This window comes from Brassica napus, chromosome A5 (genome assembly GCF_020379485.1).
Source record: "Brassica napus cultivar Da-Ae chromosome A5, Da-Ae, whole genome shotgun sequence".
NCBI classification, from domain to species: Eukaryota; Viridiplantae; Streptophyta; class Magnoliopsida; order Brassicales; family Brassicaceae; genus Brassica; species Brassica napus.
Genome location: NC_063438.1, coordinates 19240069 through 19381078, shown reverse-complemented (window position 1 = coordinate 19381078; position 141010 = coordinate 19240069). Strand labels below are relative to the sequence as shown.

The window sequence follows — 141010 nt, the reverse complement described above, 5'->3', positions numbered from 1 at the left end:
GATCGTTGGATATTGATATATATATATGAAACTCCCTGAGGGATTGAAAATGCCAGGGGCATTGAAAGAAAAATCCAGGGAGATTTGTTCGGTCAAGTTACAGCAATCACTTTACAGATTAAAGCAATCCGGACGCATGTGGTACAATCACTTAAGTGAATATCTTTTGAGTAAAAGATATGTTAATAATGCGATATGTCCATGCGTTTTTATAATGAAATCGTCATCTGGATTTGTGATCATTTCTGTATATGTAGATGACCTGAACATAATTGGAACTCAAAAGGAGGTTGATGATGCTCGAACTCATATGAAAGAGGAGTTTGAAATGAAAGATCTCGGCAAGACAAAGTTTTGTCTTGGGCTCCAGATAGAGCATCTCCGAGAAGGATTATTTGTGCATCAATCAAACTATACGAAAAGGTTATTGAAACACTTTCGTATAGACAAAGCGACTCCTTTGAGTACTCCAATGATTGGTAGAACTCTCAATGTTGAGAGTGATCCTTTTAGGCCCTGCGAAGATAACGAGAAGATATTAGGTCCAGAAGTACCTTATATGAGTGCTATCGGTGGGCTGTTATATCTTGCAAACTGTACCAGACCAGATATAGCTTTTGCTACTAATCTACTGGCGATATATAGTTCTGCTCCTACTCGCAGGCATTGGGATGGAATAAAACATTTATTCCGTTACCTTCAAGGTACAGTTGATTTAGGGTTAATGTATTTTAGAAAACCCGAGTTTGGTATGGTTGATTTTGCAGATGCATGATACTTATCAGATCCTCATAAAGCTCGATCGCAAACCGGCTATGTTTTTACAATTGGTGGAACCGCGATCTCTTGGCGGTCCCAGAAACAAACTCTAGTTGCGACATCTTTAAATTATGCAGAAACTATTGCGCTTCACGAAGCATGTCGAGAATGTGTGTGGCTTCAGTCAATGAATCACCATATACAAGAATCAAGCGGAATAGTCAACGAGAAAAAGCCGACGAAAATATTTGAACACAATTCGGCTTGTGTTGCTCAACTTAAAGAAAGCTATATCAAGAGCGACAGAACAAAGCACATCCCTCCAAGATTTTTCTCGTACATACGGGAACTCGAGAAAAATAAAGAAGTGGACATCGAGTATGTACAGTCATGCGAAAATCGAGCTGACTTGTTCACCAAAGCTCTTCCGACTACAACATTCCGAAAAGATGTCTACGGTATTGGAATGCGACATTTGCGTGACTTGTGAAGAAAAAGCTATGTCCATTATTCTCAGAGAGAGATTACGACAGTGTACTCTTTTTTCCCTTATCATGGTTTTTGTCCAAATGGGTTTTTCCATGACTAGGTTTTTAACGAGGCACTACGTAATACAAGATGGAAAATCAAGGGGGAGTGTTAAAGATAATGCTTCTCCATCTTTCTACACGTATTGGACATTTGTCCTTAGACAAAGTAACTTGTGCATCATCATCCTCCATATGTCATATTTGTACTTTTGTCTTTTTCTTTGTTGGTTTGCTATAAATAACACTCCTTTCTTTTGGTTTGTAACGTGAAACAATAGGAAGAAATACAAATCAAATCACTCATATCTCTCTCTTTCTCTCTCTCACATCATATCTCAATTTTATTTTATCCTTTTAAATCATTATACAACAATAATATATACAAAAAATTTCTCTCAGTTATATATTATTCTCAACAGTTTTCACATTTTCAAAGTGAATGATTATTAATTTTCCTTTTTTTTTGAAACAAATGATTATTAATTATACCATGTTCTCAACATTCAAAAGTCCTTGTCATTCATTAACCGGTTTGCTTAATCATAGTATCACAAAACCGGTACGATTTAAGTCTTAAAACCGGTTCAATTTATGTAGTAAACCCAGCCCGGGCTTGTTCTTCTTCTTCCTCACTCTCTGCGCCGACTTCTCTCCCGATCTGCTCTTCCCTTTAGCAAAGCTTCTACGTTCTTCCTCCTGTGGTTTCGTTTCTAAAAGGTAAGTTTCCTGTTATCTTTTTCTTTTACTTTCTAGTGCCGACAAGGTTTGTATCTGATATAGATCTCAAAAGTAAACCAGGATCTAGTTCAAAAATATCAAGCTTCTTCGATGTTCCCAGAAAATTAAACCTAGACTAGTCGAACCAAACAGCTCCTAGATATGGAATCCAGTTGAAATCAGTGGCGTCGAAACCCTAGTTTCGAGCTATATGTATTTTATTATTTGGATGTAGATTGCTTCTGTTTGCATAAAATACATTTATTGTGTGCATATTTGAGTTCGATGCAGATGCATTAGAAGTATTACTTGTCATGTTCTTGAACTGATTCCATAAGATGGTGTGATCTTGATTTTGATATAATAGTAGTGAAGCAATGGCGGGCGGCGGATTGAGAGAACCACCGAACGAGCAAGCAGTTCTGAACATCTACGAGGCCATGAGATCAGAGCTAAGCCAGATCTATTCCAACATTACGGATCTCGAGATGCAAGTCAGCGAGCACTCTCTCGTCATCAACGCCATCCAGCCTCTCGACCAATCTAGGAAATGCTTCCGCATGATAGGAGGCGTTCTCGTGGAGAGAACCGTCAGAGAGGTGCTCCCTGCTGTCCAGCGCAACAAGGAAGGCCTCGAGGAGGTTGTGAGGAAGCTTTACGAGACGTTGGAGAAGAAGAAGAAAGATATGACCGAGTTTGAAGCTAAGTATCAGATCAGGCTTAGGAAGCAGGACGATCCTAATAAGGAAGAAGGTGATAAGAAAAAGGAAGGTAATGCTCAAGGTGTTCTTGTTGGCGCTGCTGCTGCCAGTTCCAGCCAGTGAAAGTTTCTCCCTTTACTCTTTGTATCTTCTTTTAATGGTGTTTTGCTACGTTTCTCTGGAGAACAATGTTTTGGCTTGTTACAAAACTCAGTAGACTGGAGAAGTGCCATTTATAGATCAGTTTTTGCTTATAGAGTTATAGAGAAGCTTTAGTTTCAACATGAAAGTCTCTCCATGTTTGGAACCCCTTTAACATTATCTTTGAACAACAGAACCAAAACATAATTTTACATCACAAGTTTCCTAAGAGAAGCTTTATTAAAAACCATCTTTATCATATATCCGCCTTCTCGTTAAGCCTAGCCGCAGCGGTGACAGAAGCTGCCACACCACCTGGATGAGTAGTCAAGTTAGGGTTGTTCCTCAGCTCAGCGCTCACCACACCCTCTGCATCCTGCCTCGTCACAGCTTTATCCGCCCGTAGCTTCCCCGTAGCACCCTACAAATCCACCTCAAAAAACATTAACACACTGTCTAAGAAACTTAGACGCTGTAAAATGTTTTGAAGATTGGTGTTTAACCGCCAAAACATCAACTAGCTTGATTTTCTCCTCGTCACGGTCCACAGTAGCGTTGTGAATCGCTGCGGATTGAGCTGAAGCGGCTATTCCACCGGGAGCAATGACGCTGGTTCCAGAAGCTCGAACCTCCGCCGCTTGGATCGCTGCTGCATCGCTCTGGTCCACCGGTTTGTTTCCAGCGGTTTGTACAGCTGCCTCCAATGCTTCTCCTATTGTTATCGCACTTTGCAAATTCAATCCCAACGTTTCAGCGTCTGTAGCCGCAGTAGTCCCCACAGGCATCGGCTCCACGAATTGTCCAACGACCTAACAATAATAAACAATCTTCATCGTCACATAAGATAAATGAAAAAAAAAATATAATAGTCCTGAAAATGATCCCTTGTGACCTGTCCACCGACGAATTCTGTAGTGACACGTGCACCAGGGACGTCTGTTTGCGCCACGGTGACGCCATGTTCAGCCGCGACGTCGGTTGCGTCACCTTGTTGGACGAAGCCACCACGTTTGTTGGCAGTGGCTGCAGACTGCATGACGGCGGCTGTACCGCCTTTTTGAGTGTGTCCGAAGACGCGCGTCTCGGCTGCTTGCATCATGTTTGCATCCTCAGGCGCTACGGTCTTATCTGCTAGTTCCCCGGAGACTTCGAAAACGTCGCCGTATTTCACCGGCTCTTGTGGCCTACGTGGTTGCTCTTGTTGGCTCATCTCTCTCTGATCTTTTGTTTGTGTGCTACAAGTTACAACAGCTCGTTGAGAGAAGGGAGTTTAAAAAGAGGCACATGAGTTGTGGGACCAACACTGTAAGGCTTTGACACTTGTCAATGACAAGCCTATGGGATATACGTGTCAAATTTCCAAGTTTATAGCATGATGATAAAGCATAGATGAAGAATCAGACCGATTGAGAACTACTATAACCTTTTTTTTTTGTGACACTACTATAACCTATTCTTGCAATCTTCCAACATTATTAACAAGTGTGTCGTCCAGGAACGGACACGTTGTCCGATTGAAGACAAGATCACAACAAGAAAAGGTTGAAACAGAAGTCAACCAATATGTCTGAAGTCAAAAAACAAATATTTGTCGGTTTGGCAAACTCAAACAACTCTCCCATGCTTGTCGGATCTCTCTCCTTTTTTGGTCTTTTCCATTTTAGGAAAACATCTATACAACAACACAACGTTTCATTAGACTTTTCAATTTTCTTTCTCTTTGGGTTCCCATAAGCAAAATCTTCCGGCATCTGTTCTCCGCTAAACACGGAGCAATAAGGCGGAAGAACCATTTGTCTTCGGCCGGAAAGATTTTACCCTTTTTGGTTCTCCGGCCAGAGATATGGGAGCCGGTGGAAAAACGTTCAACCCTCACGTGCTCTCGGCCACGTATCATCACAAGCACGTGCGTCCTATGGCCTGCGAGGAGGACTCTGATCTCCGGATAGGCATCGGAGAGCTTCTTTCGCGGTGGGGCGGGCTTCAGATGGCCGTGAAGAATAAGTGGGGAGGCCATGATTCTCTCGAGAAATCTCAAGAGCTTGCGCACGATCTTTTTCATCTCTTGTCTCAAACAAATGGTTCGTATTTGATTTACCTTCTTTAGATTATTCTTGAAATGGTCGAGGTAGTGATAGAAGTTATGATCATGAGCGCAGTGATAACGGTGGATGAGATAGAGAGTTTTCTACATGAGAGCTTGCTTCTTTCTTTCAACACAGAGATGGAAGATGGCAGCATTGAAGAGGTCCCTATTTTCATTTGTTATATTTAAAATTGTGATTATTTACTTGTAAACTTAATTTGTGATCGTGTGATTGGTTAGGTAGCTGAACAATTGATGATACTTCATGAAGAGATCTGTTTGCGTGGGAGTCATCATTAAGCCAAAGATATCTACAGTTTGAATGGATTAATTAGTTTGGGTGGACTATTTGATTGTCCTTTTTGTATAATGTAAGATACAAATATGAAAATTTGGCGGATGACATGATGTGATTAATCAGACATTATAGAATATATGAATCCAAGTTTATGTTTACTTGAAATGTAAGCATTCGTAATTCTGATAAACAGTTTCGCCTTATGTAATCCAGTTTCAAATTTAACTGGTTAGATACTTCATCACCACTTTTTGTATGACTGTTACAGTCTCACTGGTGTTTCCTTCATCTTACAAGGTATAAGATGGTTTGATTATCCCTTCACTACAAGAAAACGTAGAGTATTAACACAGGTCAGCTCACTATTGTTACTGTGAAAGAACTCTACAACAAAAGGTCCAAACAACAACACCTACCGACATTTAGGTGTGACAGACATGTGATTCTGAGTCAATTCTTTTTTGCTTCTTACCCTTAAATACATGTTCAGACTAATACAAAATCAAGGTTCCAAACAGTTATAAAATATCCTCGAGACTTAAACACCCAAATCCTATCAAATATAAGATATTGTTGATCTCCTTTCACTAATCTTCATAGGGCATGTTGTCGAAATCTTCTCTGTCTTCAGCTATGTCCGGGCAATACCTTTGAGAAATAATCTCAACTTGTTCTGCAAATGTTTTGGTTCCAGGTAAACCGATATGACGCACCATCTGGTTCCCATCGCATCCGCAAGAGTTTTCCAATGGTTCCCGTGTTTCTTTTGATGCTCTTTGACGAGTTCCAAATCCTCTTTACTCCTATTGTTGCTTGCTTGTGATATCCAAGTCAGTCGTTTGATTGTTTTGTTGTCAAGGCATGTAAGACTATAGTTGAGTTTACTCATGTAATTACTGAATCATCAAAGGAGGCATTATACACATGGTTGACTATTTTTGGAGTCAGATTAGACTCACTAGATACATGAACTGAAATATGAAAAGAGACAGAGACAATCGATAACTTCTATCAATTGCGCTCATGGTCATAACTTCTATCAATATTGCCATCTTCCATCTCTGTAAATTGATCAATATTGCCATCTTCTATCAATTGATCAATATTGCCATAAAAATTGATCAATATTGCCATAAAATTGATGGAAGATGGCAATATTTATCATGAGGTATATGTGTCCTCTAAATTTGATCAAAAAAAAAGAGACTAAATTTGAGATGACAGACTAAACTTGAGATGACAGTAGTGTCATTTTCTGAAGCAACTAAATAATTAGAGGACACATATACCTCAGCTAGGACAGCCTCAATGGTGGAATATGTAGAAATAACTTGGAGGCAAGATCATGGACATGAACCTCTGAAGATTTCAAGTAAATTCTTATCTAGAATGTAATATATATTATCCTTTTTATCATCTACAACATTTTTATAGTGTGTTTTATCCAACTCAATTTCAACCTTGACCTTGGCTTCACACACAAACTACTTTTTTTTTTGTTAATCTGTGAGCATGGATTCTCCTAATACTAAATCAGTATGCATCATTCCTAGTACAGAGTTAAGGCGGGTTTAAATGTCTTAAAAGACCATCCAAACTGGAACAGTTAAACTTTCTGGAAGAGAAGTGGCTGGTGGACTCTAAAAAAGAAATAAGCATCAAACAAATCATCCACATGCATGCCATATGCCGTGTTGAAGAACTCAAGTACACGTTGATTCTTCATCCAGAATGTGGAATATGTAAGATATTCACCTAGTATGCAGCTGATTCACTTGAATTTTTTAAGACAGAAGAATCTTCAGATAAGGGATGGGAAGAAAGCGCAAGAGATGGATCTCTCAGCTGATTCTCACCAGAAAGAAGCTCAGCAGTGGATCACCGATGGTGGTAAGAAGGGATAATGAAATTAGGTTTGTATTATCTAGAGTTGTGTTTGTGTATGAATAACAACTCTCTTTCTTCATCATGATTTTTACGTTATTTTTCTATAACATTATAGCCATTGAAGGTGTTTGAATATACTTATTCTAAATATGCATAGATCTATATAAAAAAAAAGAACTAAATACTCTCTCTGGCCAACAAATAATTCTTATAAATTTTGGAAACAAATCTGAAACTAATAGAACGTCTTGTATTTTTGGATGATACCTATAGCATTTATCATCATCTGACTGGACAAGAAAATGGCCTATTTTTTGTTTTTTTTTTCCTTCAAAGAAATGGCATATTAATTAACCCATAATGATCCATATTCATATAACTCATCTATTTACACACCCATTCAGCAAAAAATGGTTTCGTTTATTTATTTTTAATAAAGCTATAAAGTTTTCTTCGTTGTATCTTTTTCTAAAAAAAAGAAAAAAGACTTTTGTCTTTGGCACTAGAAACGGTACAAACAGAAGACTTGAAAACCTGACCAAAGAAACTGGGTGCAATGCCTTACCATAGTTGACATCAAAGGCAAAGATTTTTTTCACTTTCGAGAAAAGGACAGAACCCACATCAATGGCATAATTGTCAATTCCCCTTGATTATTAGTTGCAGTTCAGTTTGAAGACTAAACCACATCTCTCCTCTCCATGGTGAAAAGATAAATCAGAGGAAACGGAGACAGAGAGACCGAGATAAGCTTTAGATCTGCCTCTAAAAAACGTACGTTCTTCTTTACAACCACACAAAGCTCTTAACTTTCATGCTTCCATCGTAAATTTTCATTCTGAATTTTCTTTTTTTTCTTAACTGGGTTGGGTGTATCTCTTGTGCAGGAAGGAAATTAGGGTTTAGAGGTGGGCATGTCTGCTCCATTTTATTCTTCGATTGATATTCATCAACAACAGATCGGTCAAACTCCTCCTGGGTAATTCTCTTCTTTATAACCAACTTATAATTAGCGGTTCTGTTTTTTCTTTGTTTTGTTATCTCTTGTATGTAAATCTCTGAGCTAGTTCCTTGAACAAACAAGAATCTTGTACTGAGTTATGTCGGAAATTTAAACAAGTCTCCCTCTTTTAGACCAAATATCTATCTGTCTATAACAATTCCGTTATTGTGTTTAGACTATCAAAGATTATAGTCTGTTGAACAATGTTGTCTCTGAGAATGTTGTGAAACTTGGGATTGAGCAAAAGTTAGGGTTTTTATACTAAATGCTGCTACAAATAGAAAGGTTGTGTCTTTAGGGTTGACCGATTGTGTGTATGTGTGTGTCTAGAGAGTCTCTATAGTAGATTTGTTCCTTATCATATATAGTTTGAGAAGGCTAATGATGTGTGGTTTTTGAGGTCTGCTTGATTTAGAGCCCCATGTGCTTGTTTCTATCACACTTATCTTCAGCTACTTTACATGCAGGTTTGACACTGAACCTGTCCCACTCTCAACCTACCGAGAAGCCGAACCTGACCCATTCCACGCCACTCAGCAAGAGAAGGACGACTTCTGGAACAACGGTTTCAACAGAGAAGAGCCAGAGTCCTTTCAGCCCAAGGAAAATGGAAAGAGAAGCGTAGACCACAACAGCTCCTTCACTCATGGGGAAACCGATCTCAACCAACTTCCAGCTATCCCGCAGTTTTCAACTGGTCAAGGTCTGCCTTACGCCCCTGTTGATTGGCCAAGCCCTGGCGATGTTTGGACTTGGAGAGTCGGTAGGAGAGTGACTGCTACTGGGTTTCATCAAGACAGGTTCTTGATTCTACCTCAAAGGCTTCAACAGAAGAATGTGCCAAAGTCTTTCGCAAGCAAACCCACTCTCGCTCGTTATATCCAAACGAGTTTCCCTGGTATGGATGCTGATGCTTTCTTCGCGTCGTTTAGCTGGAAGATCCCTGCTCTCTTCCAGCCTGCCAACAAAGGTAAAGACATTGCTGTTCTTGATCACCCTATAAAGTTCATGTTTGTAACAACTTTTCTTCTGTTGTAGTTGATGCTGCGTCTCTTTTTGAGGAGACACCGAAGGAAGTACATACTGAAGCTGCTGCTCCGAATGATGAGAATGCTAAAGAAGGGAACTCCAGGTACAGCCAGAGGAAGAGGAATCCAATGCCTACGTATGACCCTGTGGAAGAACCTAAACCTAAACCAACTCCACGAGGTAGTGGCAACAAGAAGAAGAAAGGAGCCACAACTCCCGCCACTGGAACTCAAACCTCCACCAAACCAAAACCATCTCGTCAATCCGGAAGACGCTCTGCAAACCACCAGAACGGTGGCGCTGTGGACTTAAACAACCTCAACGAGGAAGGTGAACCAAACACTAGTGGTGGTAGGAGAAAGAAACGCAGAGCTAACTTTGAGGAAGAAGAAGATGTTTCCATCCCTCACATCTACGTCTCTCCTATGAACGGTGTCCTCGCTGTCTCACACGAGCCTATCGATGTTGACCCTGTAGAGTTCGACAGCTACCTAAACTCTCTTGAGAACCTTCTTCATGAGAGTCAAAAAGATGCTTCGAGAGAGTCTTCTTCCTCTGTTCTCGTCACTGCAAGCTCTCCAATGAGAGAGTACGAATGGGCTGAAGCTAGAATGAAGATCTCATCTCTCCTTGAGAAAGACCTCCCCACTTTGTTTGGCTCCAAGGACGCTGCGGAGATAGCAGCGTTAGCAACTAAGCTGAGGAAAGATCCAAACCTCTCCGCTGAAGAGATAGTGAGGTTGAAGCTTATAGAAGAGATTTCAAAGTTCAGTGAAGTCTTCCAGGAGAACAAGAGTGTGATTGAAGAAGCGGACTTGTTCTTCTCTGCGCTTGAGCTTAACAAAGCTAAAGTAGCGTCGCTTAAGTACGAGTACAGCGATCTGAGGCACAAACTAGGGAGTATACAGATGGAAGTAGATGAGAACTCTGAGGCGATTCGCCAGATTGATGACCAGATCTCACAGCTTCAAGCTAGGAGGAATGAGCTGAAGCGGTACACAGGGAGCAAGGAGAAGGAGAAGGTTGATCTTAGCTATGGGCAGAAGATGGTGGCGAACTCGATACCTAAAGTGGTGCAGGAAGTTCAGTCAGCTAACTCGAAGAAGCATGAATGGGAATGTAAGAAGGATAATGCACTTAAGCGTGAAGAAGAGATCCTCTCTAAGTTCACTCCTCTTAAAGGCTTCTTCCTCTGATGAAATCAAATCTGGCCTTAAGTGTTAGCCCTTTCGACTATCTTACCTTTAAGCCTGTCTTGTTGTATTATTATGTAGCGGCTTCTTTCTAATTTAATCCTGAACCTGTTTTAGGCTGGGAGTTTTAGTCTTATGTATGCTTATGTTGAATGTACTGTGGAAAGAGCGATTTGGGCCGCTTAAGCGCCTGCCTGCCTGCCCTGTGTTAGTAAGGAAGAGAAGCTTGCTGCTTTATACTACAACACGGAGTGAGATTTTGTTTATGACTAAAATTGAGCCCAAGAATGTCAATGGAGCAAGCTCCTGACACTGGATTTGGGACCAGAGTCACCATTTTAGTTTTTAGATAAGTTTTCTTTACTAACTAGTCAGAGAAAGTCGCCATGTTTTTGACATTATTGGAAGGGCTGGAGACCTTGGACAAGTGGACGTCGGACAAACTCTTTGCCGAAGGCTTGTGTGCTCTTACGTCCCAAGTCGGATGCAAATCAAGCAAACCTGCAAGAGGCACAATGTACCAATACCTTTTTTTATCCATTGAATGACACAAAACGTTTCAACAAGTCTCTCTCGTTTCTGTTTTTACAGAGAGTATCTTCCTTCACTATAGGTTTCCTTAAAGTCTACAATATTGAACTTCTCTTCAAGTTGGAGGTTACATTGTACAGAATAATGATAGAGATCAACCAAGTCTCAACCTGTCTTTTTTTTTTTTTATTTCAACTAAATTGCCAACAAAAAAGTAAGGCTAACAACAATATATGAAAGAAACGAAAAGCAAATCTTTTTAAAGACATAATAATCATATCATTACACAACCAAACTGTATTACTGAACAAGAACAAGCCTCCCACTTGCCATACCTTGTCGAAAACCACCATCTTCCTCCTCTGGAACCATCTTGGGGACGGTAACAATCAAAACCCCATCAACACAAACCACCGTAACAAGCTCAGGCCTGGTCGTCTCCGGAAGCCTAAAACGCCACATGTCGAGCTCCAACTCGTCCAGCGACAACCCCAAAGACAACCCATTTGTCCTCACAACGATCTTGGTTATACCCGGATGGATATCCACCACGTAGGCCCTCATCTCCCCGCCGTCGCAGAGACCCGCCGTCTCCGCCACGAATCTGAAACAATCGTGTTTCTCCTCCACGGCAACATCTGCTTCGGACCTTAACGGAAGCTCAAGAACGCGGCTGAAGATGTGCGGTAAACGACGCAGATTCTTTCCGGGTTCTCGGGTCGGGTTACGACGATGGTGGTGGTGGATCAAGGTGGTGTTGTTAAGGTTTCTGGGGATTGGGTGGACTCTCATGGCTTCCGGGTCGGGTTTCTCGATTGTTAGAATGATGAGAAGCGAGAGGATCAGACTCGGGAATAGAAACTGTGATCGATTCCAAGGAATCAAAACCATAAAAGAAGAGATTACGAAACCCTCCTCCAAGATGAATTTAAGGTTCGGTTTTTATGAATCGAATCTTTGCGATTGAATGATACAGATTTTAATTAGAAAGTGGAGAAGAGGAGAGAAGGAAACCTGTAGAAAAGATTGCGTCTCTCTCTCTCTTTTATGAGGCCATCTCCAACCCAACTCCAAAACACTATTTTAGTGTGATTTTGACACAAAAACCTTCTCCAACCCAACACTAAAAATCACACCATTTTAGTGCAACACTATAATTTCACACCAAATTTGGTGTGACACTATTCACCACACTAAAACACTATTCACCCCACTAAAACACTATTCACTTAATTTATTAATAAAATAGACAATTAAATAAATGAAAAATAAAACTATAAATACATATAATATTATAAAATAGCTTTTAGTGTGAAATTTGGTGTTATGGTTGGAGAAGAACTTTTTTTTAGTGCTAAAATTACACTAAAATAGTGTGGTTTTGACACTATAATAGTGTTATGGGTTGGAGATGCTCTGAATAGGCAGGCGGTAGCAAGAAAGGAGGATCTGAAATGAGATAAGGGAGTTTCTTTATTTACCAAACTACCCTTGTCTTAACTGTATAGTGGAAATATTAATAACAGAGTTTTATTATGCGGTTCATTTTTATTACTCTATAAAAAAGGTTTTGAAACATTTTTGTGATATTTACTTTTAATAAGAATCTGGTTAGTAACATATAATTTTCATTTATAATAGTTAAGATAAACTAATTTTTCCAATTAAAACTTTTTTCCATCAACTTATAAGATTTTGTATATTTTGACAAATTAAATATAGAAATGCCAAAGCCTAAAACATCAAATCTAACCTAATATTATCCTTCAGTTGTTTATAAAAAATGGTTATAAATTATGAGATGTATAATGATTAGTAAAAATTTAAACGTAAATATTGTTGATATGATCTATTGTGTTAATGGTTTTTTTGGTAGTTATATAACTGAAATAGTTTCTTATTGGACAGAGCAATTACCATTTTATTTTATGATGAAATAGAAATTTCAACATTAAAATTCATTAAATATGGCTAAATATTTGAAGTTGAAGGATTAGATTAAAACAAGAGTAATTCTTGGGTTCATCTCCTAAGGTGAACCTTTAGGTTCATCAACCAATAGGATTTCATTATTTCAAATTTGATATCTTCTAAAAAAGGAAACAAAATATTGTCAAGTTATATTATGTTTTTAAAATAAAAAGGTAAAAAAAATAATAGTTACGAAAAAAAAGTTTTTTTTACAAAAATATTGTTAACGTCGTCAGCAAAATACTAAACCCTAAATCCTAATCCCTAAACCCTAAATTCTAATCCCTAAACCCTAAATCCGAAACCCTAAACCCTTGGATAAATCCTAAACCCTTGGGTAAATCATAAACCCTTGGATAAATCATAAACTCTAAATCAAAAACACTGAACACAAAAATCATAAACCCTTGAATGTTTTAGCGTTTAGGGATTAGGATTTAGGGTTTCGGATTTAGGGTTTAGGGATTAGAATTTAGGGTTTAGGGATTAGGATTTAGGGTTTAGTATTTTGCTGACGACGTTAACAATATTTTAAAAAAAAAACTTTCTTTTTGTAACTATTATTTTTTTTACCTTTTTATTTTAAAAACATAATATAACTTGACAATATTTTGTTTCCTTTTTTAGAAGATATCAAATTTGAAATAATGAAATCCTATTGGTTGGTGAACCTAAAGGTTCACCTTAGGGGGTGAACCCAAGAATTACTCTTAAAACAAATTAAGGATACAGTTTGGGTTGGACATTAGTGAATTAGTAGAATCAAGTATTTGGTATTTTTATGAGGAAAGACTTGTTCTCATGTTGAACTGAATAATAGATTTCAAAATAAATTTTAATTTTATGTTTTAAACTTTTACGTATCTTAATAATTTTGTATGTGGTTTGTTGTATCTTACGAGGCTGTGTTTTGGTTTAAACTTCCTTATTGATTTTTTTAAATTGCATTGTAAATCAATAAACCAACCTTTTGTTACTGTTAATATATGAGTTGACATAAAGTTCTCATTCTTGTATTATGTTTCAAATATACAGTTTTAGTTAGATGTTGTGTGAAGGTTTATAATTAGTTTAGAAATTGATAACAAACGCACGGTTAATATAAATTAATAAATTTTATCCCACTTAAAAACTTATCTCTTTAGAATAAATAGATGATTCATATTGAATGAAAAGCACCAAATGATTAATGTGTCTCAATGTAGTTAAATGAGAGCCGTGCAAATTTATAAGTTAGCTAGAGATGTTAATTAATAAAAATTTGATGGTGAATCTAATGCAATGCAGACGTACGGAAGACAGAGACACAAGTGTTTGGTAGCAAATACATGTGGAAAAAGACACGCAACGAAACTTCTTTGGTCTTTCTGAATGAGAAGAAGATTTGAAAGAACATATTTATTTTTTTTAACCAAAGAGATTCTTTTTTTTTTCTTTATACAAATGTAAAGATATTATTATCAGATTTTTAAAATTTTGACAGAATTACAAAATTGACGTAAAAAAAAAGAATAGAATTACAAAGTATAACAAGAAACGGACAACCGAAAATAAAGTTTAAACACATGCTCTATCTAGTCTACACAAGGGCAAACACAACAACCCAAAACCAAAAATCAGAGGCTCATCTAACTCCGCACCACCCGCTTACCGCAAAAGAATAAACCAAATTCAACCTAGAGCCGGAATCCAGTAATATTGGCCTTTCTGATGATCTGTTTTTAAAGATAATGGTCCACCCGAGAACAGCTCGCTAAAGACTTCAATAGCTCCTGCCCACACGAATAAACAGAAAGGGAGAGGCTACACCCACCGTGTCAACCAGACCGAGCGATTATTTGATCCGGGCACAACCGGGAAGCCGCACCTAGAAAAAAAAGAAACAAGCTCTGAACTTGTACAAAGACAGGTTTGAGATGGACGCTGTTCTGGAATCCTTGAGACTCTAATAACCTACACGAACTGAAAAGGAAACCGCTACCAACAAAGCAACATGTCAATGTTGATACAGGGATGCAATTACCCTAACAAATGGAGCCACCGAGGAACTGAGTATCCGGAGATCAACCCGACTACGCCAGCTCAACGCCACAAGCCTGTCTCTGAGAGCCGAAGCACAGATCAGAACTGTGACTGAGATAAGCCACATCCGGTGCCAAACGAAGAGGAAAGAAGGATGAGCGCAAGAGTCAATCATCTCAGAGGAAGTCGCCACTTCCAGGAAGGCGAGAAGGACACCAAAACACTGGCATAGAGAGAAGAAGAGAGGACATATGAGAAGCTTAGCTCGCCTAGCTATAGACGACAAGGCAAAATGAAGCTTGACAGCCTGTCACACGCCGGAACCAAAGACCACGCGCCACCACAGAGCAACACACAATCCTGCACACACCAGCGAGTAGAAGAACCTCCGGTACACCCTTAGACGAAGCGAGCCAACATCCGCCGACCCAAGACACCACATAACAACTGCAACATCTACCCCTTTGTCACTCTTCTCAACCGCAACAAGAAACCCAGAACCCATAATAGGGTTAAGGCTGAAGACACTAGCGCAAAGACCTTGGAAGAGACAGAGCAACATGACGTCGCCACTTGCTTCCGTCAAGGACCAGACCTGAAAAGTAAAATAGATCTGGGCACGAAATCCTAAAAGCCGACTCCACACTCCAACGCCATCAAACCACCTCGTCGTGGCTCCAGGGAAGGACCTCGTCACCGGCTCTGCAATCCTCTCGAGCGGAGCAGGAGGCCGTCGACTAATCCCTTCGCCATAGTCAAGAGCATATCCGAGGTAGAGAACATAAGAGGGTAAAGCTGAAACTAGAAGAAAGAGGAGGAGCGCCTCCGGTACCGGCTCAAGACACCAGCCACCGGAGCTCAGCAAGGTTCTTTGAGTTTGTGGTCGAGATCTGTTTTGATTTTCAGAGAGATGGGAGAGGATAAGAGAGAGAGAGAGATATATATATATCTATAAATGTAATAACTAGATCTTGATCCGTGCATCAACACGAAATATATATATATATATATATATATATATTAATAATAAAAATATTTTAAAATTTTAAATGTTAGGATAACATGTTTAGAGGTGCAAGTGTGAACATATGGTATTTTCTAGTTTTAGTTGAAGGTAGATATATAATTTTATTTTATGTTTTATGAATATATGGTGATATCTTGATAAATTTTAATTTTTTTAAATGGTTTCAGTTAATAGGATATATATTATTGTAGTATATGTTAAGAATTTCTAGGCAGCAAATGATTTGTTAGAAATTAAACTTATTTTTATATCTTATGTTATGTATAATACATGAATGTTAAAAAAAGATACAGTGACATAAGAACAACATAATTTAAAGTCAAAGACATTCAACGAATCAGTAAATATGTCAACGTCTCATATAGTTTGGTTATTATACTTCTAAAATGCCTGCAAGAAGACATACTTCTACTCTATTAAATTTAACTTTTTCCGTGGCATATTATTTTTTGGACTTATTAAGTAACTAGGTAATAATCCGCGTCTTGCACAGAATGTGATTATTAGTTTCGTTATTTTTAATAAAAAGACATTAAATCTTTTTTATCTCGATATTGGTTCAGTTTTAAGTTTTTTTTTTTGGTTTTTAATCTTCTAAAATATAACTATTATTTTAAATTAATATTTATTTTAGTTTATTCGACTAAAATGTTTGATTTTTTGGATTTTTTCTAGTAAAAATCCAAAAATTAATATTATTTATTTTCATGTTATGAATTTTAGATGGTCGTTATGTCGAACTAATATTTTCATATTCTAGTTTCTAAACAGATAATAGTTTAAGAAAAAGAAAAGAAAATTGTTAAGACAAATCATTTAACTACAATTTGGTCGGTAGTGAAAGAAACATTAAGAAGAAATATTTCAACTTTCAAAAAAATTAGATACTTCACTTGTGGTGAATACTTAGTTATAAGGTGCTCACATCAAGTTGCACATGTATGTGTATGTAAAAAGTATATAAAAATAGTTGACAAATATATAAATATATTGTTAATTAATATTAAATAACATTTTTCAAAATAATACATGAAAGATAAAATTAAAATTAATTTAAAATAAAAAAGGCTTTGACATTAGTCATTTTTCATATAAAGAAAATAAAATTGTATCCGTAAAGAGGGTGGACACAGATCGAATATTTGGGTATTTGGAAGCATTCATGTCGATTCGATCTTTAGCCACCTAGATATTCGGTGACTTGAATATCCGAAATGTTTTAGAATTTTAAAGAATATCCGATTTGATCCGTAAATAAAAAAATTATTAAAAATTATTAAAAATTTATTAATAACATTTGATTGCAAAAATAAAATATTATATGACTTTTTAAATTCTAGTACCTAATACAATAAATTAATTTATAAAAATATTGTAAAACTGATATAAAGTATAATATATATATAAAGTATATATATAATTCTTTACATATATATATACATATGCATATAACATATCGAATTAGAGATCGGTTCTTAAAAATATTTGATTCTTTTTTGGATATTGTATTTTAGTATTTGATTTGTTTCGTAGAGTTACGGATATCCAGATTTTTATGTTAAAATCAAAACGGATAACGAATTGAATCAAAATTTATGAATATTTTGCTCAACTTTATCCGTAAACAATAAAAATAATATTCCCTCCGTTCCCGAAAGTAATATTTTCTAGAGTTTATTCTTGTTCCAAATAAATAGATTTTCTATATTTTTAAGGTACTTTTATATTCTTTTGAGAAACATTAATTGTGAATATTTGAGTTGGTTAAATTTCATTAGTGGATAGTTATTGGAAAGTGTATTGAAAAATAAATTTTAAATTAAATAGTAAACATTTATTGGATTCTTAATAAACGTGAAAAATCTAAAAAATCTTACTTTCGGGAATAGAGGAAGTATATATATATATAGTTTGGGTTTTGATTCGTTATCTATTTTTATTCGAACCGAAAAATTCATAGTTTTATTGAAACCATGTATGTGAGTTTTATATTTAAAGAAAACGTAAAGTACATAGTGTGAACACATTTATGAATATAGTGTGAACGCGTTAACATACTTATTATCAAATCAATGTGAGGCTGCCACGTGTCTATTATATGTGAATGCATTTATTACAATGCTTCTCTTTTAATATATAAGGGATGTTGTGACCAAATGTATATACACTTCAAAATGATTTATATAGAAGTCTAATAATTTTATTTTAATTTATCTTTTACTGTCATCAACGCAGTCATTTTCATCTTCTTCCTCTCTTTCTCATTTTCGCCGTTGTTCCCATGATTTGTTGCTAAATTGAGATTTTTCATATGTATTGATCTAAAGATTGTTAACGATTAAGTTAGAGATATACACTGTGATTTTGTGTGTTTGTGACCACACACCGGAACCAGAGACCACAGGCCACCACACAGCAACACACAATCCTGCACGAGCCACCGAGTAGAAGAACCTCCAGTGCACCCTTAGACAAAGCGAGTAAACATCCGCCGACCCAAGACGCCACAGAACGACTGCAACATCAACCCCATCGTCACTCTTCTCAACAGCAACAAGAAACCCAGAACCCATAAGAGGGTCAAGGCTGAAGACACTAGCGCAAAGACCTTGGAAGAGACAGAGCAACATGACGCTGCCGCTTGCTTTCGTCAAGGACCAGACCTGAGAAGGAAAATAGATCTGGACACGAAATCCTAAAAGCCGACTCCACACTCCAACGCCGTCAAACCACCTTGTCGTGTCTCTAGGAAAGGACCTCGTCACCGGCTCTGCAATACTCTCGAGCGGAGCAGGAGGCCGTCGACTAATCCCTTCACCAGAGTCAAGAGCATGTCCGAAGTAGAGAACATACGAGGGTAAAGCTGAAATTAGAAGAAAGAGGAGGAGCGCCTCCGGTACCGGCTCAAGACACCGGCCACCGGAGCTCAACAAGGTTCTTTAAATTTGTGGTCGAGATCTGTTTTGATATTTAGAGAGATGGGAGAGGATAAGAGAGAGAGATATCTATAAATGTAATAACTAGATCTTCATTTGTGCATTAACATAAAATTTATATATATAAATATTAATATTAATAAAAATATTTAAAATTTTAAATGTTAGGATAACGTGTGTTTAGAGGTGCAAGTGTGAACATATGGTATTTTCTAGTTTTAGTTGAAGGCAGATATATAATTTTATTTTATGTTTTATGAATATATGGTGATATCTTTATAAATTTTAATTTTTAAATGGTTTCAGTTAATAGGATATATATTATTGTAGTATATGTTTAGAATTTCTAGACAGCAAATGATTTGTTAGAAATTAAACTTATTTTTATATCTTATGTTATGTATAATACAAGAATGTTAAAAAAAAGTACAATGACATAAGATCAATATAATTTAAAGTCAAAAACATTCAACGAATCAGTAAATATGTCAACGTCTCATATAGTTTGGTTATTACACTGCTAAAATGCCTGCAAGAAGACGTACTTTTACTCTATTAAAATAGAGTCCTATTTTACTTTTTTTGTGGCATAGTTTTTTTTTTGACTTATTAAGTAATGTTGTGACCAAATGTATACACACTTCAAAATGATTGATATAGAAGTCTACTAATTTTATTTTAATTTATCTTTTACTGTCATCAACGTTGTTTTTTTTTTTTGATAACTTGTCATCAACGTTGTTCCCATGATTTGTTGCTAAATTGAGATTTTTTGTATGTATTGATCTAAAGATTGTTAAAGATTGAACTAGAGATGTACACTGTGATTTTGTGTGTTTGTGAAACTAAGAAGAGTTGTTCAATGGAGATGCTGGGTATTGGTTTGAGATTAGTAGGCATCGATCTAAATATCAAAATTGGTGATTAACAATTGTTTTAAGAGCTGTTTTTAGAATGATGTTGGCTGTGAATTTTTGCTTTGTTACAGGATGGAGCAATCACTTTGTGTCGAAGAAGGGCATCAATCGTCTGAGATACCCTACGACCATTTGGAGGTTCATCAATCCTTTATTTATTTACAATCTCTCAGCCATCACTCACTTTGCCCATCGCCTGAATCCTTTTCCGTTCTCTCTCACACAAATTTGCTTATACAGACTCGGAGGAGCTCACATCAACCTCAAGGTCAAGGGTCATGTAAATTCTTTCTGTGCTAAGATTTAGGTTTTCTATTTCAGTGTGGTGTGTATGTGTGATAAGGCTTTGTACTACCTGTACCGGCGTCTGATGAGGGTCTTGCCTTTTTGTTTTAGATCCAAAACCCACTGATATTTACGAAACCGGAGCAGAGTATCCTCCTTATGTTTAGTGTTTAATTACACGTTTGCTTCACTTTGCTAATTCTTTATCAAAATTTTGAAACCTTACCTATTCTCGTAGCTCTTAAGTTTTTGTAAAGCTGTTGGTTGTTGTTCCTGTTCAAAGGTTTTTACACCTTTATAAGGATAATGTAAAACTTTTTGATGTTCATACGGTTGTAGACTATGATGTAAAATAAAGTTGAATCCATTTAGTATGTGACAACTTTCATTGCGAACATGAGTATCAATCTAATGAATTATCTGTGATGCATTTGCAGTCCGTTTCCGAATAGTTTCCCCATATAAAAACATTTTTTAAATAGTTTGTGCTCCACTTTACGACTTTTACAATTTTAGTTTTTTTTTTTAATTTTGTCTCTAACCTATATTGACAATGCATTGATGCTCAAGATCAGACTCATTGTTTCTTTTTATAAAAGTGCTTTATGTTTACAGGATGGAAACGAGGTGTTTTATAGGATCAAGAGTAGCACCCAGCTGAAGAAGTTGATGGATGCTTATGATTTCAGAGAGCATAAACAATGCAGACAGATCAAAATGTTTTCCAGTACTACAGAGAATGAGAGAAATTAGTGAAGGGCATTTCTAGTCATCAAAGATCTCTTGCGGTTTATGCTTACAAGTTATAAGCAAGACTCATGCTCCTCAAAAGAATAAGTTTCACGCTACTTCTCCTCCTCTCGCTACTGATTTTCCTCAGCAGAAAAGATCAAACAAGTTTATGTATGAAGCAAAAGCATGTCATAGGAATGAGTTGAAACAACAGTTATAGTATTGTGGCAGCTAATTGGGAAGTATAAGTCTGTGACTAAATATACATACAAGAAGTTCGCCCTATTTTCTTTTTTTTCTCCCAACCAGCCGCCAACTAAAGTCTCGAACTTTTTGAAGATCTGTTTCTCCGGCGGTTGGCCTCGTGCCTCCGTCCGGAGAGGCCTTCTCTCCTTTCTCTTTTTTTTTCATTCATCGGCTTTCTTCTCTGCTTGTTCAGTTTTAGCAGAAAAGACGATAGGTCACGGGCTTGAGGCAGACTCTCCGGCAGTAGTTGTGGCGGATCTATCTGGTGTGTGCGCGTGGCGTCCTTGGCGCCTCTCCAGCGGTTTCACTGCTCCTCTTGGTCTCATCTTTGTCCTCGTTCAAGATGAGATAGTGACGTTCGCTATCCCCTCTGCTCTTTCACGGTGGTTGAGAGTTTGAGGACTGCTCTCACATCCAGTCAGATGCAGTGGATAAGGTTTGCGGTTTCACCCTGGTTAGGTGGCATCTGTCTCCGATGCGTGTGGCTTCTCCTTCGCGGGTGCGGCTAGGACGGAAGTGTTGGGTTTGGGCTACTCCAGCGTGAGCTCTCCCTGGCGACGGCTGGTGGTGGTGCTTCAGCAGAGGTGGATTTCAGAGATCTACTTTTGGTGTTTACTCTCTGGTTTTCTCAGATCTGTAGGTTCCGGTGTGGCTCCTCCGTTTCTTGCGTTGTTTGTGTTCTTTTGGCTTGGTTTCACAGGTCCTGAAGTGGTTCATCTTCGGCTTTGATTTGTTCCGTTGAAGCGCTGGTGGTGACGGTGTAGAATAGAGGCGGCGATTTGGCTTTGGCGACATTGTTGCATCTGTGGGAGATGATTCTCGAGGCTACTTTAGCTTGAGGATGTGGTCGGAGGCGGCTTCTCTGACTGCCCGTAGAAGCTCCTGTGCCGCTAGATGTAACTTGTTGTTTGAAGTTGTCTCGTTTTTGTGTTAGTCTTCGGAGAAGCTGTAGGCGTTACCCGCGTTTGAGGTTTTGAGGGCAGCCTTAAGTGGTGATGCTCGTGGCAACGACGATGAGGACTCAAGATCTTAGGATCTGTGGCAACAACACAAATGTCCGAGCTTTAGGGTTTGGAATCGGTGTTTCTACATGTTGGATCTTCTAGTTGCTTAGATGTGTTCTTGTTGATTGTGACCATTTTTTGGTTTCTGCTGTTTCTTAGTCTTAGTTTTAGATTTTAATTACTCTGCTTTCTTTGTTTTCTCTGTAATCTCTGTCAAAAATTAAAATTGGTATAAAATTTAACATTTTACCAAAAAAAAAGTATAAGTCTGTGAATTTCAGTGAAATCTAACCACCATAAACTATAGTATATTGTATATATATATATATATATTTTTTTTTTTGTTTTTGTTTTTTGAAACACTTAATTTTTGGGTTGAATTTTCCAATGTTTTGAAAACCCAATATAATATTATATTGTATAAATTTTTAAAAACTTCTTATGAGTTATCCCAATAATGTTGCTGCTCTAAGCACCCAAAGTTTTATTTAAGTACATAACAGCTGATGTGAGCACCATAAACTATAGTATGAAACAATGTTTTTATTGATAAAAAAAAAATGTTTTTATATTGAAACACTTTATAGTTGTTTTTTTGTCAAAATTTCTAGTTGTTATTATATTTATTAATGAAATAAATACACAAAATATTATTGGCTGAATAATATATATATATATATAGTAAATTTTATACATTATAATCTTATGCTAGAAAAAATGTACCTACTCCTAAATCTTTAACAAAAATAAAATATTATTTTTTGATAATTTAAAAGGTTAACTATTATTAATTTGAAAAGAAAAGGAATATTCGTGCACAGTGTAGACCAAACTTTAAATCAAGAAAATATAAAAAAAAATATAGCTACCTAAATCAAAATCAAAATCAGAAATTATATATCTCTATTCAGATTTACGCATTAGAATTGAAGATTAAATTTTATTGGCTTCCTAACATTACTCTGTGAACCAAACCCAAATTTTTTTTTTTTAAAAACAAAACTAAATCCAAACCAGACCCAAATTCATAAATAACCAAAAGATTTTTATATTTTTGGAATCGAAAACCAAAACTCACTACCAAACAAGAACCAAACCGAAAACCAAAAAATTACAATTCACACAAACCAAATTATAAAATATTATCAAATTATAAAATATTATCAAATTTAAAATTTAAATTTAGAAATATAAATTATATATATACAATCCCGCGCAACCGCGCGGATCGGAATCTAGTAGACATTATTTCTGAAACCTTCAGAGAAACAATGGTTTACTTTCCATGGTGCTTAGAAAAACATTTGAGGATGATACGTTTTCATGTTTCAGATGTTATTCTAATAGGAGTTAAAACTTATATTATAACGTTGCAATAATAGTTGTAATCTAAACCTTCACAGAAGCAATAGTTTACTTTCCATGGTGCTCAGAAAGAACATTTGAGGATGATACTTTTTCATGTTTCAGATCTTATGTTATTGTAATAGGAGTTAAAACTTATATTATAATATAATAGTAATAATTGCAACCTTTTTTTTTTTGAGTTACCAATAATAATTGTAATCTATAAACGTCAAATGGAGTCTAAAAGATTATTTCCTCGTAAATATTATGTTCAGTATTATGTATTCAATAAGGATAATCCAGTAATATGATAGATATGTGTTAGGGTATAAAATAAATGGATAAGACAATTTAGTAGGACCATTAAAACTTAAGTGACAAACTTTTATCGATTGATAAAAAATAAGAATCTATTTTAATAGAGTAGATCGTATCATCCATTCGTTTCTATGTTTTGCCGCGTAAGTTTGGTTTACCATTTTTAATTAAATTATGCTATTATTCAATTTATAATTTCTAAATATTAGTTAAATAATGTTGTTATTCGACAAATTTATTAGATCTAGATGATACATCTTTTTTTTTCATGATACATCATCTTTTTAACCATATGCAAAACTGAATTATTTTACATTTTTGATTTTATAATTGACATAAAGGTAGTGTTAATTAATTAATAAATATAAATATGCACTATTACTATTATGATAATATAATTAATGATGTTATGTATTGTTAAGATAATATAATCAATCAAATTGTTAAATGACTGAAATATGGAAAGACAATTAATGTAATTGTATTAATGAAATTGTTATAATTTTTTATAATGATATCCATGTTTTCAAATAATGATCATTTATACTGATATTCTTGTTTCCAAACAGTACTAAAATGTACTTCAGTTTTAATAATTTAGATATTAATATATACATACACATAATAAATGTTGGACCCAATTTCGGTCAGGTTTCGAGTTGGGCCGAAGAAGAGATGGGTCATACGACTTTGAACAAAGAAAAGGCTCAACCCGTGTCAACGAGTTTAAATGGAGCAACACCGAAGTCCCGAGATCGCGAAAGAGGTTGAGAAGAATCCAAGGTTAATCGACTATAAGAGGAAGACAAGATCAAGAGAAAAGGACACGTAAAAAACCCTAGAGAGAGCCTACTACACACATCAACCTCGTTTTAGCTCATATTAACACTTTTCTTTTATCGATTTATCTTTATTGTATCCGATCTCATTCCTTATGGTATTCAACCTTGTTTATTCAATAAAGTCCATTTTCGTCAACCGGAATCTGATTATATCGTTGTGTTCTAAGGATATTGTTACCCACAACCGTTTTCTTCCTTAGATTTAACATTCAATCACTACAAAATACTTAGTGTAGATTTTAGGATCTAAATTTTGGCGCCGTCTGTGGAGAAGATAAACGAAAAACATCCTTCCTAAGGACCCGATCCATGATTTCTAAGCACAACTATTGACCCCAGTCAATCCGAAATTTCTCAACCGAGAACCGCCGACATCGATCCCACTAGATCTGATCATAAGAACGAAACACTGTCCACCGGAAAAATAAATGCCGGTGGAGTCGACGATCCAACCGAGATGCAGCGAGCTCCTCCAACAGGAACCTCGGTTCCAGACAAGGGCTCAATCAACATGACCAGTATCTCCTACGCCCCTTTAGCTCAGACAAGAGAAGAAGTAACTGAACTCCAGGGCATGGTCTCGACGCTCATTGATAAATCCCGAGATCAAAATCCGCCTATCGAACCATCACAAACCGATTAGATTAAACCGAGAAAGAACTCGCCGAACATCGAGCTAACATCCGAGAAGGAACCAGATCCCGATCTGACCTATTGAATCGTACTCCGATTTCTCAAAACGCCGGGGTCTTCGTAACCCCTGACTTTCCAAGTGCCCGGTCCGGGTGCTACGTTGGATAAAACTCACAACATAACCCACAGCCCAGCATGGCCTATCGAAGTCTGAACTATAATGGTTTAGACGAAGTGACTATCGGAACACAAGGACCACAACGCCCGCAGGCAGACCTGAAGGGTCTCAAGCCGAGATCTCACCGACGGGTCATCGAGCTCCCGAAAATCGGGATCCACACACTGAAGCAACCTTTCATCAAACTGAGTACGCTAATCAAGCAAGACAAAATTGGGGACATTTCTCCTACGGGTTCACCAACGAAAAACTCAGATATCCATCTTTATTGTATATACGTCATTGTATCAATATCCCCAACATTACGTCAAAATCCATTTTCAAAAAAGCTGTATTGTTTATTAAGATATTTCAAAGAAGAATAAAGCTTCCCGAACTCAAACGATTAACCGTAATGCTGGACCGTAATCAAGTCTCCGGATATAGTTGATCCCGCCAGAAAGGCAGCAAATTACATTAGTAAAATATTTTACTACACCGACTAGACATCGATACAATATCTACTAAATTCAACCCACAACCTCGAAAGAAACTGGCCAAAACTCAAAACAAAAAAAAATAACTTAACAACCCAAAAAAATCACAGTTCTCTTTCTTTATAAAAGCAAAAACAAACAAATCAAAAAGCAAAAAAAAAAAAACACAAAGCACGATCCTTCAAAGCCGCTCCTCGTCATCGAACTCGCCGTCCTCATACTGACCATCCGAACGCCTCGAATCACCACCCGGTTCGGTCGCCCAAAAGGGACCTTCACGAAGAACTCCTCCGGGATATCCTCCGAAATCGATCTTACCAACAAAGAAATCCGATACCGCTGTCACATCGAGCTCGGCCCCAAGCTCGACCTCCTTTGCCCAAAGACGCGATAGTTCATCCGAAGCTAGCAAATTGATATCATTTATTTCCTTAAGAAGATCGATGTTGGACAAAACTTCTTGGAGACGTGTTTCACGGTTAGCCACCGCCTTCTTCTTCTCCCACTTCTCCTTCAAAGACATCAAGACGTCTAGATAGTCATCGGCCAAGACCTTTTTTGCTTCGTAAGTTATGCAGGGAAGGTCGTCAGCATATATATTCGCAGAAGATTCGATCTGCGCCTCCATAAAAAGAAACCTGCTCAAGAGCCGTCTTCCTTTCATTTCCTATAACTCGAAAACGAGCTTCAAGTGAGGCAGCTTGGTTCCCTTGTTTCTCAGCACCATCGAGCTGAGCGGCCATGGCACACTCTCGATCTTGGGCCATCTTCAAGCTAAGTTGTAGCTCCGAATGACCTTCTTGATCTCGTAAAGCTCGTCAAATAGAGGAACATCCTGCAAGCGTTTCTCCATGGTTGCTACGAACTCGTTGTTAGCCTCCATGGCCTAAAACACGACAAATCAACATGGAAACCAATAATTCGAAAGATCGAATCCCCACACGCTAGCGACCTAGCCTTGGCATGAGCAACATCCATCTTCACGTAAGCATCACGTTCCGTCATATTTCGCAAAGAAGGAAGCGGACACCCGGCCGGTTTGAAATGCCTGACAAAATGTGCCAATAGAACGGTTTCGCAACAGCGCCATCACTCGCAACTCCGGATCGATGATCGACACCAGTCATCTTTTCCTTTTTCGGAGGACGATCCCGTCCTTCTGAACCAGTCGGGCTGGTCGAGCTTGCACGAGCCGCCATTTTCTTGCCGCCAAGATTTTTTCACTCCAATTGAGCTGAGGTACGAGGAAGCCGAGTATCTTCACGAAGAACCTCTATGAGCGCTTCACTCACATCAGACTCACGAGAATTCACCCTCCTTGACGCCATGCCGCTTTTGCAGAGAGGAAAAGAAATTCTCGGTACACGAAATTAAAACGAAACGAGGTAATTCTTTATATAGCCAAAGACGCCGCAGTATCTCAACAGAAAAGAGAATAGAATCTCAAAGATTCAGAGAAGAAAGATATTGCGGAACTCACACTTATCCGTTCAAAATATTTGAAAACAACAGAGATCAAGATTACGAAGGATCCGCAAGATCGCAAAAGCAACACATACGTTCGGAATAAAGATTAAAAGAAAGAAAACAAAAAAAATCTTCAACAAGAGCCAGCCTCATCGCCAACCGACAACTCCCCAATTCGATTATCGGCCGTTGAGTTCGGAGATTTGGGGAAGATGGAGACTTGAAATAGACCAGTCTGGGACAGCAGCTAAATTGACAATGTCTTTGCAGTCTTTTTCCATTTCTTTCAGTCAAGCGAGCTCATCTTCCACGACCAAACCCCCGTCCTTAATCTCGTTCAACAGATCGATATTTGCAATCACTTCGTGAAGCTGGATCTCGGCGGCTACTTCCTTCCTCTTATTGGCCCATCTTTTCTCCAAATAGATCGGAATCTCCCAATAGCTATCAACGACCTCACGACGCACGATGTGGGAGCTTCGACGGATGTCTCAGTCTCGATCGGCCTCAAGATCCGCGATCTTAGTCTTTTGAGCAGTGACCTCGTACTCAAAAATAATCCTCTCTTGGCAAGCTCTTTTCCATTCATCCTTTAGAACCAATGTCTCCCAGTCATCTTCATGGCTTTCTCTTTAGTGATTTGAAGCTCTTATGTGAGCCTTCAAACCTCCACCTTTTCCTCCTCCACCCCCTTCTCACCTCGAAGAGCGTGCATGCAATCTTTCATCGCGATGGTAAACTCGTTAAAAACCTCCATAACCTAAGAAAACCAAAAAGGGGGGGGGGGGGGGAGGGAAGAAAAGCCTTGAAATAAAAGTACTACCCTTTTTCTGATGAAATACGTAAAGAATTTTGACATAGATGAACCTTGGAGTTTGCAACAGCTACCTTAGCGTAAGCCTCTCTCTCGTCCGAGGAAGCAAGAGATGGAAGGCGGCAACCACTGGACCTAGCACAATGTGCGAGGCAAACGAGATCCTCCCGGGTCCCAGATAGGGGATCATCGCCCACATGAACAAACGTTTTTTCAACCCTCTATTTCCATGCCCGGGTCAAGATAGACCAGACTTAACGGCCTTGGATGATCGAAGTCACTTGCGCCTACAAGCGGCGAGAAGATTCTGAGAGCCAAGACTTAGAGAGATAGGAGACTTTTGTGCCCCGGCTTCGTCATCTTCTTTGGAGTCAAAAATCGGGATCAAAGGCGACTCCCCGACAGATTTATTTTCTGGTGTCGATCGAGAGGTCCAAAACGACGACCTCCTCGAAAGTTTTCTGTCCAACCTACTCGATGACAACGAATTTGTAGAAGGAGTCGCAACTTCCTCCTGATCTAGCAAACGACCCACCTCATTCTCGGTGGTATCTTTGATAACTAGAGGCCTACCCTCTCCTTTCGGGAGTAAGAAGGCAGCTCGAATCCGAGATTGATCAAAAGACGACCAATGGGGATGACTCCGCCGAAGGACTTCAATCAGGCCCCAAAGCTCATCAGACATTAGAGATCTACCAAAGTGAACTAGAGCAAAAGAAAGCCAATATCATTACTTAAAAGTTGTCAAAAAAAAGCACTAGGGGAAAAAGCCTACCTATGTCTTCGGAACAATTACGAGGAAGTTTCGAGAAGTCAAAACTCCCCATGGACGCTTGATCGACCTTGAAGACAAAGAACTGTTCTCGCCACTTCTCTTCATGATATGGAACTCCTTCTATGATCTGAAGACCTGGGCGGGGAGACATGATAAAAGTCCCAGGATTCTGGTTGTTTTGCTTCATTAAACATACTTTGCGAAGCTCTTTGAGACCAAATCGCAAACCCTCCTCACGAGTCCTGACCAGAAGCGCTAGGAGATACCTCAGAAAATTAGGGCACATCTAGGTGAATGATAGGTCGAGCTCCGCCAATATATCAAGGATAGGTTCTGGAATCGGGAAAAAGAGACCGCAAGTCTCAAAGAAAGAGAGGTACGCCCCACAGTACCCGTCCCAAACGGCTTCAGGGGTCTCGAGCATGGAAGACAAGTCGAGAACGACATCGCGATCTACACTGTGCATCTTGTACAAGTTCTCAAGATGACGGCCGTAGTTGTCGCGAGAGGGAAAGATAATGATGTAGTCATCTCGGTAAAGATTTGGTGATCTAAGAATCGTGAATTGCAGAGGAAGACGATGGAAGACGATGGAAATTGAAATAAGGAATATGCCCTTGCATATTTAAAGCCAACCTAACGACTTTATCGCTACTATCGAGAGAAGTAATGAAAGGCTAGGGTTCGCCCTAGGACGTCACATATATCCGTTGCATCTAGAAGAGTAAAAGCGCGCGAAGCAACGGTTAGGAAAAAGTTCAAAAATCAAATCTAACTTGAACCAAGTTCTACGACGAAATTAAGAGTTATTGAATCACCTCTTCCCTATTCGCCAAGGGAAAGAGACTGGGGGACAAATGTTGGACTCAATTTCGGTCAGGTTTCGCGTTGGGCCATACGACTTTGAACAAAGAAAAGGCACAACCCGTGTCAACGAGTTCAAATGGAGCGACACCGAAGTCCCGAGATCACGGAAGAGGTTGAGAAGAATCCGAGTGAATCGACTATAAGAGGAAGACAAGACCAAGAGAAAATGACACGTAAAAAATCTAGAGAGAGCCTACTACACACATCGACCTCGTTTTAGATCGCATTAACACTTCGTTTATCGATCTCTCTTTATTGTATCCGATCTCATTCCTTATCGTATTCAACCTCGTTTATTCAATAAAGTTCATGTTCATCAACCGGAATCTGATTATATCGTTGTGTTCTAAGGATATTGTTGCCCACAACTTTTTTTTCCTAGATTTAATATTCAATCACTACAAAATACTTAGTGTAGATTTTGGGATCTACAATATATACACATATAAAGTATATGTTTAGAATTCTAATAGGCATAACCTCTATTGGAAGTGCTCAGAAGTATTTCCAAAAAAGTATCTTCCAATGTTTGAAGTCCATTTAGACGAGTTTCTTGGGTTTTTTTTGTGATTATATATATAACATACATTGGTTCAGTTGAAGCCAAAGCCCATTATCAGCTCAACTTAAAGTAGGGCTAACCCGTCAAGATTATATTCGTACTCCTGATGGTTTGAGTTCCATTGAGATTATGTAGCAGAAAAGAGATGTTATCACGTGAAATACAATGATGCAGAAGTTGAAAATCTCGATCATTGTGGAAGCAGAATTAACACTTCAGTTCCATCTAAAGTTCTTTTTAATCTAATTACTATTACTATCGATATGACCCTGTACATAAATGGGCTACATATGACCAAATTGAAGAGAAAGCCTTTGTGTGTGCGTGAGTGTGAGCATCTCCAAGAAGCACTAAATATATCTTTGTTTTCAGATTAAGAATGTCATAACTTGTGTGGAGCAAGAGACGGCTCCAAGAGCCTACTAATGAGTGTAATATCTGACTAAGAAAGATAGAACACTAAGGTTATGGGTATTCGAAGTCACGAGTTCGATTACTGGCAAAGTCAAAAGAACTAACTTGACATGTTTGTTTTTGTTTTCCGACCTGGGGTAATTATGAACCTACACTCATAACTTATTAGTAGCCGAAATATAACTTTTGTATCTTCTTGAAAATGTTGATCTCATTTCAATGAACTGAAAATTAGGCATTGTGGTTACATCCTGGAACTTTTTTAGCCAAATTGTTATTAGCTTAAGAGAAGAACCAATGTCAATAGAGATCAAAACTAGATAAACTAAATTGACAAATCTGAATATGATTTGGATATATACAATTAGATCGAAACAAGCATTGATCTCTCTCTCCTCCCCTTCCTCTCTTCCTCTCAAGCCGCAAGTTTTCAAATTCAGTCGCTGCTCCGGTGTCCGGAGGCCTTGGCTCCGGCTGGGCTCGCGTTAGCTCCGGCGCCGGAGGCTCTCTCTCCCTTGCCTCTGGTTTTTTCGTTTTGCTTCTCTTCCTCTTTTCTCCTCGTCCGTCGACATGTTTGAGGCCCTGGTCTCTGTCTTGCTCCGGAACCCTAGATCTTCCCGGGGAGTGATAGATCTGGCAGGTAAGATTGGTTTCTGGTGTCTTGACGAGCCGGCGAGGGTTGAGATGTGAAAGGAGTCGGCTTTTAGGGTGAGGCTTGGTCAGATCTCGTTTTCCTTTTGTAGATCTGGTCATTGTCTCGGCGGTTCGTGGCGCTTGAAGGGTTTTATCGGACTCTCTCCACTGTTCTTCATATTATTCTTTATCTAGTGTATCGTATGGAGTGGTTTGTCGGATCTCAGTGGGACGGAACTTGGTGTCTTGATTCGTCCTTCGGTTAAGCCAGCTCTCAATAGAGACATCAGTTCGATCTGGTGGTGCGTGCTTAGTCAGCTTGGTGGTCGTGTGGCTGCGGTTTGTCTGAGATTTCGGCGTATGTGGATCCGAGTCGTCGGTTGCTCTGTCGTCTATGGCAGATTCAGCCTAGTCTTCGGAGGCCTCTCTCTATTTGTCTGGATTATCGTTTTGCAAGGTCTTTGTGATTGAGTCATTCGAGGTGACTCGTCTTCTCTGTGTCCGCTTAGCCGTCTCTGCTCGTCTCTCCATCGTGGCATAGCGGCTCAGCGCTAAGAAGACCGGGTTGGGTTCTCTTACCCGGGCTAGGGCGTCGGTTTTCAGAGCTTCGATTGGGTCAGTTGAGGCTCAGCCGGCGAGGAGACCTAGTGGGATGTTAGCCTTCCCAGTGTTCAGTTGGCCAATTGGCCTCTTGAGCAGGTTAATGTTTCGATTCTTTTTCAGGACACAGAGCTTTGTTCCTTGGTGGTGCTTCGCCGCAACCTGTCTTTCTCGGGTTGTTTGACGTGGTGTGGTTCTCACATTCGCGTTTCTTTCAATCCTGCCGGTGGATTCTCGTGGTGCAGCGCTTGCCGTGTGGTATGCTCCTTTCCCCTTTTATCCATCCGGTTTGCGCGTAATGATCAATGGAGAGCTCAAGCTCGAAGAAGCCGTCTAACACCAGCTACTCCGGAGGTGTCGTGTGAGTTCCGGTAACCGAAGAAATGAGGTGAACGCCACCCTCTTGCGGATCACATCGAAGGCTGAGAACGGTGTTGGATAGTTTAGGAATTTAGAAATTGGCTAGCGGAACGCGCCGGACCGGGTGGTTGAGCGAAGCTAGCCGATGTATTTTGACTTAAACCATTTTGGTGAAAACGAGCTTGTAATCGAAACTGAATGCCCGTTCTCGGGAAGATAAATAATATATATATATATATATATAAAAAAAAAAAAAAAAAAAAATCTGAATATAATCAACTGATCAGTTATAGCATCACCGACCATCATTTATGACAGTTAAACAAAAAAATACATAAAATATCATACATAATTTTTTATTATTATTATTATACATTAATTAATTAACAAAACAAGAAAAAGATCATTATTTAGTACAACTTGGTGGAGTTAGATCTGCCAAATTTCTTGGAAGCAGAGGAAGTCAGGTCGCCGGATCTCCTCCTTAGCATCTGCCTCATACCGTCGGCCACAAGAACAGCCGGATTATCTTTAAACTTCCCACAAAACGACACATGGGCCCTAACAGCTTCATCAACAGTAGTCATCTTCCGGCGACTGACTTCGTCTCTCACGGCTTCTGAGCAAAGACCACAGAGCCATTTGTTGTCGAAGTTGGATTTGACTTCACTAATGTAATCTTGTGTACACTCTTCCATCAATCCACAACACTCACATCTCACAGATTCAATCTCCATAGTCACCAAAGAAAAAAGAAAAAAAAAACTTATAGCTTAACAAGAAAAGTGTTCTTGGGGTTGATGAAAATGGTTTTCGTGTTGTGTGTATTGAGAGCACCTAAGTTAACTGCTTTATATGACTACTCCTATGTTGCATTCGTTGGCCGGCTCTCAACACTTTCAAGTTTCAACAATTAATATTATATTACACTCTAGAGCGATGAATATAATTGGGCAAATATAGTAATTAATAGTAGTCTTACGGTTACATTGGATTTTTATTAATTATTGTGTATGTATGCATCTGCTTGTGTATATATATTCAGTAAAAAATTATATGAATCATTGATCTTTCAGTAGATTTCTAAACAGAGTTATTAACACTCAAAAACAGTTTTAAGTTTTTTATAACACAATAATACAGTTTCTACTCTTATGACACTTTTTCTTAATTTTTTTTAACATATTCCATTCATTACTAACTAAAGTATAACTAAAGCATAATCTGTAAGACCCACTAATTTATCATCTTCTTTCGCTTTTCTTTTTTCTTAGATCTTATTTTCTTTTTTGTTTTAGTTCACAAAATAAAAACACAATCTCATCTTCTCTGTTTTCACAGCTCATCTTCACTGTGCTTTCTAGTCCTCATCTGTAACTCCGATAAACCTCAGCCCAGTTCAATTGCGGGTTATATTTTCCTTCGCCATGAATCAACATGACCAAGCTTCCTCCACGTCGTGCTCTGCAACTCATCCGCCTCGTGGTCAGAATCCACTACTGTGTTGTACGGTGAAGCTCGGGCAACAATGGAGTTTTTTCTCATATTTTTACATTTGGTCATTTATTTGTTATGTTATTATCAGTTTGACCCAAACTATCAAATTTTAAGATACATCCTTTTCAATTGTCCAAAAACTTTTAATTGCTTAATCCAATCCCTACAATATGTAGATATGAATTTAAAATGTAATATAACATATTTCTATACATATATGTACATAAAAGTATTAAATATTATAATTTGATAAATGTACAAATGAATCGGTGTACATGTATCATTTCGGAGAATATGGTACACGTGGACAGTCGAATATATGTGTACACATTGAAGATATTTGACACACTGAGTAGCTTTAAAGTATAATTCAAAAGGTGATTTTGGGTTTTTAACCAGACAGTTTGATTTGCGATTTTAGTGAAGAGGCATGATTGTACGGTACATTGCTTTAATGATATACAATGTACACAAGTGAAGATGGATACATACACATGTACACATATACACATATAAACATATACAAATTTACACATATATGCATTCCACAAACTGTCTTATGCAATTATGTATGCAACTACAATATTAACAACTAAATGCTACTTAAATAATCTAAATTAACTAATTAAGATACAATAATATTTAAATGCTCATATTGTATATGTACATCTATTTCATGGTGTACATATGTACATCAACTTCAAAGTGTACATGTGTACAATTCATATGTTCTTTATATATAAACAAACCGCGCCACAATTGCATACAAGATCACAATTAAAACAATCATAATTAGATTTGTATTTCTCCACTAAAACCGCAAATCACATTGTCTGGTTAAAAACCCAAAAACCCAAAATCACATTTTGAATGATACTTGAAAGGTACTCAGTGTGTCAAATATCAGCAACGTGTACACATATATTCTACTGTCCATGTGTACAATATTATACGAAATGATACATGTACACATATTCATTTGTACATTTCTCAAATTATGATATTTAATAATTTTAATGATTCTGAGTATAGTTGTTAAAAAGATGTATTTAGAGGGTTTTGGTACATTTAGTTCTTCATTTCATTCGATAGGGTCTAAAATGCAAATTTAGAAGTTTTAGGTTAACTGAAGATGACTTATTTGCAAATCCGAAAGTTTTAAGACAGTAGTGGAAATATTTAAAATTACAAGGATCACATATGAAAATTAAGGAAACTTAATTTCAAGGTTTAACAATGGTGATATAATCTCGGATGCGGTGGCGACTTCCCTTTACGGTCCACCAGAGGCACGAAGAGAGGCTGAGATCACCACGAAGACCTCTTGGGACACCGTGGAAGAGAGGCTGAGGGCACGAGGTTGAGGCTTCCCATCAAACTTGAGATATTGCAGAAGAGAAGATATGTATAGAAGAAAAGAGATGGTAGTGGAGCTCTTCGTACCTATCAATTGCGGTGGAAAACTTGTCAACTTATATCAATCATGATATTTATGGTCTGTGATGTAAATCAGTCACTATGAGTTCAATTAGTGGCTCAATCTGAATTTTGCAGAGATAATCTTTTGAAAAAAAAAGATTGGAAATCAAAGATTTTAAAATGAAGAAGATAAGAAAGTTTCAGAGAAAAATAAATAAAAGAGAAATGAAAGTGGATCAAGAAGATAAGAGAGATGAAAGTGGGTCATACTATTTATAATATAATTTTGTTTTAAATTGAAAAACTGAACGATAGTTGATAAAGCTAGAGTAAAGTGTGTCTGTAGCATAAACTGCTTTATTGTGTCATAAATAACTTAAAACCGCCTTTGAGTGTAATTCTTTCTTTCTAAACAATCACCGTTGTTGTCAGAGGAATTAATCGTGGGTTCATGTTACAAAAAAAACCGTGGGTTCAGTAGCCAATAGCGTAGCCATCTTATGACATTATGGTATTTAAATTGTAACAAAGAATAACCTATTTATCCAAAAAACAAATATGTGAGGGTTATTTTTAACAAGTTTTTAAGCTTTTTTAAAAAAAAAAAAATTTGTTCAATTAGTAATCTGCGGATATTCCAGATCTATAAAAATAACTAACTATCAAACGAAGATGCAATTCACAGATAAACACTATCTATGGATATTTAAATGAAAACTAATATGGTCATATATATGTGTAGGCGGACATTTAATGCCATGATGTTATTTTGAATCCAAAGTTCCATGAAGAAGCTACACAGATTTAGAAGAATTCTCTTTATTTTCTGAAAGTTGTACATGTGTAGTTGGCAGATCTCCTATATATTAATTCAGAAACATTTTGAAAGAGCAATGATTAAATGTCGTCACCACAATTCTTCTCACCAGAAATGTTTATGTGTCGCCTTAAAATGATTCTTATTAAAAATGCTCACATCTCGTCATCATATGCACTCTCACAAAATACATTAAATAGCCTTCATTTTTCTTAAATAAAAATACGGAATTGTCTAATATGAATTCAAATATATATTGTAACTAATGATACTAAATAATAAAAAAATTATAACAATTTATTTCCTCTATCATTTTTATTTAATGTTATATTACTAAAATAAATTAAATAATCACAATAACCATATAATAAAAATAATTTTTATATTTTGAATTTTAAAAATAATTATAAATTACTTAAAATGTTAAATATCTCAAATTGAAAATTTTGTGATCATTAGTTTGTAACTTTTATTATAAAAATATATAAATGGTCATTAATCATATGAGTAGAAAACCTTATTTAATAGATATGTAAATTATAAATGTGTATATATATATATAATATAATTTATAATAGATAACATTTGAGTTGATGACAAAAAAAAAATTAGATAACATTTGAGAATCTATAACTATTTCAATTTCAAAATTTCACAAACAATATCATACTTGAATTAAATTGAGTTTACAATTAATGAAATTATTAAATTATATGTAAATATCTTATTTTATTTTAAAATATTATAAAGTATAAATTATTTGTTTAATAAATATTTTATAAAATATGTCATTCTGCGTATGGCGCATGTTATTACCTAGTTATTTTACTATAAGTCTACATTCTATACGTACTAATTTTACTAAAAGTCTACATTATAATGTAGAGTATTTATTTGGCTCATATAATATGTATATAAAATGTTAAGAGTTTATTTGTTTCTAACATCAACTTTGTGTGTTTAGCCGACAGTCTACTAAAAAGATACGATATAACTTATAAAGTATATAATCAATATTAAATAAATATAACATAATGTATTTTTTTTTTTTGCAACAGAAAATATTATATTGAATAGATAAACCAACAAAAATCAAATACATAGAAAAGATAGTTCATATCTAACTAATAAATCAACAATCATATTATGAACCCAAGGTATATATATAGAAACGCTTGAATTATTGAAATATTCTTTGCATTACTGCTATCTCCGCTGAAAAGCTTGGCATGGCTGAAGATCCTTAATTTTGCGAATAAGTCCTTGCAATCCGAACCAAAATCCTGACATGTATAATAATTAGCACATTTTTCATTATCCAATAAAGTGCTTCTAGCTCCGAATGTAAACAAGATACTTTTCTCTTTTATTTTTCCATATCCATAAGCTGGATTTTTCTAAACATATAGTTTTAAACTCATCCACAACAATTGTATTGTGATGTAACAGTTCATGAACCGTCATTAAACATACTATTTATGGAAAATTTATATCTGATGGTTGCATCTCTATAGTGGGTGTTCTATTTGCTGCATACCAAACTTGGCATTCTCTTTTCGCAGGTATGATCAGATCAAGTGGATGTCAATTGATTCTTCTGAATAATTTATCATTGTGAGGTGTCCGAAGATACCAAATTATACATGAATAAGGACTTTTATCCCCCTATAGATTGTCAATTCTATCTTCAACGAGAAATTATCATCTAGATTAGTGTAGACATTCAAAACCAAAAAAATATGTTCAGACTAGAAGGCGTCAACGATAATTCTCATGTTTGTAAAGATAGTGGACATTCAAAGATTACATGGGTCACAAATTCATCAAGTTCCCCACATCTAACGCAATAATTATCACATCGGATATGACAATGTGTTAGATTCATTATTACAAGTATATGTCATTTTACAATCTGCCATATTAGATGGCGCATATTCTGAGGTGCATTTTTGTCCAAGCGAAGGCTTGAAGCTTAGTGATACTTGGCTCTGAGTATACAATCTCATAATCTTGCTTTAGGATCTTCCCCGCGACTCAATATTCCGACTTAACATTGTACATGCTACTCTTCATAGAGCTAAACAAAAAATAAATTATAAAATTAAAAACATAAAAAAATAAAATTATAAAGTTACATTATATATAATATTAAATTGTAAATCATATATTTAAAACGTTTATGATTATATTAAAGCTATTCATTTATAAATGTAATTTTATCCGAACGGACATATGGGTCAAGCTCTAGTATTATTGTTTAAAAATTAAGTAGTTATTACCAGAAATATATAAATATAAGAAAAATTCTAAATAATTAAAAGAAAAATAAGATGGAGGATGGAGACGAGTTGCCATAATTTGCTCCATGTTCTAAGGGACATGGGAAGGTGGAAATAGAGACAAAGGTGGTTGGGTTAATAGGAGGGTCCATCACCTACCCAATTGTTATACATCCACACACACATATATGCATATATTATCAACACGAATCACACGATATATGGAGAAACTATCTAGATGCATTAGTTGTCTTCTTCTGGTTTCATCATCTATTATTTAACAAAGTAACAATATGAATTGACTTTTTTTTTTGTCATCAACTTAAACATATTCATATTGACTATATAAACCACACCGGTAACTATGCATCTATGTGAGCAACGAAAGACAGTTGCTTTCTAACACTTCGTGCTAGATTATCCGCCCTCAAATTCTACGTTTGTGATATATGAATGATCTCTTAGTTGAGAAAACTTTTTTGTAGAGTCTTGATGTTTTCCAAATAACTTGAAAAAATAATGCATTATTGCGTCTATTTAGACAGAGTCTTTTTACATACATAATATTTACATGAAATTCAAGTAATGCTCTTAAATTTTAAAAGATGAGTCGAGTTGAAGCCAAACGTACTCGTTTCCATCAGAATAAACAATAATTAAGGCCTACGAGTATTCTATAGCCACACACACAGAAAACGATGTTCTCGAAGCTAATAATGTACTATTATCATCACAATTTACCAAAGGAAAAATAGATCTAAATTTAATCTATTTTTTTTTTTGTAACTGTAAAAGATTAAACCCGGATCTATTAAAAACACAGACCTAATCTCCAGATAAAAAGTGCAACCCACGGATGGATCTTCTTCCGGATATTCAAATGGGCCGTAAACATGGACCCATATCCGCGTGGCCACATGTGAAGCTAATAATTTCGTACTAAAAGAGAATCGATTCCTGGCCTGGACCAACAGGGCAACTCCTTTTCTAGTGAAAACTACTAGACCACCACGATGTGGTTTAATCTGCCTATTTTCATCACACTTTCTCTAATTTACCATTATTTAGGGCCTAAAAAACGTACGAAGCTCCTTTATAATTTACTTGATGTTAAATACATTTTATATAACCTTAAATTAAATTATATGATCATTTAAAAATACAGAAGATAATCTGCAGTTAAAGGTTGTGTCTTGGTATTACTAAACTATGAAGTATAGAAATGAAAACTAGTTCAGTGTCATACCTCGAGGCATAAACTCTTGTGGGCGGTTTGTAAGTAAACAAAAAAAAGAAAATTAGAAATTGAATGCAACGTATGGTTAATTAATTTCAGTTACCCTATATGGCTATATGTCATGTCTCTCTCGACAGTTTCTTTACTTCGGTTGTGAGTTGTGACTATCTTTCAGCCATAGATTTTTCTACATTAGCCACGTCATCGAGCATTAGTCGTATACATTACATTACAGTTACACACATCACATAGTGCATATGTTGAATTTTGTTAATTTGCATGCAACATTATTAACTTCTTAATTGGCATTAAACCACGAAACATTTAGTGATACTTATTATATATTTAACCTTTTGTTAGTTTCCTTCGTGATAAGAAAAAACTTTTGTTAATTTCCAAACACGAGCATGAGCTTTACTTCCCATAATGCTGACAGCATTTTTATTTTGTAACGGAACAATTTTTTTTTTGGTAAAATGTTAAATTTTATACCAAATTTTTAATTGTAATAGAAATTACAGTGAAAACAAGTAAGGCATTACATAAATTAAACTAAACACAAGCTTAATGCGGACAAGAGCCGAACTTGGAGAAGATTGCGGAGCAAAGTTTAAACCTAGCTAAGCAGCGAAACGGGTTCAGACCAAAGAAAACCGAAATAATCGAGGACGAGAGCCAGGCACCACAAGCTACCGGAGAGAAAAGCACTTTCAAACCTTGAAACAACGGCTCCTACAGCTTCCGACGTCCCTTCCCAAATCAGGACCGGACCAAGAATCCAAACAGGAGCAAACCCAAAAACATCCGACAGAAGATACTTTCGATGGCACGAGAGAGAACCACTGATCGACGATGTCGTCGTTCGTAGAGATGAGCTGAAGATTGCCGTCCCATCCAAACACAGAACAATTTCTCTGACTGCTTTTCTAAATGCTTTATTTTTTAATAAATTATTATCCTAAAGATAAATCAAAAATCTTTTTTCTTTTTTAAGTGGTTGGAGACTTAGAGTTGGACAATGAATAAAAAGTTTTAAACTATGTAATTCTCAACCAAAATAGTAATAATAATAATAATAATAATAATAATAATAATAATAATAATAATAATAATAATAATAATAATAATAATAATAATAATAATAATAATAATAATAAATATATGTGGTGCATTGGGATAGGTGCATTGGGATAGTAGCTTACTTTAGTGTTTGGATTTAGTTTTGTTGTGCCCATAATCGATTTCCATCAGGAATGATGTTAGGCCAAGTCCAACCACACGGTAAAAACAGCAAAATAATGTGTTGATTTGATGTTTTCTCTCTCCAACCCAACAATATATCAAACGGCATTTTAGTGTTATTCTCTTTTTTTGATACAGTGTCACATCATATTTGGTGCAACACTATTGCAGACATCAAAAAAAATTTTTGTTTGTTAAAACTGTTTATTTATGTATTATTTAATTATATTTAATTACATTTGATTTGTATGATTAGTTTACAATTGAATGAAATTTTTTAATTATATCACCATTGTTTTGTTATATTTTAATTGTTATAAAATATTAGGTTTTATAAAACAAATATAAAATTAATTTTAAAATACATAACAAAGTCTAATTCAAACATTTGTAGTTGGAATATTATAACATTTATATCTAAATATGTTATAATTTAACTTTTTCATGTGTGTTTAATTAATTAATATAACATTATGTATTAATAATAATGTTATTATATAATGTAAATACATTTAAATATAATTATTATTTTCGTTAGAATTTTAATATTAGTTAATATATTTTAGTTAATATATTTTAGTCATAAAATTATTAATATTTATCAAAACTATTAAAAATAAAAGAATTTGATTAATAGTAAAATAATGAAAAATATTCGTTTTTAGTGTAACATTTGGTGTTGTGGTTGGAGACACACAAAAAAAATTACACTAAAATAATGTGATTTTTGACACTAAAATGGTGTCATAGGTTGGAGATGCCCGAACTTCTCCCAGTTTACAAAAATAATAAAAATAATGAAAAATATTAGATGAGTTTGTCATGTTTTGAGATAAAATTTTTTTTGTTATTTATTCATCTATCAAGACAATTATACTCATATCCCCTGTTCGGGAACGCGCTAGGTGCTAATCGGGCAGTCGGCTTGAGCCTAGCGTCTAGAGAAAAAGTCAGGGACTATGCGGAAATTATGCGGGGCAGAATTTTTAGATTGTTCAATATGTTATAAAACATTTTAATCTTTAATTGTATATAACATTAATATATTTTCATGTTTAGGACTGTATAAACACATAAATAGAATATATAAACTTAATATAGTGTAATTTCATCAAAATTATAAATATAAATTATATTTATCAAATTTAAGTAAAATAAATAAATAAAAATATTATTAAAAAAAATAGATTAGGCGGCCGCCTAGACGGTTAGGCGGTCATCTAGGCAGATAAAAATTGGACATCCGATTTTTCAAACCGATTTGGTATAAATCGAAATGGATGAATGACACCTAGCGACTAGGCGGCCACCTAGGCCGCTAGGCGCCGATTTTTAGAACATGGCTCATATCCAAATGAGGTTGTTCTTAGGCTCAGTGCATGTATATCCTTTAATTTTTTGTTTTCTTAGTTCTTTAGAGGTCTCAAAATATTTATCATGTCAACGGTCATTTATAAGTTGATCGCTTGGTTTGACCGTCGAATATAGTAAAATATTATCTACAATCATGTTATATAGATTTCTTTATAATCATGTAAACATCTTATTGAAACACACGATGTAGTATGGTAAAAGAATAAAACAAAATCAAATGTTATTTTTCGTTTTTGCTCAACAGTCAAATGTGTTTTATGTCAAAATCGGGGATAGACTTTCTCTGCATGCACAAAATTCTACATGATTAACTTATGTGGCAACTCAATCCCTAATTGTAAGCTAAATAATTGGCGCATAGAGGTTTTACAGAAATTTTAATATTTATAACATTAGATCTTGCATAGAGGTTTTACAGAAATTGTAAGATCATTTTTAACTCCATGCTTAGACTTTTCTCTCCTTTTTTCAATACTTTTCTGTCAATGATGTTCTCTTACATGCCACCAATGATTACGATGATTACGATGATAGAACACATTTCACATATTTGTAGCCATATGCTCGTGTGGGTTTGGTTTCGAGTTATTTTCAAGAATCATGTCACTAATTTTATTTCAATTTACATAATCATATCCGCCAATATGAGTCTTACTTCACACGCATAAACTTTATAATAATTATTGATTTACAAGTTTTCTTTTAATATCTAGTTAAGACTCGAGAAATACCATAGCTGACTCACTACAAAGTTCCTACTTCAATTTTTTCTTACTGTTGTGTATTTATGTATAGGAACATGAAAATTATACTTTCGTTCACAGAAAATGATACTCATGCTTAGAAGTGTTGTGATTAAACCTCATTCGTAGCATTTCTAAATCCTTAGGGCGTCACTAAACTTAAGAAGTGTTGTGATTAAACTAATTTTGAAGCAAAGAGACTAAAATCGATTAAATTAGTTTAATTGTGATTAAACTAAAATAATTTTGAAGCAAAGAGACATAACTAGTACCAAATTTTAGTTCATCATTTTTATAAAACACGCTTATAAAATCGATTCTAGTTGATTGTACACTACTTGAACACCATGGTGGCAATAAGTATGAATTTTAATATAAGCGGCTACAGCCTACAGACGCCGCAACTATTTAAGATAGTATGGATTAAAGAGAAGGTAAACAAAAAAAGTGGTTGTATTCAGCTTTTCTGCTCGCCAGAACAACGTATAAATATACAAGTAGTCACAACCAAAATAACAAGCAAGAAAATGGTTTAGTGGCATGTTATCCCCTTGGGATGGACCAGTTCTCCAAAAAAGAAAAAAATACAGAATCTAAACCTCGTCCTAGGGAGTTGTGTCAACGGATCCAAAACCTTCTAATCACTAAAAAAATCATTCAAATGGCAGAAGAATATATTGATGAAGAGTTAAATAGATGACCAAAGCAATCTATAATGGGATTGGTTGTAGTGGCATCAAATCAACTTGGTTGGATCCGGAGCATCTGCCATAAGATTTTCTTTATTTCAAAATGTCCCCAATCTTTAGTCAGTTCATAATTAGGGACATCATTAGTAGGCATGGGCATTCGGGGTCCCAAACGGGTTTCGGTTTTATCCAATCGGATTTCGGTTTTTCGGGTTTATCAAAATCAGCCCCATTCGGATTATATGAAAATTCGGTTCGGGACCGGTTCAGATTCTATCGGGTTCGGGTCGGGGTTAGTAAATCTTCAAACAACCGGTACAACCCAATATACTTTTGGGTTCGGATCCCAATCGGTTTTTCGGTTTAAAAGTACCTAATTTTTACCTATTTTATAACCAAAACATGAGTAAAATCGGTTCTTCAGTTTTAAAATACCTGATTTATATCTATTTTGTAACCAAAACTTAAGTAAAATCGATTCAAAAATAAGTAACATCAACCGTGATCATTCAAAATCAAACGAAAAGTAAACATATTTACTGATAAAAAGAAAACCAAATAAATAAAAGCATAAAATGAAAACTAAGTTCTCATGACATGAGAAACATTCTTTAACAAAAACACAATCTAAATCTAAATACTTCAAGATTCAACGGCCATCTTCAACCACCAACCTTCATGCAATAGAACCACCAACCTTCATGTAATAGATAAGTATTTTAGATGTTCAATATTTCATAGTGTATTTTGGATACATATTTGGAATTGAGATCATGTTTGGTACAAGATCTTTTCGAGGTTTTGAATGTTTCAGATTTTATCGGATATCCATTTAGATTCGGGTTCGGTTCAGATAATACCCATAACCCGAAATACCACAAAACAAGATCCATTCGGTATTTACGTCGGGTTCGGATCGGTTCGGATTCATTTTTATCGGATCGGATTCGGTTCAGATTTTTGGGTTCGGTTTATTTGCCCAGCCCTAATCATTAGTATTCAGTTGACTAATTAAACCTAATTCAAACAAGACGCATTCAATCAACCACTCAACGTGGGTCATATAATGATTCTAATCCACTCCTTTTAATATAGTCGATAGCCTGCATTGGCCAAGTTGGATTATATATATATATATATATATATATTCTCTCAATCTCAATTATTGATGATTAAAGAAATGAAAATGTTCCAAATGATTACGACTTTGGCCAATATAGGAAATGATGATCTAGTAAAGTCATATAAATTACATTAACAAACAGAAGTCAAATCAGTCCGTAATAAGGAGGTTACATGCTAAATTATTTCTAAAAATGAAATAAATCTGTCAAACGTTATGGATAATTGTATTGTACCGCATAACTAGCTAATGCATTTTCCTTGCGAATAGATTAGAAACATAGAGTAAATAGATCGAATATACAAACTAGAGATTTGATTAGAGGTGAAATTCGGTTGATCTATGCAGAGCCGCCCAACACGAAATGATGCATAAGCTTATAAAAATTATGCACCGGTACTCTTCTAAAATATTGTGTTTTCTGAAAAAACACACATAGAAATTCAGTATTCCGTGCTACACCAGTTTCTCATTATTTATGCCCTCAAATTTTTGAATTTTTTTTGCATCTAAAACCCTTGCTCATTGAGATAGATATATGTCAGGGACGGATCTGAATATACATATATATATATATATATGTATGCGGAATATAACATAAAAATGTAAAATATGCAGATAATGATGACATGAATCACAGCATGTTAAAGCGATATGAATCTTGGGAATGAAACAAGAGCGGGCATTCGGCAATAGTTCCCAGGTGTGCTTATGAAACCAACAATGTTGTAGTAAGGGCCATACTTAATTGAATGTAGGGATGCTTATTAGATAAACCCGACCAACTATATAAAGGATCACCAAGGAGCTGCCAGGGAAATATATAAATAATTCATAATTTGGATATTTTTGTGCGTGAGACATAAACACAAAATGGGTATGAAAAGAAAATTTGATTGGTGGATAGGAAAACAAATTTCATATGTCTAAAATGATTGTTGGATTCAACCCTTTCCCCTTTGCAACAAAGTGGAAATGCATGTCCTACACATCACATGTCTCATTCATGTGTGTCCTAAAATGATAATAGCAAACTTGTGGGATATCTGTAAAAACAATGTTTATTTTGTTTTCGGTTACTTAAATACATGTGTAGTCCGATTAAAGTCTAATCGATCGAGATAAATAAATGAAAGTAGCTACAGTGATGAAATTCTGATTATTGAATACTTTCAAATAACTTGGTAGATGTATAGACCTGAGGATTAATTTTAGTGTGTATTTAACATCATACAGTCTGATCAATACGACAAGGAAAAAATGTAAAGAAACAACATGTTTGGTAGAATTTGTTATTTCTGACAAACAATAATATTTTAAGGAATACTATGCATATATATATATATATATAAGATCATTATTATCACGGGAGATTAGTAGGTTTCTTAACAAATTTTTTGGTTTAGGCTCCACAAAAATCTCTAAAATCGATTCTAGAAATCGTGAAATAAAAATCGAATTTGGTCTGTTTCTTGCACTATTCGCGGGCCCCACTGATACTGGCGACCCACGATTAGTGAATTTTTTTGTTTTTAATCAGATAAATAAATAATAACAAAATTGAGCCTAGGAAACCGTACACTACGGTTATAGCGATAATCATGGTCTAATCTAATAACATTCACCTTGTTTAACCCCAAAAACTTGCATAAGATTATGTCAAGGATTTTATATAAATAAATAAGAAATGCAGAATGTCGGCTCCTTTGTGTCATCACTGTCATGTACTTGGTTTCATTGTTTTGCCATATCCATATACAAAGTTCGATCCAAGCTTTCGAACCCACAACCATAAATGCCATAAGCTAAAAATGATATACAAACCCAGCAGAAAAATTATGTAGGGTCATAAGTTGTGAAATTTTTTTAAAAAATAATAGAAGGGGTTGTAAAAAAAGTAATAGAAGGGGTTGTTAGAAAGGATTGAACCTAGTATTTGTGAGTTCAATACAGAATTTTTCTATCACTGCGCCACAATTACTTAATAAACAATATGATACAAACTGAAATCTATAATATTTTTGTGGTGTCAGTTGATCCCACATCCTCTCAAGTGGGTTCACCTCTGACAAGCCGTATTGTGTTTAGTTATTCTATATATACATATGATACAAACATTGGAAAACAAAAGATACAAACACTGAAAACAACACTTTAGATGTCTAGCGAATAAAAATATGTTGTTACATTTCCTTTAAAAAATACCAAACAGTTAAAAGGATTATTCATATTAATCAATACTAAAATACACGAGTTAAGTATCTGTAATTTTAATAAGTAACTAGGTAATAACCCGCGCCTTGCGCGGGATGTGATTATTAGTTTTGTTATTTTTAATAAAAAAAAAACAAATCTATTTAATCTGGATATCGGTTCGGTTTTAAGTTATTTTTTTTGTTTTTAATCTCCTAAAATATAACCATTATTTTAAATTAATATTTATTTTGGTTTATTCTGTTAGAACGTTTGTTTTTTAGTTTTTTCGGTAAAATCCAAAAATTATTATTATTTATTTATTTTCATGTTATAAATTTTAGATAATCGTCATGTTGAACCAATGGTTTCATAGTTTGTAAATGGATAATAGTTCAAGAAAAAAAAATTATTAAGACAAATCATTTTACTATAATTTGGTCGGTAGTGAAAGAAACATTAAGAAAAAAAATGTTTCAACTCCAAAAAAAATTGATACTTCACTGGTGCTAAATACTTACACAGTGTTCACATCAAGGTGCACATGCATATGTATGTAAAAGTATATAAAAATAAATGATAAATATATAAATATATTGTTAATTAGTATTAAATAACATTTTTGTTCTAAATAATACATGAAAGATAAAATTAAAATTAATTAAAAATTAAAAAGGCTTTGACTCCGATATCCGAAATGATTTAGAATTTTAAAGAATATCTGATTTGATCCGTAAATAAAATAAAATTTAAAAAATAATTGAAAATTTTAATAATAACATTTTATTACAAAAATAAAATATTATTTAACTTTTTAAATTTTAATACCTAATATAATAAATTTAATCCATAAAAATATTGTAAAACTTATATAAACTATAATATATATAACATATATATATATAATTCTGTACATATATGTATATATATGCATATAACAGATCAAATTTGATATCCGTTTCTAAAAATATTGGTATTTGTGATTTGTTTTTTTTAATTGTATTTTAGTAGTTGATTTGTTTCGTAGAGTTACGATGTCCATATTTTTTGGTTCAAATCAAAACGGATAACGAATTGAATCAAAACTTATAAATATTTTGCCCAACTTTATCCGTAAACAATAAAAATAATATATATATATATATATATATATAGTTTAGCTTTTGATTCGTTATTTGTTTTGATTCGAACCGAAAAATCCAAAGTTTTATTTGAACCATGCACATAAGTTTTATATTAAAAAAAATAAAAAAGTATATAGTGTGAACACATTTATGAATATAGTGTGAACGCGTTAACATATTTATTATCAAATCATTGTGAGGCTGCCACGTATATATTATAGTGTGAATGCATTTATTACAATGCTTCTCCTTTAATATATAAGGGATTATGGTTTATTTCTTTTAGAGACTATTCTATATTACAATATACAAATACAATATATTTATATATGAAAGTGCAAGATAGATATGATACATAGAGTAACACGTACAATTACTATGCTTTATTTATTTGAAAAGGTATTATAGTAGAAAAATAGTAAGGCTTTGAATGTGACACAGACCAAAAGCAGTATAAACGAAGGCCATTTCTAATACAAATTGAATTGTAATTTTTGTTGCCATTCAACTTTGCAAATGCAGAACATAAGAAAATCATAAAATAAAAAATAAACTGCATGCATGTTAAATTTGGTTATTAAATTAGTGATCTGCGAGAGAGAAAAAGAAATGTATCAACAACTTGTTGAGGGCCAATGGGATTAATTTGTTTTGTTTGTTACCTATAAATATACTTGTTTGGTATGTTTCTTTCAGTTTTAAATCAAATAGTATATTTCATCTCAAAAGTATATTTAATATATTGTTTCAGGTTTTCATTTTTATTAATAATTTTATAATTAAAAAAATTATTAAATTTTATATATTATCTTCTACCAATACATTAATAGAAAATTATGTATACGTAGATTACATATTCACAATTTTATAATTTCCTTATAATAAATAGTTATGCATGTTATTTTTATATAATCTAACAATACATATATATATGTTATATTTTTTATAACTAATAATAATTAACATAAATAAAATAATACTGATTTTATGGTTGAGGCAAATGATATGAAAAACAAAAATTAGAAAACCCCTCTTTTTATCTTGTGTATAATTAATTTCTATATTTTAAAGGTGTCTCACATATCTACATTTATTAAAAACAATTCAAAAATCAATGTATGTTTTAAAACAAATATTACACTCTTTCATTTTCAGCTTTCACAAATTTAAAAATCCTCTGAGGATTTAAGTTTTGTTTTGTTTTCTTTTTCTTTTTATATATAATTTAAAGATTATATTTTTGATAAAATGTATACCATGATATATCGTTTCTTTATATATATATATATATATATATATATATATATATATATATATATATATATATATATATATATATATAAGTTCTCTAAAATTTCATAAGCACTTAAATATATATATTCATAAATTTTATGTATTTTTCTGTAATAATTATTTATACAATTTGTTTTTGTATGATATGAAATATATATAAATACACTAAATAATCATACGTAATATTTAGGTAAACTGAAAAATTAATTAGATAATAATTTGTACTTTTGTTTTAGATATTTAGCTTACAAAATTGTTTTAACATTTAGTCAAATATGTTAATTTGTAAATTAGTTTAACTAGTTAGATATGCATGCATTTGTTCTACTTGATCTACTAGATTTGCATTTGTTCTCTTTGATCTGTATATTTTTGTTTTGCATACCATTCGAAGCCTACCGAGAGTTTCTCTTACAAAAAAAAATTGTATTACTAAAACTTTTTTTCAAGTTGATTTACATGTCACACTCAAACAAAAATAGTAACCTAACACGTTCAAGGATCTATTCTTTAACCCAAGAACCCCTCAAGATCCTAGCCCTTATGTGTTGTGTTCAAACACATTGAACACCAAAAATCTTATGATTTGATCTTTTTGAAGTGGTACATAATACAAAGCACAAGTCTTTTACTTATACTAGTAGATTTTGTGGCTCGAGAGGTGTTTGAAGATGTTTAAGCTCCGCCTTTGCTTTCTCATGTTCAGAGGTTTCTGCTGCCCTTTGGTTTTCTTGCTGCATATCTCTCAAACTATTTCAGTGAATCATGACTGGAGTCAGGAGCTAAATATCCGCCTATGTCGTCCCTGAGATCCTCATGTTCTTAGTTGGTAGCAATGGTTTTTTGTTTTGGTGGATTCCCAAAGTCTCTCTGATGGGTTTCAGGATAAAGAATGTTAGGAGTAGACTCTTCTGCAAGGACTGGAGTTGGGAGCTAAAACTCCACTTGTTTTTAGTTGGAGCCTCTTTTGGGTTTGTTTCTTTTGAATTTTGTCCAATAGCTAGTCGATATGCAGGTTTTACCGGCGTTAAAGATTGAATTATTGGAGTCCATTGCTATGATGCTTTATATAATCTTAGTTTAATTTCTTCTTTATGTCGCAAGTAATTGGAAGAACTTAGATCTTGTGCAAAGAGTCTTTTTAGCTTTTTGGGGTTTTTTTTGTTACTATTGTCTATGGTAATTTTTGATTGGATTTGTATTAACTATTTCAGCTGCACATTCTCATGAATAAAATTCCTTCTTTATGTCGCAAGGAATTGGAAAAACTTATATAGCTCTTCTGCATAGAGTCTATTTAGCTTTATGGAGTTTTTTGTTACTATTGTCTATGATAATCTTTGATTGGAGTTTGTATTAACTATTTCAGCTGCACATTCTCATGAATAAAATTCCTTTTTTATATCGCAAGAAATTTGAATAACTTAGCTCTTGTGCAAAGAGTCCTTTTAACTTTTTGGAGTTTTTACGTTACTATTTGCTTATGGTAATCTTTGATTGGGTTTGTGTTAACTGTTTTAGCTGCACATTCTCATGAATAAATTTCACATATAAGTTCACATATTTATTAAAAGAAAAAAAGCAGCTTTAGTTTGTTCCTTGTGAAATAGAATATAATAACCAAAAATAAAATTCACGTGAACTATGCATGTGGGTTTGTCTTTGCATGTATGCGATGTGTAAACGGTTTGTCTTTGCATGTATGGGTAAGTGCCGTAAACCCTCGATCGCCAAAATAATTTAAATGTCCACATTAAAATAAATAGTCTCTGCTCCACCATGTGAATTAACCAATAAGGTGCCACTCTTAGATTGACATATCAAGTTGGATTTTGCGAGACCAAATAGGTCCCACTTTATGAGTGGCAGAGTCGTATCTACCAAAGTAACATATTGACGTAATGTATATGTCAATTGTCAAATACTCAAATATGATGCATTAAAACTTGTCAGAGAAAGACGTACGTAGCTTATTTGATCGATCGTATTCGATTGGGCACGGTTTGATTGTGGTTTAAACCGAACCGTTTAATCTTGGGCCCTTTTCTTAATAAATAGTTCTACTCCCTTTGAAGTTTTTGAAACAATAATGAATATAAACAAGAGAAAAAGAGTAGGATAACACTAAACCAAGTGGAAGCACCGTAGCCTAGTGGTTATGGTTCAAAGGCTTCTACACCCAGGTCTGGGGTTCAAATCCCAGACTATGCAATTTCTTGCAGATTGCACAGGAAATCCAGGTTTCAATTCCCGGAACAAGCGATTTATTCAACAATTATGCGATTACGGAAGAAAGGCTTACAAGAGTTTCTCAACATGGTGCAAGTAAATCCGGTCAGGCGTGATCTTCATAGGACGGCTCAAATGAGGCAGTTAGGCGTAGATCCTCATAAGGCAGGTAGTATTGTCGGTAATCGAATCGTCTTTGTAATCTTTCTCATAATTGTAATATCTAAATAAATCCCCGACAAAAAAAAAAAACACTAAACCAAGTTTTAGTTCCTAAACTAGTACTCAAGACTCAAAGTCACAAAAATAGGTTTCATTAAACAAGTAAATATACAATTATACCCTTTGGGTTAATTAATCTAACATTAGGGTTTAGAGTTAAGGAGGCGCAGTTTTGGAATTAGGGTTTAAAATTTTATAAAATAAAAATAAATACTAAAAAATTAAAAATAAAAATTAAAAAACAGTTTCAAAAAGTATTTTTGAATTATAAAAAGAAAATTTGGAAAAAAATTAAAAAAAAGTTCGAAAAAAAGAATTCAAAAAAAATTAAAAAAAAATTTGAATATGAAAACATATAATCTGAAACTATAAAAAAGTTTTTTTTTTAATTTTAATTTTATTTGTTTTTATTTATTTTTGTTTGTTTATTTAATTTTAAATAAAAATATTAGAGATATTTTACCCTTTAATGAATGTCATTTTTGTGACTTTCTCTTTTTAGTACTATTTTTGAGACAAAAATTCAAAATGTGCTATTAATAACAATTGCCCTATAAACAATCTTGGGCTTTAATTTTAACCATTTAAGGACCAAGCACAATAAGTTCGGGATCCACAATGGCAATAGCCTGCTCTCGACCGGGCTTAGGCTTTATAAATACGGCCACACGACATATTAAAAACAAAATTAGATTAATCTCAAGATACTATTTGCGTAGATATTTGTTTATGGCACCATATTCATTTCAACCAAAAATGACATATATTTAGAAAAATGTGATATATAATTTCCTTTATAAAAATTATTTTTGCGAGATTTTCTATATACAATAATGACAAAAAACTTCTATATCACTATTAAAGTAATTTTTCTATACAAATACTAGAAGTTAATCCGCGCTACGCGCAGAGCAATTTTGATTTTCAAATATTAACTATATATAGTTATTATTTTGGACATTGTATTCTGAACAACAACAAAATTCTGAATTATATGTGTGAATATATATTTTCTTAAAAAAACAATAAAATTATACATTTTTCAAATATATGTTTGATATAGTTTTCCATTTCTTATATTATATATTTACTTATTATATATTTATTTTATATTGTAAGGCAATTCTCTCAAAAATAAATATTTTTAAGTTTTTGTCACAAAAATAACTTTCAATAAGAAAAATGACCAAAAATAGTTCCTTTTAATTTTAAAAATCAAATGGCTATCCTAGGAAATTTCTCTATATTGTATATTTATTTATTCTAATTTTCTTGCTTTTATATCAGATGGTAATATTATGATAGATGTTTAATGTAATATTTTTATTTCTTATATTGGACATTTGCTTATTATTTATTTAACTATACATTTTCCATTTAGCTATACATTTTTCAGATATATGTTTATTTAGTATTTTCATTTATATTGTAAATATCTTGATATATCAATTATAATGTTATGATATATATTTGATGTAATATTTTTATTTCTTATATATTATATTTACTTATTATTTTTTTATTTTATTTTTTATTTACTTATTATAACATGTAACATTTTTATTTTTATATTGTATATTTACTTATTATTTATTTCTTCCTATATTGTATATATATTTACTTATAAAAAGATTCGTAAATAATAAAAATGTAAAACAATATATTTTTCAGATAGATATTTAATGTAGTTTTTCTATTTTTTATATTGTATATTTATTTATTATAATATTATGATATATGTTTAATGTAGCTAGTATTTGTGTTTCTTATACTCTATATTTACTTATTACTAGGTATTTGCCAGCAATTTTGCAGGTAGTTATATTATATAAAGAAATATATATTATCTTTATACTGTTATAATTTTTAAATAATAATTATAAATTTTAATTTTAATTTTTAATTTCAAATATTTAGATAATTAAAAATTTCAGTATATATTTTTAAAAGATATGTGAGATTTAAAATAGTTCAAAAACATAAACCTTAGTCATTAAAATCTTTCTCTTCCAGAAAGAATATTATAATTAATTCAGATAATTGGTTATAGAATTACTTTATATTTTATTTTAACACATGAAAAACTGAAATAATCTCGCTCTCAAGAAGAAAAAAAAAATGTGTTTTTTTGTGTAACTCCAATATGACCAATACAATTATGGGAGGCTTTTATCATAGAAGATCTTTTGTAAACAGTTTTGTGTGGGCTTTAAAAACATAAAAGTTATAATAATTCCTTACTTGCAAATATAATTCTTTTATATAGTAATATATAACCATTAAATTTATTTCTATAAGAAATGCTAAAGTATTTTATTTAATTATATATAACTAGCCGATAAAAATAAAGAAATTGATAAAACATATATATTTTTTCTCTAATTCTACAATTAGTTACAATAAATCATTATTTGTAATATCATTTGCGTTATTTGGTAATGTGTATTAATTATTCTAGAGTTAATTTTTATTTTTAGATCTGATTAAAATAATAACTATTAAATGTTAACAAACAATCAAATTATAACTATTTTTTAAAACTTAACCTTTTAAAGACACATAATCAAAAGTCAATTAAGTGGCTTCTAAATTAATATATATTAGGATTTATATCTTGGGAAATTGCCACAAATACCACATTCATAGTACCACTTTTCATGTTTACACTAACCACTTTTACCCTCATTTTTAATGAAAGGTAAAATACAATTACACCCTTAGGATTAACTAATCTAGACTTAAGGTTTAGAGTTGAGGGATGGGGTAGGGTTTTTGGAATGTGAAATTTATTATTCTAATAAATATATAAATACTTAAAAAATAGTTTCAAACATAATTTTTCGTTTTTCAAAAAGAAATTTGAAAAAAAAATTGAAAAAAAATTCAAAAAATTTTATTTATCAAAAAGTTCGAATTTGAAAAAGTATAATTCAAAAACATAAAAAAGAAATTTACATTTTTTTAATTTTTTTAATTTTTTTAATTTTTTTTTTATTATTTTTTTTTATTTTTTTATTTAAATAATAATTTATTATATATATAAATAACAATGGCATAAAAGTCTTTTGCCACTTAATGAAGAATGTATTTTTGAAAATGTATCATTAGTGGTAAAAATGAAAAGTGGTACTATGAAAGTGGTAAACATGTAATTTCCCCTTATCTCTTTAAAACTAAGGATAAATTTGGTTAAAGTAAACATAAAAACATATATTAGGAAAATAGTAGTTTAAGCAATTTTTCTCATAATTTGTTCCAAATCACATTTTTCACTCTTTTTCTTTTATAATGTTTAACATAAAACTCAAATGGGTTAAGCAATAAATTCTTCCTTAAATTATCTCTTATCATCACACTATTATCAAACACTAACTCATTCAACCAAATGTTTTTAATTAAAACTAATCATAATTTACATATCTTTTAAAATTATTGTTTTAATTTATTTTAAATTAAATTAAAACATACCTATATTAATTAAATCTGATAAACTAATCAGAAAAAATAATATTTCAATTTTTAAATAACCAAATCTCGTTATTTTAGGCATATATACTTAATATTAATGTGAGATCCAATATTATATGAAATAAAATGTTTTTATTTGTATAAATCTTGTTAAACTTTTATTATAGTACATTTTAAAATTTTATTATAGCTTAAAAATACATCTCATTAATTTTTAAATAATTTTTTCTTACTTTTAATTTACATTATATTTTCCATCTTTAACTTTAAAAATTGTAGAGATGGTCATTTTTATTGAACTTCCTTACTAAATTTATCTTAACATTTTAAAAACACATAAAACTAATTTGTTCACATTTATAGTAACACAAAAAAATACATAAACTTCGACAAACAAATAAAAATTAAATACATATGAATATAAAAATACCAAGAACACAACAAACATATTTTTATCATTCTTCCCTCTTGTTCTTTTATTTATGTCTGTCTTTTTTCCTATTAAAAATAAGCATTCTAATTTTATTATAAGCCAAGCTATATGAATTATATTAATAGAGTATTAACTCTAAAAAATACTTTGATTAATATAATTAAGTAACTTACCCTCTAATAAATTAAATGAATTACCAAATAATATAATTTTAAGTGACTTACCATATAATAATGTTAATTTATCTGCTTATAGTAATAGATGGATTAAATAAACTTTTTAAATAACTTACCATATAATTTTCATATTTTATATTTTAAAATATAAAAATATTTTAATCATTTCTAAAAATGATAACGCATATATGATATCACATTGTCACTGGGAATGATTGGAATTTTTTAGAATTATATATTTGACTGTTTTGCATTCATTTGACACATTTTTGTACTATATATATAGTGAATGAGTGAATTTAATTAATATTATTAAGTTTTGATTAATTAGTTTTCTAAAATCTATGATTTATTTTATGGAGAATTTGCCAAAACTAACCCACAACTTGATTTTAACCCCAAACCTATACTCAAACTTGAATCAAATGCAAAACTAACCTAAAAGCTTTGTGAAATTACAGCGCAGCCCCTTGTGACCAAACAAAAAAACATAAGCTATTTTTACGAATATAGCCCTAGTAAGTCATCTGAGTCGTCTGAGATGTTGAAAGTCGTCTGGACAACTTCAAAGTAAGTCTTCTGATGTAGTTGATCTTAAAAATAATTTTTAAATTTTTTAAAAAATATTTTGATAAGCGAAAAATTAAAATCATGTAATTATAGACAGTTTTAAGTGATATAAATTAAAATATAACAACATTGAATTGTTTTCAACATAGATGAGTGTATGTAGTGAATCATGGTATTCTTTGGCCTAGAGTTTGGCAACATATGTTGTAGTATTGTATGTATTCTTAGGGTTAGATTTTGGAAAGCTTGAATTTATTTTTGAAAAATTAATTTTTTACATATACGTATTTATTTTTGTGTATAGTAAACACTTTTGTAGTTTAATTTGATTTCATGAAGTGTTTAGTTAGTTAATTAAGTTTAGGGGTTATGTTTAGGGTCTAGACGACTTACATTTCAGTCGTCTGGTGAAGAAATTAAAACAGACGACTTACATGTAAGTCGTCCAAATATTCCCGCCTAAAATTTTTAAAAAAAAATTATTTTCCCGCTTAAATAATTTAAACCAGACGACTTCTGGACGACTTACTTGTAAGTCGTCTGGAAAGTCTTCTATTTTAGTTTCCCGCTAAAAATATTTTAATTTTCCGCTAAAAATATTAAACTCTTCTGGACGACTTACAATTAAGTCGTCCAGAAGTCGTCTGAATCAAAAATATTTAACCTAATTGGATTTTTTGTCTCCCTATATAAAGAAAAATTTACATATTCTCTCTCCTCCTCTCAAATGGCTGCAACAAAAATGTAATGTTCATCATTCTAAAACTCTCCAACCTCTCTCTAATATTTTTTGACTTGAAAACACCAAACTTTATATAAATTTTTCAATTTTGTCTCATGTATTTCTTACTAATCTATCTCTTTTGCAGGTTTTTAATCAAATGGTACTCATCTTCCACTAATTTAAAGGTAGATCTATTAATTTTAGATATGTATTTTTGTGTGTTCTATAAATGTAGATTTATCTAATCTTCCACTCATTTTCTCTATTTTTAAGTCATTTGAACGTTTTTGGATATGCAGGTTTTTCAGATCTGGATCTGGAAGTCATCTGGACTTCATGGAAGTCTTCTAACGAAGTCTCCCTTTCATAATAGATCTGAGCGTTTTGGTATGTTTTTATGTCTGAGTTTTCTTCATTTGGTAACTTTTTGTTGTATAAAGTTCTTACTTCCGAAATAATTCAGTCAAATGCAAAACTAACCTATGACCACTGAAATGTAAGTCGTCTAGGTTCTTTGGAGATTTTTTTGTAACCAAACAAAATCAGACGACTTAACTTTCAGTCGTCTCAGAAAACAGATTTCAAAGTCAATTGCAAAAATAAGCTCTGCGTTGACCAGACGACTTCCAGGTAAGTCGTCTACTGCCAGACGACTTCCCATGTAAGTCGTCTGACGAACAGATCTGGAAAAAAATTCGATTTCATACCTTAAATTGGTGAGATAACTTCCTTAGCACACATAAGGCTTCTCCAAGCACACAAAATCTCAAACGAAAGTGACCCACCCATAATCATTAGCTTCTATGACTTTATGAACCATAAAAAATGTAAAATCAAAACCTTGGGTTTTTTTAGCTCAATGTAGAGAGAAAGTGAGAAATATGTTGTGTTTAGTTCATAAGAATGGAAAAAGAAGAAGGGTAACTCGATTTTGGGAGCATTAAGAGCTTCAAATTGGTTGTTCATGGTGGTTAGGGTATTGATGACAATGACAATCTTGTAATTACTTGAAGATGATGAGGGTGAGAGAGCAAAAATGTCATTTTCGAAAGAAAAAAAATAATTTGATGGTATTTTCGTAAATTATATGAACTTGTGGGGATGAATAGGGCAAAACCAATTTTCAAAAAAAAAGGAGGTTAGTTTTATGTTTGACTTTAAGTTATAGGTCAATTCTGCAAAAAGCCCTTATTTTATTCACTACTAATTTAAACATAATAAAACTCTTTTTATAATTGATTCTATAGTATCATATGTATTTATATGTATCTTATCAATTTATATAATAAGTAATCTAGATATTAAGTTATTTCTATAAACAAATATATTAATTAATCTATATTTAAGATGCTTAATTGTATGTATGGAAACATAGATTAGATTACGTAATTCTATGAATAGTTTTCTTTTAAAAACTTTAATTAAATAAATAAAAAATGAAAAACCATCAACCAATCAAATTATATCAATTAATTGAAGAGTTTTTATATGAGCAACACGTCATCATAAATCACTAAAGTGACTCATCAATTAATATATAAGAGGATTTATTTTACTATACCTTTTACAGATAGATGTCTAATTTAATTTTTCTAGTTATGATATTGTATATTTACTTATTGTGTATTTTTTCTTATATTGTATATTTACTTATTCTAATATTACAGTAGATTTTTAATATAATATTTATATTTCTTATATTGTATATTTATTTCTTATTTATTTTACTATACACTTTTGAGAGAGATGTTTAATTTTTTGTTTCATTTCTTAATTGTATTTTACCTATTTCGATAGATGACCAAATTAGCTCTTTTTAATTTTGAAAATTTTAATTTTAATTGTTTATTTTTATAATTTGAATTATATCTTTAAAACTCCATCCATTAACTCTAAACCCTAAGTTTAAATTAGTTAATCCTAGGGTATAAATGTATTTTTACTTTTTAAATAAAACTTCTTTTGGTAATTTTTCTTATTGAAGGCTATTTTAGGACAAAGAAAAATTAAAATGGCTATCCTAGAAAATTTCTCTATATTGTCTATTAATTTACTCTAATTTTCTTTCTCTTATATCAAATGGTAATATTATGATAGATTTTTAATGTAGTATTTATATTTCCTATATTGTATATTTTTTTATTATTTATTTAACTATACATTTTCCATTTTTTTTTTGTCTAGTTAGTTATGCTATTACAAATTATGAGAAACATTATATAGACAATATTACAGCCGACAATTCTACCTGCTTTATGAGGATTCACGCCTGACTGCATCACCCTGAGTAGCTCTATGAGATCAATTCCTGACGGTACTCCTTGCGCCATGCTGAAGATCTCTTGTAAGCATTTTCTCTAATTTTCTACATAATTCGCTTTCTCCGGGAATTGAAACTCAGACCTCTTCCTGTAGAAATTGTATTGTCTGGTGTTTGAACCCCAGACCTGGATACATTTTCCATTTAACTATATCTTTTCAGATACATGTTTAATTTAGTTTTTCTATTTTTATATTGTATATGTACTTACTGTTTATCTTTTTTATTTTATATATTTATTTATTCTAAATTTCTTGTTATATCAATTATAATATTATGATATATATTTAATGTAATATTTTTATTTTTATATATTATATTTACTTATTATTATTTTTTCTTTTTTATATTAAATTATTATAATATGTCATAGTTGTCTAATTTAATATTTTAATATTGTATATTTACTTATTATTTATTTAACTATACATTTTTCAGATATATTTTTAATTTTGTTTTTTCATTTTATATTATATATTTACTTATTGTTTATCTTTTCTTATTTTGTAAATTTACTTATTATTAATTTCTTATATTTTAATGTAACATTTTTATTTCTTATTTAATGTAACAATATATATTTAATGTAACATTTTTATTTCTTATTTACTATATTTACTTATTATTAATTTCTTATATTTTATATTTACTTATTCTAATATTATGATAAAAGTTTAATATAATATTTATATTTATTATATTGTGTATTTCGTTATTATTTATTTTACTATACATTTTTCCGATACATGTTTAATTAGTTTTTTTCATTTTTAACTGTATATTTACTTATTTTATTTTTCTTGTTTTTATATCAAATGATAATATTATGATAGATGTTTAGTGTAATATTTATATTTTTTATATTGTATATTGTATATTTACTTATTATTTATTTTCTCTTATAATGTATATTTATTTATTATTGATTAATGTAATATTTCTATTTCTTATATTGTATATTTACTTATTATTTATTTTTCCTTATATGTACATTTACTTATATATTTTTTTTAATAATAATAACATGTGTCATCTTTCGGAAGAAGTATTTTTCGCTGATGTGGACGCTTTATAAAGCCTAAAAAGATCCTTTTTATTAGTATAGACAAGAGATTTTGCCAGGGCTACGCCCGGGCTTATACAAATATTATTATATATGTTAAATATATATTTAATGTATGTTATAAATATAGTAAATTGAATTAAATAAGAGTGAAATTTTATTCTATATTTATATGAGTTGATGTCAGTTACTACGATGTCTTCATGACTGATGCCCGTTGTAAAACAACCTTCAAAAACTGACATCAATATTTGTTTAATACAAAATTTAAAATGTTTATAAACTTAAAATACCATTATTTTTAAAAGTAATAATTATAAAACAGATTCTATAATTTATTTTCACACATGTTGGTTCATTACCAGAGTTATTATTTTGATTACGTTCTTAGGAGTTTGTTTTATATTTTTGTGTACCACCATCTCACCATCTTAAATTTCTAATATATCACCCAACATGTATATTTTCTAAAATATTCCAATTTGTTTTGTGTGGAAACAGTTTATTTAAAATCTCAGTATTAAAACTAAATTGTAGAGAATTTATATTTATTTAAATATATTCTAACCGACTGTATATTTCAAGAAGATTCTATTTATTATTTTACATAGTGATAAGTAACTGAATATTTTTTTTAAAACCAAAATGCATGACTAAATTATTATTTAGTTTCTTACAATAATATCTACAAATAATAAGAGTAAAATTTAAATAATTAAAGAATTTAAATTTTTATTTCTGTATATTCTGAAAATAAAAACACATTCAATATCTACCTAATCGCATAAAAATAAAAAACAATCGTCAAAAATTAAAAACTTCATCTAGAATATGAGCGCTCAAGAAAATACATACTAAGTATCCCTTAAAAGTTGGTTATTTAAATGTTTATTTTAATTAGATGGAGTTTGTTTCTTTAAATCAAATCTTCACTTTATATTTTTAAACTATGCATTTTCTTATATTTTTAATATAATTTCTTAATAATATAAAAATAGAGATTTAAAAAATTAGATTGATCAAGTTATCTATATAACACAAAAAAATAGATTTAACTTCGTATATTTGACTGTAGTTATATATAACTGTTTATTAGAAAAGATTTTCATTGTTTTTATTTTATTTTTACATAAATATTAAAACAAAATCATTAAATAAAAATATTAGAATAGTAAAATATATAATTCACTAAATGAAAGAAGAATTTGTAAAGTTTTTTTCATTTTTAAAACACAATTTAATTAAAACTCACAGTTTATATATAGTTTATAAGCTTTAAAATGGATATATTTTGATGATAATTAAGCAATAAATTTGTTGATAAAACTCATAAAAATAACAAAAAAATTACAATTATTACTATTAATTTTTGATATAAATTATTTTTAATCATTAATAATAATAAATTTAGTATGAAAATTTTGATCAAAAAATGCCCCTTCGTACTGGAAGCCCTAAGCGGTAGCTTGAGTCGATTGCGCTCCGGACCGGCCCTGAGCCAAACAGAATTTAGTTGTTATAATCAAAACTTGGAATCATATAAAATAATATTTATTCATATATGTAATGTAAATCGTTTTGCACACATTTATCTTAAAAGATCCCAATGAAAATTTATCTTGTTATTAGTTAATAATATATCTTGTTATATACATAACGTAAATGAGACTGCAGCTAAGCTTTGAGTAACTAATTTTGAACTGAAGTATATCATTCTGTCTCTCTGTTTGTATTTTACTAAGTGCACCATGCTTATACAATTTTGGTAATGAAAACCAAACTGAACCCTCGGGGACACACAAAACCCATAGATACTTTTCTAATCTTCCCATTACAAATTTTTTTAGTTTTTTTTTTCTTTTTGACAAAGTACTTCTTTAGTTTTCTTCTTACATTGTAGTCAACTCTTATATTTACTTCTGTGGTGTATGAATCTTGTGATTTACTTCTTCTGTGGTGTTTAAGACCTTCCTTTCATGTTCAATGGTTGGAGTCAACCATAAACACAGATTAGTATACAGTTCGGCAACCACTTTAATTACGTATCCCCACCTTACGTGGTAGCTTCATTACTTAGTACAGAACTCTCATAATTAGCTATGTAAACAACTGGATCTCACATGAAGATTGCCAAGTTACATTAGCCAGAGACCCATCATACTTAGATCTATTTGTACATTAGAATTAGAGCACTTATATAATCTACTTATATATCTTCACTCTGTGTCATTTTTAATGGTTATACACAAATACAACAAATCCTTGCCGTGACGGCCTGATAAAAGAAGTAAATTAATGAAAAAGAAGCAAAGATGGATCTGCAAGTTTGAAGAATCAGTTCTATGAATTTCTTTTGCTACGTAATGCGTCCAAAAAACTGGGGAACATAATCAAATGTCTAATACTTTTTGTTCATGTTCTTTGGAAGGCTACCCACCCACCTTCTAGTTTTGCATATGGGTAAAACCCAGGTCTGTAGCCTTACTTGGTTTTGGTTTTTAATCGACTTTCATCATTTGCATAAAGTTGTATTAGGGCCCGCTAGTTACCTGTTTTCATCAGCAAAACACGCAAAAGTCTATTAGCTTCCATTAGATTTGATTTGCTTACTTACCTTTCTAAAGATAGGCCAAACAAAAGTGATTTGTAAATAGCCACAAAGCGGCAAACCTGTCACACAGTACCTAGCGACATGGTCGGAGATTCTCCCAATAGTAAATAGCCACATATCACAGTTATTCTAGATATATAGTAGAACTAAATGTAATCTACGTTACCTTGTTTGTAAACAGTGCTCTGATTTTCCGGTCTGTTTGAAGGGTTAAGCTCTGAAACAACAGTATACTCGAGTATATATCTTTAATCTGAACCAGGCTAAAAGTTTTCAGAGTTGCAAGCAGGCTGTTAGGAAGAAGAACTAACCCAGATTGGTCAGACATGCTCAAGGTAGTGTGTGGAGAAGCATATACATTAATGGACAAGATTCTCATTCGCCTTCTGTTTCAAGTGGTTGTTTATCATGTTTGGCGGGAGAGAAACCTCCGACGACACCAACAGGGATTTAAGGGAACAGATCAGTTGATCTGTATGGTAAGCAAGGTTGTCAAGAATCGGATCTCATCGCTGGGTCATAAGGGACATCATAGACTTGAAGGGCTCATGAGAAGGTGGTTTGATGAGGTTTTTGGATAGGAAAGGATATTCACTCAATTTATATTTTTTAGTTATATAGTTCCTCATTCTTTTAGGAAATCATTATTTGTAAATTCTTCCCAAATGATGATCAATAAATTCAAAATTTCATCAAAAAAAAAAAGTTTCCAGAGTTGCTTCCACCTTATATGCTAAAAAAAAAAGAATGCTTATCTTGTTCTAGTGTTTTTTGCGCCAGTGAGCTTCACCAATTCCTGAAGAAAAGAAATACAATAAAGTTGTAAATTCAAAAGTTGTGAAGCCATCACAGAATCAATGTCGATGTTGATGGTGGAGCCTTTTTTTTTTTTTGCTGGAGTTTTCATTGAAGTCTCCTTTAATCGGTGCCGATGTTGCTAATATATTGAGTTTCAAAGCAATGTATTTTTTAGGATATTCGCATAAAAATATATTTAAATTAAAAAGGTAAAATTATATATTTTATATAAATGTTTAATATAATATTTCCATTTTTATACGTATATTAATATGTAAAATTATACATTTTATATAAATATTTAATGTAGTATTTCTATTGTTTATATTGTATATTAATTTAAAAATGTATAATGTCACGTGTCTTCTTCTAGGATAATTTTTTCCGCTGATGTGGACGCTCTATGGAGCCTCAAAAAATACATTTTATTAGTATAGATGTTGATGGTGGAGCCATTGTTTTTTTTGATGGAGTTTCGTTGAAGTCTCCTTTAATCGGTGTCGATGTTGCTAAGATATTGAGTTTTACAGCAATGTATTTTTTAGGATATTCGTATAAAAATATATTTAAATTAAAAAATGTAAAATTATACATTTTATATAAATGTTTAATGTAATATTTCTATTTTTTATATTTTATATTAATTTAAAAATGTATAATGCCAAGTGTCTTCTTCTAGGAGAATTTTATTTCGCTGATGGGGACGCTCTATGGAGCCTCAAAAAGTATCTTTTATAATAACTCATTTATCATCACTAAGATAATTATATATCTATATATATCACATTAATAAAAAAATAAAATTGATACAAATATATTTTTTCGTCAACTTATCTCTATACTATTATTTAAAAATTTAGTTATATATGTGTCGATCTCAAGTTAATTATTAGAACGATTGATTATAATGGTTTCCTTAATGAATCAAAGATATTATATGTAATGTTATTATTGAACTTTTTCTGTTTTCAGTTTCCCATTCTCTTTAATATTGTGTTAAAATAATTTGTAAATATATATTTCCTTTTTTGTTATAATACTTCCAAATCAGATATAACAAGACAAATATCCCCAAAATAAAATTTAAAATTGGTGTTTCCTTTGTTGTCCAAACCAAATAAAGTAGATTAATTTATATTAAAATATATAAATGATTTATTATTATATGACTTTTTGAAATCACATATATATATATATATATATATATTGTTGCTTTTTATCTTTATAAATAACAATATGTTTCTTTTTTTTAGATAAAAATAATATAATTATAATAAAAGGGAGACACAAACTTAAAATTTAATATTAAAAACTGTGATCGATGGATTCATAATTGTCACAATCGTCAATACTTACTTCTTTTTTCTTACAAGTGAAAACTCAAATCATATATCAATGAAGAAGTCATAAGCTATTGGTGTACGAGAGGCAAAGAAAAGACTTATGAGTTTTACTTTTTACAGAGAATATTGAAACTAACGAGACTACTAATATTAACTTAGTAAAATCCTAATCAAGATTACAAAATAATCATCACATATGTGATTATTTTGTAAAATCGGGTTTTAGTGTTAACATGGATCCCCGATTTTTCGGTTTTAAGCTGGATTATTTGGTTGTGGCCGTTTAACCGGCCGGTCAGGTTTTCAAAACCTTGAAAATAACAGTCAACTCATTAACAAAGAAAATTCAGTATATTTATTTTAAATAGCCAAGTAGTCAACTAGTAAACCCTTTATAGCCTTATATTTTTACATTTTTATGTATCAAAAGAAATGGATGGTTCATTCATAATAATTAGGCTCTTTGAAATACTTCTAAGTTATATCACATTTTCTCTCATAACGAGAGAGAAAAATAGAGAAAGTAAAACACCATGTTCTAATATATTGCTTGTTTCTCTACAACATCACTTCCACACCCTATTCAAAAACCTGCCATCTAGGACCGAAAAATCACCGGAAAAGCGTTACTCGGCCATCAAGCGTGGTCTATGAATCGCTTAATATGCATATGGTCTATGAATCGCTTAATATGCATACGATCTATGAAATTTGCATGAAAACAGCAAAAAAACAGAGGAAGTTGATCTTAAATCCGTCAAAATCAAAGAGCCGTCGTTCTTGAAACTTCATAAAACCTAATATTGCAAAGAGGAAGACGACCAGGAAATGATGGAACTACCTTTCATTTAACTTAAACATTAAAAAAATAGGTTTAAATGTCCTTTATGTTGTTCGAATTGACCCAGGTTGCTTGCTAGTCATGGATAGTCACAACCGCTACACAATATGATCCTTGATGTATTTTAAACAAATTATTATATATGCCCTAAAATAAATTGCTGATTAATTCCTATAAAATTCCCGATTTATTCATTCGGCGCTAGGTGTAACCCGAGCGTATGAGGAACGACTAGCGAGTTTCAAAACATGGTAGTTCCACGTAATTGCCGTTAACTATACTCACTCAATGTAACATAGATCTACATCAAAATGAATTTTGATTTCTGTGAATATTGTCAACCTAACAAAATATAGCTAACTAAAATAAAACATATGTTTTGGCAGATGTTTTGTCAACAAGAAAAGTAAAAACTCGTACATACAACTAAACTTGAATCTAATATATTTCGGAATTTTGTGATCTATATTATATATTTGCAACCACGTGCTAGTGATCGGGTGGTAGCACGGCGTGCCAGCATTGCTAAGTGAGTTGAGTTCGAATCCGACTACACTCAGATATCACTAATACGTGGCAACCTGTGATTTAACATTTTCTCGCCGAGGAGCGGTTTACCGTTTTTTTTAATATATTTGCCACAACTATTATCAGATGTTTTCTGTTGAGCTTCAAAAGATGTACATAGGGATCAAAACATGAAAATGTATACAGTATCTCTTTTTAAGAGGGGAGGAGATATCAGAGATGTTTACATTTCTCTCTTGAACATCGCAAATGGAATTGTTGCATTAAGTATGGTTATGGTTATGCTCTCTAGTCTCTACTATCATTACAGATTTAAAGTAACTACTAAGAGCATCTCTAACCCATTGCTATTTTCACCTCTATAATAGTATTTAGAGGTGAAATTGCTCCAACCCACCTCTATTTCTTCCTCTATAATAGAGATCTCTATTTTTTCCTCTATTTATAGAGGAAGAAATAGCATTCCTCTATTTTTTACTCTATATTTTAGAGATTGCTATTTTAGGGGAATACATTGGAGCATATCTCACCTCTATTATAGAGTTCCCCTATTTTAGAGATGAAAATAGCAAAATACATTGGAGATGGTCTAAGAGCATCTCCAACCCATTGCTATTTTCACCTCTATAATAGCGTTTAGAGGTGAAATTGCTCCAACCCACCTCTATTTCTTCCTCTATAATAGAAATCTCTATTTTTTCCTCTATTTATAGAGGAAGAAATAGCATTCCTCTATTTTTTACTCTATATTTTAGAGATTACTATTTTAGGAGAATACATTGAAGCATATCTCACCTCTATTATAGAGTTCCTCTATTTTAGAGGTGAAAATAGCAAAATACATTGGAGATGGTGTAAAGCAAAATATACATATGATTATGCATGTAGACACATAATAATAATACACATAGATATAGACACCATCTCTGCCCCGAGCAAACAAAAAGCAATTAAACAAAATTTATATCTAACATGTTCATTTTCTTAATACTAGAACGTTTTATTTATTTTAGTCATGATCATAACATTTTTAAATGATCTCAATAAGCTTATTTCATTAAATGTCATTTTCCTCCGACATCATCTCCAGTGACCTGCATTCGCTGCTACAGAAGGCTCTATCTCCCCTGCAAAATTAAATCACCACAAAATTTGTTAATTAGCTATTCAAAATTCAATTACATAAAATATCATATAGCTTAAATTCATTTCTTGTATATGGTTAAAGTGTAAAGAAATATGAAGTTTACCTGTACATGAAAATGTCATCACGAGGTCCAAGATTCTTCTTACAGTTACAACAGGTACTGAGAAAGCTGTCGGATGGTAAACAATCCGATTCGTTAAGCGGGTCGGAGCTCCTGAAGAAAACGACACCGGGTTGGCTCTCAACGATACAGTTATCGAATATGTGGATCGTTCTCGGGTTAGGCCCGTGACACGTAACGCACGTGTAGTCTTCCGATAGTTCCATATCGCTGGTCGAGAAATAGCCGGTGAAGATACGGGGCGACGCAAGACCCGACCCGGAAACCGTTTTCTTCATCTCTTCCGGCGGAGGGGAGACCGGATGATTTTTCGTTTTGATCCCAAAATCCGAAGAAGAACGTGGAGGGTCCGGGACCCGGATCCGGAGCTGAGACCCGAATAGAATTGTCCCGGATCTTGGTCGGGAGAACCCGGGTTCTTGGTTTTCTTCTTGGACGAGAGAATCGACAATAGCGAGTCCGATTCTTTTGGGTTCGAGCTTGAGCCGGGTCTCGGGTTCGTGGGGTTTCGGGTAATCGGATCCAAAAGGGTTTTTCAAAACGGTGAAAGGTTTTGTGTCGAGGATGGAGGTGGGACTCGCCACGGCGTCGTTTTCAGTGAAGCTTTTAAAGCTGCTGAAAGCTGTGAAGAGCCGTGGAAACGGCGTTGGTTTACTCTGTTTCTGGTTGGTATCCGCCATCAACGAAGCTTGCTTGCTTCTTGATCTCTTCTTCAGCATAACTCACTGCTTAATCACGCAAAAGAAAATGAAAACGTTAAGCTACAGTCTCTTCGTTATTTGCAAAACTGAGACAACACGAGAAAGAACATGAAACTAACCTCAAAGATCAGAAAAGTTTCAGACTTTGTGGAAACTTTCAGAGAAAATAAAAGTGATGGAGTTCTGCTGCCTCCATGATTGAGAAAATAAATTAAAGTTTGAAGAGAAAAAACAAAACAAATAAGAAAAAAGAAATGAAAGTAACTGAAAAGAAGGGAGAGCCTTATTATTTACTCCCGACTTTCTAGCACTTTTATTGTAACATAAAACGTTCTGCTTGAGCTTGAAGTAAGAAGAAGAAACAAACAAAAATAATAATAACAAAGAAAATTGATATTTTTTAATTTGTTGGGACTTAGTGGGTTATAGTTTCAATGACCTGAGAACAAAAACAAAAACAAAAACAAAAACAAAAACAAAAACAAACCGACCCCACTGATTCTCTTCCATATCCTCAAAATTCGTCATGAAGTTGCATTGCAGAAACAGAGCACTAAAGTAAAGAGTAAAAAGACACACTAACGCCTGTATGAAACTGATAATATATCTGTATTTAATTAATAGTATAAGTATGTGTAAAAGAATATTATGTATATATATATAGAGAAAGAGATGTCCAGTACTGTGGAAATCAGTGGGTGAAGAAAACCACTTAAAGCTTTAACTCCATCAGTGGAACTTCTCAAATTCGTTTCATTATTTCTTTTAAAAAATAACTGCATTATTATTTTTGGCTTTTATTCTTTATTAATTTAAGATTTTTTCTTGCTTTCTGGTGTGCCAAGGAACCACTCACGTCGTTTTCTACTGACCCTTTTGGATTTTATTATTTTTTTGGATTTTTCTTTTAGTTTTCTTTCCATATTCTTTTCTGTTTATTTATATAAAATTGATTGATCGTTAAGTTACAGCTTCTACATTCATTTCTCATTCAACCTGAATCATTAGTAAAATATAGTAGATAGCTTAATACAAGTCTCGTGTCAACAAATTTTAGCAAACGCATACATCAGACAATTAGAATTTATGCATAGTTTAAGGATATATAATATACAGATGGAATTTGTATAAAATAAGTATAAATGTAAGTATCTGAATATGAATTTGACACAATATTAAATATTGATAGGACAAGAAATGTAAAACATCATATTGACGACACTATGCATGACTTCTGTTCAAGATGCATGCGTGCTACTTGATGATACTTCTCAAAGACTTTTCACTATCTTTTTTCTTGCAAATTTTCATGAAGATTTAAATACATGTAACCAACTATGACGTTTCAAATATTATACTTTTCAATATATGATCCACCATCAGAAATGTATAATGCCAAATATTTAATATTTAATACAAATTTCACTATTTATGGTGTTTAGATGCTGCCATGTTAGTGACGTATTAATATTTGTGTGTAAATCCAGAGAAGGAAACGCTTAACAATTAAAAATACTAGGGATTTTTCCGGGCTACGCCCGGGGTATTCGTATAATTTTAAGTTAACTTAAAAAGGTTTATATTTATGAACATAAGCCGTGTATATATATTACAATCGACTATAACGTTAAATTCATAAAAAAAATAAAATTTGGTTGTATGTACGTATTCATTGTCTTGTATATAACAAATTTAAAATCATATATATAGGATAATAAGTAAGATGAGTAAAATCTAACAAAATACGGTTATCATTTAAATAAATTTTGTTTTTTTTTGCATAAAACAATTGTAATATTTACAACTGATTTAAACTTTGTTTCACTATATAATCATTGAGTTCTAATACCAAATTGAACAGTTTCTTAATATAAATAAATTGAATCAAAAAAATTGATCCAAACGTAAAATAATATCATTGTCCAAACCAGACCAAACTAAAGAACAAAATTTTTAAACGAACCATTACCAAAACTTGATATTTAAATCATATTAAACTAACAATGATGCTTAGTCTTTTTTCTTATGTTGGTTTGCAGTTTTAATGATTCTTTGTTATAATAACTCCAGTGACTGGATTAAGATATGATTTTGGAGCTGGCTGGGATTAAGAGATCTAAGGACGTTGCAGGCAAAAAAACTGAGACATACCCTTGCTTGCAGTCTCCGTACTGAGAATATCGTTCAAGAAGGGAAGCCATGAAACAAAGCATATTACGGAGATCATATTTAATTGTTTAGCTAAGAAAACTAAATAATAAAAATGGTGGTTGATTGTTTTGTACAATTTATTGTTCTAATTGGTAATCATGTTGAAGGAAAAAAATTAAACAGATGAATTCTACTATTTTCTTTTAAATTCTTCATGGAACCTAAATAAGAAAGAGTACTCAATAAGAAAAACATAAATTAAGAGAAAGTACATATATTTTATAATTGCATGTAAAAAGAGTTTAGCATAACTAAAGATTAAGAATAATAGTTATAACTTTATTAGATTAGAGTGTATACAATATTTCTCGTTCCTTCCAAGTTTTATTTTGGTAGTAGTTGAAAATTATAGTTATAGAGATGTCCGTCAGAAAAATTTAAGACAATGCATATACTTGTATGAACTTATAATCTTACGTGTGACAATGATTTGACCCCACTTCTTCTCACCACGCCTGGCTTCTTTCTTCTTCTTCCTGCCAGCTCCAACATCTTTCGTTTTCTCTCTTCTCTGCCGTCAACAACTTCTTTCTTCTTCTAGCCACCCTCTGTTTTCTTCTCTCCAACTTCCCTTCCTTCTTTGTCTCTTTCTCCTGCAGCCAAGACTTCTTTCTTTAAGGCGGGAGGGGTGGCACAGTCTTTGACCAGAAGAAGAGATTGATGGTTCATTGAGTTTTTGGCCAGTAAAAGCACAAGTTCTTTAACATCCATTGTTCCTTTGACAGTACCATGTCTTTGGCTGCATCAATAGCCACCGTTTCGATCCCTAACTCAAATATGTAATATACATTTATTAGCATTAGAAGTTACTTTTAGATTTCACTTGGATTAGAATAATCTTAAATAGTGATGCTTCCTTTCATGAGCACAATTCTTCTACATATTCAGACAGAGAGACTCAGTCATCAACACCACTCTCCAAACTAAAATTAAGCAGATAAGGAAGCCAATTAATATAGAGCTCTTACATTTTCTGACGGACGATTCCTTCTGCATAAAAAGGATCTAGCAAAAGGCTTTTTCCTTCCATTTTCTATGGTCAATAGAAACAGAACAATAAAAAAAAATTTATCTTGAAGTTTAAACGGGGAACTTGAAGATGTAGTATAAGTGAGTACCAGATGTTGGGGTTGTCAAAGAGGATTGTTAACTTTCGCTTGTCTAGTCTAATAGTTTTAGATTGTCCTCCAGTCACTCATGAGGGAGTGAGGAAAGTTTCCACCTTGTGATGCTCATAAATAACTCACTGTGGAGACATAACGTGTAATGTAAGGCAGCTATCCTGGAAGAGAAGAACTAAACACAGATTTCAAGTCAGAGAAATGCTTGATCACAACTTTGGAGCATAGAAAGGGAAACGAATCAGACCTTACATGGAGCTAGATCCTTGTTCTATTGGCAATAAGAGTTTCATATTCGCTGGAGTACAACTACCATCTAAGAAGAACATTATTTTATTGTTTGAGTTGTTCTCGCTAGCCATAGTTTCATGCTTGGCTCTCTTCACACGAAGTCTCGTAAACCTGTTCACAGCCTTATCCTTTCTACAAACATAGAGAAGTATAAAACATTAATGATTGATCCTACAATCATGACTTGAAGCACCATTAGAGCCAGTATTCTACCTGCCTGAATCCACCTTTGTATCTCAGTCCATCTATTCCCAAACACTCGTTGTGCTTAAAAATCACACATAAGTTCAAATGTCACATATAAACCCAAACACCAAATCTGGAATCTTATCCATGTAATATAAAGTTTGTAAGTGAATTATATACCTCGCACACAAAAGCATAGTTCTTCAGAAGACCAATCACTTTTTTGATTACAGGAAACAGATTGACCAACCTTCTTCACGATCTCTCCATCAACGGGAACTGATTTTTTTTACAGTAGATTCTCGATGGATCGACAAAGGTGAGAGACGTCACAAGGTAAGAACCTGGATGATGATGATTCAGCGGTGACGGAACTACGACCGTGACTGAGCTTTTACCGGAGGAATTGCATTTTCAATTTGACGGTCGCAGAGTAGAAGTAGAGATCGTGCAGATAGGTTTAGACTAAAGTGTCAATGGATGTAACTTCTTCAGAGTAGGTTTTGATTTTGGGTGGATTTAGGTTTGTACATAGAGATTTATATAGGAGAAGGATCAAGGGGAAGTGGATAGAACTGATAAAGTTTGGCAAAGCAAACAAATCTATACATCGGAGAAGATGAAGTGGAAGAGTCGGAGGAGAAAGCGTGAAACGATAAAAGGTTTCTCCGTCTGTTCTCTACATGGGCTGGGATGGGTCAGAGTGATAATTTTCATAAAACCCATACAAAAATGCACTATATTTCAGCCATATATGACACGTCAAAAAGAAAGGTCCTTATTGGATAATTTTTCTAATCTACGTGGACCATCTATCTGTTGAGATTATCTCCCTTTTAGTATTGTGATATTTTTTGGTCAGTTACACTATTAATTAAGAAATATTAATTGGTTGAAACGCAATAAGAAGTAGAAACAACATATATCGTAAAAAGAATAATTCTTATGTGTTCTTGCTCGGCAGAAATAGAACTTTTCTGTGTAAGCACATTGGTTTTGATTGGTTTATTAAATTTACCATCAAAATTGAACCGTACATAGTGGATTATGGCAAACCCACCGGCAAAACTTTTTTCCTGAATTAATGACGCTAAGGGCATCTCCAACCCTACTCCATTTTCAACTCCAAACATCATTATGGAGTAAAATCTTCTCCAACCCCACTCCATTTTGGAGTTAAAAATGGAGTAATGGCTAGGGTTACTCCATTTATGGAGTAATCTTACCCATTACTCCATTTTAGAGTTGAACTTTTTTTATTTATAAAATGATCCTTTGAATCTTTAATGTTTCTATTTTTTACTTAAATAATATTTAAAATGATACAATAACATGAAATTGCAGAAAATGAAAATGAGCGTGAACTTGATGCACCAATTGAACTTGAAAGAGAAGCTCCACCTCCAGATATTGAAATTGCAGAAGATGAAAATGTCCGATTTCAAAATTTTCTTGCTCGATTTAGGAATATCAAAAATAAAGAAGCTCATTTTTCATTACGAAATGCATTAGTTGATCATTTGTGGGAAAAATATTCTAATGCTCATTGTTGAACCTATATATATGTTGTCTTTTTTAATGATTTCTTGTACTTTTTAATAATAAATATTTAATTCAAATAATTTATATTTTAATTATTATCGTAAACATAAAATAATTGGGGTTAATTGGTAAATTTTTATAAGTATAAGATTTTATTTGCAATTATTAATAAAATAAAAATGAAATTATTTAAGAAATATTATTTTTGGAGTAGAAAATAGAGTAATACATTGGAGTAAAACCTTACTCCATTTTGGTGTTGCACCATTTTGGAGTAAAAAATGGGGTAATACATTGGAGATGCTCTAAGATCATAACTTCATTTATATAGTTTTTTTTTTTTGAAAAAAGATATCCCTTATATACTAAAGCACAAGTCACTTGGCTAATTAGATTTTGACACATGGATCCTATTTTATTTTTTAAAGATTACAAATTATGTATAAAATAATTAAAGCAAAAATAAGAAAAGAAAAAAGGTGAAGAGAACGCACGATCTTTAACAATTGAATCCAATCCAGTAATCTCTTCCAACGGTTCTTCTTGCCCACACTCCACGATCACCATTCATATCAGTTTCTTATAACTACGTTCATTCCATCATTTATACTTCTGCAATGTCTTTCTGTGATCTCTCTTTACTCAAATCCACGCAACATTTCTTCTCTGAGATAAATTGGTATTTGGTATATCATCTCATATTGTTTTTTGTTGCCCAGTTTTTCGGGATCTCACTTTTCTCTCTACTTTTTCCATGACAGCATTTGTACAGGGAGCTTCGCTAAGATGCAAAGTTTATCTTAGAAGAACTCAGGTTTGAATCTTTTTTCTTCCCAAATATGTAAATCTGAGACAGAGGAAATGCAATAAAACGTTTTTATGTAAGTGTATACCTCTGCTTCCAATAAAAACAAGAGAGAATAAGAACAAAGTATTGTTGGGTCAGTCTATAATCCAGCAAAAGAAAAGCCAAAACAAATTCATGAGTTTTCTCTGCAACAAACGGAATACAAGAACAGAACCACCAATAATCTGAAAACAAGTGGTATTTTTAATTTTCTCTGATTCTCTTTCTTATGTTTTTTTTTGAAAATCTCTATTTTATTTTTGTAACCTTTACATACATGAAGAAATTCTATCGGCTACTAATATTAATGTGATGCAGCTTTCAGAAGATGGAAATGCAACAAAAACCTAACATTACATGGGAAAACAGTATCAACAATTTCGATGATGCAACAAGGTATTTACAAATTTTAAGTTCAAAAAAAAAACAAGGTATTTACAAATATGTGTGTTATGGTCTGAGTGCTTCACAAATCTTTTTTTTTTAAATTATAATACAGAAAATCGAATATATTATATACAAATTGAATATTCTAACTATATGGATTCTATTATGTTTAGTTTCGTTGTTTTTATTATTCATTATATCAAATCTAAGGAGGACTATTTTAAAGAAGAATTATTTACAAAAGAAATAAGAGTTCAAAAAATAAACGAATAGATCAAACGTAATATTTTAACTACATTTCTGCATGTATGTACCTTAATTTTCAAACTCTTTGTTTGATTAATGCAGCCACTGCTAAATGGAGTACTGAGGTAATAATAAGTATATAGGACTCCCATTATATAATCACTCTCTTACTCTTTTCCATTATACAAATCTATTTTTTCTTCTTTTTTTGACAAATGTTTTTTTTCTTCTTCCCAATAGCTTATCCTTAGGAAACAAATGAACAAAATATTTGGCTGAGTGCGTATATTTAAGACATCAGACCTTAATACTGGTTGGGAACGTAAATATTTTTAACACTTTTCTTTCGGTTAACAATGGAATCTTCCAATGTATTTTTTTGAGTTTTTTCAGCAAGAAGTGTATTGGTTTATAACAGTCAAATGATAGGCTAGGTCATCTTACCACCGAGGAACCTGAAATTGGCATATTGGCGCTGACTGAATGATCAAATGCTATTTATTCTATTCCTTTTATTTGAACTGATGAGTTGATTATAAATGTATTTGAAACCAGTTATTTGTTGTCTCTTATTTATTACATTTTACTCAAAACATATTAAATTATATGTAATTATTGATTTGTTTTTCTAATAAAATAATATTTGATTTTGTTTTGCAATATGCGTAAAAGAATTAGTCAACCCGCGCTATTGCGCGGGCAAATATCTAGTTCTATTTAAAACATAAAGCAAATTACAAAAGACTTCGGTCCAGCGGACAGTTTCGTGGACCTTGTCCATTAATACAAACACAAATCCATAGTTCCATATAATTGAACCACAATTTAGAAAAGCTCAAGTGGGAAATATTTTGATCCAGTAGGAAGTCAGAAAGATAGAGATCACCGATACCAGAATTGGAAGATTGAAGATGATCGCCGCTATTTTTGTTTTGATGTAAGCTGCAATGGAGGAGATGATTGAGTCTGGAGGCTGATAGATGCTTATATGCAACCGAGCGTTCCTTTCTGACCAGATGAGATAGATGGTGCACTGCCACGCGAAGAGAACTAGGAGTTTTGCATGTCTCGGTCCCGACAGATGTTGAAGAGCAGAGAGAGTCTGGTCCCACAAAGGAGATGCATAAAGAACTGATCTAGTTCCAATTATGTTCCAGATCTGTCAAAATAAAGACAGTAAAAAAAGAGATGATTACGGCTTTTGTCAGCGGAGTTGCAGAGAAGGCAGGAAGAGAGTGTATTAAGCCCCCAGGATAGCAGGCGGTCTCTAGTGGGGCAGCGGTTCAGGACAAACAGCCACGCAAGGAAGCTGTGTTTAGGGGTACCCCTTGGACACCACACTGTCTTGCTCCAACTCACCACCGGATTGTGATGTTTAAGCTCTCTGTAGACTGCTCCTGTCGAAAAAGTAGTGCTCCTTGAACCATCGATTATCCACTCATACTGGTCTTCCTCCTCCGAGAGAAAGATAGTTGATAAGTATCTTGATAAGTATACTTGAATCTGAACTTGCTCCTCCGATCTTGCTGCATGAAGCAGCCAATTTCCATTCTCATTCAGGTCTGACAGAGTAGCGGTTCTTGAGATTCCCAGACGAGAGGATGGAGGAAGGTTCAAGAAGTCAGAGATGCAACCAAACGGACTCCAATTATCGCTCCAAAACCGACAGGTTTGGCCATTTCCAATTCTCAAACATAACCAAGGGTAGACAGTGGACCTTAATATAGTTACTTCATCCTTTTCATGCAAACGAACAAGAAAACACTAAGACCAGCGTACCTCCGCCTCTGACTAAGACTAAGAAAAAGTCGCGATAGATCATAATTCATATGGCACGATGTGAACACCTTATGACATTATGATAACATAACCAAAGGGGGCCCATCACTCGTTGCCGTAAACATCTTTTTCTTTGCAAACCAAAGAGCATTTATTAAGTTTTTCCGGAACAATTAAACCTTATTAAGATACTTCCGTTTTTTTCTTTCTTTTCAACTGGCTCCTACTTACAACTAGTAAATATTTCGAATTTAAAAGTATACTAGGATAAGACACGCGCCTTGCGCGGGATTAAGTTATTATTTTTATTATATTTTGGAGAATGAAACAATAGTTTGGCTTCATTTGGATTACGGGTGTTCAATCTGGATATCGGGTTGGTTTCGGTTCGGTTCGGTTTTTTTCGGTATTTGGTTAATAAAATATAACTACTATTTTAAATCCATATTTACTTTGACTTTAGTCTTTCACATACTTTTGAAAGATTTCAACTGGACGACTAAATTGATCAGCCAATCTTGTTGCTTTAAATCATTAGTGTATATATATATATATATTATTTAGTTTATATATTTATTAAATAAAAATTCATATGCGTTATATTTTATGATCATTTGTAACTTATTATAACAAAAAAATAATCTATTGATCACAAAATTTTCAGAGTGGGAATATTCAAATTTCTAATAATATATAGACGTTTTGAAAAATTCAAATATAACATATAAGAAAAAATATAAATGTTTTTATTATATATTTAATGTATTTTTTTAATATCTTTCAATAATATAAAATTAAAAAAAAAGAACTAAGATACCAAAATTGTTATCAAATATTTATTATTCATAATAATTAATTTTCATATATACGTTAATCATATTAGGTAATTTCGTAGCTTCTAATTAAGGAAAGTGCAAAAAAAACTTTTGGTAGATTATTTATCAATTCGATAGTTAGTTTAATAAAAAATATAATGTAAGTCAAGATGGACCAACCTATTTTTCTAAGAATAGTATATTTTATATAGTCATTTATTAAATGAGAATTTATAATCATACAGTTCTATGATCATTCATATCATTTTATAACTGAATATTTAAATCATCGATAACAAAATTTTCAATGTGAAATCTTTAATAAGTTTATAATTTATAAATGTTTTTGAAAATTCATTGAAAGTTTTAATATTAAAATATTTATGTAATCTTATGGTATATAGTATAATCTATATATATATAAATATATATGTTTTATTATTAAATAATATTTTTTACTCATATGGTTTTAAAATAATGTGTATCTTCTTATAATATTAAATAAAAGTTCATATTAATACAATTTTATGATCATTTGTAACTTATTATGACAAAAAAAATAATCTATTGATCACAAAATTTTCAGAGTGGGGATCTTCAAATTTCTAATAATTTATAGACGTTTTAAAAAATTCAAAATATAACATATAAGAAAAATTATAAATGTTTTATTATATATTTAATGTGATTTTTAAATATATTTTAATAATATAAAATTAAAAAAAGAACTAAGATACAAAAATTGTTATCAAATATTTATTATTCATTATAATTAATTTTCACATATACGTTAATCATATTAGGTAATTTCGTAGCTTTTATTTAAGGAAAGTGCAAAATTTTTTGGTACGTTATTTATCAATTCGATAGTTAGTTTAATAAAAAGTGTAATATAAGTTAAGATGGACCAACCTATTTTTCTAGGAATAGTATATTTTGTATAGTTATTTATTAAATAAGAATTTATAATCATACGGTTCTATGATCGTTCATATCGTTTTATAACAAAATATTTAAATCATCGATAACAAAATTTTCAATCTGAAATCTTTAATAAGTTTATAATTTATAAATGTTCTTGAAAATTCATTGAAAGTTTTAATATTAAAATATTTATGTAATCTTATGGTATATAGTGTTTAATATATATATATATATATATATATATTTATTTTATTATTAAATGATATTTTTTACTCATATGGTTTTAAATCATGTGTATCTTCTTATAATAAAAATGTTAAACCATTGATCATTAATTTTTAACATAATAATTTTAATAGTTTTAGTCATTTATTGTCGTTTTTAAAAATTCAAAATATAACATATACGAAAAAATCTAAATTTTATTTTTATAGCTAATTTGATTGTTTAATTTATTTTAATAATATAAAATTAAACAAAAAATGATGGAGGAGATATACATTGTTATCAAATCTTTATTATTAAACTCATTAATTGTCATATATATATTAGTCATTTATGGTAATTCCGTAGGTTTTATTTAAGGAAAAAAAATATCATATCATATCATTATATCATATAGTTTGACCAACTTATGTATCTAACAACATATAAAAATCGAATTTGGACCTACTTATTTTTCAATTGAATGTAATTGACTACCTAATTGAGTGCCACCTATGCATTGGGACCTCTTTTAATTAATACAAAATTGAGGTTACATCTTTTCAAATGTTCCTCAATTAATATATAAGGAATACCAGTTTATTTCTGTCAAGTTCGCTTATTGTTATTGTTCTAAGCTTTATTTTGAACATTATCGCAGCCGTTTCCGTAAGGATGCAATATCCTTTTTTAAGGAAAAATTGGAAATATAGGACACTTTAAACTTTGATTTGTCACAATAAGATTTTGTCTAAGTTTTTATCCTATTAAGATTTTAATTAATGTTAATACGATTATACCCTTAGATTATTGAAATTTTAATTTAATTAAAATATAGAATGTTTATTAATTATATTTATTTATAATTGTTTTTACATTAGAGATGGAAAGAAAAATCAAAAGCATTATCAGTTACGTAATTGTGTCTGTTTCATTCTTTCTTCTTCCACAATTCAAAGCACGACATTTTTTCACAAATACCTTTATGAGGTTTCTGTTCTCATCTTCTTCTTTATCTTCTCAGATTATTGTCTTCATCTTTACTTGATATCCTTCTTAGCCTCTTTGATTTCACATTGTGTCATGTGAAGATGGTTTATAGCATCTTCGATTTTATTTCGTATTTGATTTGATGGGTGATTTTCTTTTGTTCTTGATTAGATCCTTTGTTAAAGGCGGCCATTAAATCGGAGTCACCAAAATTATTCACGTTTTTAAGTTTTGAAAGCTTGAAATTAGAAAATACATGCTAAATCTACAAATTTAAACCATACCCAGCAAAAAAAATGCAAAAATAATGGACGAAATCAATCAAAGAAAGCATGGTGGCTCTGTAAAAATATCTCTGTAACCCTAAAAACTGTTAAGAAAGATGATGACTTATTTACGGTTATGCCATTAATGAAAATAAACACTAAAAAGAACAAAATGCGCTTCTTGGAGATCGAACCTGACAACCATGTAACATAAACCTATCCAATTCCCAGTAGGCCCCATCAATAAATAATGTTCTCTATACAAATCACTATGCAATATAAACAATTTTCTGAAAATTGAAAAATGGTGTTTAAAATTAATCCCCGATTAATCGGTATTTAGTAAAGATATTTAAAAAAAATATGGAACTTCCAGATTTTTGGTTTAGACTAAATTTATTAAAGATATTAAATAAAATATTCTTTGAGAGATTTATGATGTTATATAGTTTAGATTCAGGAAACATCTTCAATTGAATATGAAAGTTTCCATATTTTCCGGATTTACCTCGAATATGTATACTAGCTACGCAGAACAAAATATAGTAGGCGAGAAACATATTCTTCTTTAAGGCGTCATATAAGGTAAAAGGCAGAACAAGTTATGTCACGTAATATAACCGACATATATCATTGAATTGTGGCTATATATCGTTATCAAACTGTAGGTAGACCGAAAACATCTTTCTTGATTATAACGTAATCAATTCTATATGTGCTAGATTATACAAGAAATGTTAGTTTACAATATATACCCTAGATATATCTATGTTTAAAACTTAGAATCAGACATATAAACTAGGTAGATTACTAAAATGAATTTTCTAACTGTACCTAGAAGATAAAATAAAATATGATTCCAATTTTTTTTTTTAAGTTTAAACATATATATTGTCATACTTATGTTTCCAACATTTTTTATATTTTTTTACATTTTTAAAATTCAATTTACTATTTTTCTCATTAAAAAAGGGTAAAACATGTCCAAAATTGTCAAAAGTATGAGAAGTTTTATTGTGACAGACAAAAGTTCAAAGTGTCCAATTTTTTCAGTTTTTCCTTTTTTTAATTTGTGTTCTATAAGGCTGCATCTAAATTATTGTTTTTTGTAACTTTTTACTGCATTTAGCATTACATTGAGTTTAGTTGGATCTTTTGTATCAACATTCGTTCGATTTCTGTCTTTTAGGGCTTTCATTTTTTCTACGGTTATCTTTTTCTTTCTAAAAATAATAGTGACACAAACTTTTAGCAAAGAACTCTGCGTGTAGCGTGCATATCGGTCTAGCTACCTTATATGGTGTTATAAGTTAGTGACTATCTATTGTATGAACTAAAATGTTTTCGGATAATACTTCTAATGACGTTTAAACTACTATGGTTCTTTCAGTCTTTTCGTGGAGGCAATTGAACAAGAAAGACAATGAGGAAGAAACAAAAAGTCACCAACAACAGATCCTTAATTCATTTTTTTCTTGGATATCTAGGATCTTCGACCGGAGAAGCACGAAAATCACAATATAATATGTAATATTAGTTTTATCATAAATATCACCAAGTCTTATAATCTCTAAACTATTTATAGTAACTTTTTAGCTGAGATAACAATACTTGATAGACCCATAATTCATATGACACCACTTTACCAACAAAAAAAACTTATAAGAAGATGGAGAGTTGGAGACAAAAGGCACCACACTCGTTTTTTTTTTGTAACTTAGGCTTTCGTATATTAAAACAGAAGAAGAAAAACGTTTTCAAGTCATTAGGCTTTAGTTACAGGGCCAAACACAATTAAAATAGGAATTCATATATAGTAGTTACGGCACCATCACTCGTTACCGTAAACATTTTTTCAAAACATTTTTTCTTCTCTACCATTTCGGTAAGAGCCTGATATTATAACATTATTACTTCCCTATTTCTCCCATTTCCTCCTTGAGGACCTTAACAAAACTATACAAAAACATATCTCTAATACCTCCTTTGCAAAAACCATACTTTTTAAGCAAACCCTCCTTTTCAAACCCAGCTTTCTCCAAAACTTTCCGAGACGCTTCATTCTCCACCTCAACCACCGCTTGTAGCCTCACCACGTCCGGAAAAATCTCAAAAGCTTGTTCCACGGCCATCCTCACCGCCGCCGTGGCTATCCCCCGTCCCCAAAACTGTCTAGAGACGGCGTATCCAAGGTCAGCTCGGCACCTACCATCGCCAGTATCAGGCCTGACGGAGACGCAACCTATCGAACGACCGTCTTTGAGAAGACAAATGGAACGGCGCCACGGGTGTGGTATGGCCGTTTGAAGGATGTGTTGTCGGGCTTCTTCCACGGTTTTAACGGAGGTCCATCGAAGGTAACGTGTGACGTCATCATCACCGGCCCATTTAAGAACGTCTTCGGCGTCTGAGAGATCAAACGGACGGAGGAAGATACTTGGTGACGTTTCCATGGTTATGGTTATAAAAGCTGTGTAACTTGTATCGCAATTAAATACTCTAAAACGAGCTATACCAGAAAATCTACAGAAATAGTTATATTGGGTTTCAAAGCCCATTAACAATTTGGGCCTATATTTTCATATTTACCTTCGAAATTATTAATTTTTTTTTTTTTTTTTGTCGGGGATTTATTTAGATATTACAATTATGAGAAAGATTTCAAAGACGATTCGATAACCGACAATTCTACCTGCCTTATGAGGATCTACGCCTAACTGCATCATTTGAGCCGTCCTATGAAGATCACGCCTGACCGGATTTATTTGCACCATGTTGAGAAATCCTTGTAAGCCTTTCTTCTGTAATCGCATAATTGTTGAATAAATCGCTTGCTCCGGGAATTGAAACCTGGATTTCCTGTGCAATCTGCAAGAAATTGCATAGTCTGGGATTTGAACCCTAGACCTGGGTGTAGAAACCTTTAAACCATAACCACTAGGCTACGGTGCTTCCACATTAATTTACATTCTTATTATTTTCCTCACGAAGCTTCGGAGTTCGTAGCATAAACCCGAAAAGAATCTTATCGGGCTTACTCTGGGCCTACTAATTTACTTCCTTACACTTTTCTCCTCGCGAAGCTTGAGCATAACCCTAAGATAACTCTCTCTATTGGCTCGGAAAGGATCTCAAAATAAAAAATTTCCAAAATTGTATTTTTTTTACAAAAATTATATTTTTAAATATAAGAAATTTAAAAAATGAAAATTTAATTTTGGTTTTTCAAAATCTAAATATCCGAACCCGATCCGAAATAACCGAACGCGAACTAAAAATATCCGAATCCAACCCAAAATATAGAAATACCTGAATGGATTCTACACTTCTATACCAAAATACCCAAAAATCCAAAATACTCGATCCGAACCCGAACAAATACCCGAACGCCCATCTCCTAATCTTAATAAAATTTATAAGTTGCCGTTAAAAAAAAATCTAATGAGCGTAAAAGCCCATTATATTATGGGCCTATCACTCCAAAATTACTAGTTCACCGTCTTCCTCTTCATCTTTTCCTTTTTTCCTCACGAATCTCTCTCCCTGAGCTTCTTCTTAGCATAAACCCTAAGATCGAACTCAGCCTCTCTCTCTATCCCATATTACCGGATCCTCACATCTCAAAATTACTAATTTACTCCTCACGAAGATCGAAATCAGAATCTCTCTCTCTCGCAATGGATCCGTTATCGGTGCTCAAGGACTTCACGACGCGCGGAGACCTGGATAAAATCGAGCGGGTCGGAGCCAATTACCGATTCGGATCGGGTTACTCCTTCCCCTGCGCGACGGAGACGGCGTACAGATCCAAAGGCGGAAGCCTCTACACTCTAGAAGCCTTAGTCCACTACGTGAAGAACCACCACCTCAAACTCGGCGAGTACATGCAATCCACCGTCAAAAACTCCGTCCCCGCCGTAACCTTACCGGATCGGAAGCCTCTCCTCGACTACCTCACCGGGAGAGTAGCCTCCTCCGACTCGATCGACTACCTCCTGCTCCAGCAGCAGAACGCGCAGAGCCAGAAGCAGAACGAAGAGTACAGACCCGATCAAGACAACTCGGCCTTCGTCTCCCGAGAAAACGCAATCGAAGAGGCCGACGGTTACGGCAAATCGTCCGGCGGAGAGGACGTTGATTACATTATGCTGATTCGGTCCAACGAGAGGCCGTTGAAGAGCCGAGACGCGATCCTCGAGTGCAAGAACAGGGACTTCCACAGCGTGCTGGTGAATTCGACCAAGAGGGAAGAGGAGAGGCAGAGGATCGAGTCTCACCAGAGGAAAGACGGTTTGGTCGCGAAGAGTAGGTTGATGGGAGCTGAAGAGAGAGGCATTGTAGGGTTCACCGGCGGCGGGGGAGATGATTCTGGTTATGATGCTAACCCTAAGTCTAAGCTTAGGAAGATTGGGGAAGGTGTGCCGATTATTCTTGTCCCCAGTGCGTTTCAGACGCTGATTACTATTTACAATGTGAAGGAGTTTCTTGAGGATGGGGTTTATATACCGAATGATGTTAAGGCTAAGGAGATGAAAGGGGTGAAGCCGGATTGTATTACGGTTCAGAAGAAGTTTAGTAGAGATAGGGAGAGGGTTGTGACTGCTTATGAGGTTAGGGATAAGCCTTCTGCTTTGAAGCCTGATGACTGGGACCGTGTTGTTGCGGTTTTTGTGTTGGGGAAGGATTGGCAGTTCAAGGATTGGCCTTTCAAGGACCATGTTGAGATTTTCAATAAGAGTAAGTGATAATGATTCTAAAGTTCATATCTTTATGGTTTTCTTGGGATTGAAATTTGAATGACTTGAGGTTTTAATGGTTGTTTCTTTTGTTTACAGTAATTGGGTTCTTCTTACGGTTTGAAGATGATAGTATTGAATCAGCCAAGACGGTGAAGCAGTGGAATGTGAAGATTATCTCGGTGAGAAATTTTTAAAGCTTTATCTGCTTTTATGTTGATTCTGGTATTGAGATATGATTTACTGAATGGAGGAACTCCTGTGTGTTTTCAGATTAGTAAGAACAAGAGGCATCAAGACCGGGCAGCAGCATTAGAAGTCTGGGAAAAACTTGAGGAGTTTGTTCGGTCTCGGTCACATTCTTAGCATCTAGCAGCTGTAGAAAGCCACTTTATGTATCAATTTTCATTCTTGTTTCTGATTATTTTTATACCTTCTGTAACATTAGCAAGATAAACATGTTATGCAGTGCAGTTGTTTCCATTACTGGTGAGTTAAATTGTTCGTCGGCTTTGTTTGAAGTTGTCTTGGTCTCTTCTAAAGGTTGATATCTATTAATACATTTTGATGTATTATTATTATCATATTTGTAGAGCCTACAATGCAAAAGGATTTTATAACATTCACAAGATTCAGAGACTTGAAACTTTCTTGTTAAAAAAAGTGGCGTATATGGGCGTAACACAAGCCCTCGTGGTCATATCTTCGTCTCATCTTGTTTGTTACAGGTTGAGGTTCTATGTTTCAAGAATATTAGCCATTGAATGGGTGAGGAAGTTTCTACTTTCCGCTTAGCTTGAGCTGTGAAGACTCCAGCGATATGTGAACGGTATGTAATGTATACAGGGTTCCTATCTACATACTTATTATCTTCTGCTGTTTATTAAAGTCTGTCATACTCTATAGGATGTTCTCTTTCATTTGAACCTGACACAGTTTTTCCTTCCGTTTAGGATATCTTGTTTTGTATATGCCATTTCTGGACCTCGAGTTTGAATTTAGAACATTTAGATTTCCAATTTATGTTCATGAAGCTAATGGTCTGTTCTTAAAACTGTGTTCTGAAAAGTAGTGTTTATTATAAAAAGGTAAAGAGATCCAATATCACCCGGAGAGTAGGGACTCACGGAGCACAGAATAAATACATCACACGAAGTCACAAGGAAATGTGAACAAGTAGGGAAAAATAAAGAATGCAATCTGAGTAGTATAAAAGATTCAGGAGAACCGTGGATGGGGAAACTCAGTATTTCAAGAAAATTGCCATGTAGGAAGCAGCGGAAAGGAAGGCAAGAAGAGGATATGAGAACTTAATAGAGCTTCCGTCTGACGATGGTCCTTCCCCTTCTCCTTCTCCTACTGGTACAGTTTTCGATCCATTTCCTGGTCCTAACAAAAACAGTTCCCAACATGGATGCATTAGATAACCGTGAATATATATATATATATATATTGAGATTGGTGTATGTTACGTTCATCTGAAGTAATTTTACCTGAAGAGTTTGGTGAATCTGCAGGAGAGTCAGCAGTAGAACCACCACCTGCAAAAAATTGAACAATACTGCATAAGATTTACATGTTTTGGAACAATCTTAGTAAGGTGCTTAATCTTGAAAGCTCTTACCGTTGTTACAGCGACTGACAGGAGGAGTCTGAACATTACAAGCTCTAGGCAAAGCAAGAGCCTGTGTTTGGTTAACGTTGATCCCGAGCTGAGAGCCACCACCGTTGAGGACTTGACACAAACAATCAGGAGAAGACCTGACAACGTTACCCAGCTGACTGCAGCATTGCTGAGACGGAGAGGTTGTGTTTCCTGTTATGTAGTTGAGACACGGAGACATGCTGATCAAAGCGGATGTGCAAGTCGACTGAGCAAGGACTCTTGTAGAAGACATCACAGCCATAAAAACTGTAAGCACCACTAAACCCATTCCCATTTTCATGCTTTCTTGGGATGTGTTTAGAATCCTTTTTGAGTTTTGTTTTGTTGTATTTGTATTTGTTTGTTTGATTTGTGAAGTCTCTGGAGATTAAATGGAGGATATAAATAAGGGATTGAGGGAGTAGAAAAAATGACAAAAGGTGGCTTAATACCGGTGACCAACTTTCTCCTACTTTTCTAACTGTTTCCGTGAAGTATTTGCGTCTTTTGGGCGGTTTGGACACAAAGTGTTGTTGTGTTGTGAACAGAACTGTTTACATTTGTTTGTTTTATTTTTGAGGTCGGTCGTCTATGTGACGGTTTAGTCATTAGTTACTAGTGGGTTGTTGAACTACTTATTGGTTAAGGTTTTGATTGTTTCGTAGTGTTGTTATTCTTTTCTTTGGATTCACCCTTTTGTTTGACTTGACCAACAGGTGTCGAATAATATCAGTTAGGACATCGTTTTTTATTACCAAGTCCTGTGACGTTCTAACTGAAAATATGTCTCAAAGCTTTGCTTTACATCCAATGGTGAGCCATGTTAATCACATGGTTGCCGTGTTTTTAAACTAAAGGAAAGCTCAAACTATCTACCGTTAAGAATGATACATTACACTACAGTCTAATCATTTTATGATTTATCTAACGCATCCCAAACCTTTTTCATTGTTGACAACATGTGAAATTGTGTTACTTGTGTAAGTCGATATATTAATGGGATTAAGTTAAAATGGAATTTAGGTACCAAAACAGAACAACCATCGAAGAGTAGTTCAACTAATACAATCCAAGACGAGCTATCTACCACGCTCCTTTGTAGTTTGTACAAGTGAAGGCATCCCATTGGCCAATTCATTACCACCAACGACCCTATATTAACGGAAAAGAACATAACTACTTATCAGTAGTTAACCTATACACACTTCCTTCGTTCCCTCCACTTTTGTCTACCTATAAAACATATCTCACAATTGCTTACTTCTTCAGCACAAAATACAAGACAATTCAAACAAAAGAACCCACACACTTTCTTACTTTAAAACAATAGAAGCAAAGCTCGATCGATCAACAATGTCGAAGATTAAGGTTATACTCGTCCTGGCTTTACTCGCAGTGCTAGCTTTTCCGGTTAGCAGCCAGCAACCTGAAGACGTGGTTTTCAAGTCGGTTATGATGAGTGTACATGCATAGTCAAAAAGGGGGAGATTGAAGATGCAGTTTCCTGAGATGATTTGTATCAGTTCGCGAAGTACTACATGAGGTACTACAGGCGTGTGTCATGAAGATGGAGCTTAATGTGAGTTTGGGTTTTGTGATGTCTGTGGACTTGCTGAGCTTGAAAAAGGAAAAAAGATATGTGTTTGAAGACATATGGACGTTTTCCATAAAGCAAAAGGGAGTCTGCTTGAAGATGAAGTTTTCCATTAATGAAAATGGAAAGTTACCTTAAGGGTATTTGGGAGACTTGAAGAGCAAGTTGAAGACGTGGAGAGCAAGTTCGGGTCTGCTATATAAGGTGGGACGTGCCTTATGAGAAAGCCAGACCTCAGAGAAGAGAGAGAGAGGTTTCCTTGGTGTGTGTTACTGCTTGGTGTCGAAGGACATTCTGAAGCATTGTCTGATGGAGTCTGATGTGGACTTAGTTTGGTGGCGTTGGAGTTGGCGCTTTGTGTGGTGGAGTTAGCCATCGTGTATAGCTCGTGTGAGCTTTGTGTGGGCTTGGGTGATCAAGCTTTTGGTGTCACTGGTGTGCGTTGGGTGCTGACGTACTTGGTGAAGTACTTCCGAGAAGTGGAAGATTGAAGCCTAGACTCAGGGGGAGTTTAGCAGAGGCGATTTCATTGAAGAGATCTGTGAAGATTGCAGCTGTAGAAGACAGTGTGCTCCGATGCGTCGGATGGTGATCTATGCATGCGTGCTTGATTCCTAATCTTTGTAGATTGCTACTTAGAAAAGAGTGGTAAACACTAGTGTGTGTTGTATCATATAGCAATTGTAGGTTGCTCCTTGTTCTAAGTCAATGAAATCTGGACGAGGTCCCGGGGATGTAGGAAACGAACCCCGTTAACAAATTTTGTGTGGTTTACTTTCTGCACTTGTTTTTCGTCGCCTCATCTGCACTAACACAACCGCCACTTAGCCAATGTACTCCGTCTATGGTGACTACAGTTGGTCCTTGTATGAGCTTCTTAACCAACAGCACCAGCAACGGAACTTCACCGTCGTCTGATTGTTGTAACTCGCTGAGGTCTTTGACCACCGGAGGAATGGGATGTCTGTCTTATTGTCACCGGCAGTGTTCCTTTTAATATTCCTATTAACCGTACAACGGCCGTCTCTCTTCCCCGTGCTTGTAACATGCCTAGAGTCCCTATTCAATGCAAAGGCAAATGAATACTATAATTCCCCTCTCTACGTTACATTTTTATGTGCCTGATTGAATCCGTCAGTATCTAATTTTATGTTTGGTCTTCTTTTTGAACAGCCAATATTGCTCCAGCTGCTGCTCCTGGTAATTAAGCAATTAATTATATCCTTATCTCAGCTAATCACATAATCAGTTTGCAACAACTAATTATGAGAGTCTGTATTGTTTGTGACAGGACCTGCTGGTACATTTGGCCCGGCGATGTCTCCAGGTCCAGCAACAACTCCAATTGTCCAAGAACCGACCCCAGCAGCTCAGACACCACAGTCCGATGCAACTTAGCCTTTTACACCAACCGTGGACTCTGCGGGTCCTACGGCTGGGACGGAGGAAGCACCAGTCGACCTTCTCTCACTCCTTCATCCGCCTACGCCCTCTCATCTTCGCTTCTCTTCTTTGGCATCAGCCTCGTAGTTCTCAAATTCTATTGATTTCATTGTTCATTTGCTTTTTCAATGTGATTTGATTAATGCGGTGCAGAATTATAAGTTTATATTTGTTCTCGTTTGCTTGATGATTAATGTTGATTCTCAAACTAAATAAAATGTCAAAAACACAAATCTCCCAACAAAAGCAAATGTCACAGCTGAGGAAACATAAATTCTGGAACCAAACACAACAACTCAGACAGCCGCAGTTGTGACGTCCTGTACGGACTGACGCCAGGCGTAATCACGAGCTCCATCTTTGTCAACAATCTTGATCACAAAGTTTGGTGGCGCAACGACCAGTCTTGACCGGATCTCAAGTATGCACTTGTCGACCAGTTCAATGGCTTCTTCCACAGACATATCCTCGCGGTAATGCCTGTCCATGGTGGAGAGGGAGAAGTAAGAGCCGTAACCAAAAGCACCCTTGTCAACTCTGTGAAGGGTTGCAATGTAGTCGATATAGTACAGGGAGGCACCGCTCTCTTCGTCGTAGCCAGCCATCAGGATATTCACAGAATACGGGTTCTGATCAAAGAGAAGCAAAACAAAAACAAAAACAATTGGGTTATCTTAAACTTGTTAACATCAATTGATTAGAGGCCAAACTAAAAAAAAAAGAAAACAGAACCAAAAGCCATATAGCCGTCTTGCGCTTAGCCCTCAGAACTGTACAATTATGAGATATATATATATATATATAGCCTAGAGTATCAGATTTACATAATCAAATCTCGTAAACCAGAGTACCCTTGAAAGAGCACAATCATAGCAAAGCTAGCACATACGAAACTCTGTATTTTAACCCAGTTTCATCTTTTGCACACACACACACACACAAATGCATCAGTAGTCCAGACAATAACAATTTAAGGAAACTTCTTGTAGTGATCAATTGGTTATAGGCGACTATCTACCATGCTTTTGTATGAACATTCAAGAACTGAACAGGGCATGAAGTTGCTAACTTTGAGATAGACACGATCCAATCAAAATAGCAGAAACATACCCATCTTCTCCAATCAGATCTTCGACTTACTAATGAATCAAACCTAACTAAAACAGTTCAAACATACAGTCACTTGAGAACCACAACAAAAACTCAACACTACCAACCAAATAGACCAAGGAACCGAAGAACCTGAGAGAGACGATTAAGCTCAAGAAACAAAGACAGATTGGCTGTAAGCAACCTTAACATTATTATTGTTATCATTATAAGCACAGCATTGCAGAGGATCCACACAACTCTTCACTCAAAAATTGAATCAAATTAAGACAAAATAAACATCTTCCTCAAACAGTTCAAACTTACAGTAATCTCATAACAACAAAACTCGACACTACTCCCACACAGAACAGAACAAGGGAATCAAAATCCAAGAGAGACAGTTGAGAGCTTAAGAAACAAAGATACAATGGCTAATCATCAACTTTAACATTAACACTGCAAAGGACTGCAAAAGGATCCAAAGAAGTATTCGATGTAAATAGCTGACCTTCCTCAAGGCGGTGGCGAGCTCTCCGCGAGTGAAGTTGGCAGCGGCGGCGGTAGTCAAAGGGATGCCGTTGCGGAACTTGTACAGCGACACGTTCTTCTGAACGTACTCCGTGAACTGAACCCTACCAATTTTCGAAAGTATTATACTAATTTAACTTCTAAATCGATAGAGAGAGGGAAAAGGAAGAGGGATTTTACCGATCACCAGGCTCGCCGCTGGCAGCGACGAGCTTGTGGGAGTCAAGGAGCATGATCTTGTCCTCGTTGTTTTTGTGGAGAAGGATACTGTGCACCGCCGATGTATCCGCCGCCACGATGGCGAATCCCTTCCCGACTAGACCGAATACGCACTCCATCTTCTTCTTTGCTTTAAGATCTGTTCGATTCCGATTTTGCTTTTCTCCGGCGTCTTGCCGAACAAGACTTCTTTTAGTATTATTATTATATTGTCTACGGGGAGAATAAGGATGTTTTAGTAAATTCCTATATAGGTTTTCATTATTAGGCCCATCATTCTCTTTATATCCGGCCTTAGCCCACATCTATTTACTTTACTTTTATAACGTCCATTTATTGAAATTAACTTGAATGTAAGTAATTTTCATGAAGTAATACACTTAAGAACTGCGGTACATAATAATGGAAGGAAAATGCTACACCGTCTTCAATTCGTTTTGCCAACAAATCTGCAACTTTATTTGCGCTTCTTCTTGTCCATTGAAATTTAACATCTTGAAACTTAGCCGCCCACCATTGGATCTCTCGTTTCCAATTATAGTATGCAAAGTGAAGTCTCTTTTTACTAATGATATCTATCGCCTTCTGACAATCACTTTCCATAATAACGTTCCTATAACCCAAACTCCAGCAGTGTTGTAACGCCATCAGTATAGCTTGTAGCTCAGATTCCAAAGCATCATTAGTCACCCTCCCCCTTGCTTGAGCCGAACCTTTGTAAGTGCCATTAGCTTCTCTTATAATCCAACCAGCCGAACTTTGATTTAGTAGAGAATTATAAGCTCCATCAGTATTACACTTAACCCACCCAATCCCAGGTCTTTTCCAATGTAGACACTCAGGAGATCGATTGCTCTGTCTTCGACTTGTATGAGTCTCTTCAAACTTACTTTCCAATTGTTTCCATTCTGTTGCATTCTCACGTGCATATCTCAATAAGCTTCTCCAGTGAATTTCCTTTTGCTGGAAAATTAAAATATTTATGCTCTTCCATAACCTCCATAGCAGCTAGAAGGGCAAATCCTGCAGGTGTGACAATCCATTTGATAATGAGCATTGCAAGCATGCATCAATCTTCTCTTCTAGCGTTGAACTCGAGTTGTTGATATATAACCCCACTCAAGATTTGTACTGGTTGCATGAGAAATCGAATTTTGTACCCTTTTCTATGTTTAATCTACCTGATTTCAGGACTCCATATCACAAATTTATTATCTTTGTTATATGGACTTGTTCTGACGAATCAGAAAGGGGGACTGAATTGATTTCTTACCTTTGTAGATGAAGCAACGTTATTATGAATTCCATGGAGATCAATGCCTCACTATATAAACAAAATACTGGCTTGGTCCCATACAACTATATGAAAACTGATTTTTCTTTTTTTTCACATCATCTTGAAAAAGTGCATATCTTGTTGCAATTTTATGTGGAGGAAAATATAGGTTATAAAATTTCCAAGATTCATACAAATAGTAAGGGGAAGAGCGAGTCAGTCAGGCACAGGGTCGAAGGAAATAATAGAGTAATTGTATAATAGAGTTCAATTCTACTCCAATGGTGCTCTGTTTTAGAGTGATGAACAAAAAAAAAAATTACTCTATATTTGGAGTAAACCTATTTTTGTATTCTATTATAAAGTGGAAAATAGAATACCATTAGAATATTTTTACTCCAAACTCTATTTTAAAGTGAAAAATAAAACGGAGTTGAAGATGCTCTGAATGAATTTGTATATACCTTAATGTAATGATATATTAATATTGATAGGTGTGTGGTGCGAATGGTCAAAGTTCAAGAATACCTGTATTAATGAATAAAGGATCCAGGTTCGACAAAAAGACATGAACATGGAATTGTAAGCTGCTTTGCTATTGAAAAGCAAAAACATAATCTATATTGGTGGATTCTTCTAAAAAAAATAGAGAGGGCTTGAGTTTGACTTTAAACCCATGGCATACAACTTCAATAATCATCTTTTAATTAGTTAAAATCATATTTGTTCAATGATGAATTTTCAAAGAAGAAACAACTTGCCACCTCTAGGTTCTTTGAAAACACGTTGAGCTTTAATTAGTACAAAACTTTTAACTTGAAATATATTGGTCCGAAGACCCTTACAAAAATTCAAAGAAACATTCTCTCAAAACATAATCCAAGATGACGAAATAGTTTGTAGTGATGATGAAACTGTAGATGAGTTTAGATGAACCAAAACTTGTTTATCTCTTCTGTCTCTTGTTTCCACCAGCTTTGCCTCCACGAAACCCTCCTTTGAAATCATTAGTCGTCTCTGCAGTGTTCTGCTTACTCAACCCTTTCCTTCCACCATGACCAAACTTGGAGTCCCTAAACTCCCTCTTCTTATTGTTCATCCTCGAAGTAGGCTTCCCTTTACCTCCTGACCGATCACCGGGAGACACACCTGGTCTCTTCTTACCACCTCCTCTCTGGAAACTCTTTCCATTTCCAAACTCAAGATCAAGCTCTCCTGCTCCTTTCTCACTAAACCCACTCTGCTGCCTCTGTTTCCTCCACTTCTTGACAGACTCAATCTCATCCTTCTTCTGCTTAGCGCGCTCCTTCATCTTCTGAGACTGTACTTCCTTGGCCATCTTCTTGTTATCCCTAGCTTTCCTCCTCTCTTCAGCCTCCTCCATCTGTTTCTTCTCGTACAGAAGCTTAGACTTCACCTTCTCCATGTGCGTATCTGACTTCACCATCTCCGCGTAGTAATCAGCCGGCCTTAGGAAAGGCAGTCCCATCTCCTGGAGCTTCTCGAAAGCCTGCCTCGTCCCTTCGAGTGCTTGAGTGTAGAAGGCCATCTCTCTAGCGAGGTCGTCGTTTACATCAACGGCTTGTCCTTGCTCGATCTCAACGGTGAGCTTATGAGTCCAGTCAACATCTTCTGGCCAGCTAATGTCTTGAAGCTTATCAAGAAGCCCATCTCTGTTGTAGACAGCAGTCTTTGTCGGCTCAGCTAGCTTCTCAGTGATCTCGTTTTCTGAATCGGAATCTGACAAAGATCCTGCTTCGGAGTCAGATGCTACGTCTTCATCAATCATGTTCATCTCATCATCTTCCACAAAATCATCTTCAAATGACATCTGCTCCAAATTTGATAAAAACAACAATCAGGTTCAGAATCAGGACAGGAACATAACAACAACAATAAATCAATCAAAGTCAAGCTACTCCACATATTCAGACTCTTAATCAATAAAGGTTCAATCTTTGAACTAGGGTTTTGACATTCAGACTCTTAACCAACTGGTAGAAGCTGAAAACTCAATAAAGGACCAATCTTTGGATTAGGGTTTGTATCTAACAGAAGCAATGCCTCCATAACTGGTTCTGTGACCTTCATTCAATATCTAAGGACGAAAGCTTATAGCTTTATTAACCTATGTGAGGTCTATTTACAGTCTATAACTAAGAAGGTAATACTCTGAGATTGACATCAAGGAGTAGAAGAAAGCTTACAGTTAACAACGAAACGAAGAAGATTGAACAACTTTGCTTGAGAGGGGTTTTAGAGAGAATGAACGACGGCGCGAGAGGAAGAAGAAGAAACAAGTTAAAAAGGGTTAAGGCTTGCTGGTTTACGTCGGGTTAAATCCGGTTTATCGGTTTACTTTAATTCAATTTCAATTTTGGATTTTTGGTTACCTCACGCAACACAACTGACAACAACAAGTGACGTTTTAACTGACACGTGTACAAGTTATCCCTCTTCGTCTTCTTCCCTTAAAAGCCCTAGTTTTAACGGTGCCGTCGTAGTACGTTCTCAGATAATTTCACTTCTCGTCTGGGATCATGCAGAGTGACGTGACAATGAATCCACGAGCATCAGACGACTCTAGCTCCTCTGATGTCGAAGCTGAGATCAGTGACGGCGATGGCTTTTTGCCGATCGATAGACCTCCTACAGTCGCCGAAGACGAAGGTAATGTGATTCAATGTCTCTCTTGTTTCTCCCCTTTTCCACAATCCAAAAAGTTTCAATCTTTGCATCAGTTTCGCTGCTGATGAGAGCAGAGACGTATCAAGGCTACATGAAGGAGCTTCCTCTTCCGACAAGCCGCGGTTCTTTGATCCCGTTCACGAGCTGGGTTGGGTTAGGCATGTCGATCAAGGAGCTTTATGGTCAGCCTTTGCATTACCTCACGAACGTTCTATTACAGCGTTGGGATCAAGCAAGACTGGGTAGTGGTTCTGACGATCAGAGCTTGGATTTGATCATTCATCCTTTGAAAGCTGAAGCTACCATTTGGCTTGTTGAAGAGATTCATCGGCTCACTTCTTCTCATCTTCAGATTGCTGAGCTTTGGGGTTCTGATCCTATGTATCACATGTTGATTGATCCAATCATTCCCAAGTTATCACAATCATAAACACCTTTTTTTGTATCTAAGTCATTCTCTGTTTAAATTTTAGACAATGTATTGTGAATGCTTTTTTTTTTCATCTCTGTAATCACCAGAAGTCATTACAAGAACACTTGCCTTGACTTATGAAATGAAACCTGTTATTGTCTCTTAGAACGATTTCTCTGTTATACACTTTGGATGCTGACTTTGCGAATGAATGACAATCAGAACATACTCTCAGGTTTTTTACTATTCTTATTCTTGTGCCTTTGTTTGTGCTGATGAGACCAAAGGCCATTGCAAGTTTCTCGCTGTGTCGGCTAAGCATGAATCTCTTCTCTTGCTCATCTACATCCATCAGAACACTGCTGAGATCAGGTACATGGCCTAGCTCACGGCTAACTTCATCGAGCATTGCTTCTATTTTCGGCATCTCAGGGTGTGACTCATCCCCTGATGTAAACTCATGAGTCTTGCCTTGAATCTCTATTAAACTAGTTCCCGGTGGTTTGCGTAATCCTTTCTCCTTCATACTCAGCCTCACTTTTGCCACATCGTTCCATCTTCCAGCTGACGCGTAAACATTAGAGAGAAGCACATAACTCCCTGTTCTCTTTGGAGCCAAGACTCGTATCTTCCCAGCTGCATAAGCAGCCATCTCCACGTTGCCCTGAACACGACAAGCGGCTAAAAGAGAGTTCCAAATCACATCGTTTGGCTCCAAAGGCATGGACTTTATAAGTTGCAGAGCTTCCTCCAACAGTCCTGCTCGACCAAGTAGATCAACCATGCATCCATAGTGCACTTCTTCAGGAGAAACTCCGTGAACTTTCTCCATTGACTCGAAGATCTCCTTACCTTGTTGGACCAATCCACCATGGCTACAAGCTGTCAACGCTCCAACAAACACTACCCCATCCGGTTTCAAACCTTGTTCAATCATCTCATCGAAAAGCCCTATGGCCCTCTCAGCGTTTCCTGACATCGCCATTGCTCTTATAGCAGCTGTCCAAGCCGAGACATCTCTGTTAGCCAAACCATCGAATATAGACAGTGCGGTTTCGGGATCGCCACACCTGGAAAACATATCCACTAAAGTGGTACCAAGTTTGACATCAAGCTGAATCTTGTTCTTCTCAACGTAGTAATATATCCATTTTGCAAGATCAAGAGCTCCCAAGTGCCCACAAGCAGATGCAATGCTCATCATCGTCACTCCATCCGCATCAACACCCTCTTCGCTTTGCATAGACCGGAAAACTTCAATCGCTTCCTCGAACATGCCTTCTTGAACCAAACCGCCAATGATCGTGTTCCAAGAAACAATGTTCTTCTCAGGCATGGTGTTGAATGTTTCCCAAGCTGCATCCACATCACCATTCTCAATATATCCAGCGATTATTGAGTTCCACGTGACAACTGTCTTGTTCATCATCCGATCAACGATCTTAACCGCAGTATCTTGCTTCCGACACTTCATGTACATATCAATCAGAGCATTACTTACGTTATCCCAACTTTCAAACCCATTCCTCAGTACATATCCATGACAACTCTTTCCCCGCAGAACGTTCTTCAGTTGTGAACAAGATGAAATCGCACTCAACATTGAGATCCTATCAGGTCTAACACCAGAGTCCATCATTAGACTCAAGACATCTAAAGCCTCCTTCGTTAACCCCTGGCGTACGTAATTCGAGGCCATGGCGTTGCACAAATCCAAATTCCTCGCACCGTATTGCTCAAAAAGCTGCTTTGCTGTATCATTATCATTACATTTCATATACATATCGACCAGAGCACTAACCATAACATCATTCACTTCAACGCCAGAACTGCTGATAAAAGCATGAACCTTTTCGCCTATTTCAAGATCCTCTAGCTTAGCACAAGCGGAGATCACACACACCATCGTGACCGAGTTAGGCCTCACGTCTTCACTTCTCATCATCTCGAAAAACAAATCAACAGCTTCTTCAGCAAAACCACGCCTCGCGTAACCGCAAATCATACTCGTCCAAGAAACTACGTTTCTCTGAGGCATTCCATCGAACACCTTCCGCGCACAAACAAGATCTCCACACTCCGCGTAGAAATGAACCAACGAGTTCTGCACGAACAGATCCTTAGCGTAATCCATCCTAACGATCAACCCATGAATCTGAACCCCGTCACGAATCGTTCTACTTTTGGCACACGCGCTCAATCCAAAGGGGAACGTGTACTTATCCGGAGAGACCCCGTCGATCATCATTCGGAGAAAGAGCAGTAACGCTTCTTCACATAGCCCAGAGGACGCGTACCCACGGATCAAAGAGTTGTACATGTAACGAGACCCGTAGGAGATATCAAACAGCTGTCTCGCAAAGGTTAGGCTTTCGCGAGTGCCCAATTCGCAGCTTCGAGCTACGAGCTTGGTTATGGCGGAGACGTCGTTGTCAAGGCCTTGCTTCGCGAGGGAGTGGTGGAAGAGCTTGAGTTCGTCGATGGTTTTGCACTTCTTTAACGAGGTGATTGGTGATGAGAGGCTATTCGTGGTGGGTTTGGTGCGGTGGGTCTGGTTTGGAAGAAATGGTCTTGAAGTTGAAGTGGCGAAGACCACAGGAGAGAGATGGAGAACAGTACCCAGTATCGCCATTGTTGGCTCTAGTAGATTCAGTGTGGGTCAAAATTCAAACTTTTATCCACTTTTATAATCAAAGCTCTTCAGACACTCAGCACAGGATTAGGGGCTCTATTCAAAAAAAAAAAAATATATATATATATATATTATTTTAACAAAAATCTCTGTTAAATTATTAATTAACTTTTAATAAATAAATATATATATTTAGTTTCAATACATAATTTATTTTAACTAGATTTTTAAAACTTGTAATCAGCTTGTAAACTTAATATTTTTTAGTTTCTTATTATATTTATTCATCATAATAGCACAAAATATATTTATATAAAATTTATACCTAATGTACTTTTTATCTTCTTGTTTTTGTTTTATCTTTTACATTTTATATAGAGAAATATTTTAAGATAGCAATAAAAAAAAATCATTGTCACAAATATAGATTTTAAGGATCAAAATGACCACATTATTTCATTAAATAGAAAAATATACATTTATATTCTTTGGATTAAGTTTTAAAATTTTATAAAATAAAAAATAAATATTAAAAGTTTAAAAATAAAATTTTGAAAAATAGTTTCAAAAAGTATTTCGAATTACAAAAAAAAAATTCAAAAACGAAATTTGTAAAAAAGTTCGGATTTGAAAACATATATTCTCAAAGTATAAAAAAAATATTTTTTTTTTATTTTTTATTTTTTTATTTTTTATTTATATATCTAGAGTATTAAGGTCTTTTTACCTATTAAATAAAATATTTTGTTCATTTTTTTAAGATAAATTTTGTAATAAAAACTTGAAAATGTCTATCTAGTAGAATTTTCCTTTTATATAATTATATAAATATCGGGAAATCGCATTTTAAACCCTAAGAGTGTCATATTCTCGCACTTTAAACACTGAACGTTTTTTACTAACGCTTGAAATCTTGAAAGTGACAGTTTTATCATAACACTAGGTGACATGTACTGTTCATTTTCTTATGATGTGTCGATTTTTCTTTTCTTTTTTTCTTAAAAAAAACACATAGAAAATTCGAAAAAATTTGAAAAAAATAGAAAACATTTGAAAAATTCAAAAAAATATAAAAAATATAAAAATTCGGAAAATATAAAAAATAACATTTCAAAATTAAAAATAAAATAAAATATTTTTAAAATAATTCAATTATAAACCAATAACTATATATAATATAATAACTTGAATGGTGATTCTAGATTCTGGTTTTTGGTTTTTGATTTTTTTTAAAATTTTGATTTATTAATCTTTAATTTATTAAATTTTAAAAATTAATCCAATTATTGGTATTATTTATTAAAATGATATTTATTTTAGTAACTTTAAGTTTGTTTAAAAAGAAATTAAATTATAAGTGAAGTTCTTAAAAATAGTAAATAACTTTGAAATTAAATAAATTACTAATCAAACTTTAGAGAAATTAAAATATATGTTACTTATCTAAGAAATTCCATTCACACCAAAACCTAACATATACAAATCTTGAGGCATACTTCGATATCTCTTAATTATATTTCAAACTAACTTACAATATTATAGTTAAGGTCAAAAACATTTTAAGTGGTTTATAAAAACATATTTAGTTTCGCAAAAAAATTAATAAGGTAAGTATTAATAAATGAAAAATTAAAAAAAAATCAAAAACCAAAAAAAAAAACAGAATCTAGAATCACCATTCAAGTTATTATATTATATATATTTATTGGTTTATAACCGGATTAATTTAAAAAAATTATTTTATTTTATTTTTAATTTCCAAATGTTATTTTTTTGAATTTTCAAGTTTTTTTTTTATTTTTTCGAATTTTCTATGTATTTTATTATTTGTTTAGAAAAAATTGACACGTCATCACAAAATGAACAGTACAAAGATAGTTATAAGTAACCAGCCCAACAAAAAGATAAGCACAAGTCACCTAACAAATAAAATTCTCATACGTGGATTTGATTTACAAAAACAAAAATTATAATCGATTGAAATTCTTCTTCATCCCATATTTTTTGCAATTCACACTATCTATTTTACTTTTTTCTCAGAATTTAGATCCCACGTTTTGATCTACTTTTCCATTATCAAACTGCTTTATTTTTTATATAATCTGCAATCATCACCAAGCTCACTGGCGAACCTAGGTAGAGGATTATGGGTGCACTTGCCCCCATAATCATTTACGTGTCCACTCGAAAGTCATACATCCACACATAATTTGTTTTCTTCTTCTTTGTTCTTCATGTTTCTCTCTCTCTCTCTCTCTCTCTCTCTCTCTCTCTCAAATTTGTTTTCTTCTTCTCTCTCTCTCTCTCTCTCTCTCTCTCTCTCTCAAAATTTGTCTCTTCTTCTCTCTTTCTTCTCTCTCTCTCTCTCTCTCTCTCTCTCTCTCTCCTCTCTCTCTTCTCTCTCTCTCTCTCTCTCTCTCTCTCTCTCTCTCTCTCTCTCTCTCTCTCTCTCTCTCTCTCTCTCTCTCTCTCTCTCTCTCTCTCTCTCTCTCTCTCTCTCTCTCTCTCTCTCTCTCTCTCTCTCTCTCTCTCTCTCTCTCTCTCTCTCTCTCTCAAATTTATGTTTTTATACGACGAACACATAAATCTCTGTCACATAGCTTCAATCACCTCTATATGTACAACCAACAAAACAATCATCATTTTTTTCATAGTCGCCGCCGTATTTGCTCTGTCATCATCTCCGTTATTTTTATCTTTCTTCTTTCTCGAGAAATTGAATCGTTTGATTCTCAAATTTGGGAGAGAGCAATGAGATGGACACAATTATCGGAGTTGATTTTTCCAGGAGTATAGCATCTTCACATTCTTGGTGGGTGACTGAAGGGGAGATTTCTCTGATTGAGAAATCGATGGTGTCTTGTCTGGCAGAAGAGGAGACGCGGCAACTTCCAGATGTGTCTTGTTGTTTTCTACCTCTTTGTTACTATACTATTTTATCATGTTTCATTCCATTTGACGATTAATAAAGAGTGTTTTATTTTGTTTAGAAATATATTTTGTAATTTTATTAATATCTAACTATCATTACATATGTTTGAATCTGTAAAAATCGTACTATGATTTATATTGTATAGTTTAATATTATATAATATGATTTAATATTGCATAATATTGTGTATATTTTTATATTTTGATATTTGGGTGTAGGGTTTAGTGATTATGGTTTATGGTTTACTAATTAGAAGGTGAGGAGTTATGGTTGGAGTCATCATTGACTTCTTTCATGCAATCATATATATTTCATAATTTCACCAGTATGTACTATGCTATTTATTTTGTTCCATTCTATTTGGGTTTATGGTTTATATTTGGGTTTATGGTTCACTGATTAGGGTTTAGGGTTTAGTATTTAGGGTTTGGGGTGGGGTTGAGATAAAGTTTAGTATCTAGATTGTAGGGGTTGAGATAGAGTTGATGTCCTATACTATTTAAAAATTATAAATATGTAGTAGTTTACATTTAGGTTTGGGTTTATTGAAAACTGTTTATTGTTTTGTAATTAAAAGTCAAGGTTGGGTTTAGTATTTAGGAGTTGTGTGTGGGGTTAGAGTTCTATTTTATTTCGGTGATATGGAATACGTTCTTTATTGAAATCTACTCATTTTATATTTGATATATGGGTTTAAAGTTTAGGGTTTAGGGTTTATACTTAGATTTATGATTTATATTTGGGTTCAGAGTTTAGTAATTAGGGCTTAATAATTAAGGTTTAGAGTTTCGTATTTATGAGTTGCGTTGGGGTAGTGTTTAAGGATTGTAGATGTTGTTGCGTCCTCCTATACTATTTCGGCGATGTAGAATAGAACACTGTGTATATATATGTACGTGGTCATTAAATGTGTTACGTGGATGTCTCTTTTCTTTCACATGACATAGTTTTAAGTCACTCCTCACCATATATTATTTGTGATACATCATGTTTACCGGGTAACTTCAAGTGGAAAGGGTATAACCGGCTAATTTTGGGTATAAATGTTAGATTTTTCATTATGTCAAAATTAATGCTATCTACCTAATTTCACTTTTAAATTTGGTTAGATCGCAAATAAGCCCTTTTTTAATTAAGTGGGTGCTGCACGGACGAAAAAAAGGGAGAATCTTCCCAGTAGCCAAATTTTGAATGAAAATTAAGAAAATAGCATTGATTTTGACGTTATTAAGTAACTAGCTTTTGTCTTGTATTTTATTGAGTTATATCCATTTCATTAGCAAGTCTCCGGTGAAAGAAAGAGAGAGTGCATCACGTCGTCATTATGGATAGGAGTGAAGCACTATTATTTCCAGTTCACGTAAATTAGTTACGTCAAACAATTCTTTACTTCGTATAAATAAAAATAAAAAATAAAGAATGTATTCTGCATCACTCAAGTAGTATATGAATATAACCCCTATATACTAAATTTATCTCAACCCCACCTGAATTCCTAAATACTAAACCCTAAACCCTAATCATTAAATCCTAAACCCAAATATAAACCATAAACTCAGATATAAATCGTAAACCCAAACATAAACCATAAACCCATATATAAACCATAAACCCAAATAGAATAGAACAGAATAAATAGCATAATATGTATTAGTGAAATTATGAAATGTCTATTATTCTATGAAATAAGTTAATGGTGACCCCAACCATATCCCCTCACCTTCTAAATACTACCCCTGAACTCTTATCTCTAAACTTTAATCCCACATATAAACCCTAAACCCAAATATCAACTTAAGAAAATTAAAAACTATATTTCTAAACAAAATAGAATACTTTCTATTAATATCGTCAAGTGGAATAGAACATGCTAAAATAGTATTGTCAAATAGAATGAAACATAATAAAACCGTCTAATAGAATGGAACAGTATTGCAACCGTGACTTATAGTAGTTAAAAGTATCTTCCGCAAAACGTACATGTGAAGTAGAATCGGAAAGAATTCAGTCATACTGGCGCCGCACCTAGAATGGCTCATCACATATGTAGATTTCAAATCTCCGATTTCCATCCGTGACCATCAAAGCCTTTGCAAACGGTCTTTTTCTTCACAAAGCTATTATGGATTTACCAAATAAAAAATAATTTGCAAAAGGTGTGTGAATGTTGGAGGACCACAAGGTACTTTTGTTGTTAATAACTATTAATGTAAACTGTTTTTGTTTGCAGGTTTTGCCGGTAGAATAGAAGGACAAAATGACAATATTATATAAAAGTCACATGGTACGTCGATAAGTTAGGATAATTAGTTATAGAATGAATTATAATTTTTTTGTATGCTATACCATGTAATTTTCCAACAAAAAAAATGATGAACGCGTATCAGCTCTTTTTCTCTTTTTCATCAACAATGAGAAAAAACTTCAAGAGATTTTTTTTTTTTGAACATATTTTTAAAACTTCAAGAGATTTAAACATATTTCTAGTGGTGAGCTCAAAATCTTTCAATAAACAGTCTAATATTTTTTTGTAACACACCAATAAACAGTCTAACTAAAAATTAAGAAGTATCTGAAAGAACATATAAAGTGAGATATCGTATGAGGAACCTAACAAAAAATGTGAGAGATTATATAAATGGTCTGAACTTTTAACTTTAAATTTTAATTATATAATAAAAGTATATTAATATTATACACTATAAGAAACATAATGATTTGTAAATAAAGTTATTTCTTCGCAAATCGTTTATTCACGAACAAAAATCCCAAGTATTCTCGTAATCTTACGTAGGAATTAAACTTTTTGAAAATTTACGAAGAATTTAAGTTCCTCACAAATTTATTCTAAACGCAAATCTTGGGTTTCACCCACATTAATTAAGCATTGTTCTGTATCCCTCTTTTATATATTTATTGAGGAATGAAATATTGCTCATACACAGAAGACAAGTAGAAGTTTATTCATTACATCGCGTTTTACACCACATATAGAAATATGCTTCTTTTACATCAACATTAAACCATCACTTATATCCCGCGATGAGACAATACTCTTATTATCATATCCGGCATTATAACCTACTATCATAGTTGACATTCTTTTAGCTGCGACAAAAGACAAGGATATATATATAAATTATCTAGTAACACAGAAAGAAACGTATTAGTGTCCATAAGATCATCTGCGCCTATGTATATTCCAAACTCGTCCTACCTGACACCACAAGCGCAGAAACTCCATCGATGACAAGTCTTCTACCAGAATTTGAGTTTGGATGGTGCCGAAGACTCACATGAGAGAACATTAGTAATGGCTTTGATGGTGTTTGGAGTAGTCCGACAACACCCTCCAAACAGAGATGCTCCTTCTTCTCTCCATCTACTTACATACGACACAAAATCCTCCTCAGATTCTTCCTCTGATTTCTGCCATAAAATAAATTCCCCAAAAGTCAGATTTGTAACTTTGTTTTATAATTACCAGGTTTCTTTATAGAAACTCTCACAATCCATTTCTTGTTCAGACCGTCATAGACTTCTCCACTATTTGGGTAGACAATGATCGGTTTGTGAGTCACCTGGAATAAAAAGATAGTTGCTTCAGCCGCAAGGCATAAAACAATGGGAAAACCCTAATCCCATAATTGCGTCTATTTACTATATATATTAATTACCTGGCGCAAGGAGATAACCAAATCACTAATGTATCTTGGTGCAGTACAATTGATTCCAATGGCCACCAGTTTCTTGCAAGAATCTGCCACTTCCGCGCATTCTATAATAGACTCTCCACTTGGCACAGTGACTCCATCCTTGGAAGTGAACGCGAACCATGCTGGAATGTCTATGCCTTCCTCTTCAAGAAGATCCACGTAAGCCTATGTTTCATTGAAAAATAATATATTTATATACAGTATGTAGAAATCTAAACCAAATCGTGTAACAACTATACTTGTAGAATATAATCACAACGGCCAAAACAGTCACTACTAACGCTTAACTAATATGTAAGATATGTGAAGAATGGCCCACCACTAGGGAGACTCGTATACTGGTTCGTAACCCCCACAAACAGTCAAAATTTAACAGAACTTTATCTACCTCAGCTTCGAGCTTATTTGGAATGGTCTCAAACGCAATTAGATCGGCTCCCGATTTTGCTAGGATTTGGACTCTTCTTCTATGGAAGTCCTTCAATGACTCCTTGCTTACAGAATCTCCATATACTCCGCTGCAAAGGCATTGCACCCACAACAACAAATCCTTAACGACAAATTATTATAATAATATGTGAGGCCCAAATATTTAAAATTCTGTGCCACAATTGTCTCTTGAAGTCTCAATTTACGGATTTCTTTTCTGACAACCTCTTCACTGTGTGCGGGTTCCACCGCCACGTGGGAGTCCGCGATTGGCCAATCATTTTTTTTTAATTCGGACAAAAAAAAAGAAAAAGAAAAATAAAATATTCCAAAAGTTGTTGTTAAAGATTTGTTAAAGATTTGTTGTTGTGGGTGCTCTTATGAAGGATGAAAAAATTTATACTATATTTACAAAGGAACCAGTACTTTTAAAAAAAAAACTGAGGGAACCAATACTTTTACATTAAAAAAAATACTAGGATCGAACCCGCGCACCAACGCGGGTGTTATATTGATTTGCAATGATATAACATATGTATTTGTTTATGTTTTGTATCAGTATGTTTCAATTTGCTTAAATGGTTTCGTTCACATTTCTATAAGGTTGATTCATTCTAATTTTGTATTGTTGTTTCATATATTATAAGATAGAAACATAACTTTTATGGATCATGGTGTAACTATTGGGCTGGAGATATTAGGTAACTAAATGATAAATATCTTTGTGAATTAGGTAATGAGATTTGTATGACGTGATTTGTGTAACAAATATCAGATCTAATCATTTCAAAATGTATTACGTGATTTTATGATAGTTAGGGAAGAGAGATCTTAGGATGATTAACTAATGTTGTTTTACCTTATATAATCAAAAAAAGTTAAATATAATAATCTTAAAGGTTAAGATTTCAGAACATTTAATTATGCCTTAGTATATTCTGTAATATGCGGTATTAGAAATTAAATTATATACAAAATGTTTTCACAAACTAAATAAATACTTTAATGGAATTTTTTTATTTTAATATACGAAAAACGTGTATATGAGTTATAGATAAGATGTATATGATTAATTGCACTGGGTTTTGATCTAAGATAATGTGTTCAATCAATTGTGTTCTTCACAGATTTTTATTATGTTGTTGTGATGAACATGGTGGCTAGGTAGAGGATAAATGATTTCGACGTGTATGATAATTTTTTGAACTATGTTATTTTTTCTAATCTATTTGATGGTATGAGAAAAACACTGTATATCGATCTTGCATTTCATAATGTTTTGTACTCTATCTTTTTAATGGTATTAAAATCATATTGTATGTCAACACCGGGAATCATACTATCGTTTTATAATCTATATTTTTGAAATGGTTATCAAACTTGAAATTAAATGTTGTAGTTAATTAATAATCTAAACATAGTAGACATTTGACCACAAATGTGCGAGTTTAAAACATCCGTGAATAAGATAATTGTAAATGTTTTTTAAATATGTTATGTTATCAAATGGTTAGTAAATGGAAGACTTAATAAAATTTTAATTAGATGGTCCAAGTAGACTTCTAAATATTAGATAAAAATGATACTTCTCTTTTAATAGAGAAGATATAGATATACTTTTACATATATATAGTTCTTTCATTGGGTTCAAGTTCAATTTGATACCTAAAATGTAGCAAAAATTACGATCAAGCTTATCATTCAAAGAACCTGTATTCAGAGCCATCGGCGAGATAAGCTCCATAGCTACCAACGGAAGCTGCTACAAGAACTGGTCGCCGGGAAGCTTTTCCGACGTGGTCAAAATCCCAAGAACCCTTGTTGCATCTGTTGTAGAAAATCTCACGTGCCTCACATGAGAGTTCTACGCTCCTCCGCAGCAAACTCTCCGCTTCTCCCACCGATAAACCCTTAGCTACAAATCCTTGTATAGTCGCCTGTATATATAAATTGATTTGTTTTAAACATAGAGTTGGACAGTTATCACACATACTTAAATCACGTACAGCTAAATGAATATTATCAAGTTTTCTTCCATGTTTCTTGAAAATATTTGACACGTTAATTACCTGGTATGATGCGGTTATGATGATGTTTGCTCCAGACTCTAGGTAATCCAAGTGCACCTATTACACGAAACTAATATTATATATATAACTAAAGTAATATTATATACTACACTACACAAAATTTTTGTGGCATTTTATCTTGAGCTGTAATTCAAAAAAATATAGAGAACTGATCAGAGGTTGTATGGAGTCCCAGTCTAGTCTAGTAAACGGCGTGGTGGGGTGAGGGAAACAATAGTTGGAATGGAATGCGATGAAAAAGGCACGTAGCAGCACGGCCTTAGAGCAACATTATTAAAGGTTTCTTGTTCCTAGGTTCTTAAAATACATGTACGTGTATGTATATATTATATGCGCGTATATAATTGTGGGGTTCTAAGTTTTACGGAAAATCCAACCGAAAGTTTCTTAAAACTCCGTAATTACATACATATATATAATATATACATACATATACATGTATTTTAAGAATCCAAGAGCAAGAAATCCCCAATAATATTGCTCTTACAAGTTGTAACGTGACGGTTTACTGTTTACTTGTTATCTACACTCACTAGAATGAATTAGATGATTACTTTTTTTTTAATTAGCTTAATTCTTTTTCTGTGAGGCTCATTTAAAATATAGAGGTTATTATCTTGTATAAGAAACCTGAAGTTAAAAAGTTATAAATATAAAAGACTAGTGGTATTCCGGCGCTACGCGCCGGGTTAGTATATTTTTTCTTAAATAAATTTAAAGTTCATTTATAATCTTAGTAAACAAAATATATTTAAAAATATGAAAATGAAAATATGTTGAAAGAGAATAATATTTTTTCCGATCTATTTGATATTGGTTAGCGACCGTAGTATATTACTTTATTTTAATGTTGTTTAGTTTAAAGTGGAATATCACTCATAGATTTAATAAAAATAGAATAAAAAGTCTTTAGTTATAACAAAGTTAATTTTATTGGAATATAAACATTTAGTTGATGTTTTTTCGACCGAAAAAGAAGAAGAAGTAAAGTTGATGTTTTATTTACACAACATACTTATACTATTAAGTTCATGTGCATAGTATATAAAAGGAACTGCATTTGTTTGTTTTGATTTGTGTGCTTGTGCAGTTGAGGAGAGTGATTTTATGTTTTGTTTGGTAATTGTGTTTACCGTGTTGTATGTTTTTTTTTAATTATGGATTACGTTTGTGCATGTGTAGCGCATCTCCTTTAAAAAAAGCATGTGTAGTGCATCTTTCAACATATGCGCTTCATGCAACAGAACTCCGTAGGGGTAAGCTAACAAACACGTTTTTGATTACGATCTTCAGAATTTGTGAACCTATAGGATCATCAAAAGTATCGCTTTAAATTTTAGTTTAGACTCTTAGATTGCTTTAAAAATGAAGAAGGAGGAGTGTGATTGCGTATGCAATAATATAATTGGATTCTTGAATGTCGCGGTTACAGGTTAAAGCTCATATATCGGATGTATCAAATAGTACAAAAAAAACGGAGAACTCATCAGTGCTTTGAAAACCAGATGAAGTGTGGCGGTATGTGTTATCGTCGGCTATGAATTCTTGATGTCGGTGTAGTATATACCCAAATGAAGTTGTAAATATGAGAAACAGAGTGGTTCTGTAAATAGTTATAGTGTAAGTAGGTGAAAGCATATTAATATGTACGCACACTTGTGCAAGATGATGAAGCAGACAATAAAATGCCATGTAGATATGAAACAAAGTTAGTTTTTCCAGTGTCAGTAATTATTGTTCGTTTGTATTATTTGCTAACTTACAAAAACATGAAAAATTCTCAAGAAAAAGCCTATTAATGATAACAATGGTCAATGATCGTCAATTTGATTCATGATTGACATAGCGAGAAAGATAGAACATACCATTGTGAAAGAAGGCAATCTCTACAAAAAAAGTAAAAAAAAATAAATAAAAAGAAAGAAAATATTGCATAATAGAAATTCAAATTAACACAGAGCTTTTTGAAAAACTATCGAGCATCCGGTGACGGTGAGGAACAGGAGAACTGATGGCCTGCAAGATCTGAACAATCTCTGCCATTGTAGGCAAATTTGAAGGAATCTGAGAAGTACAGACAAGAGAAAGTTTCAGAAAAGGCAAAACCTCATCCTCAGAGTATTCTTCCTCCATTATAGGATCAATACACTCCAACACATTCCCTTGTTCTAACAAAACTCGAACATGATCGCTTAGTATCACAAAGCTGTCTTCACCATACTCCATGAGTCTCCGACCAGTCAGGAGTTCGAGTATCAGAACTCCAAACCCGTAAACATCGCATTTCTCGTTGACCCTTTAGTTCTGAAACTCTAGCTCAGGCGCTACGTAACCTAAGCATTCTGAAACCAGTTGGTGTTCATTGTGTTCCCGTCTTGTGTTGTTAGAAGACGAGCTAGGAACTTGTTGTGCAGCTCTAGCGTCCAAATTACACGAGGTTTTTGTGAGCTGTCGTGTCATCGTTTTCATTTCCTCTTTCGTCTTCTTCCACTTCAAGATGATCTTTACAAAATGCTCTTCATCTTCTTAACTTAATTTTCCTCACCACATGTTGCCATCTGTTCTTGAGCTCCTCAATTCGAACTGGTTTAAGGAGATAGTCGCAGGCAACCATCACATACATTAGATCGCTATGCGCAAGTAACAGTGCAAGATATAATTAAAAAGATCAAAACATTATAAAAAGAGATCAAAACATTCTATCTTGGAAACATGAAAATAATCAAACAGAAACTTAATAGGTCATACTAATGACAGTTAAGTCCATTTCAAGATCGCTGATCACGAGATCAAACTTGTTCCTGTTATCCCTCAGCAACTCCAGTGCGGTCTGTGCCTTATTCGCTGTTGTGACTGCACATATATTACCTAAAAGTCTGTCTTTATACAGAGCAAGATAATCAGTCACAAAGGACAAGATAATCATGAATACAATCAAAACTCGGATCATTCCTAAGCAGAACCGTAAATAAATTTCAACCCCATTAAAAATAAGAGCAAATAATTTTTGAAAATGTGAACTTTCTGTGATTTATGATCAAGATAACAAACCATGAGAAGAACAACGAAAGAAGAGGATATTTGAAAATCCTATGTTCTGTTCGTCTTTCTTTCCTCTACATGTCGACTCTTTTTTCATGTCAATATAAAGTAAAAATTTAATCTCATTATAATAAGATACACTACTGATTCTTAACCTGTTTTCTTTGGATCCTTCCCAAGTATTCTTCATTGGCTTATGGATGTCGAGGAAGAAGAAAGACCCGTTAGTACAACACATAAATTCAACTGTCTAAGACTTCAACATAGAGATCATTCATAAATTTATATTTTTTTTTACCTCAAACCAAGCTGAACAGAATAGGTATTCCGTCTTCACTGCCTGAAAACATCAAACAGGAACTATATGATATTATCTCATTCTCATAGAGAACAAACGTTGGCAAGCCCATTAAATGAATAGAAAGGACTTCAGTACGAACACTAATCATTCTTGATCTTAATTCGGTTTCAAAGTCACACATCCATCAACTTTAAGAGTAATAGCTTTTGCAGAATTGTTGGTCACTTGCAACTCCGAAATCAAGCATAAACTAAAGAACCCAAAAAGGACTTGCAACACGTGTATGCCAAAAACATCAATTCAAAGGACACAAACAGAAGAAGGGACATACAACACAAAGCTTCTTAGTGCTCTTCGCATCATATTTCAGACGGACAACTGCGGTGTTTGTACATCGGCAAGGACAGTTTACGACGTCGCCATAGTTGGAGTTGATTCTGAACAAAGATTGGCCTTTCGGATTTCGTTGGATTGTGGCTATTCATCGCTGGAAAGGAACACATTTATAGTCACTACTACAATCGGTTACCTTGGATTTATGAGAGCAAGTGGGGGAAGTGGTACAGACGTGCAGAATTAAAGTATCAGATGAAGGCAATAACAAAATACTGAGGTTTAGATCGGGGATTAGATCGGTCTCCTTGGTCTACGGCGCTTGAGCATCGAAGAAGAGACGAAACAGCTTCAAATGTGAGGACACCTGTCACGAAAAGCCCCACCCTCCATGGTGACGTGGCGCAAGGAGGTGAGAGAAAACTCTGTTTTATTATTATAGATACGGAATCAGAATTCAATTTAAAACCTGAAGTTGTAAATATAATTAATTCCAGCTACTAAAACATCTTAATTACGAGTTAGTAAACTTCCACTTAGATAGTAAATGTATAACCTTTGTGACGAGGTGAGGAGAAGTAATGAGGCACTTGGCACTCCAAAGTGGATCCTTGATGTCAGCTCCGTGTCGTTCTAGCTCTGTCGCAAACCCTCCATCAACCACCGCATAACCGCCGCACTTCTCTAAGAACTCGGTCATCAACGAAGATGACGTTCCCTTTTTCACTAATGATCCCATATAGCTCTATTTAGGTTAAATGAACCAGATCAAGACGAACTAGATATGAAGATGAGATTTGATGTTTGATCCTGAGATGAGATGCATGAGCTTTTTATAGGCGGCCCGAGTTATGGGAACTTTAAAATGACATATACACCCTTTTAAGTAGTGTTGGTATATTGTTGAGGACCGACTTATGAGTTTGTAATGAGGAAAACGAGCGAAATAACTATGAAGAGACGTTAAGTGGTATTAACTAAAAGTGGATAGTTGTGTTAACATAAAAAGAAAGTGGATATTTATGAACAAAACTGTATGATCAGACAGCCAGCAGACTCCTTTGCCTGCCGTGTGGGAAATCACCCACCCAACTCATGGACCACGTTGTACGTCTTTTTCTGAGCCATCCACGTTACTACTTATATAAGTTGCCTATAATTAATTTATGTAATAATTAATTTCTCCCAGTCTGACTCTATGTATGTTGCGTATATATAAATTAAATAAACGCATTTCTCTGTAAAAATCCTTGGTAATTTTATTATTGCGTTTCTTGTTTCGTAAATATAACTTTTATGAGGAGCTTTCTGTGAGCCAACAAATACTGTATAATTTTATTATTGCGATTCTTGAACCCAGAGTTTGGTGATGAACTGGCCTAACTCCTCAAAGTAGGGATCATTCTAAACCAAATCTAAACACTTATATTAAAGTAAAGCTACCGAGTGAAACCGAAGCTTCACAAAACGATGACACAAAATTTTACAAAAGATATGTACGAATGGTTAAGTGGAACATGAGATGATTCGACGTTTGAACCAAGCAAGTAAAATCTACAAGAATACGAAACAATTCGTCCACTACCGATTATAACTCTCTATATGGATGCTACATATTGAGTCTTTTCTCAAGGACTTGATATATTCTGATTTATTTTCTAAATCTTTTATACAAATTTAAAGCATTTAGCTAAATAATTCTTCACTAAATAAAACAAATAATTAAGCATCGACTTTTTAATCATACATTCCTCTTTTATTAATCTAATGTACTATGCACATTAGAGCAAAGGAAAAGTTATCACCTGTTTTATCAAAAAATGTTAGTATTTGACATTTCAGCTGTATACTGAAAGCAAACGTCAATATTCATAAATTATATAATATATATTCTTCTCTTATAACGAAAACTTTTTTATCTGGACAGATTAGAGAAAAAAAATAAAACAAAGCAATATAATGCTCCACAATGCAATGTAGAAAGTAAGAATAATAATAATAATAAGATGGCCAAAGAGGGGTAAAAAAAAATGCAAATTCAAGGACCACGACCGGAGACAAAGCAGAAACAGCCAGGTCTCTGATCTTCCGGGATCATTCCGCCACCTTTGGAAGTGTCGACTCCTTCAAGCATCTTCACGACTTCCTCCATCTCTGGCCGTTTCACCGGATTCGCATCCCAACATCTCTTCATTATGTTCGATAATGATGTTGGACAGCATCTCGGTATGTCTGGTCTTAGATTCTGTATTAAACCGTTAATAAAAAAACAAAACAATTAGTCTCAGTACCCATTGACGTATTGGCATAAACAAAGCTAGGAAAAAAACAAACCAATAATTGTTATTCAAACCAATTGGATTTCTCATTTCTTTAATCTAAAACACCCAAACTGATAGTATAGTACTATAACTACTCGAAACTGAATCTATCAATCATATTACATAAATATAATGTTAACTAAATTAACTATTGTGTATTCATGTGAATTTAACGCTATTTTCTAACTAAACAGACTTAAATCCAACTCCAGTACCAAACCCAACACAAGTCAACATTTACAAATGGCTTTAGTAAGTTTGACTAACCTGACGAACAACAGCAGAAGAAACATCAGCAAAGCTGAGATCAGGATAAGGCATAGCACAACAATAAATCTCCCACAAGCATATCCCGAAGCTGTAAACATCGCATCTTCTGTTGTATGGCTTACCATCAAGAACCTAACCACACATGTTTCATTATTACACAATAAATCATACTTTGAAACCATAATAATAAGCAATCTTGAACGTAAAAGTTATATTTTTTTGCTACCTCTGGAGCCATGTATCCTAGAGTACCAGTTTCTCCAGTCATGTCCTTTGGATTCTGAGCTTCAACTCTAGCCACTCCAAAATCAGCAATCTTTAGATTCCTCTGATAATCCAATAACATGTTCTCCGTTTTCACGTCCCGATGAACGATTCTCTCTGAATGCAAATAACTTAGCCTGCAAGTCATCATTGTATATCACAAAAAGATTTATTTCTTTCATTCTTGAAGACATAAATAATGGTATAGCTTACCCTCGGGAGAGATCTAGAGCGAGTTGAACCACAACTCTAATAGCGAGTTTCCTTCGCCTGTTACGGAACAAATATTGCTTAAGAGTTCCTCCAGGAAGATACTCCACAACCACACAACAAGCTCTCTGAGGCAACGAGTTCTCCATCTCAGCTGATGAAGGTATCTTTAGATTTGTTGTCCCCATTGATGCTCCAACAAACTGTTTTTTAAAAAAAAATTAACATTCATACATAAACATAAAAGAGAGATCATTAATAAGGAGAATTAATTTTCCAGAGTCCTAATCATTCATTTGAAAAAAAAAAATTAATAACAGGGTAAAGAGGTTATATCATTACCTTTGTGACATTGGGATGGTTAAGTTTGTGCCAAACCCCAACTTCTTGTCGGAACGAAGCACGAAGAGCTGAAGTCTCAGCCGTTGTCGCGTAACCATCTTCTCCCCAATCAAGCACTTTCACTGAACCAAAACACTAAACAGTTAAACAGAAGTATAGACTATATGTTCATAATAGACCAGTATATTTTGGTCACATGTTGTTGGACCTGCAACGTCTTGACCATCATAGATGCCTTTGTAGACAATACCATAAGCACCACGAGCAATGACATTGCTCATCTCCAATTTAGCCAACTCGATTTCCCACTCTTCCTTAGGCTTTGGATTCTTCTCGATGTTTCTTGACCAAACCCTACTCAGATGTTTCTCCAGCTGAATGTCCAAATTCTTCAGATCGATCCTGTCAGCTCGGAAAATCATGTCTTTCTTGCTGTCATTCCCAACAGCTCCTCTGTTTCTGAGGTTATTCCCCGGTGAAGCTTTTATCTCGTTTGGTGTTTCCATTTTCTTTCTTTTATAACAATCTCAGACACAAACAACTGAAAGTAAAAGCTAAGTTCGATCAGATTCTCTGACATATACTTTTCAAAACTAAACAAAGTTTTCATCATCATCAAATTAGTTAGTTTATGTTTTAACAAATGATACATGAAAGTAAGCAATACTAAAGTTCAAAAGAAAAGATGTAAAACAATACTATTGTGCAGAGAAGCTGAATTTAATTTTGTAAGAAAAACTATTACACCAACCTCGAGTTCACAGTTCTTCTGACATGCAAATTTTGATCATCTATTTTTTTTATTAAGAAAGTCTTTTACTTTTTCATAAATAACAAATTCCACAAGCTGAAATCCTCTGCAACAATAGCGTTGAAATTCAGTTAAAATAAAAAACGAGGAAACTGAATTTAAAATGGAAAAGGCCAATATTTCAACAAAGACAATTAAAAAATGTAAACCCTGAAAAGCCGACTCGTCCTCCACTATAATCATTGACCCAATATCTTTTTAATGAAATATAAATTTTTTTTTTGTCAACATGAAATATAAAATTATATTCATCAAAAACCAATTGATACATCAAATGCAACAAGAATAAATGATCTCATATGTTTGCACCAAAAGTTAAACTCTGCTACCAAACCAATACTTGAGAATGTCTTGATAAATGACCCAACATTTTCTACAATATCATGAACCCCAGAAAAGTCAATAAATTTAAGAAATCAGACGTTACCAATCATCCACTAAGCCATGCAAAGAAAAAAAAAATTACCCAGAAAAAAAGATCGTGAGATCGCTAGAAGAAAATATTTCTTCCTCCAGAGAAACACCCCCAGAGAAAAGAAATAGAGGATGGTTTGGGAGAGAGAAGAGATCTGAGAAAAAATAATCTAAGAAAGCGAAATGGGTTTAGGAAACGATGAATGAGAGGCGGATAATGAAAGACGGAAGGAAAGAATGGCTTGTTTGTTTTAAGGAGACGTATTTGCTATTTGGAAACAAAAGGCCAAAAATATTAAACAAGAATTAATCTTATATTTATTCTTTTTTAAATAAGAAATTATTTTATCCGTTGAAAATTGACAATTTAGCCCAAATAGATCAGGCAGTGGAAGGTTGCCAAAAAGGTCAGGTAGTATACAATACATTGAATGATAAGAATTTAATATAAACATTTGTTCAAAAAAAAAAAGAAACATCTAATGATAAGAAAGAACTTTGCTTCTTTTTTACTTTTACTAAATGATAATTCATATCTATTATTTGTAAGAATTATAACATAAGGTGGAAGAAAACAAATATTGTAACTAAGCTTACTTTGGTAAGATATTTGTTGTAGACAAAAAAAGTAAGATATTTGTTAAACAAATATGTTTTTTTTTCAATAGGAATGTTTGCAATTTTGTACACTTATTTATTTATTTTTTGATAACAGTAGGAATCCAAAAAAAATTCTAAGAACAAAGACAAATCTCATAAAATTTAGTATTTAGATACGCGTTATTCCAATTAAAGAGAGGTCAGGTGGTCAAAAGCAAATCGAACTCAGGTAGCGAAAATTTCAGCCGGAATTCCTTTACTACTTGAACCAACGATTTGGTTTAGTTTATTAGACTTAAAATTTACAATCTTCTTTTTTCCTTAATGTTTTTTTAAAATAATTATTAAAAAAAAATTTAGTTTTTATTAGCGGTATATTTTTTACGGAAACTAAGGAAAGACTACTACTGTATATTTTATTGTCTAAATTTTTGTTTTGTTTTAGATGATGTCTAAATGCTGACAAAAGTACTGACTAAATTCAACATCTATTTAAAAACGAACTTATAAAAAACATCTATTTAAAAATGTTGCAATCCTCATTTCTTTTAGAAAATTTTTGTTTATAAAAAAATTATTAAAAATATAACTATTTTAGTTTTGATTAGCGGTAGATTCATATGGAAAACATGATAAAAGATTACTAGAGATTATTTTCTGGTCTAAATTGTTTTTTTTTTTGGGTTTTTTAGATACTGTCTAAATAACAAAAAGTACTGTCTTAATTCGACATCTATATATACCGTTACAGCCGTAAATTTAGCAAAACTAATAATTAAGGAAATATAATTGTCTTTTTCTCTTTATTATTGGTCTCCTTTTGCTTATACAGATAAATCAATTATAAAAACCATTATTGGACTCTAACCATCTATGGGCGGGAAGGAAACTGATATCTAAAGTGGACGGGGAAAATCTCTTCTTCTAATTATGTGTAAACAAAATCACATACTTTTTTTAATTTTTAATCCCTTATATACTAAAGCACAAGTCACCTAATAAATCAAATTCTGACATGTGAATTTTTTTTGAAAATAGAGAAAAGCAAAACATGTTTTTTGTTCATCAAAATATACGGAAGTTTCAAAATTTCAAATAACCAACCTTTTCTAAATTCCTCATAACTGTAATTAAACAAACCACTTTAACTTTTTTTACCCCATTAAATCAACTATTCATGTTTTGTCTATATTATTATTTTCGATGTATATTAAAGAAACTCAAATAACTGTTTCTCCTCTACGTTCCAGCCTTCTTTAGATCCTTATCAACGTTTTACTTTTTCTTTACACAAGAACTTTGTTTCTGTCTCGGGTTTAGTGGCAGAAAACATGAAAACCTTCCTACTTTCCTCTTTGCATATCGTGATCAATTTGGTAGCAGTCTACAAATCATCAGTCAAAGAGCATTTTGAAGCGGCTGTTTACAAGAGCTATCCACATCTGTTAAATCTCCAGTTTGTTTTTCATTGGCTGCAACGGAACCTCCATCCAAAAATGATCAAAGCGAGAGTAGCTTATAAATCATCGATCGTAGTGTCTTTGAAGCGGCAGGAAAAAATTACCCAAAACTCTAAAGCTTCTGTAAGTTCTTCATGGGTACGCTCTATCTGTCTCGGGGAAGGTGCTCATGGTGTTGTTTACTTAGTCATACGAAATGATTCTGTGAATGGTGATGATGCTTTGCCATCACAAGTGCACATACATCATCTTCTTTCAGTCTTTGTGATGAAGAACGAATATATTAAACCTAAAGTGATACTTTATGAAAAGTAAAAAAAAAAATTTATTTACAATATTACTAACAAATGTAATATATTCCCAAAAAAGTAAAATTTTCTTCCCAAAATATATTAAAAATTACTGGTGTAATAAAATTAAAAATGACATCCCTAATATTTTCTCTCACCTAAATTTCTAATATTTAATTTAAGAAACCACATGGCATAGGCTGAGAAAAATATTCAAACCCGAAAAACTGAACTGAATAAAAAGTTATGCCAATACTTAATCGAAACTGGTAAAATATTCAAACAGGTCCAAAACTTTGGTATATGAAGGACCAGAACCAAATATGGTTCAAACCAAAATATTTCGAGTGCTCAAAAATATTCAAATCCCATTTATATGTTTAAATATATCTATTTTTTTAAACAACAAACTTTGATTCATAACCGGTTCAGGTCAGAAGAGTGGTTGGATCAATAGAAAATGCAGTTTTCGCAAGTGAATTGTTTTTATTTACTATTCAAAATATCTAAAATACTCAAAAATATTCGAATTTTTAAAAAATACTTGAAAATATCAAAAACAGTTGAAAATAAATATCTAAAATAGTCAAAATATTTAAAACACAGAAAATACACTAAATTAAATACCTACTGGTTCCCCATCCAATATCCAAACTGTACCAATTTCATGTCAAGGATTTTAAATATTCAAATTTCTATGTCATATACTATTTGTATTTTGGATTTTGAGGATTTTAAATTATATTTAGATGCTTTATTTTGTTTACTTAATTTAAACGGATATTTGTACACGAACCAAACCCACAAATATCTAAACCAAATATGAATCAATGTTTATAAATACCCGAATGAAAATTAAATCTCTATATCAATAACCCAAATTCCAAATAGACCGAAACATGTATCCAAATGCCCTCCTTTAACATGGTGCATATTAATAATTCTTCTCACGGTCCACAACATTACTCACCTAAAATATAACTTAAGAAAATGACGTACATGAAACTTGAAAATCTATTAATTATATACAAAATTAGAAATTGCTTAAAAATAATTTTGGACTGATGAAATCGATCCTGCGCTTTTGAAACGCGGATCAAAATCTAGTCATTTGTTATAATTTAGACGTTGAAGGTACTTTTGCCTGCTCTTTGGTTTACATCAAGAATCCAAAGATCATTTGTTTTTAGAATGAGTTTACTCGGCGGAGGTTTAGAGAAAATGTTTGGTTCGCTTGGGCGTTTCCAACGCTCTTACTAGTTGGCAAAGTGTTATTGACTGGTAGTCTGTCTTCCCCTAAATATATGTGATATCTTGCATATTTACATTGTTTTATCCGTTTATTCATGTGCATTTTCATCATATAGATTAGGATTTAGCCATGTCTAGGTTGCATTTTGCATACATATATCTCTATCAGGTATTTGAGTACCACATGGAGTTTCTGGAGACATTTGGGTGCATTTGGAGCTCAAAAGGAGGTGATTAGAGTGGTCTTTGGACGAGCACTGCCTGGAGCGACTTGTCGGAGCGACGGCATGAGGTCGCTGTGCACCACGTTCCAGAGCGACTCATCCAGAGCGACTGCACAAAGTCGCTCGCGTTTTCACGTCCGGAGACACGCATTTCGACCTCGGAGCGACCTTCCAGAGCGACGTGCTGAAGTCGCTCCCGAAGCTCGGAGCGACCATACCAGAGCGACAGGGAGAAGTCGCTCGCGTGTTCATCACCCGGAGACGCGAGAACAAGCCCGGAGCGACCTCTCGCAGCGACACAGCGAGGTCGCTCCCGAAGCTTGGAGCGACTTGTCGGAGCGACAGGCTGAGGTCGCTCCGTGTTTTGTTTCTGCTCGAACTTGTGATTTCTCAAGGGCATTTTGGTCATTTCATTATGCACGTTTTTATTTTCTAAACCTATGTTTTATTACTCTGTAAGCCACCAGGAACCAGATCATCTTGGTTCTTAGAAAAAACCACCAAAAACCTTTGGAAAGTCATCTCTTTGAATCAATTGATCAGTTTATTATTGAAATTCTGTGTTCTTATTTATTTTCTGTCTTTCTCTACATGATTAATCTGAAATCCACCATGGGTTTAAGAGGAATCATGGAGATTAGTGAGTAATCACCTTTTGAATTCATGGGTTAGGGAGATTAAGGGTGATTAGGTTAGAACTAGGATGTTTTAGTGTAGATCATTCATATTTCCTTGCTAGTAGAGTGAACATAAAGCATCTTCTGAGTTGGCCACTCAGTAGTTGATCCTTAGGCATTTCTCACCCGAAAGGTGTTCGATGAAATGCCCGAGACAACTCTCTTAGGATTTTAGCATGCTCTGCCAAAGACATTTGTTGTTAGAGATGCTAAGATAGTTAATAGACTTGTTAGTAATGATTGCTTTCATATATTCAACCAAAGACATTTGATGTTTGAATTGTGTTAAGTAAATGAACATTCATCTAGACATAGAGTTTGTTTAGGATTGTGTCTAAGCTTAAGGTTAATAGATTGATTGATCGTTTGCCATCTTTAGTTCGAAGCTTGATCACCCGATGTCTAATCCCTATATCCATGAGTTCTCTTTTCCAATAGTTAAGAAAGTATCGTTTAGTTATTTCTTTTAATTAGTCATAGTTTAAAAACCCATCTAAATCATTGGTTGCACTTAGATTAAGCGATTACTTGCATTCTCGGTGCTTTGATATCTCTCAGAACTGGTTCGACAATCATTTATACTACAACATTTGTCTTAGGAGCCTTGAAAACTCCTAACATCAAATTGGCGCCGTTGCCAAATTCTGAGTAGATTTGAACATTGAGATTTAGTCAATTGCTTGAGACTAAGTCATTTTTATTTTCTTTTGTTACTGACTCTTCTTCACCTCCCTTTAATCTACAGGTGTATGAACTTGAGGAGCAAGGGTCCATCAAACCTAGTTCCAAGAGCAGCAGACATCAGAGCTTTAGAGAGAGAGTGTGCTAGAAAGAGAAGAGAAGAAGAACATCAGGCTCAATTGCAGAGACTGAACACTGACATGGGAGACGTTCATCAAGAAGATGCAGGCGTCAATGGCGCTAACAACAATGGTCCACCTAACCAACAGCGAGCAGCTCGCCCCATTGGCACTTACGACCGTCCCAACATTCATGGTCATAGATTGGGAATCCGAGCACCCGCCGTGGCAGCCAACAACTTTGAGATCAAGTCAGGACTCCTCAACGTGATCGAGAACAACAAGTATCATGGCTTGGCTCTAGAGGATCCATTTGATCACTTGGACAGGTTCGACAGCTACTGTGGGTTGTCAAAAACCAATGGTGTGTCCGAAGATGCCTTAAAGCTCAAGCTATTCCCTTTCTCTTTGGGGGATAAGGCACGTCAGTGGGAGAAGTCTCTACCCAGCGACTCCATTACCACTTGGGATGACTGCAAGAAAGCATTCTTGGAGAAGTTCTTCTCTACTTCAAGAACTGCTAAGCTGAGAAACGAGATCTCCAGCTTTCAACAGAAGGGCTTGGAAGGTTTCAGTGAAGCCTGGGAGAGATTCAAGGGCTATCAAGCTCAATGCCCACACCATGGTTTCTCTAAGGAGAGCTTGCTGAGCACATTCTACCGTGGTGCTCTCCCTAAGTACAGAGCCAGACTGGATACAGCTAGTAATGGGTTCTTCTTGGGGAGAACTGAGGAGGATGCAGAGGAGCTGGTTGACAACATGGTTAAGAGTGATGCAGTCTACAGTGGAGACCACGACAGAAGCAGTAGAACTGAGGATAAGCAAACGAGGAAGGAGTTGAAAGCTCTACAGGATAAGATAGACATCCTCCTTGCTGATAAAGCTACCCAAGAGCAGCTGCACTTTGTCGGCAACCCAAGCCAAGAGACACCAGCTGTTGTCCATGAAGTTGAGGGTTTGGAAGGTCAGGAAGAGCTGTGTTTCATCAACAACAATGGTAGCTGGTACAAGAAAGAACCCAACTTTCAGTACAACAACTACCAACAGAAGTCCTATTCCAACAACCAGCAGAGTGGTTATCAGCCTCGGAACAATCAGCAAGGCAGCTATCAACCTCAGCAGAACCCTCCTCCTGGTTTCAACAACAAGGGCAACCATTCTTCCCAACAACAATCTAATCCCTCTACCTCCACTCCTCAAGTCAGCAGCACTGATGCTCTACTGAAACAAATCCTGGAGTCTCAAACAAGAAGTGAGAAGCATGTTGGCTATGAGTTGAAGAATCTTCACTCAAAGATTGATGGGAGCTACAATGAGCTCAACAACAAGTTCAGAGCTTTGGAGAACCAGTTTGCTGCCATGAACACTCAACAAAATCGCCAACAAGGTTCTCTACCTGGTAAATCTGAGCAAAACCCCAAGGAAACCATGAAAGCTATCACTCTCAGGAGTGGTAAGGAGTTACCTCAGAGAACTCTCACCAAGGATGCTGAGAAACAAAGTGAGGGGGTTGCCATCACCATAGATGATGAAGTGGTGATTGTTGATGAGAAGATCAATGACGAGATCTTGGAAAAGATAGTGGAAGCAAAAGGAAAAGGAAAGGTTGGAGAAGAGAAGAAAACAGTTAAAGATGGTGAAGTCGTCACTCCTGCAAGTGAAAATCTTTTGTTCCTCCTGCCTATGAACCCAAGCTTCCATTCCCAGGTCGATTCAAGAGGCAGCTGCTAGAGAAGTACAAAGCTTTGTTTGACAAGCAAATGAGTGAAGTCCAAGTCACAATGCCCATTATAGATGCTTTCATGCTGATCCCTCAATACAGCAAGTTCCTCAAAGATGCTGTAGCTGCAAAGAAGAAAGAGATGGAGGGCATGGTGATTCTCACTCATGAGTGCAGTGCTATCATTCAGAGACTGGTCATTCCAAAGAAGCTAGAAGATCCTGGATGCTTCACATTACCTTGCGCTCTTGGGCCTATGGTATTTGATAGATGTCTCTGCGATTTGGGAGCTAGTGTCAGCTTGATGCCCCTATCTGTTGCTAAGAAGCTGGGTTTCACTCAGTACAAGAAGTGTAGACTTTCTCTGGTATTGGCTGATCGTTCAGTGAAGTACCCTGTGGGTATCTTAGAGGACCTCCCAGTGATGGTTGGAAATTATGAGATCCCTACAGACTTTGTGGTGCTTGAAATGGGTGAAGAAGCTCAAGATCCTTTAATCCTTGGAAGACCTTTCTTAGCCACAGCAGGAGCTATTGTTAATGTGAAAGAAGGCAAGATTGATCTCCATCTGGGTAAAGGGCACGTTCTGCATTTCGACATCAAGGAAGTAATGAGGAGGCCAACAGTTCAGGGCCAAGTGTTCTACATCGAAGAGATGGATGCCCTTGCTGATGAACTCCTAGAAGAGTTGTCACTAGAGGACCCTCTACAGCATGCTTTAACTGTAGAGAAAGAGGCTGAGGTGATTGAGAACCTGGAGAGTACTGCCTATGGGATGATGCTGGATTCACACCAGGCGTTTTTCAGTAAGGACCAGTATGAGGAGCTTTCACAGATGGTTCACCAACAAGTCTCAGTCACTCAACGAGAGGACAACCAGCAGGATGACTGGAGTGAACTAAAGGCACCTAAAGTGGAGCTTAAACCTCTTCCCCATGGTGTAAGGTATGCATTCCTTGGTCCTAATGAAACTTACCCTGTCATTGTGAGTAGTGAACTTACTGAGAATGAGCTATCTGAACTTTTGAAAACACTTAAAAGATTTAGAAAGGCAATAGGTTACTCACTAGATGACATCAAGGGGATATCACCCTCTTTGTGCATGCATAGGATACATCTTGAGGATGAATCAATGACTTCTATCGAGCATCAAAGAAGGTTAAATCCTAACCTGAAGGATGTTGTAAAGAAAGAGATTCTTAAACTCCTAGATGCTGGTGTTATTTACCCTATCTCAGATTCTAAATGGGTATCACCTGTGCATGTTGTACCAAAGAAAGGTGGTATCACTGTGATCAAGAATGACAAGGATGAATTGATACCAACAAGAACCATCACAGGTCATAGAATGTGCATTGATTACCGAAAACTAAACTCTGCATCTAGAAAGGATCATTTTCCACTACCATTTATTGATCAGATGCTTGAGAGACTTGCGAATCACCCATTCTATTGTTTCCTTGATGGATACTCAGGATTTTTCCAAATCCCCATACATCCCAATGATCAAGAGAAAACGACATTCACATGTCCCTATGGCACCTTTGCATATCGAAGGATGCCATTTGGTCTATGTAATGCTCCAGCTACCTTTCAAAGGTGCATGATGTCAATTTTCTCTGATCTGATTGAGGATGTTGTGGAGGTATTCATGGATGATTTCTCTGTCTACGGATCTTCGTTTTCTGCTTGTTTGTCAAATTTGTGCAGGGTCCTACAGAGATGTGAAGACACCAACCTTGTGCTGAATTGGGAGAAGTGTCACTTCATGGTCAAAGAAGGGATTGTGCTAGGACACAAGATTTCAGAGAAGGGGATTGAGGTGGATAAAGCCAAGATCGATGTTATGGTTGGTCTGCCTCAACCAAAGACAGTGAAAGACATCCGGAGTTTTCTTGGTCATGCTGGATTCTACAGGAGGTTCATCAAGGACTTCTCCATGATCACTAGACCTTTGACCAGGCTGCTGTGCAAGGAAGCTACCTTCAGTTTTGATGTGGAATGTCTACAAGCTTTCAAGAAGCTGAAAGGTGAACTCGTTAGTGCCCCAATTGTCCAGCCACCTGATTGGGATCTCCCTTTTGAGATCATGTGTGACGCCAGTGACTATGCTGTGGGAGCTGTTCTGGGGCAGAAGAAAAATGGCAAAACCCATGTGATTTACTACGCCAGCCAAACCCTCAATGATGCTCAAATGAGGTATGCCACAACAGAGAAGGAGATGCTGGCAATTGTTTTTGCCTTTGAGAAGTTCAGGAGCTACTTGGTTGGGTCTAAAGTCATTGTCTACACAGATCATGCTGCCTTGAGACACCTTCTAGCCAAGAAAGATGCAAAACCCAGGCTTTTGAGGTGGATCCTTTTGCTCCAAGAGTTTGATATGGAGATCAAGGACAAACCTGGAGTGGAGAATGGAGTAGCTGATCATTTGTCCAGGTTGAGGATAGAGTCTGGTGTCCCTATTGACGAAGGACTTCCTGAAGAGCAGATCATGGCTATCGAAGGAGTGATAGCAGTTTGTGAGACTGGTAGGAAGCTGAAAGAGGTCAAAGCAACAGAGGAGAAAGAACCTTGGTATGCTGATCTGGTTAACTACCTAGCCACAGGGAGAGAACCTTTGAATCTTGTAGGCTATGCCAAGAAGAAGTTCTACAAGGATGTGAAAAGATATTACTGGGACGAGCCCTACCTCTACATTCTCTGCAAAGATCAGCTTTATAGGAGAGTGGTTGCAAATGAGGAGATTGATGGGATCCTTGCACAGTGTCATGGATCATCCTATGGAGGACACTTTGCCACCTTCAAGACAGTTGCAAAAGTATTACAAGCTGGATTCTGGTGGCCACACATGTTCAAGGATACACAAGCCTTTGTTTCGAAGTGTGATTCTTGCCAAAGAAGAGGAAACATCACCAAGAGGAATGAGATGCCTCAAAATCCAATCCTTGAAGTTGAAGTGTTTGATGTCTGGGGTATTGACTTCATGGGACCATTTCCATCATCTTTTGGCAACAAATATATCCTTGTGGCTGTTGATTATGTCTCCAAATGGGTGGAAGCCATTGCAAGCCCCACCAATGATGCTAGAGTTGTAATCAAGATGTTCAAGAGCATCATCTTCCCAAGGTTTGGAGTCCCAAGGGTTGTAATCAGTGACGGAGGTTCCCACTTCATTAACAAACTGCTTGAGGGACTTCTCAAGAAGAACGGTGTGAAGCACAAGGTGGCAACTCCTTATCATCCCCAAACAAGTGGCCAAGTTGAGATTTCTAACAGGGAGATCAAATCTATTCTGGAGAAGATTGTGGGGATTACAAGGAAGGATTGGTCCAATAAGCTTGACGATGCACTTTGGGCTTATAGGACAGCGTACAAGACACCACTGGGCACCACACCTTTCAACCTAGTGTATGGGAAAGCTTGCCATCTGCCAGTGGAGCTTGAGTACAAGGCACTATGGGCAATAAAGTTGCTGAACTTTGACATCAAGAGTGCCAAGGAGAAAAGGCTCTTTCAGCTACACGAGCTTGATGAGATAAGAATGGATGCTTTTGAGAACTCAAGAATCTACAAGGAGAAGACTAAGGCTTTCCATGACAAGAACATCCTGAAGAGAGAGTTTAAAGAAGGTGACCAAGTTCTTCTCTACAACTCTAGGCTGAAGTTGTTTCCAGGAAAGCTTAAGTCAAGGTGGTCCGGTCCTTTCAAGGTCAAGGAGGTTAGACCATATGGAGCAATAGTTTTGTGGAGCACTGATGGAAGAGACTTCACAGTCAATGGACAAAGGGTTAAGCTCTACATGGCTACTGCACCAGAGGAAGATGGGGTTTCAACTCCACTGTCTGATCCTACCCCGGCCTAATCTAAAAGGAGGCAAAGTCAAGCTCGGGACTTTAAACAAGCTCACTTGGGAGGAAGTCCCATGCGTATCCTTGTATATATTGCATTTATATTTTCATTTTTCATCTTTTTGCATAAAAAAAAAAAAAAAGAGGTAGAGAAGTTGTGTGCAGGTACTCATCGGTTCAGTTTTGAGCAGGAATCGCGCGTGGGAGCGAGGTCTCACAGCGACACCTCGAGGTCGCTCCAGCTGGGAGCGAGGTTTCGAGAGCGACACCACAAGGTCGCTCGTGTTTTCGTCGTCGGATCGAGAAAAATCGCCTCAGAGCGAGGTCTCGGAGCGAGGTCGAAGGGTCGCTCCAGCTGGGAGCGACGTTATGGGAGCGACACCTCGGAGTCGCTCGTGTTTTCGTCGAAACGGACGCTCAAAAACGGAGCGACGTCCTAGAGCGACACCTTCAAGTCGCTCCAGCTCAGAGCGAGCTTTCCGGAGCGACACTCCAAGGTCGCTCGCGATTTCGTCGACTCGCGACGCGAGGAAACGACGCGGGAGCGACCTCTCCCAGCGACACCCTCACGTCGCTCCCGACCCGGTCCAGGTAAGTTTCCTAACTCTAAACCCCGGTTTGATTCAAGTAAACCGACCCTAGACCACCCTAAACCGAACCGGACGACCCTAAACCTACCCCAACCCCGCGACTCCAACTCTATCCCCCTCACTTTCCTCTCACAAACTCACAAACTCTCTCAAACTCATCCACACCAAAATCCCCAAAACTTTCTCAATTCTCACCCAAATCAACTACTTTTTGTTTCTAAATCCAAGCTTTCACCCCTGTAATCTATTCCTCACCACCCATTCACCATTTCCTTTCATCCAGAGCAAGGTATTGAGCTTTTAAATTCAAATTTGTAGGTCCATGAACCCTAGAATTTGAAAGTCGAAATTTGGTCCTCTTCTTGCTAGATTGTGGTGAAATAGACTAGGGAAAGCTTATCTATCATGTTGGGTTGTTGAATTAACTGTGAAATTGAGTTTAATTTGCACTTTGGCAAAATTAGGGTTCATGGATTTGGGGGTTTTTCGAATTTGACCTTAATTGGGTGTGTTTGCGGGTGCACTAGATGCGTTAAGATGTTACATTGTTGCATTGTGTTGAACTTGAGTTTAAACTGAAAAATTCATTTGTTAAGTTCATTCTTGCAAAATGTTCGCTTGCAAAGTCTTCTTTTTCTTCACTTCCATCTACTTATCCCTTTCCAAGTTTGTAACTTTTCAGGTGAAAATGGTTAAGAAGACAAAGGGCAGGTTGGAAGCTGAGAGGCAAGAAGCCGAAAGTCAAGAGTTTGCACTAAGAGGAAAAGCGTTAACCAGCGAGCCAACTGGCTCAGGGACGCAGAGGACTGTGCGACAGCAGACGTTGGCTGCAAGGAAATCGAAAGAACAAGAGAAGAGGGCTGGGAAAAGTGTAGCAGTTCCCACCCATGAGGAAGGTGAAACTGAGAGTGATGACGAGCCAGCACCTACGAAGAAAGCCAAGATGTCAAAGGGCAAAGGGGTTGCTGTTGATCGAGACAGGGCAAAAACTCCATCTGTGGAGGAACTGTATAATCACTTGAAGAATGGGGTCACTTGGGCTCCAACCAGGTTCGCCGACCTCGATTTGCTGAAGGAGTTGGGCCTAGAATCTGATATTGAGGCGATGCTGGGACATTTGAAGATGCCAAAACTCCTCACCATGGCTCATCCTTTCTACAAGGATGTCACTTGTCAGTTCCTATCCTCTCTTGTGGTCACTTACCACGACACGGCGCATGTGAGGCAAGGATGGGGAAAAATCAGCTTCAAGGTCAATGGAAGAGAGTACAACATGAACTTCAAAGACATTGGGAGGGTCATGGGATTCCAAGACCTAGAAGACCACTCCCTTCCCAAGTGTGAGAACCTTCCCACAGAGCTTTGGAAGTTGATCACTGGAAACAGACACTCCACCGGGGCTGACAAGAACTCACACATCCGACACCCGTCTGTACGCTACCTCCACAGATTGCTAGTCCATGCTTTCTACCCACGGAAGCAAGCTGGTACTGTTACTGAGGAGGACATGCGACTGCTCTACCCGGCTATCCGTCCCTACACTCAACCTGGAGTGTTACCTCTTCCCAGCACTGACATCTATGCTACATTTGGGATGGTCAGTTTCTTCGTGGGCCGTCTCGAACACTACAGAGACTGGGCGTGGTACACCACTGATTCGCGTCCAAAGATGGGGATAGGCGGAATGATCACACCACTGCTCCAATTTCTGAATGTTCCCTTGGGAAAGGACGCAGCGGGGCCCAGGTTCATTGATGGCACCTACTTGAGGATCGCCACCTATTTCAGTGGGATGTATGGGAACGACTACGTCTACCACTACTACTTGCAGGGCAAGCCAATCGAGGTGGTTCTTCCAAACCGGAACCTGACGAGTTTAGAGATACCTGGAGCTATCAGCTTCAACATTCCCCAGGAGTAGTTTCTTGGAGAACACGGGCCTCTAGATCCAATTCAAGCAGCTCCATCAAGGAGAAGGAGTGTCCCTACGCAACCTGATTCGCCTGTTGCAGATACCTCTGAGCATATCTATGGACCTCCGCGCTACTACTTCAAGCCCCATGACGGAGTCCTTCCTCCTGGAGCTCTCCGTGATGCTCATGACCACATTGGTCGTCTCCAGAGGTGGAACAAAGCTCAGGACAGAACGATAGAAAAGCTCAAGGATAAGTGCAAGGCACTCAGCAAGACTGTGAAGAAGCAGGCAAAGACTTCAGCAAAGTTCATAAAGAAAGTAGCTGATGTTTTAACTAGGGGAGGAATAGCTGGATGTAGCTCAGCTGATTTCGCTTTCGCGAACACCTCAAACCCCCAGCCTCCACCCCCGCCTGATGCTCTTGGTTTCCCCCTCACTGCTGCGCAGCTTCAGCGTAAGTGGAGGAACCCACCCACTCAACCTTCCACTTCCGGCAACAAATCCCCATCCCTTGCTTCTTCAGACAGTGAGGACGAGATTGACGAGGTTGAGAGCCAGCCATGGCATGGAGGTTCCGGTACAGCATCCGGTGGTTACTACACCACCTTCCCTCCTGAGGACGACGATGCTGGGGCATCTGCCCCTACCTACTATAGGCGTGTAACTCAAGTTTGGGGGAGGTACCAAGCATTTGATCATGTTTGCTTTGATTGTGTTTCATTTGAGTCATGCATTGCACGCCTATTTGCATAAAAAAAAAAAAAGATTTTTCATTTAGTTTGCATCATTTGCACCATTAGGAGAGTCTAGAGCATATAGGTTGCATTCACTTGCATTGGGAGCAATGATTTTAAATGCCTTGTAAAGAACACTACGTTGCACCATTGAGTAGCCACGCACCTCTCGAAAAGACTTGTATGTTTCGAGCCTTGAAAACTCTTCTTGAAACTTGTTGATTGCTGAAACTCAGTCTTTGAAGCCAACTACAACCTTATTTGAAATGAATGAACTTAATGCTTCTTGCTTAGGGTCCCTTGTGTACTGAGTCATGGCTATACACACTTGAGTTGTCACATCTTTTATGCCAATCTTTTTGACACACTCTAGTGGTAGACCACTCCCAAAACTTTTCCTTCCTTTTAAGCTTTCATTGTTTGATGAGTGAGGCCTTCTTCGGAAAGTCTTACATGCGCATAATGTTGAGAGTATCGGGAACGACAATGCTTGATCCTCATTTTTGCTAGATTGGACACTCTATTGTCTAGCTATAGGTGGGAGGGTGAGTGTTGTGATCATGATTTGGGAGAAATGAAAAATAAAAAGGATAGACTCTTTGTGCTTAAGTGAATTGATTTTCTGGGATAAGTAGAGAACCTCTAGCTCTAGTTTTGAAAAGTCTTGGCCCCCAACCTAAAAAAAAAAAAATAAAAAAAAAAGAAAAGAAATCGAAAAAAAAAAAGAGAAAAGAAAGAAAAGGGGGCTAGCAAAGTTGTTAGGAGCTAAGAAATGTTTTGAGGTTGTAGAAAAATCCCTTGTAGATTTCAAAAAGAAAGAGTTAAAGTTCTTAAGATCTTTTGGTGAGAGATGTGAGTTGGGTTTGACATTTGGGAATGATTGTGTAATTGTATGTTTGGGAAAAGGGTAGAACAATGGAGATTGAGCATTGTATGCATGAGTTGGTCCCTTTCTTAGATATATTATGTGCAATGTCAAGGCTACTTGTTTTGAGAGTAAACCACCTTAAAGATCATATGTTTTGAACCTCTTGAATCACTTGAATAAAAGCCTTCCCTTACCCAACCAAATGACTTGGACCAACGGACCATTTGCAAGAATTCACCTGATGTTTTGTGCTTAATGAATGTGAGAGTTGGTTGATTTGAATGTGTGGATGCTTGATGATGAGTGTAGAGACAAAAGGATTTGAGATAGGCCTAGAGAAGCTAGAGTGTAATAAGAGAGTGTGCTAATTATATTTGCTAGTTGTGTTTCTTTTGGCTATGAGCTCCCACCTTCAAACCTCTCTCCTTGCAAGTTCTAGAAAGTTCACTTGAGGACAAGTAAAAGAACAAGTTTGGGGGAGTTGATATCTTGCATATTTACATTGTTTTATCCGTTTATCATGTGCATTTTCATCATATAGATTAGGATTTAGCCATGTCTAGGTTGCATTTTGCATACATATGTCTCTATCAGGTATTTGAGTACCACATGGAGTTTCTGGAGACATTTGGGTGCATTTGGAGCTCAAAAGGAGGTGATTAGAGTGGTCTTTGGACGAGCACTGCCTGGAGCGACTTGTCGGAGCGACGGCATGAGGTCGCTGTGCACCACGTTCCAGAGCGACTCATCCAGAGCGACTGCACAAAGTCGCTCGCGTTTTCACGTCCGGAGACACGCATTTCGACCTCGGAGCGACCTTCCAGAGCGACGTGCTGAAGTCGCTCCCGAAGCTCGGAGCGACCATACCAGAGCGACAGGGAGAAGTCGCTCGCGTGTTCATCACCCGGAGACGCGAGAACAAGCCCGGAGCGACCTCTCGCAGCGACACAGCGAGGTCGCTCCCGAAGCTTGGAGCGACTTGTCGGAGCGACAGGCTGAGGTCGCTCCGTGTTTTGTTTCTGCTCGAACTTGTGATTTCTCAAGGGCATTTTGGTCCTTTCATTATGCACGTTTTTATTTTCTAAACCTATGTTTTATTACTCTGTAAGCCACCAGGAAGCAGATCATCTTTGTTCTTAGAAAAAAACCACCAAAAACCTTTGGAAAGTCATCTCTTTGAATCAATTGATCAGTTTATTATTGAAATTCTGTGTTCTTATTTATTTTCTGTCTTTCTCTACATGATTAATCTGAAATCCACCATGGGTTTAAGAGGAATCATGGAGAGTAGTGAGTAATCACCTTTTGAATTCATGGGTTATGGAGATTAAGGGTGATTAGGTTAGAACTAGGATGTTTTAGTGTAGATCATTCATATTTCCTTGCTAGTAGAGTGAACATAAAGCATCTTCTGAGTTGGCCACTCAGTAGTTGATCCTTAGGCATTTCTCACCCGAAAGGTGTTCGATGAAATGCCCGAGACAACTCTCTTAGGCTTTTAGCATGCTCTGCCAAAGACATTTGTTGTTAGAGATGCTAAGATAGCTAATAGACTTGTTAGTAATGATTGCTTTCATATATTCAACCAAAGACATTTGATGTTTGAATTGTGTTAAGTAAATGAACATTCATCTAGACATAGAGTTTGTTTAGGATTGTGTCTAAGCTTAAGGTTAATAGATTGATTGATCGTTTGCCATCTTTAGTTCGAAACTTGATCACCCGATGTCTAATCCCTATATCCATGAATTTTCTTTTCCAATAGTTAAGAAAGTATCGTTTAGTTATTTCTGTTAATTAGCCATAGTTTAAAAACCCATCTAAATCATTGGTTGCACTTAGATTAAGTGATTACTTGCATTCTCGGTGCTTTGATTTCTCTCAGAACTGGTTCGACAATCATTTATACTACAACATTTGTCTTAGGAGCCTTGAAAACTCCTAACATCAATATGGAAAGCTTGTTTGTATGAAATTTGGAAAGAGCGGAATTCACGTTTCCATCTGGGAACAACTGCCCCACCATTAAAAATTCTGAAGTTGCTATTTGTATAGCAAGGTCCAAGGCTATTGCTCTGAAGAATTCAGGAAGGAATTTGGGAAGTGAACTTCTTGCTTTCTGGTCTGTGGTCTAACTCCACTATCTTGCTTCTGCAATCACTCCATTGAAGATTATTCAACGTGCTTTCTCCTTCCATCGCCTGTCTTTTAAAAGCTGTATTGTTTGTTTCTCTTTCTTGTGTATCATACTGTATTTTGGCACGCAGTGCTCGGATACAACCGTCATTCGCCGTACACATGGATGCAGAGTTGCCACTTTGGTTTACAGAGTCCACATGAGTCTGTAGATGCTTTCACTGTCAAAAAAAAAAATATGAAGGCCCTTTAAAATAATTTTTTTAATTATCTTTAACTAAAAAAAAATCATAATAAATTCAGTTTACAAAAAAAAAATCATAATAAATGAATTAAAAAGGAAGAGTTTTTTCTTGTCAGGAAAAAGGAAGAGTATATAAGAATATTTTTTCTGTGTGAATGAGCATTTCAGCAATTGACTCCCTCTTTCGTTTGACAACAAACACACAAGGGACCAACGAATATTAGATGTTACCTAACCTCTTGTACGTATCATATACATTCGTACCCTTTTACTTCTTCTTTAATACTTCTTTTTTTTGGTTACTTTCTATATTTGAATTATTGCACAACAGGCAAATATTTTTGTTTTATTGGTAAAACAAGAGGCAGATATGGATCTACATATTTTTCAATCACGCTTTCTGCAAATGTTATGACGCGATTTATAATCGTATAAATTATTTGCTTCACTGATATCAGATTAGTTCATATATATAGTACTACTATACACTGTATGACTTACAAAACCATATTTAGGAAAAATCTGAAAGCAATAACATTAATAAAGTAATATTAATATAGAGTTTTTTCTTCTAGGAATATAAATATAATTTTAAGAAAATGAATACAAAGAATAGTTAACAAAATGTATAATTTCTAGGGTTCTAAAACAAAAAGGGTAAAAAATATAGAAGCAAAGAGAGATGGATATTTCATCAGTTTAGTTTGGTAGTGAACATAAATAGAATTAACCGATACTTTGTCAAGAAACTTTAGTAGTTGTAAAGAGGTTTCTTATTCAATCTCATTCAAAGGCTGTGCCTTATATACAAGAGTGCTCAATATATATCAATTAACCTAACGTACAATAATAAACATATAAGGCCTAGGCCCAATACCTCCTCTCAAGGAGGAGAGTGGAGATCACACACTCCCAACTTGCCAAGAAAAACTTCAACTTCCTTTTTTCCCAAAGCTTTGGTGAAGATGTCAGATAACTGAGATTTCGTCGAGACATGTTCGGTGGCAATATTCTTTCGTATGATCTCATCGCATATTAAATGACAATCCATACCGACGTCTTCCATCTTCGCATGGTGAACCGGATTCGCTGCAATATTAATGACCGATAGACTATCTGAGTGAAGAGTGATCGTTTCATCGCACTTAATTCCCATGCTTGGTAAAAGCTCGAGAAACCGAAGAAGCTCACTAACAGTATTTGCCATGGCCCTGTATTCTGCCTCTGCAGAAGATCGAGAAACAACTCCTGTTTTTGTGTTCCATGAGACAGGTGAATCACCGAGCTGAATGAACCAGCCAGTCAGAGATCGTCGAGATGTCGGACATCCACCCCAGTCAGAGTCACACCATGCTGTGAGTTTCAGTGAAGTGTTGGCTTGAAGCAAGATGCCTTGGCCAGGGCTGTTTTTCAAATATCGAACCAATCGCAAAGTTGCGTCCCAATGCTCAGCCTTGGGGTTGTTCATGAATTGAGAAAGCACATGGATCACATAGCTGAGTTCGGGGTGAGTAGTTGCCAAGTAGATCAAGCTTCCAACAAGTCTGCGATATATAATCTTGTGTGATGGCTAATTCTTCATTATGCGCTATCTTTGAGAAAACGTGAGAAGGTCGAGTGTTTGGATCGAAACGTGAAAACTTAGGTTTTGAAAATTAGGTTTCTGGCTCTAATACCATGTCAAGAACTTTTAGTAGTTGTAAAGAGGTTTCTTATTCAATCTCATTCAAAGGCTGTGCCTTATATACAAGAGTGTTCAATGTACATCGATTAACCTAACGTACAATAATAAACACATAAGACCTAGGTCCAATATACTTGACATTTGAATGAACGCTCGAGTTAATACCGGTATGTATGGAGAAACTCAAAGGTAAAATGCAACCACAACCAACGACGAGCAAAAAGCAAATTCAGCATGTCATGTGAACAAAGACCATTTCTCTAAAGCAACATAGAGACCAGCTCGAAGACCCTCGAGTCTTTGATTTTGGAGTTTGGACGCTCATCTGAAACCAAAATTACTCTAAAGCAACATAGAAGCCCATTTAAAAAATGTTTTCAATACGAAAATAGTTAGTGTATGATGGAGACCTACAGGATTGGATAATTCTTTAATATACATAAGTCCTCGGTGAAGAGCAAAATTAATTCGCCAAAGTAAAGATGGAAGAAATAAAACAAAATTCATTTCATCTTAAAGTAAAAATAGGCCTAGCTAATCAACAATTTTAGACTGTGTTAAGTGTTACCGTTCTTGCACATATAACATAATGAACTCTGAAACATTTACTGAAAAGTAAATATGTGAAATGATAAATTTGGTTTTGGATTTAGGAAAATTAATTCGCCAAAGTAGAGATGGAAGAAATAACTCAAAATTCATTACATCTCAAAGTAAAAATAGGCCTAGCTAATCAACAATTTTAGACTGTGTTAAGTGTTACCGTTCTTGCACATATAACATAATGTACTCTGAAACATTTACTGAAAAGTATACATGCGAAATGATAAATTTGGTTTTGGATTTAAGAAAATTAATTCGCCAAAGTAGAGATGGAAGAAATTACACAAAATTCATTTCATCTCAAATTAAAAATAGGCCTAGCTAATCAACAGTTTTAGACGGTGTTAGTGTTACCGTCCCTGCACATATAATATAATGAACTGTGAAACATTTACCTAAAAGTATATATGTGAAATGATAAGTTTGGTTTTGGGCATTCTGAAATCCAATTGGACACACGTTTTAAAACAACAGATTGATATCTGTATTATATAATACACATCACATCTGACTGGCATGTTTGTTTACCCGTGTAGAATCTAAAGGCCCAAATATTCTGATTCGCAACTTTGTGCTAACCCCGTGATATACTTAAAGCACAAAATTGGTCTTACTTGTAGTGGAATATAAAAAGCGCATCCTTAAATAAGAAAGCTCAGAATCTCATATGCTAATGCAAGCGAAAGGTACACATAGACTTTGCGGTAAACATACACATACACCATTAACATGTCAAACAATAAAAGTTCATAAAGAAAGATTTCCTGCTGGTCCGTCCGTGAGAGAGTTACAATGTCTCAACTCTCCAGAACGCCACCCTAAGAACCCCCCCCCCCCCCCCCCCCCTATTAAACATGTTCTTAGCATATTTTAGTAAGTATTATTTCGCCTGAAATACGAGCATGATTAATGAGAAGTTTTTAAAGTAGGATTTTTAGCGGAATATAAAAAACCGTCTCTTAACTTTTAACTAAAAATCTCAGAACTGGCTCTTAAATAAGATATTTAAGAACCGGTTCTTAACTTTTTTAGTTAAAAGTTAAGAGACAGTTTCTTATATTCCGTTAAAAATCTCATCCTAAGAAACCTCCATTAATTATGCTCTAATGGGCTTACGCGCCTAGCTAATCAACAGTTTGTAGTTGGTATTAACAAGAAATATCATAAACTCTAATGGATACAAGGTTTTAATGTGTCTTAGTGTAACTGTGTGCATAGTCGGTCTAAACTTTTGGTATCTTATTCAAAATAAAACATTTTACAATTTTTTTATAATATTTTACAAATTTTATAGATGAGTTGTTTTTTCAACACATAGTTTAATAGTATACAATTTCGAACGAATTGTATTTATATTTATACAACAAAAAAACTTTTATCGGATGCTCTTTCAGGGTAGATAAATAAAAAAGAAAAAACAAAAACAAAAAATTTCTCATTTTTTATTTTGCAATAAATTTTTTATGTAAATACCAATATACATAAATAAATTTGAAGAAAAAAAATAAAGCTCCTATAAAATAGAGACCCCATAAAATGTTTCAAATTAATTCTCACAAGCCCGTTTCTGATTGCGTGCCAAGATTTACTGTGGAAAAAAAATACCACAAACAATGACATGAAATGTAGGTAAAGATAAACTAGCTTTATTTGTTAAGTATACTTGGTAAGTACTTAAGTCAAAAGATATAAGCGCCATTTCAATTGTTTAGTGTTTGCTCAACAAAGAAGAGCAGAGAGTGAGAGTTGCAAAGTCCAAGGTCAATCAAAGTAGTCAATAATAACTTAAACTGAAACAAAGAAAGAAACTACATATAAATGTGAGGAGATATTGACAGAGAATAACGTATAAAATAAGCTGAAAGAAATGGAAATGCATTTGTCGTTTCATTCTTGTCCAAAGTCGGATTATTATGGTTCAAGAAAAACCAAATAACAAGAAAGCAAATTGTTTTGAGAATCCGAACAACGTTTGTTCTGAGTTCTCTTTATTTAAAGAAAAAACTGTTCTAAACGTCTGTTCTGAATTGTGCACTTCCTTCTTGAAATATTCCTTGTTGACATCATATTATATGCTTAGATTCGAGAATGACTGATATATCGAGAGTATAATTGGAAAATATTTTGTATTCAACTATATAACTAATTTGGCATTTTAATTAAAATAATTACAAAAATTAGCACAACCTACTATATATGCTGCATCCTTTTCTCTTTATGGTTTAAGATATCAAATATTGGTAAAAATGGTCATCACAAATAGCTAATTTACTGAGTAATGGTAAATGGTCCTTATCAAATAGATGTTTAAATTGATTAATTACCCTAAACAACAAACATGATAGTAGATGACTGCACATCGTAGGGATATGATATTGTTAACATGTTTACCAAGTTATTAAAAGTTAATAGATTCATAAAGCAAACACTAAATTTAAGTGGTTGTGTAGTTTATTGATTTTAACAAATTGGTCTTGATTTTGACATATTAAAAAAAACAAAACTAAAATTACAACTTCTTAATTAGTAGAAATATTACTTAAATTTTGCATATAAATGAGTTATCTATATAAGTGGATGACATATATATAGCAAAAGGGATGGTGATTATATGGTACAAACGCAAAAGGGATGGTGATATTGAATTCATTGAATTAATGAATTCAATGGAGTTAAATGGAATTCAATTTTGAAGTGAAATCCACTGTTACTGGATTGAGAATTTCTTAGATGGAATTTAGTCATATATCACTTATCCCTTATATATTAATTGAAAAGCATTACAACATTTTTTGTAGTCACGTATCATCTATTTGGATGATTCTTAGAATCATTAGAAAAATAAGTTGGTTTATCCAAATATATAAAAAGTATTTTTATTAAACTAACCATAGATTCATTATTAATATTCTTTGTTATTTTCTTAAATAAAAATTATAGAATTGCCTAATGTGGCTAAAATATATATGACAAATAATAATTTTGGATAATAATAATTTAATAAAATTAATATATCTTTTATCATATTTGTTTGATTCTAAACTATTAAAATAAATTAAACAACCACATTAACCATATAATAAATAAAATTAGATTTTTATGTATATATTATAATTTGAATTTAAAAAAATGATTATAAATTACTAAAACTGTTAAAAATTTTAAATTCAAATTTTTACGTTGGCTGTTATAATTTGAATTTATAATTATGTATTTGAATTTGAATTTAAGAAAATGACTATAAATTAATAAAACTGTTAAAAATTTCAAATTCCAATTTTGTGATCCATGGTTTAAATTTTTTTGTTATGACAAGATGTGAATGATTACAAAGTAAAAAGTCTCATTTAATAAGTATTAAGATTAAAAGATATATATATATATATATATATCATGTTAAATTAAGCTACATACCATATAAAAATACATAAATATTTTAATTTCAAAATTTACTTTGAACAAATTGTTTTGATAAAAGCTTTGAAAAAATATTGACAACTTAAATTTTTTAAAATTAAAAATTAATAAAACTATTTATCCCACGATAAAAAAATTGTTATCAGTGTATCAAAAGCTTTTTATAAAATATACAAATGATCAAAAAACATATGAGTAGAAAGCATCATTTAATAGATATTAGTATTTAAATATACTATGTATATGTTAATATCATTTAAATTTAATTATATACCATATCAAATAGAAAAAAATATTGTTTGGATTAATAAAATTTATTTATATGTCCGCACCAATTTAATTATATATGTAATAGTTACTGATTTTTTAACTATCCAATATATATTTATTATTTCATAATATGTAAAAACATATAATACATAAAATAATTTTTATATATAATGTTCATCCCGCGCAAGACTCTGATATTAACCACTTAATTAACTTATTAAACATTTAACAGTTATGTTCTTAATTAATTTCTGAGTACTCCATTTAATAAACAACCTGCCTTGCAGAAACAGTCCACAGAACAGCTTTTAAATGTATCACTATAATCAGTTCGTGTGAATTCATTTCTAAGAAGATAAATTAACCAAAAGCAATTAATATCAAGTAGTTAACAATCATCCAACTTATAATTTTGTATATTTTAATTATTTAAAAAACTCAACCATGTATTCAAATAGTTTTGCCAGAAGGTTTGGAGGCAAATCGCAACTAATTCCCTAATATGAATATAACTGTTGAATAGTTTTATCAAGGTTTTTTAATGAGCCTAAAACATTATTCATGAATGGTCAAATAGAAGCAAGAATATTTTGAATTATACGGGGGTATCCTGGTTCTACAAAAATAGTCCAGACTAGTAATATGTTGCTACGTGTCGGTGCGCTGTCCATGACGATGCCAAAATGTTAATTCTCCAGTGACCGAACAGTGGTGGTTTCACTGTAATGGGCTTTTGTCCTCATGTTAATCACCACCAAACCATAAACCCTAGTTCAAAAACTGTTGTGGGTAAACTTTTTATATTGACTAACCCCACCTCGAAAGGTCCCATATTGAGAATATCCCGAAAGATTTATTTGGAGAAATATAGCACCGCGTCGACAGAGTATCTAACATGCGACCTTTGACAATTGTTTGTGAGAGTCTCAAAGAACAACTAGGCCACCTTAATATCTCTAACTAGAGTCGATATATAAATATATAACTTATATGAAGAATAAATTTCATTTATTGTTCAAAACTAAGCTACAAAATATTAATCTATCTCAAACCAAATGCGAATACACATAGTAATATCACATTCTGCAAAAATTTGTTTAAAAGTATATATGACACTAGAATTATTTTAGCTAAAATGCATGTTACCTTGTAAAAAACGTATAGATGTGGGTTCATGAGTTTATGAGTTTGCAGTAAAACCCCATAAGTTTCCATCGATAATGCATTTATGGTTTTGTATCAGTTGATTGGCAAAAAAACTTTTGGATTTACATCGATAGTAAATCATAAAAAGAGAAAATGTGGGCTGACTTTCATGCAGTTTAAGAAGCTTGATTTTCTCCGAACGTTACATAGAGAAAAAAACTATTAAAATCATTCACTAATATCACTATTAATACGAATAATTGACCAATTAATTTCGATTTAAGTGTCATGATTTCTCATAAGTTATTCTCGTGATGATCAGATTTAGCGTATTATTAATAAGTCCCCAAGTTAAAAA

The 141010-nt window shown here is 34.4% G+C and overlaps 18 protein-coding genes, 2 long non-coding RNA genes, 1 other non-coding gene and 2 pseudogenes across 28 annotated transcripts; 8 read left to right on the top strand and 15 right to left on the bottom strand.

The window, feature by feature from the left end:
- Window positions 1-472: 472 nt before the first annotated feature.
- LOC125608654 (secreted RxLR effector protein 161-like) lies at window positions 473-1249 on the top strand. Its single transcript, XM_048779089.1, has 2 exons — window positions 473-704; window positions 897-1249. Exons 1-2 carry the CDS (start codon window positions 473-475, stop codon window positions 1247-1249), a joined length of 585 nt encoding a protein of 194 aa, XP_048635046.1.
- A 303-nt stretch (window positions 1250-1552) lies between these two features.
- LOC125575055 (probable prefoldin subunit 2) lies at window positions 1553-2963 on the top strand. 2 transcript variants are annotated; one of them, XM_048779254.1, is made up of 2 exons: window positions 1553-2006; window positions 2374-2963. In XM_048779254.1, exon 2 carries the CDS (start codon window positions 2384-2386, stop codon window positions 2828-2830), a length of 447 nt encoding a protein of 148 aa, XP_048635211.1. In that variant the 5' UTR covers window positions 1553-2006; window positions 2374-2383; the 3' UTR covers window positions 2831-2963. The 2 variants fall into 2 exon arrangements, with proteins under 2 accessions (XP_048635211.1, XP_048635212.1); XM_048779255.1 differs by having other exon boundaries at window positions 1839-2006; window positions 2377-2963.
- Window positions 2964-2988: 25 nt separating this feature from the next.
- LOC125608774 (late embryogenesis abundant protein 31-like) lies at window positions 2989-4232 on the bottom strand. Its single transcript, XM_048779253.1, has 3 exons — window positions 3741-4232; window positions 3352-3657; window positions 2989-3269 (listed from the first exon to the last, which is right to left on the bottom strand). The coding sequence occupies exons 1-3, from the start codon at window positions 4056-4058 to the stop codon at window positions 3105-3107; spliced, it is 789 nt and encodes a 262-aa protein (XP_048635210.1). The 5' UTR covers window positions 4059-4232; the 3' UTR covers window positions 2989-3104.
- Window positions 4233-4432: 200 nt separating this feature from the next.
- LOC125608775 (pre-rRNA-processing protein TSR2 homolog) lies at window positions 4433-6230 on the top strand. The gene is made up of 3 exons (XM_048779256.1): window positions 4433-4929; window positions 5008-5096; window positions 5175-6230. The coding sequence occupies exons 1-3, from the start codon at window positions 4692-4694 to the stop codon at window positions 5232-5234; spliced, it is 387 nt and encodes a 128-aa protein (XP_048635213.1). The 5' UTR covers window positions 4433-4691; the 3' UTR covers window positions 5235-6230.
- A 1428-nt stretch (window positions 6231-7658) lies between these two features.
- On the top strand, window positions 7659-10548 carry LOC106383977. Of its 2 annotated transcripts, none has more exons than XM_048779251.1 (4): window positions 7659-7893; window positions 8011-8098; window positions 8590-9092; window positions 9161-10548. In XM_048779251.1, exons 2-4 carry the CDS (start codon window positions 8034-8036, stop codon window positions 10345-10347), a joined length of 1755 nt encoding a protein of 584 aa, XP_048635208.1. In that variant the 5' UTR covers window positions 7659-7893; window positions 8011-8033; the 3' UTR covers window positions 10348-10548. The 2 variants fall into 2 exon arrangements, with proteins under 2 accessions (XP_048635208.1, XP_048635207.1); XM_048779250.1 differs by having other exon boundaries at window positions 7663-7893; window positions 8007-8098.
- A 487-nt stretch (window positions 10549-11035) lies between these two features.
- Window positions 11036-12415, bottom strand: LOC125608773. Its single transcript, XM_048779252.1, has one exon. The coding sequence runs from the start codon at window positions 11764-11766 to the stop codon at window positions 11176-11178; it is 591 nt and encodes a 196-aa protein (XP_048635209.1). The 5' UTR covers window positions 11767-12415; the 3' UTR covers window positions 11036-11175.
- Window positions 12416-28367: 15952 nt separating this feature from the next.
- Window positions 28368-29151, bottom strand: LOC125608653. Its single transcript, XM_048779088.1, has 2 exons — window positions 28866-29151; window positions 28368-28795 (listed from the first exon to the last, which is right to left on the bottom strand). The coding sequence occupies exons 1-2, from the start codon at window positions 29149-29151 to the stop codon at window positions 28368-28370; spliced, it is 714 nt and encodes a 237-aa protein (XP_048635045.1).
- A 3494-nt stretch (window positions 29152-32645) lies between these two features.
- Window positions 32646-33235, bottom strand: LOC125608772. The gene has a single exon (XM_048779249.1). The coding sequence runs from the start codon at window positions 33036-33038 to the stop codon at window positions 32712-32714; it is 327 nt and encodes a 108-aa protein (XP_048635206.1). The 5' UTR covers window positions 33039-33235; the 3' UTR covers window positions 32646-32711.
- Window positions 33236-67512: 34277 nt separating this feature from the next.
- On the bottom strand, window positions 67513-69252 carry LOC106451764 (FCS-Like Zinc finger 8). Of its 2 annotated transcripts, none has more exons than XM_013893742.3 (3): window positions 68746-69252; window positions 67908-68650; window positions 67513-67784 (listed from the first exon to the last, which is right to left on the bottom strand). In XM_013893742.3, the coding sequence occupies exons 2-3, from the start codon at window positions 68642-68644 to the stop codon at window positions 67715-67717; spliced, it is 807 nt and encodes a 268-aa protein (XP_013749196.2). In that variant the 5' UTR covers window positions 68645-68650; window positions 68746-69252; the 3' UTR covers window positions 67513-67714. The 2 variants fall into 2 exon arrangements, with proteins under 2 accessions (XP_013749196.2, XP_022575258.2); XM_022719537.2 differs by having other exon boundaries at window positions 67908-68653; window positions 68746-69248.
- A 1843-nt stretch (window positions 69253-71095) lies between these two features.
- Window positions 71096-73524, bottom strand: LOC106455054. The gene is made up of 6 exons (XR_007339429.1): window positions 72616-73524; window positions 72463-72516; window positions 72206-72381; window positions 71956-72133; window positions 71806-71870; window positions 71096-71603 (listed from the first exon to the last, which is right to left on the bottom strand). It is a non-coding gene; the product is annotated as an uncharacterized LOC106455054 (long non-coding RNA).
- Window positions 73525-76159: 2635 nt separating this feature from the next.
- Window positions 76160-77361, bottom strand: LOC125608652. The gene is made up of 3 exons (XM_048779087.1): window positions 77329-77361; window positions 76654-77221; window positions 76160-76559 (listed from the first exon to the last, which is right to left on the bottom strand). The coding sequence occupies exons 1-3, from the start codon at window positions 77359-77361 to the stop codon at window positions 76192-76194; spliced, it is 969 nt and encodes a 322-aa protein (XP_048635044.1). The 3' UTR covers window positions 76160-76191.
- Window positions 77362-82189: 4828 nt separating this feature from the next.
- LOC106424714 (uncharacterized N-acetyltransferase p20-like) lies at window positions 82190-83009 on the bottom strand. Its single transcript, XM_013865462.3, has one exon. It carries the CDS (start codon window positions 82991-82993, stop codon window positions 82346-82348), a length of 648 nt encoding a protein of 215 aa, XP_013720916.2. The 5' UTR covers window positions 82994-83009; the 3' UTR covers window positions 82190-82345.
- Window positions 83010-83930: 921 nt separating this feature from the next.
- On the top strand, window positions 83931-85654 carry LOC125608771 (protein CDC73 homolog). Its single transcript, XM_048779248.1, has 3 exons — window positions 83931-85172; window positions 85271-85353; window positions 85445-85654. The coding sequence occupies exons 1-3, from the start codon at window positions 84113-84115 to the stop codon at window positions 85535-85537; spliced, it is 1236 nt and encodes a 411-aa protein (XP_048635205.1). The 5' UTR covers window positions 83931-84112; the 3' UTR covers window positions 85538-85654.
- Window positions 85655-86228: 574 nt separating this feature from the next.
- On the bottom strand, window positions 86229-87942 carry LOC106451767 (annotated as a pseudogene). Its single transcript, XR_007339404.1, has 4 exons — window positions 87858-87942; window positions 86796-87366; window positions 86665-86712; window positions 86229-86560 (listed from the first exon to the last, which is right to left on the bottom strand). The product of XR_007339404.1 is annotated as a non-specific lipid transfer protein GPI-anchored 5-like (transcript).
- Window positions 87943-88169: 227 nt separating this feature from the next.
- LOC106451770 lies at window positions 88170-89957 on the top strand (annotated as a pseudogene).
- A 54-nt stretch (window positions 89958-90011) lies between these two features.
- LOC106451769 (proteasome subunit beta type-2-A-like) lies at window positions 90012-91886 on the bottom strand. Its single transcript, XM_013893746.3, has 3 exons — window positions 91654-91886; window positions 91454-91577; window positions 90012-90482 (listed from the first exon to the last, which is right to left on the bottom strand). The coding sequence occupies exons 1-3, from the start codon at window positions 91809-91811 to the stop codon at window positions 90150-90152; spliced, it is 615 nt and encodes a 204-aa protein (XP_013749200.1). The 5' UTR covers window positions 91812-91886; the 3' UTR covers window positions 90012-90149.
- Window positions 91887-93760: 1874 nt separating this feature from the next.
- Window positions 93761-95296, bottom strand: LOC125608769 (probable rRNA-processing protein EBP2 homolog). Its single transcript, XM_048779246.1, has 2 exons — window positions 95176-95296; window positions 93761-94799 (listed from the first exon to the last, which is right to left on the bottom strand). The coding sequence occupies exon 2, from the start codon at window positions 94797-94799 to the stop codon at window positions 93915-93917; it is 885 nt and encodes a 294-aa protein (XP_048635203.1). The 5' UTR covers window positions 95176-95296; the 3' UTR covers window positions 93761-93914.
- A 184-nt stretch (window positions 95297-95480) lies between these two features.
- On the top strand, window positions 95481-96233 carry LOC125608770 (protein RDM1-like). The gene is made up of 2 exons (XM_048779247.1): window positions 95481-95638; window positions 95710-96233. Exons 1-2 carry the CDS (start codon window positions 95509-95511, stop codon window positions 96084-96086), a joined length of 507 nt encoding a protein of 168 aa, XP_048635204.1. The 5' UTR covers window positions 95481-95508; the 3' UTR covers window positions 96087-96233.
- LOC106451772 (pentatricopeptide repeat-containing protein At3g22690-like) lies at window positions 96118-98780 on the bottom strand. The gene has a single exon (XM_013893748.3). The coding sequence runs from the start codon at window positions 98698-98700 to the stop codon at window positions 96169-96171; it is 2532 nt and encodes an 843-aa protein (XP_013749202.2). The 5' UTR covers window positions 98701-98780; the 3' UTR covers window positions 96118-96168.
- Window positions 98781-104576: 5796 nt separating this feature from the next.
- LOC106455056 (homocysteine S-methyltransferase 3) lies at window positions 104577-112462 on the bottom strand. Of its 2 annotated transcripts, XM_013897106.3 has the most exons (8): window positions 112100-112462; window positions 107847-107903; window positions 107488-107714; window positions 105737-105866; window positions 105310-105513; window positions 105142-105213; window positions 104850-105061; window positions 104577-104740 (listed from the first exon to the last, which is right to left on the bottom strand). In XM_013897106.3, the coding sequence occupies exons 1-7, from the start codon at window positions 112280-112282 to the stop codon at window positions 104891-104893; spliced, it is 1044 nt and encodes a 347-aa protein (XP_013752560.1). In that variant the 5' UTR covers window positions 112283-112462; the 3' UTR covers window positions 104577-104740; window positions 104850-104890. The 2 variants fall into 2 exon arrangements, with proteins under 2 accessions (XP_013752560.1, XP_048635202.1); XM_048779245.1 differs by having other exon boundaries at window positions 104577-105061.
- On the top strand, window positions 108914-110792 carry LOC125608768. Its single transcript, XR_007339428.1, has 2 exons — window positions 108914-109123; window positions 109300-110792. It is a non-coding gene; the product is annotated as an uncharacterized LOC125608768 (long non-coding RNA).
- Window positions 112463-113400: 938 nt separating the features above from the next.
- On the bottom strand, window positions 113401-116509 carry LOC106455057 (serine/threonine-protein kinase HT1-like). 3 transcript variants are annotated; one of them, XM_022718963.2, is made up of 8 exons: window positions 116228-116506; window positions 115702-115807; window positions 115159-115491; window positions 114951-115072; window positions 114612-114811; window positions 114361-114535; window positions 114132-114266; window positions 113401-113788 (listed from the first exon to the last, which is right to left on the bottom strand). In XM_022718963.2, the coding sequence occupies exons 3-8, from the start codon at window positions 115454-115456 to the stop codon at window positions 113582-113584; spliced, it is 1137 nt and encodes a 378-aa protein (XP_022574684.1). In that variant the 5' UTR covers window positions 115457-115491; window positions 115702-115807; window positions 116228-116506; the 3' UTR covers window positions 113401-113581.
- A 5490-nt stretch (window positions 116510-121999) lies between these two features.
- Window positions 122000-122106, bottom strand: LOC125609792. The gene has a single exon (XR_007339937.1). It is a non-coding gene; the product is annotated as a small nucleolar RNA R71 (small nucleolar RNA).
- Between the last annotated feature and the right edge of the window lie 18904 nt (window positions 122107-141010).

Bases quoted from the DNA above. Each gene is read 5' to 3' on its own strand.
- LOC125608769 (XM_048779246.1), bottom strand. From the start codon at position 94,799: ATGTCATTTGAAGATGATTTTGTGGAAGATGATGAGATGAACATGATT.
- LOC106383977 (XM_048779251.1), top strand. From the start codon at position 8,034: ATGTCTGCTCCATTTTATTCTTCGATTGATATTCATCAACAACAGATC. The intron at 8,099-8,589 runs GTAATTCTCTTC...CTTTACATGCAG, and splicing joins ATCGGTCAAACTCCTCCTGG to GTTTGACACTGAACCTGTCC. The intron at 9,093-9,160 runs GTAAAGACATTG...CTTCTGTTGTAG, and splicing joins CTTCCAGCCTGCCAACAAAG to TTGATGCTGCGTCTCTTTTT.
- LOC106455056 (XM_048779245.1), bottom strand. From the start codon at position 112,282: ATGGGATCATTAGTGAAAAAGGGAACGTCATCTTCGTTGATGACCGAG. The intron at 105,867-107,487 runs GTTCTTTGAATG...ATGCCTTTGCAG, and splicing joins GCCGATGGCTCTGAATACAG to CGGAGTATATGGAGATTCTG. The intron at 105,062-105,141 runs GTGAGAGTTTCT...ATTTTATGGCAG, and splicing joins GTCTGAACAAGAAATGGATT to AAATCAGAGGAAGAATCTGA.
- LOC125608654 (XM_048779089.1), top strand. From the start codon at position 473: ATGATTGGTAGAACTCTCAATGTTGAGAGTGATCCTTTTAGGCCCTGC. The intron at 705-896 runs GTACAGTTGATT...TAAATTATGCAG, and splicing joins TTTATTCCGTTACCTTCAAG to AAACTATTGCGCTTCACGAA.
- LOC125608772 (XM_048779249.1), bottom strand. From the start codon at position 33,038: ATGGAGATTGAATCTGTGAGATGTGAGTGTTGTGGATTGATGGAAGAG.
- LOC106451769 (XM_013893746.3), bottom strand. From the start codon at position 91,811: ATGGAGTGCGTATTCGGTCTAGTCGGGAAGGGATTCGCCATCGTGGCG. The intron at 91,578-91,653 runs GTAAAATCCCTC...GAAAATTGGTAG, and splicing joins AGCGGCGAGCCTGGTGATCG to GGTTCAGTTCACGGAGTACG. The intron at 90,483-91,453 runs GTCAGCTATTTA...CTCTTTGATCAG, and splicing joins TCGCCACCGCCTTGAGGAAG to AACCCGTATTCTGTGAATAT.
- LOC125608771 (XM_048779248.1), top strand. From the start codon at position 84,113: ATGGATCCGTTATCGGTGCTCAAGGACTTCACGACGCGCGGAGACCTG. The intron at 85,173-85,270 runs GTAAGTGATAAT...TTTTGTTTACAG, and splicing joins TGTTGAGATTTTCAATAAGA to TAATTGGGTTCTTCTTACGG. The intron at 85,354-85,444 runs GTGAGAAATTTT...GTGTGTTTTCAG, and splicing joins GGAATGTGAAGATTATCTCG to ATTAGTAAGAACAAGAGGCA.
- LOC106451764 (XM_013893742.3), bottom strand. From the start codon at position 68,644: ATGCTGAAGAAGAGATCAAGAAGCAAGCAAGCTTCGTTGATGGCGGAT. The intron at 67,785-67,907 runs GTAAACTTCATA...TTAATTTTGCAG, and splicing joins GATGACATTTTCATGTACAG to GGGAGATAGAGCCTTCTGTA.
- LOC106451772 (XM_013893748.3), bottom strand. From the start codon at position 98,700: ATGGCGATACTGGGTACTGTTCTCCATCTCTCTCCTGTGGTCTTCGCC.
- LOC125608774 (XM_048779253.1), bottom strand. From the start codon at position 4,058: ATGAGCCAACAAGAGCAACCACGTAGGCCACAAGAGCCGGTGAAATAC. The intron at 3,658-3,740 runs GTCACAAGGGAT...TATTATTGTTAG, and splicing joins CAGAATTCGTCGGTGGACAG to GTCGTTGGACAATTCGTGGA. The intron at 3,270-3,351 runs GTTAAACACCAA...GTGGATTTGTAG, and splicing joins AGCTAGTTGATGTTTTGGCG to GGTGCTACGGGGAAGCTACG.
- LOC125608653 (XM_048779088.1), bottom strand. From the start codon at position 29,151: ATGTGCCCTAATTTTCTGAGGTATCTCCTAGCGCTTCTGGTCAGGACT. The intron at 28,796-28,865 runs GTAGGCTTTTTC...CTTTTGCTCTAG, and splicing joins TAATTGTTCCGAAGACATAG to TTCACTTTGGTAGATCTCTA.
- LOC125608652 (XM_048779087.1), bottom strand. From the start codon at position 77,361: ATGTTTACGGCAACGAGTGATGGGCCCCCTTTG. The intron at 77,222-77,328 runs GTTATGTTATCA...CGCTGGTCTTAG, and splicing joins CGAGTGATGGGCCCCCTTTG to TGTTTTCTTGTTCGTTTGCA. The intron at 76,560-76,653 runs GTAATCATCTCT...TTGTGGGACCAG, and splicing joins CAACTCCGCTGACAAAAGCC to ACTCTCTCTGCTCTTCAACA.
- LOC106424714 (XM_013865462.3), bottom strand. From the start codon at position 82,993: ATGGGCTTTGAAACCCAATATAACTATTTCTGTAGATTTTCTGGTATA.
- LOC125608773 (XM_048779252.1), bottom strand. From the start codon at position 11,766: ATGGTTTTGATTCCTTGGAATCGATCACAGTTTCTATTCCCGAGTCTG.
- LOC125575055 (XM_048779254.1), top strand. From the start codon at position 2,384: ATGGCGGGCGGCGGATTGAGAGAACCACCGAACGAGCAAGCAGTTCTG.
- LOC125608775 (XM_048779256.1), top strand. From the start codon at position 4,692: ATGGGAGCCGGTGGAAAAACGTTCAACCCTCACGTGCTCTCGGCCACG. The intron at 4,930-5,007 runs GTTCGTATTTGA...TCATGAGCGCAG, and splicing joins TCTCTTGTCTCAAACAAATG to TGATAACGGTGGATGAGATA. The intron at 5,097-5,174 runs GTCCCTATTTTC...GTGATTGGTTAG, and splicing joins AAGATGGCAGCATTGAAGAG to GTAGCTGAACAATTGATGAT.
- LOC106455057 (XM_013897107.3), bottom strand. From the start codon at position 115,456: ATGGAAACACCAAACGAGATAAAAGCTTCACCGGGGAATAACCTCAGA. The intron at 114,267-114,360 runs GTAGCAAAAAAA...ATGTGTGGTTAG, and splicing joins TAGGATACATGGCTCCAGAG to GTTCTTGATGGTAAGCCATA. The intron at 113,789-114,131 runs GTTAGTCAAACT...GGTTTAATACAG, and splicing joins CTTCTGCTGTTGTTCGTCAG to AATCTAAGACCAGACATACC.
- LOC125608770 (XM_048779247.1), top strand. From the start codon at position 95,509: ATGCAGAGTGACGTGACAATGAATCCACGAGCATCAGACGACTCTAGC. The intron at 95,639-95,709 runs GTAATGTGATTC...TCTTTGCATCAG, and splicing joins TACAGTCGCCGAAGACGAAG to TTTCGCTGCTGATGAGAGCA.